Source organism: Gymnogyps californianus, chromosome 3 (genome assembly GCF_018139145.2).
Source record: "Gymnogyps californianus isolate 813 chromosome 3, ASM1813914v2, whole genome shotgun sequence".
In the NCBI taxonomy this organism is placed as follows: Eukaryota; Metazoa; Chordata; class Aves; order Accipitriformes; family Cathartidae; genus Gymnogyps; species Gymnogyps californianus.
Genome location: NC_059473.1, coordinates 17,552,251 through 17,696,429, shown reverse-complemented (window position 1 = coordinate 17,696,429; position 144,179 = coordinate 17,552,251). Strand labels below are relative to the sequence as shown.

The 144,179-nt window shown below is 40.4% G+C and overlaps 2 protein-coding genes across 6 annotated transcripts; one reads left to right on the top strand and one right to left on the bottom strand.

Moving 5' to 3' along the window:
* The first annotated feature begins 33,206 nt into the window (after positions 1–33,206).
* Positions 33,207–48,428, top strand: MSH6 (mutS homolog 6). Of its 2 annotated transcripts, none has more exons than XM_050895071.1 (10): positions 33,207–33,332; positions 34,706–34,908; positions 37,669–37,844; positions 39,303–41,847; positions 43,233–43,498; positions 44,118–44,235; positions 46,457–46,546; positions 47,172–47,326; positions 47,532–47,731; positions 48,259–48,428. In XM_050895071.1, the coding sequence occupies exons 2-10, from the start codon at positions 34,749–34,751 to the stop codon at positions 48,338–48,340; spliced, it is 3,792 nt and encodes a 1,263-aa protein (XP_050751028.1). In that variant the 5' UTR covers positions 33,207–33,332; positions 34,706–34,748; the 3' UTR covers positions 48,341–48,428. The 2 variants fall into 2 exon arrangements, with proteins under 2 accessions (XP_050751028.1, XP_050751029.1); XM_050895072.1 differs by having other exon boundaries at positions 33,223–33,332; positions 39,306–41,847.
* Positions 48,429–49,054: 626 nt separating this feature from the next.
* Positions 49,055–127,516, bottom strand: FBXO11 (F-box protein 11). Of its 4 annotated transcripts, none has more exons than XM_050895073.1 (23): positions 127,252–127,516; positions 88,777–88,904; positions 88,581–88,662; positions 81,753–81,897; positions 80,289–80,418; positions 79,121–79,204; positions 78,906–79,038; positions 73,710–73,816; positions 73,500–73,611; positions 68,343–68,449; positions 68,120–68,257; positions 56,729–56,946; positions 56,332–56,417; positions 56,156–56,250; positions 54,941–55,063; positions 54,754–54,839; positions 54,330–54,406; positions 54,075–54,218; positions 53,031–53,141; positions 51,753–51,860; positions 50,317–50,425; positions 49,806–49,904; positions 49,055–49,727 (listed from the first exon to the last, which is right to left on the bottom strand). In XM_050895073.1, exons 1-23 carry the CDS (start codon positions 127,358–127,360, stop codon positions 49,598–49,600), a joined length of 2,661 nt encoding a protein of 886 aa, XP_050751030.1. In that variant the 5' UTR covers positions 127,361–127,516; the 3' UTR covers positions 49,055–49,597. The 4 variants fall into 4 exon arrangements, with proteins under 4 accessions (XP_050751030.1, XP_050751031.1, XP_050751032.1 ...); XM_050895074.1 differs by having other exon boundaries at positions 81,753–81,894; XM_050895075.1 differs by lacking the exon at positions 127,252–127,516 and adding an exon at positions 121,256–121,397.
* Between the last annotated feature and the right edge of the window lie 16,663 nt (positions 127,517–144,179).

Sequence of the window (144,179 nt, the reverse complement as noted above, 5' to 3'; positions counted from 1 at the left end):
CAAATAACTTGTCCATGGATTTGCAGGAATTGTCATCCAGGAAAACATGGCATTGTAAAATGGAAGCAAATCCAAATCTTGCAAATTGTCAAAACAGTCTTCCCAGTACAACTAATAAAAGACTAAAGGAAGAACGTAATACAAGAGGAGGTTGATACAAGCAAGCAGGGAGCAGTGAAAAAGTATTAAGTACTTTCCTGATAAGCTCAGGGAACATCTGTACTGGTAGGCAAAAACAACAGAGCTAGCAGCAGCACATGATGGATGTTACAGAAAATGTAGTTAACACATCTCTGTACACAGTCCAGGAGCCAGTGTCATAGCATTAAAGCTATGGGAATTTTGGCCAGAAAAACTCAATCCACAAATATAAGGATTACAGATTATTAGAGAGGATTCAGTGCTTTTTCTGCAGGTCGCCTTTAGTGCAGCCTGCTTCTGGGTCTTTGTTTAATATGCAAATCTAAAATTAGGAAGATCCACTCAGGGAGATTTAATCCCAGGAAGGTTCATGGCAGCTACTGACTCAGCAGTGGGAAGTTACAGCTGCTGAGGACTTTGTGAGATCCGTCAAGTCCCAGAAAACTACAAGCTATAGTTTAATCATTTAGATATTAGCTAAGGACTGCAAAGGATGCACACATTTCATTCAGCTCTGAAACATGCTTAAGCTGCCTCTAGCATGGATTTGATGAGAAAATGGGGGAAGCATACTGCAGCCCTGGCTGGGGAAAGGTCAGTAAGGCACTTCTGACTTGTCTTATGATTCAAGATATGAAGCATCCTAATGGAAAGAGTCTCTTGGGCACAGGAAAGCAGCACTAATGCACTGAAAGCCTAGCAGAACAAAAAAAGTAATGAAACAAACTCTGTCCTAAGCCTGCAAGTGTTAAATAGACTGATGGACTGGGTACTTCCCCACCCCCTGAAGCCCATCTGTTCCTCCCCACTTGGCCTTCTTTGTCTGCATTAGCTCAGGAGCCATCAGAGCCCTCTGCCAGTCTTGGTGTGGAATTCCAGGTACAAGCGGAAAAATCAAGAGTTCAGGGAATTATCCCCAAAGATGAGGTTTTCATGGCAACAGGTAAAAAAATCGTCCGCTGTCTAATCATGCAGCAGAATGGGTAAATAAAGAACAATGCGATAGAGATGTGACACTGGCAGTCCTGTGCTGAACTGCTGTATGCAAATTATGATTCTGTGAATACAGAAAGAAAATAAAAGCAAATGTAAAAGAAGAAAGGTAGATACATAAAATCAAGAGTAGAGATTATGTCAAAGAAATGCTAATAAGCATACTACCTATTTTGACACTGTTTTGCCTTATCTAAGTTCCATGACTGTATTTCAAGAAGAGTTTGGAAATTTGTGGGCAGAAACTTCTGCATGAGCACTGTTCAGGGTCAGAGGGATACAATCAGAGCGCCAGCCCTCTCTTTCATTATCCAACTCAAGGCTATGAAATAGCTCAAACTATAAAAGGCATTTGGATTATGATTGGAACATCTCAATTTAAGTAAAATATATGTTTGTCAGCTGCTTGGTACTCAGGTTGTTTTTCCTACCCTTCTGCCCATGGAAGCCTCAGTTCTCTGTCTTGTTCCTCTGATATTTTCTGATCCCGTAACTGCCAACCAGACTAACTAAAACAAAGTTGACCTGAGCTGCCTATAATGGTCACTTCTATACGCTAAACTATAGACTAGCTAAACTAGACTATATATAAACTATATACTTATATTCTAACAATGATAATTTACCACGTCCTGCATTTCTTGAACCCAATACAACACCCAGGTGTTGTGAAAGAGCTGGGATGAAAACACAGGGCTACCCCAGGGACAGCCCCTTTGCCTCAGGCTGCCTGACCCAGCCAGTTGTGTCCCTCGGCCCAGCCTGGGAATGAGTTTGAGTATGTGGTGGAAGGAAGGGAAAAATCAAAGCCATGTTTGGGCTGTGCAGCCTGGATGCACCATATTCACCCTACTTTTACTTGCAGTGGGAACATGTGAGGATGGATGATATTTGGGCACAGGACCAGAGCGTGGGGAAGAAGATGTGGCACCTCCACATCTCCCACTTTCTTCTCTTCCTCCCCTCCCTCTTTCTGGCCCCCAGCCTTCCTACCTTTTCGCTGCCATTACTGCCTGCTCAGCCTGCTGTGTAGACAGCAGCGGCAGCAGGAATTACAGAAATTCTGGTGTATTTGCCTCCTTTTGATACCTCTCATATGGGTGCAGGGGGCATACCTTTCTTACTCTGCCTTGGCTATGACCCTACCATTTGTCCGCCCAGGGGAAAGCAGTAGGTCTTCACTGCACAGGAGATGAATGCCCAGGAGGGATCTGGCCCAGGGTGCAAGAAACACATCGGGTTTCCCTTGCTGGCAGGAGCAGTGTAAGCTGTCCCACTGGTAAGCTCTGTCTGAATCAGGTTCAAGAAGTGCTTGAAAAACTGTCAACCTGCCATTGAGACAGCAAGATTCATTTCCCCATAGTCAGGCTCTAGCAGACAAGCAGAATCAGCCTGAAAGCAGAAACCACAGTCCCAGGGCAATAGCCAGCATGTATTAGGATCTCACTAAGAATGAAGTTGGCAGGGCCACAGAGACATATTGCTAAAAACACATTTGGCAGTTAGCAGGATAGAAGTAAGACAAAAACCTGCTTCACTCAGCCTTCTTTGGCCACGTATCCTTAAAAGAGCAGGAGGCCTCACAGCAGGCATTTGCTGAAATCATCCTCTGTGGGTCCAAGTAGCAAATCTGTATCTGTGGATTCAATACTGAAACCTGTTCAGTCCTGGAAAAAACTGGGGAAGGAGAAAGTATAACCATTCTTCCCTTCAAGGAAATGATCAAGTGTCAAAGCAAATACGTGCAGATTAGGAGTGAGACAACTAGTAGGTGCATCACGCTGAACTCAGCTTCCATCCCAGAAACTCATCAGAGGGAGAAGGCTGATGAAATGAAACTCCACTTTATCTTTTTACTCCACTTTCTAAGTATTTTCTTAGTGTTGGTGATGTATAAGGTTTCTTTGGAAAGATATGTTTCTTTGGAAACAGAGTTTACTGGCTAAGTGCCGGGTCCTGCACTTGGGTCACAACAACCCCATGCAATGCTACAGGCTTGGGGAAGAGTGGCTGGAAAGCTGCCCGGCAGAAAAGGACCTGGGGGTGTTGGTCAACAGCCTGCTCAATATGAGCCGGCAATGTGCCCAGGTGGCCAAGAAGGCCAATAGCATCATGGCTTGTATAAGAAATAGCGTGGCCAGCAGGACTAGGGAACTGATCATCCCCCTGTACTCGGCACTGGTGAGGCTGCACCTGAAATACTGTGTTCAGTTTTGGGCCCCTCACTACAAGAAAGACGTTGAGGTGCTGGAGCGCATCCAAAGAAGAGCAACGAAACTGGTGAAGGGTCTAGAGCACAAGTCTTATGAGGAGCAGCTGGGGGAACTGGAGTTGTTTAGTCTGGAGAAAAGGAGGCTAAGTGGAAACCTTATTGCTCTCTACAACTACCTGAAAGGAGGTTGTAGCGAGGTGGGTGTCGGTCTCTTCTCCCAAGTAACAAGCAATAGGACAAGAGCAAATGGCCTCAAGTTGCACCCGGAGAGGTTTAAATTGGATATTAGGAAAAATTTCTTCACTGAAAAGGTTGTCAAGCATTGGAACAGGTTGCCCAGGGAAGTGGTGGCGTCACCATCCCTGGAGGTATTTAAAAGAGTATAGATGTGGCAATTAGGGACACGGTTTAGTGGTGGACTTGGCAGTGCTAGGTTAACAGTTGGACTCGATCATCTTAAAGGTCTTTTCCAACATAAATGATTCTATGATTCTATTGGATCTCACCTGTCAAGTATGTCCTAGTCAAGGGGTGCTGGGGAAGATATGAGGCAATTAAGTGCTATGTTGCAATGGCATTTTAACTGTCAAAGTTATTTTTCAAAACTTCCTAAAATGTGTAATTTTGTCCTCATAGCCTTCAGTTTCATTGTGAAGGCACTGAAGTAGGCCAGCTTGTATAAGACATGGGCTTTTGGGTTTTATGAGGAAAGAAAAAAAAAATCATCAATAGGAAAGCTAGAAAGGAAGAGAATTCAGAGCAGGAGAGCAGATATGGAGGAGGAGCTGAGGGGGAGGGCATTTATATTTACTGTCAGGGACAATATTGTCTCCTAGGAGAGGAAAAGTGCACAATACTTGCAGAGCTTCTGCTGCTCTAAGTTTGTGTACGCTGCCTCTTACTAACTAATGTGTGTCACCTCTGCAGTATGGTAAAACACTTGACCTCCTTTTGACATTGCCTTTTAGTGAATACTATCCGATAGTAAATGAAGAGTGTCTGGAAGGCAGAGCAGGGCTTCTGACAAAGACTTTTAATAAATTATCACACCTTCTTGCCAGATCTCTACATCCTGTATGCTTCCATGAGGGCAGAGCTCCTGCATGGGTTTGGGGAAGATGAGTCACTCCATCCCAGTGGCAACAATGCATGGGGATGAACTTCTTCTCATCCTTTCTAAAGCATCACTTGCAGTGTTTAACTAGCTGACTTTTGACTCTTCAGGTGGTAGGCCTGGTAAAGCAAACCTAGCTTAGTAGTATCTTTTTCTCTTGGTTGTTCCAAGTCCTCCGCCTTGCAGGCCTCTGCCTTGGTCTGGTAACCAGAGTGGGAAGTAAGCAAAATTTGCTTCTGGCAGCAGAATAGAAGGAGAGGACGTGCTGTTTCATTCCTTGCAAAGTACAACAGTGTTTCTATAAGTGTGGGGTGTCCATAAGTGACTGCGGATAACGGTCTCCAAGCCACATGCTCTGCTGGAGGCAAAGACACTTTCCAATTCATGAAAAATAACAAAGTACCTGGCAATCCTGAATAAGTGCTACATAGCCTTTTTGTGGTTAAGCTATGATGTAGTTTTTACTCTTCACAAATACAAGTGGCAAGAAAGAAACATGCAGGGACACAAGCCTCTTCACATGACTCAGAACTTTAAATCTGTCTTCTTGCTTCGTCCAAGTGTTGTGATTGCAGCACAAGCACTTTGCTGGCAGTGCACAGTTCTGCTAAAAACAAGCTGCTTCCTATGGGCAGTTCTATGCAGAGAAAATCTCCCTGAAGAGCTTCATAAAAGGTTACTAAAAGAGATCATCCACTAACTTCTACTTCTCAATATAAGCCCATGTTACCTGCCATCCAAATAATTCCTGGGAGTCAGTGTTTCGCTTCAGCAAAATTTAGTAGCAAACTGAAATTCTTACATAAAATTGCATCTGATACACAAATTCTTGTACAACTTCTTGGTCAAAAAAATTATGTATAATCAAAGTCTAGATTTTCTGACATTGATCCAAAACCAATCTGTACCTGATCTTTGTGTGTCGAGGAGTTTACACAAGTTTGGGATTGGTATATGTTGCATTTGCAGCTAGGAGAAGCAGCATAATTTAGCCCATCCAGCTATTTATTTTAATAATCATGCCTCTTATGTTTATAACATGTTTTCTTTGTAGCCGTTGTGACACTATGGATGGCAAAGCTCTACAAACTGGCTGGAACAGTGGAATCGGATTGAGAAAACCTCAGGACTTTAACTGATGGTTTTTAATTCTTCTGTAAGGTACTACAGACACCTATTGCCTCATATCTTTATTGCTGCTTTTTATCACAGGTGACATTACACATATTGTAAAAATGTGTAAAATCCCTGTAGTATATTAATTCCTTTTTTCTCAGTGCTCAAAAATTCTGAAGAGTCTGCTTCAAAATGTCCTGTATTTTGCCTGTAGTAGTTTAAAATCCTAGCTATAGTATGCTGATCTCCTCAATCTGAACGAGGAGGCAGTAACCCTGTGAACAGAAGTGCTGCAGTTCTCTGCCTATCATTAGTACACGTCAACACTTCATTAAACTGTCTAGAGCCTGCAAGCATAAGACAAATGGACTTGATTCTGCAAAAGAGGCAGAAGGAAAAATAATAATTTTTCATCCTGTGTGTTTTGTTGATTAATGGACATACATTCAGTTGATAGGGATAAGAATTTGAATGGACAAGAAAGGCAGCAGTTTAAAATATCATGTTCCTACAGTTGAAAGTCAGGTGTCTGTAAGCCATTAGCCCTTGTAAAAGTTGAGTGACTGATGGTTCCTGGCATGGGCCTTGAGATAGTCACCTCTAGATACCTTTGGAAAATCAAAAGTTATCATGCAGTCCATTAGCTGTAAATTCCAATCTAAAAGATCAGGGCTGAGGCACAATGGATACAAGAGTGCATGAGACATTTAAATTGGTGTTGCATCTCCTTTGTAGATAAAAATCTTCAGTTTCCAGTGATATTTCTCTTGCTGAAAGCCATTCTGTATCTCTGAGAGTTTATTATTTTTAAATGTAAAGGTTTGAAGCTGCTGAAACGCAGTGGTACATTATGTATAGGCAGAGAGACTGAGCCGTTCTAAGAAAACACACTGACCTCAGAGGTGAGGAGATAATAAAGGCAAGAGAAATAAAGCAGCAAAATGGGCACATTTATGAACATAATTTGAAAAATGTAAAGCTAAAATAATGTTTTGTAAAAATAATTTATTGCACATATTAAGTATGCTTTTATCAGACTAACTTTAAGAAACAGAGGCAAGTCATATATAAGGACTGTGCTTATTTTTAGTCTATAGGAGGAATAAAATCAGGCAAAGAGGATAGAATCATGGGGAAAGGATGCCAGGTAATTAATAAGTAAGTGAACATTGAGGAGTAAAAAGGATAGTAATCATCCTGCAGTGGAAAATGAAGGTTTAGGATGACAGGGGCTAACGTGTTAGGATTGCTCAAAGCCTCTTTATGCTGTTTAAATTCATGAGTGACTAAAAACACAGCTTGTTTCAAGTCATCCTGGGTTCTCAGGGGAGACCTAAATTATTATTTCATTAAAACACTCAGCCCGTTTTTAATTGCCTGAAAGATTATCTGTTTTTCCACGTCTATCTGATAAAACATATTTTTTCTCCCTGTCACCCTCGGTGCTTCTCTTAGACCAACAGTACTACTACTGGTGTTTTAAAACACTTGGTGCTGAAAAAACCTGAAATAATCAGAGTGAGAAATACAAGAACATTGAAAAGCAGGGAAAACAATGTAGCTTTACTCTGTGACAGTTTACAGGGAAAGAAATTCATTGGGTGAAGTTAAACTAGATTTCCCTGAAAATCACAAGATTTATTGTAGCAAGAGAAAAACTGTTCGAAAGAATGGTAACCCTTACAGGTGCGCCATCTGCGGCTGTGAGATCCCAGAGAGCTGCAGAGCTCTCGGGTCCAGCCGTGTCCCAACTCCACACCAGGGCACGACATGGGTATCCACCATTCTCCTGAGAGCAGAAAGCTGGATGAATGTGCAGGATTTGCAGATCTAAGTAGTTTTGCTGTCTCCTGGAAGAATAAAATCCTTTTATTTTATGTGCTGTGTCCAAAGGGCTTTGCACCATCTCATACTGTATTTCAAAATCGATTTTCTCCTGCTCTGCTTGCACAAGGTCCAGCTCTAACACTGGAAATGTTATAAACAAAGGCTGAGGGAGGGGAATCACGGTTATAGCTCCCTGCTCAGTTTTCATAACGTAGATCTTGATACTTCAGAAAATGGGAGCTTTTTTCCCAGTGCCTCTGGAAATTTTTTTGCCCCTGAATCTCAGTCTACTTACAGATTGGAAAAAGACCCAGCTGGGCAAGACAAGCAAATGTAGCACTGATAGTCACAAAACTACAACAGATATTCATGACCATCGCACAGGTTTCAGAGAGTGAAGAGCTTCCCACTGCTAGAAGTTATCTACCAGAGTATTTCTATAAGTTTTTAAGCTTTTGGCAAGCAAGACTAACCCTAATAAGTTACTTACGAACTCAGACTTATTAGAACTCATGCGGCAGCTATCTGAGAATCTGAGAAGGTATAGTGAGCTCCAAAACAACTGATTTAATGAAAAGCAATTAAGGACTAAGAGGTATCAGATGCATGCAATCATATTCTCTTGATCTAGCAATTCATATTAATAACTCTCAGAGAGCATTTTCAAATTTGTTATTTGCTGGTGCTTACTTTTTTTTTTTTGTGTGATTTATTCCCATTATAAATCCTGTTGTATCCAACTGGCAACTGACAAATTCTGCTTTATTATGATGCTATTCAAATTCTGTTCCGGGAATATGAGCCAGGCCTAGCAAACCCAAACAGTGAGGGATTCTCTCTGTCCAGTGGAAGCTACCTGAAGACTAAAAATACTAGCTCCAAAAATTCCCTGTGAGTATAAAATGCAACCCTTAAAAAACATGTTTGGACTCATTGGGTGAGTAATTTTTATGTGCTAACTACATTTATTTGCTTTGTCTGACACACAGATTGGCTACCAACTCTGTCTCTAAATTATTTTTGCAAAAGTAGCACAGCACCCTTACAAAAAGCTTGAACTATATCATGAATTAAACTATTACAAGACCTAGCCAGTAATTCCTTCTTAGCGGATAACAAAATAGAAACAAGTATCAGAGATTTACTATAGAGGGAAATTATTATTTCAAAGTTGATTCTATAAATGTAAAGTATTAAGAGAATTAGACCTGTTCTGTTCTGTAAAATATTAAACCAAATCACTTTTCCCACCCATACAACTTATACTTCTTTTTTTAGGTGATGAACAATCTACATTGTGGTTGATATATTACCCCTTACAAGTTCTTTAACCCACATCCCAGAAATAGTTAAACTGAAATGACTTTGTGCAATGCAATGTAAAATAAAGATAATATAGTTTAAGAATCTGAACAAGGAAACAAGAAAAGCTTCTATAGGTACGTTGGTGATAAAAGGAAGAATAGGGAAAAGGTGGGCCCTCTCTGGAAGGAAACAGGAGACCTGGTTACCTGGGATATGGAGAAGGCTGAGGTACTCAATGACTTTTTGCCTCCATCTTCAATGGCAAGCGTTCGTTCCAGCCACACTACCCAAGTCACAGAAGGCAAAGGCAGGGACTGGGAGAATCAAGAACTGCCCACTGTAGAAGAAGATCAGGTTCGAGACCATCTAAGGAACTTGAAGGTGCACAAGTCCATGGGACCTGATGAGACGCATCCATGGGTCCTGAGGGCACTGGCGGATGAAGTGGCTAAGCCATTATCCGTCATATTTGAGAAGTTGTGGCCATCCGGTGAAGCTCCCACTGACTGGAAAAGGGGAAACATAACCCCCATTTTTATAAAGGGAAGAAAGGAAGACCCAGGGAACTACAGGCCAGTCAGTCTCATCTCTGTGCCTGGCAAGATCATGGAGTGGATCCTCCTGGAAACTATGCTAGGGCACATGGAAAATAAGAAGGTGATTGGTGACAGCCAACATGGCTTCACTAAGGGCAAATAGTGCCTGACAAATTTGGTAGCCTTCTACGACGGGGTTACAGTGTTGGTGGATAAGGGAAGAGCAATGGACATCATCTACCTGGACTTGTACAAAGCATTTGACATTGTCCTGCATGACATCCTTGTCTCTAAATTGGAGAGACATGGATTTGATGGATGGACCACTTGGTGGATAAGGAATTGTCTGGATGGTCGCACTCAAAGAGTTGCAGTCAATGGCTCGATGTCTGAGTGGAGAGCAGTGATGAGTGGCGTTCCTCAGAGGTCAGTATTGGAACCGGTGTTGTTTAACATCTTTGTCGGCGACATGGACAGTGGGATTGAGTGCACCCTCAACAAGTTTGCTGACGACACCAAGTGTGTGCTGTGGTTGACACACTGGAGGGAAGGGATGCCATCCAGAGGGACCTTGACAGGCTTGAGAGGTGGGCCCATGCGAACCTCATGAAGTTCAACAAGGCCAAGTGCAAGGTCTTGCACATGGGCTGGGGCAATCCCAAGCACAAATACAGGCTGGGTGATGAGTGGATTGAGAGCAGCCCTGCAGAGAAGGACTTGGGGGTATTAGTGGATGAAAAACTGAGTATGAACCAGCAATGTGCGCTCGCAGCCCAGAAAGCCAATTGCATCCTGGGCTGCATCAAAAGAAGTGTGGCTAGCAGGTCGAGGGAGGTGATTCTCCCCCTCTACTCCACTCTTGTGAGACCCCACCTGGAGTACTGTGTTCAGCTCTGGGGCCCCCAACATAAGAAGGACATGGACCTGTTAGAGCAGGTCCAGAGGAGGGCCACAAAGATGATCAGGGGGCTGGAGCACCTCTCCTATGAGCGTAGGTTGAGAGAGTTGAAGTTGTTCAGCCTGGAGAAGAGAAGGCTCCAGGGAGACCTTATAGCAGCCTTCCAGTACCTAAAGGGGGCCTACAGGAAAGATGGGGAGGGACTCTTTATCAGGGAGTGTAGTCATAGTATGAGGGGTAACGGTTTTAAACTGAAAGAGGGTAGATTTAGATCAGATATTAGGAAGAAATTCTTTACTGTGAGGGTGGTGAGGCACTGGAACAGGTTGCCCAGAGAAGCTGTGGATGCCCCATCCCTGGAAGTGTTGAAGGCCAGGTTGGATGGGGCTTTGAGCAACCTGATCTAGTGGAAGGTATCCGTGCCCATAGCAGGGGGGTTGGAACTAGATGTTCTTTAAGGTCCCTTCCAACCCAAACCATTCTATGATTCTATGAATCTGAACACCGGTTCTGGCAAAGTCAAACTATCAGCACTCATTAATACCAGGTTTGAATCTGAAAGAACTAGAGAGTCCTTCCACTTAAAAAAATTTAAAAATATACTTTTGGTAGGTGCTTCCTTGATGTGGGATAGCATTTGTGAGCATCATGCAAAAACAAAGGAGAGTGAATGTTGTGTTGCTAGAAACCTTTGGTCTCTTGCTTCACTGAACATGCCAGGCAGCTTGAACTCCTGACACCGGTGGGCATGCGCAGAATACCATCCAGGCAATCAAAGTCTCCATAGGTATACTGCAAAGAAAGGCTTAGGTTTTCTATAATGGCATGATTCTTTTTTTCTTCTCAATGTTGTCGTAGAGCATGAAAGGACAATGACCTACCAGGTTGCCTAAGAAACGTCCCCTGTGAAGAGGGGACCATCCCACGGTTGCCAGTCTGGGGTTCCTTGAACTGAAATGCTTCAGAAGCATCTGAGTTGACACAGTGTGTCGCATACAGGAGACTTTACCCAGTTTTGTAATCGCTGTATGGTTTAAATGACTTACAATAATGTTAGCTCTTGTGCTAGTAATGCTGTTTCTCTGTAGGAACATTTAGGGAATACTGTAAATCCTTCAGTAATTTTATGACCAAGGCAGTATAATACAGTTATTTTGGGCTTCAGCTCACAGTGCCATACGATTACATCAGAATCTGCATTTTCATAAAAAAAAACCCCAGCAAGTTTCTTGCCCTTACAGAAAGCTTTAAAGGAAAAAGAAAAACTTTAAAATACAAAATTGATCCAGTATCATCTGTGTGAGGGCCTGAAACAAGACCTCTAAAGAGACTGATGCAATGTGGTATGCTTGAGAGCCTGAAATGCGCTCTAAAGAGTGTGAACTCCAGTATGCATCTTCATTTCGTATTTATCCCTGAATCCAAGGTCCCAGCGAAGCTAGTGACAACCACCCTTGCAAAAAGTAGTGAAAAGGCAGGAACAGATAATTGTGGTAAGCCCTGCCTACTCATTAAGTCACTGTGCCCTGCAAATTAATGTAGATATTACAGGTTATCCTGCTGCTCTTGCTTCCTCTCTTACAAAAAGAAAACGTTCCTGTTTTCCACTGCAACTTTCACTGGTTAAGTAGGACTATGGCAGAAGGCTACTGAGCACGGAGCCATAGAAGGCTTGTTGGCAATACGTATGGGCTCTGAATTATCTTATTCCATCCACCGTGTATTGGGAATGTCGTTTAATAAGAGGATGTAATATGTGGATGTAATGCAAAGTAATGTTGAAAGTTCATGAATGTTGCATAGCTTGGTAAACTATTATTTTTCTGTGTAAAGAGCCCTGGAAGTACACATGGGGATAAGGGAAAGAGCTGAATCTGTCAGAAAACTGTGATGAACAGTTATGCAGTTACAGCTAGATGGAGAAAAAAGCCGGGACTCTGCAGAAAACTAGAATTAATGAAGCCCATTCTTCCCTTTGAGCCATAACGTTATCAGCCTGCTTTACTCTCGGTTTACAGAATTGGCTCATTTCCATTTTTTAAACTCATTTATGTGGTATAACTGGAGGCATCATCTGGCTTTGTGGTCTTTGTTACTATTTTCATCTGTTAAATCATTTAAGTATTTTTGTAATTAATAAAGGCTTTTAAGTGTTTTTAAGTGTTTTTTTTCCTCTTTGGGCAAAGCTGTTTTAATTGCTTGGCTGCTAATCACATAACAGTAGTTGGTTTGAATATTTGTGATCTGACAGTGTATTCTCAAGGGACCGAAAATACGCACATTTCTGATTTACTAGAAGTAACTATGACATTTAACTGACTGAGGTCTCTATCCCACAGTGAACTTAATATAACCTTTGGTATAATATTGGCTTGCAGAATAAAGAAAACATTAACAGGGAGTTAAAAGAAAATAGAACTGAAGAAAGAAGTCATGGTAAAGTATCTGGAATACAAATAGGAACAGAAATATATCCGTATGTGTATGCATTTCTACTTATTTTTACTGCCCTCTCATTAGCCCCATTTCCGTGGCTACATTGCTGAAAAAAAGAAGCTGAAAGAAAGAGAAAGATGTTCAGAACTTTTTAAGTAATGAGGAAAATAAATTGACAAGCAATAAAAGTAGAAAGGAAGGAAACAGGCCATAGCCAGACTTGCTGTTGTGGCTCCAGTTGGGTAAGAGGTTACTGCTGAAGCTGCTCATTGCCACCTCCCCCTCGATGTTACTGCCTCTCCAAGATCTGCAGGCGTAACTGAACATGCAGATTTGAGTTGTGTTATCTGACTTTAGGGAGTCATTGAACATGCAACCCTGCCAACAGCTCCGAAGTCAGTACTACTGCAAGGGCAGTAGCATCCATCCAAGGGTCTATCTGGTGATAGTAACCCCAATAACCCAGCTCAGCTGCCAGGAGAGCACTTCTGACCAGCTAAATTTGTGTCAATCCAACACCACCAGATTTTTACTACTGTAACTAAGAGCAGAATGTGACGCATAAAAACTGCAAACAGAATGGGAGCGAAAGTGCATCAGTTTGGAGGAATAGGAAATGAAGAAGAAAAATTTAAGAGAAAAAAACCAAAATGAAGCAGAATCTGGCTCAGATGTATAAACCATCTGTACTGTGTATCAGTGGAGCAACAAAGATCTACAGCAATACAAGCTTTGAGGCTACGTGGAAGAGGAAGAGACTGCAAAATGCAATGGTTTGCTTGTAACCGAGGACCTGTTCCAGAGGAGTCTTTGGCAGTGATCTGTGCTGCATGGGCTGCTAGTGAGTCTTCAGGTGCAACTCAGGTGTGGGGTTTTGTTTTGCTTTGCTTTTTACTTTTAAAACTATAAGAAGCACCGTACTCCTTTTGTCAGATCAATATTTCCACCCTAAGATGTAGCTCGATTCTGCAAAGCAATCCTGGCTTTTGTCTGCCTGAGCGTGGATCTCTCAGCTTTGTCGATAAACCGTGAAACCCTCATTTCACTCAGCACAGAGGAGTGTGAATGGAGGTGCTGGGGTGAGACATTGAGAGAGCACTTGAGTAGGAAGTCTTACAGCTGTGATGTTCTCAGAGCTATCTCTTTCGGTGGGGAAAACAACCAGTGACTATTCTCTCAACAGCCAGTTGAATTGTGGGAGGGTGCTTAGCCTCGAGCCAGTCCTCAGCACAGTAATCCTATAAATCCAAAGAAGTTAATGGAATAAAGAGCTTTTTTCTATGACTTGGGAGCCCCCTGTGGCTGCAGATTTGGCAGCAGTGTCTGGCTTCATGTTCCAGAAATCTCACAAAAAGCTTTACGGTGGAAAAGCGAGGCATATTAGATCTCTAAGCCTTTGACACATATTTCTCATCACAAACCCTAGTATTTTTTGTCCTTTTCTACAGGCTTGTGGATTAGTTTTGGATGTCCTACTCACATAAAGACTCTGTGGCTTAGTTTTCCATATTATTGTGCCCTCAATGTATACTTGCTTTTTATCTCCTACAGGCAGTATTGGCACCCCATAGGCAGTCAACGCATCTGACATTGCGGGATGGCTTTTACACCAAGAAGGGAGGTATCTTGTGCCAGCCCAATCCCTTTCCACTGGAGTTACTCACCATTATTTATTAAGGAATCAGTACTTCTCAAATTGGCTTCCACAGTTATGAGCCTTTCCAGCACAATACAGCTTTGAGCTATCATTTGGACAGGGCTGGTGACTCAGACAGGAGTGTGTCTTTCCTAATTCTCAGTTTATTCTGTATTTAAAAAAGCACCACAGAAGGGACTGCCACTGTCTCCGAGAAGGGACTTCTGAGAATTGACAGAAAGATTCACCCTTTATAGTGAAAATGAACATGATCAAACTACTCACTGTCATTCCATGACTTTCACACACAATCTCAGTAAAAAGCTTGTTCTCACCCCTATAAAATAAAGGCAACATGAGAAACCTTTAGGCTGTGCCCAGCTCCTACGTGGGAACCCTGTGAAGGTAAGCAATTACCAAGTCTATTCTCCTCCCTACTTGTAAAGCCCCTTAGTCTGGTACTGAACCTACCCTGCGCTGGGGTGACGGCTCTACTAAGCTACTTTTAGTACCGTAGGAATCGACCAGCCCATACTTTACTGAAAATTAGGCATATAAGAATAGAAAAACATCCCTGCTGGGTCCAACTGCTGGGACCATCCAGACCAAATGCTTTGTCTCCAGCACTGGCGAGAGGAGAGGCCGTGTAAGGAGAGCACCTGAGCCTGGCCACTTTCTGCAGTGCATTCCCTCAGTAGCCACAACTGTTGGATTGGGGATGTTAGAGGGTATGTCCTTTTAGTGTCTGCTGATGGAGCTGAAGATGGTTTGCCTGTGCCTTTTTTGAGCTTGCTGAGATCATCAGAACTACAATGTCCTAGGGCAGCAAGTTCCAGAAGTTCAGACCTTGCTATATAGAGCAGTACATCTTTCATCTCTTTTAAACCCATCTCCTACTAGTTTCATTGAGTGACCCTCAGCTCTCACATTGCAAGACTTGGTGAACAACAGTTCCCTATTCAGCTTATAGTGACTTTATAAACCTCAGTTATGTCTCGCTCCACCTTCTCCTCTTCACACCACAGTCCCAGTCTTTTTGGTCTTTCCATGCAAGGCAATGGCTCCATCCTTTGAAAATTTCATTGCCATGTGTAATGCCTCTCTGCCCATGTTGAGGTGCATGGGACCAGATCTGCCTGCACGCAGGGCGCAAGCTGTGGGTTTGCCACGTTCCTTTGTGGTGGCCCCGAGATGTCATCTGTCTTGTTGCCAGGACCTTTTCTGGTGGTGCCCGGATGGTGTTTTGTTGATTTTCCAGCTGCTGCTGTGCACTGAGCCAATGATTTCAGTGACCTGCCAGTGATGGCTGCAGGAGCCCTTTTCCGAGTGCTCTAACTGCCTGTTTTGAACTCAATATTGTGTAAGCCTGACTTAGATACACTAACTATACTTTTATCTGCACTGAAGCATATCTGCCACCTTTTTGACCCCTCACTCAGTTCTCCATCATCAGTGCATTGTTTGACCGCTAATCTCCATAAACTTGGGGATTTTGCTGTCTGCCGCCTTCTCCAGGTTACTGATGAAGGTGTTGAATGAAACCAGCCTCGCATCCAGTTCCTGAGAGACACTACTGTTGACCCTTCTCCGCCCTGAAAAGTGACAGTTTTGCCTTTCCTTTTGCTTCTTATCCTGTAATCAGATTTCAGGCCATGAAAGGACCTTTCCTCCAATCCCATGGAAATTTAATTTCTTTAATAGCTTTTCACGAGGAAGCTTTTATCCAAGCTTATTATGTCCACTAGCAATCTTTCCTATAATTCACGAAATCCTCCTTGTCCTTGTAAATCATCAACGTATAGGGTTACCACATGAGAACTAAGCACATTTATCATTTGGCTTCAGAATTAGAAGCACCTTTAAGTCATATCCTTTTATTCCTCAATTGCATTGTGCAAGGAATAGTCCAGGTTCCCCTCCCATGTGATGTACCTGCTAGCAGAAGGTAAGTGATAGAGCCTAATTCAAGCTGCATTTTGTATATTGGTAGCTCAGAGCATTTTCTAAAATGAAATCTGGAGAAAGAAATATATTCTTCATTTAAATAAAGAAGCTGAACAAATACGTGATTTTTAAAAGCTAATTGTTTAAGGTCTACTCAAAAGAAAAGTCTGGGGTTTCATCCTGATCAAAATAGAAAGTAACAATGATTGCTAGGTAAAACTAAATAGTTTTGAAATCCAATATTATTATTTCATTAGATTTTAATATACTTTCATGCCATCTTAAATAGTTAACTCAACATTGAAATAAAATATTATTTTAAAATGAAAAAGTGGCACACCTTATTATAAAACATTATATTAAAACAAACTGTTTCACATTTTAGGGAGTTTTCTGTATTTGTTGGCTGAAGCTTACTGGCCAAATTCCGGTGTGAATTTGCAAGTAGTTCCAGTTGATACAAAATTGCGTTATCAGCAAATTAATTTTTTGTATGACAAATTTCAGCTAACTTTATATACAAATCTCTTCATTTGCAATCGTAAACAAAATTGTATGTACTACAGTATCGTGTTCTATTACTTCTCTGAATATCAAAGTAGAATGTTGTAATTAATGCACAGAGAAGTCTAGTTTGAAAGTAATTCACACTTCCTCTCTAAACTGCATAAAGTCAGACTTTCAAAATGCTCGTCTCACATACTTACTGACATGTCGCTCGTGTTGTTTCCATACTATTAAACTGAACTGAACTAGAATCTAACTTGGCAATTTGCGGTAATTCTCTTTTAGATATCAATCGTCTTAAAAGCAGCATTGTTTTGTGCCATACCTTTTTTCCTGTCCTTACATCTGAAAGGCCTAGAGTGTCACCTCTGAATATGCCTCAAAATTATCCATCTTTTGATAATTTTTACTTATAACCTCTTAGGTGTCCAAGTTACAAAAGGTTATTGTCAACATGCAGACCAAAAAGTCAGTCAGAAGGGGGATTTGCACAGGGTGTAAATCTGGTATGAAATCATGATCAACTACGTATGAATCAGTCTTTCAAAAGACAAATGCAGGTACTTAGTGATCTAACCACATGCCTCAGGGAAACTTACATGCCACTGATGTACCCTTTAGAATTTAATAATGCATATGCATCGTTAATGTGCTACTTAGCAAACCTAGGGAATATCATTTGTCAGTCAGGCAGAATTTCTCCTAGCTCCATGTTTTTCTTGTTACCTTGCTCTACAATTCAAAATGACTAATCACCTAAGTTTTACTTAATAAAAATACATTAAAAAAAATCTTTAGTGTTAGTAGGGGACCTCTTGTTTGCCACACAGAATTTTGGAGTTATGTTGAACAGTACAAATATTAACAGGCCTGCCTTTCACCAAGAGCAATAAGACTAGGGAAAGTGGGGACAAAAAGTGAAGGGTGTCAAAATGTGTAAGCAGGGAAAAAGACAATCTCGGCATGGCAAAAATGAAAAACATTTGTAAGAACCCACTACTGACTGTACTTACTGGCAGGATTTGAAAATACTACCAACTACAACAAAGATGCACCCCCCCCCACACACACACATTTTTCTTTACAATAGTATGTAATCTTGGAATTTTCCTAAAAAGTGATCTCATATTAGAGCTTTGTTCAATTTTACAAGTGACTCCAAAGGTTACAAAATCTGCAATATTACTGGATTTTTTTGGTTTGTTTTAACTTAACAAAATCTCTGGAAGAGGGGAAATAATGAGCAACCAGGCTAATCAGATTCTGTAGTCTCAATGTATTATGTAGGGGAATGAGAGTACAATTTATAAAACCATGCAAAGGATCTCAAAATTGTAACATCTTTCTAGCAGTAATTCATTGTAAAAGTTAGGTTCAACATATAGCTGGTAACTATTTTTAAATGATAACAATGTCATTAGAATATAAACAAACTCACTATATCCTGAATCTGCAGTGTGATTCCCAGTGACTTCAGCTTTTTGTTTACATAGCTGATATACCACCCAGGACACAGTTATAATCTGTTGGTTTCATTTAATTTTTAAAAACAAATTATTTTCTTTTCCCTTTGAAAGTAAAATAACCATCCTTGGTCCAGTTATCTAACTTTCAAGCATAAAAATCAGAAAGTTGAAGTAATCTGAACTCAATTATACTTTTAGTGTTAGGAAAATATTCTTCCTCCATCCCTTTGATATTGAAAAAAATTAGTCCATCCTGTGCATTAAGCAAAAGTGAAAATTGAACAGCAATGACATAAAATATTATAAAAACAACATAAAAAAATTAGAAAGTCTTGAAGCAATAACATTCTGCAACCTGTTTTTAAAAGATGCTTATTTCCAGGCAATAAAAACAAACTCTAGTAAAACCACTTCAAGTACAATTTAAAAACATGCGAGCGACATGTAAGCCTGACCCTATTTCCCGAAGTGAGTGAGCAGCCTTAACAGAAGCCCTTTAAGAAACAGATACATATAGACAGGAGAAAGCACCATTTGACCCTCCTGTTTGTATTCTTTGGTCTTTAAATGCCTTTAGAAGTCTGTCTCTTGAACACTAAAAAAAAACCAAACAAACAAAACCTTTTCTCCTGAAAATCTTATCAGGTCAAGATTCAGCAGGTAACTATGTTCAACTTTATTTGCTCTGTCTGTTGTAACAAAGCCATGATTAATATTGTATTAACCTGTCACTGTTGCATTCAAAGAAAATAATACCCGGTGGTGATACTAAACCTTTGGCACCTGGAGTTAGGAATTGTTTTTCTAATTAGGTTATTTCTTTCAATTTACCTTACTGCATGAAGCACATGGAGGTATCCAGTGTCCTAACACACAGAACATCATATTACTGGAAGAGAAGAGATTAACAGAAAAATTGCTATCGTGAAACCAATACAAAGCATGTTACGTACTCTTGCAATCATTCCTTTTTCTTCAGAGCTTTGGTCATTGCAGCAGACATGCATATTTAGGTAAACACAACATTGCTGGAAAGTAGTTGAAAAATGTATCTAACCTGTTAGCTGCGGCAAAGTGACCCACAACCATCTAACAGAATAAACCCTTTTGGGTGGGGTTCTGTGTACCGGCCTTCGTCTTTGATTATGTCTTGTACTGGGACAGCTCTGATTTTGTATTGGTTAAGTAAATTGGTCCTTTGTAGTGATGGAGGAGGCCTGAGCATTCAGTACACGTTTCTTTCTACAGATCATTTTCGATCCCAGCAAGTGAGAGTTCACTTGGCTGACAGATGTTCACGGAGGAGCAAGGCAAGTGCAATGTACTTACAGTATTATGGATGGTGATGATGTGGCTCCCTCTACTGCAGTATCCTGGATGGTGTTGCTGGTCCCTGTCAGGGTTCTCTGGCTTGGCTATGAGAAAAAAGAAACAGTCCTTTTAAATAAAAACAAACCAACCAACCCCAAAGATTACACTAATAAATTTGGCTCACTAAGAAATGGCTTTACGATTCTCTAGAGTAAGTCATGAAGATATACCTCATTTCAGATAGTAGAGCTGGCAGAAAGACAAAACACTCCACCAAAAGAGACTCAGGTGCAGTTGGAGTCTTGTAGCTCCTTTGACAGCAGGGAGGTGCCTTAAGGAGGTGGGGTGTTCCTCCAGAAGGGCTCCAGATACAGTCTCATGTCTCTTAAGGTTCATTTTCCTCCTGTTTCTATTGATTACACTTCTCCTTTTTCAAGTACTTTTCTTTTTCTCTCCTATGCCCTGATCCTTGTTATCCCCTTTTGGTTTTTTCTCCCCCTATTGTTTTGGGCGTATTTTCCCTTTTTGATCTTCTTTGTCTCATCAATTCTTTATAAGGCAAAATGCTTGGAAAGGAGTAGTTGTTTTTCCTGACAATAGCATCGACCATTGTCACAAAATCCTTAAAGTGGAGAAACATGCACTGGCAGCCCAAAAAGAAACTGGTTCAGCGTCCTGATGCTGCAGTTATTACGGTGCACCAACACCATGAAAACTAAGCATTAACCACCTTCTGCCACCCACACAACCACAAGAGGAAGTATGCTGGGGCCATGGGGCAGATCTGTGTTTCTATATATGCCTTGTCTCGGTGTGGTACGACAACAGCGTGACCTGTTATCCCTGTGCTACACAAAGCTGGTCTGCTCTCAATTAATCAAGTAGAAACAAATTACTGAGGACTGGGGACTACATTTAGAACTGATGTGGAAAATGGTTGAATGGCAATTTGCACTTGTTCTAAGCAGACTTATTTGAAATCAAGATGTAAATTTACATCTACTTTGCAGACACCTGGAATGACTGTGGTGCTTGTGCAGGAGGTCACTACCTGGTCTCTCAGCAGCAGATAATGCTGTGTAAGTGTTATTCCTTTGTATCTTTGCAGTACCAGTGAACATCTGTGATTTGAGCTCATGTCTAACTTTGCAGTGGAATTAATTGGCACTGAAGTTTTCACATGGTCGCCTCCATCCGAAGCAGATGCGGAAGGTAACGTCCAGCTGGTAGATGACTGTGAGTACCTAGCTCTTGTGCCATTTTCAACCACTCCAGCTAGGTCCATTAAAAGATGTACAGCTACTGCCTTAGACTCTCCCTGCCTACTAACAGGTACTTTGTCCTTCTCAGTGGACAGTTCATGAAAATGGACTACCCGTCATACACTACTGGAAAGATGATCACTTCGGGAAAGGCAACTTTCTGAATTTAGCACCATGTGTCTATGTGCATGTGCATACCCATACCCACGGGCACACGCACTAGATGCACTCTAGTGAGGGTGCAGAACTGCCCTGTTGCGTACCGTCAGCTGCACAGTTGCAAGTCCCAGGGTTTTTTTCCGTGAAATTCACAACACATGAGACCTTTTGTGAAACTCCAGTTTCCAAATCCCCAGGATTACAGGAGAATTTAAGTTTTTATTTGAAAAGAAGGCAGGTTCTTAGCTTTCATCCTTCCAGAGAAATATTTGAAAATTAGACCACTTGGAGCTTGAAAAATCACAAGGCAAATTTAAAAGTTCATTACATTTTAAAAACTTGTTATTTTTTAATGCCTGAAGCTGGCAATATAGCATAAGTCATATCCTGCTGTCAGCTCACAGATTTTACTTAAATTAGATACTAAAGGAGTTCAGCAGTCCTCACCAAAAAAATATGGGGCCATCTGTTTCCAAGAGTTTCTTCTAAAATTATGAATCCCCGTTGCGAGTGCTGCCCAGCTGTAATTGGCTGAGGTAAGCAAGCCACTGCCTGAGGGGAGAGAAAAAGACAGTGAACAGAAACTTTACCCAGAAAATAAATAAAATATACTTCAGCTATTTAGTAATTTTTCCAATACAAAAGTGTTTCAAACCAACATAGTGCATTTTCCATTCACAGAAAAATAAATGTGTTTAAAAAGTACACCAATTCGATGAGCTAGTTTAACTATGAAGCAGGGTTTTCTTTAAGAGACCCTGCGTTAAGATTTAAGGAAGAATGTGGGAGGATATCGCAGATGCTCCAAGACAAGTGAAAATTATTTAGGTGTACTGCTATTAGTACAAAAGCTGCCCTGTATTACTACTTTGAACGCAGGATATTCAAGACACACAGTAATAGACAAGTCAAACAATGATGTGGGAGTCTTCCAGCTGAAGTTACCTTCCTGAAACTATGAAGAAAAGAGAATGTGTCAAACAGAAGACCATTAAACGTGAGACAAAAAAACAGTAATGAAAAGGTAGTGTGTAAAATGAGACCCTGTCTCCTGGTAACCCTGTGGAAAAGTCAAACTTAGTGATAGAGATTATACCTTAAATTATGCATGAATGAATGAATGTCACAGCTAGAAGCTTTGACTTCTGAAGTTCAGGCAGCACTGACAGCAGACTTGCCATGCAACTAGTCTAACCTCTCAACTGCTCAGTGTCAAATTTGTGAAAATGCCAGTGCCTAACAGAATGAGCAATATAGATATTTTCTGTCTGGCACAGGCACATGAACTCACATTTCTGATGAAAATCACAGTTCACAGGTTATAGAGTCACATAGGCAAGATACTTATCATTCATGGCTACAGCAGTTCTGTTCAGAGATGGATAATTATCCCACTACAATTTGGCAAAAACCTCTAAAACCGTGCACTTTTTCAGTGTCCCTTTAAAATCAGAACTATTTACTTCATATGTTTTTGACACCTGTGTTACATGTAAAATGAACATAGGTGGTGTCCCTCATTTTTTAACACCCATCAATGTTCTAAAACATAAGGGTTAGTTGGACTTGGTTCTGCAGAGCAATGTAGGAAGGCCACAGGCAATGTAGGAAGCCCTTGGATAAGGAAGAGTATCACCAGGGTCATGCAGTATTTGAGGAGGGGGACCAGCTATGGCCAGCCTGCATGTGTTCTGGATCACAAAAAGGATCACTGACTGAATGTCAGTCTCATGATGAGCACACGAGGGCTGGCTGCACATCCTTTCCATAACTCCACGTAGCAGGCTACCTGCTCTGTCCTGGCAAAAAGCCTTATGCGCATCTCTTCCAAATTCTCCACAGGAAAACAGAGAAGAAAATACTGCAGTGATCCTAAAAATGAAGCTTCAAATGACATTCTCGCTCAGTGCAGACCACCAGGGTTTCATCAAGTCCCACTGCAATCAGCAGTGCAGGACTGTGTGGTTCCATGGCAATACAATTGTCACCGGATCATGACTGAATTGTTGGCTTTAGCAGGCAATTAAAGCAAGGGGTGGAGAAGGACATCTTTATATAGTAGCCAATTTTAGATATCAATAAATCTTAGGATATTTTTAATTAAAATAGAAACCAGGACAGCTTGAGAAAGGAAATAATTTTTAGAGCCTGATCTATGGAAAGAATTAGTGTATTCGGCACTATCTCTAATTTGTGAAGATATACCTTTCTCCTTACCTGAAATGCATTTAGTTTTAAATCCCCTGCGTCTCCAAGGTGTGGATGCCAGCTGCACAAATATATCTAATAATTCTGTACTGTAGGCAAATTGCCCCTATATCACTCCTTGCCTCACTGGTTCCCCAGACAGCTTAATTGCCATATTGTATCATGAAACAGCATGCCATCCAGATGATACATTTAATGTATTTTTATTTTAACAACTACAATAGGAGATTATTAAACTGATTGCAGGTTATAATATAACTTACTAGCAAATAAACTGTGTACAAAACAATTATACTAGCAACTGATTTCAGTAATAACTATTAAGTACGCACTAGAAGACCAGTACCGGTTGTATTCTTTGATGCTTTGATAATATTATGCCCTAATTTTAAAGCAGTATAAAGAAATAATGAACTGGACTTTCTGTCCAAATGTGGTGGTATTTGTCTGCAGGGTTAGATGCTGTTTCTGTTCAGTTATGGTGGTCAAAACTTTGTAAAAACTAGGAGGGGAATGAGAACAGATTGATAACTGCCTACAGATGAACACCTTACAGCATGTCATGGTTTAGGCCCAGCCAGCAACTAAGCACCACGCAGCCACTCGCTCACTCCCCCCACCCAGTGGGATGGGGGAGAGAATCGGAAAAAAGTAAGACTCGTGGTTTGAGATAAAGATGGTTTAATAGGACAGAAAGGCAGAAAATAATAATAATGATAAAGATAATAATAATAATAATAATAATAATAAAAAAAGAATTAGAATATACAAAACAAGTGATGCACAATGCAGTTGCTCACCACTTGCTGACTGATGCCCAGTTAGTTCCCGAGCAGCGATCCGCCCCTCCTGGCCAACTCCCCCCAGTTTATATACTGGGCATGACATCATACGGTATGGAATATCCCTTTGGCCAGGTTGGGTCAGCTGTCCTGGCTGTGTCCCCTCCCAACTTCTTGTGCCCCTCCAGCCTTCTTGCTGGCTGGGCATGAGAAGCTGAAAAAATCCTTGACTTAGTATAAACACTACTTAGCAACAACTAAAACCATCAGTGTGTTATCAACATTCTTCTCATACTAAATCCCAAACATAATGTTATACCAGCTACTAGGAAGAAAATTAACTCTATCCCAGCCGAAACCAGGACACAGTATAACATCGCCCTTATGCATGTCAGTTTTGAACAGCAGCTTCATGGAGCATATAATATCAGCACCCTGCATGGCTTCCTTCTCAAAGAGAAAGAAAAGAAAAACAGCACCAAGTGGAGCTCTTGGCAGGGATTGGAGATGCCTGTAGAGAAAAGGAAGGCTTACGGAAAAAAAAAAAAGAACAGGAAACCTTGTGTCCCCAGGATGTGAAGAGAGATACGGTACACACATCAAAAAAGGAGATAACCACAGAGAGGGTCCTGAGCTCATGAGGGATGGCAAAAATGGTATGGAGAGCAGAAGTGAGGTGACACACAGAGCCACTGCCATGTACGGGAAGGGGAACAGCATGGCTCAGAGAGTCTTTGCCATCACGGGGATGAGCAGGATGAAAGCCGTGGTAACTCCATTGAGAGCTCTCAACCTCCATGTTTCCCCAGGTTTATATTCCACCACATGTACCAGGGAGTGATCCATGCTCTACCTTGGGCCAAGCATGAGTTGTTTCTTCGAGTTTAAGGACAGGTCATTACTGCCATCTCAGAGATCTCAAGCCCTGTCTCCCTGGAAGCTTCATGTTATGTGGCTCCCAAGTCTGGCTGCTGAAATATAAAGTGACAGTGAAAACCAAGCTACATTAAAAAAGCATACAGAAGTTCACGAAAACGAACTCTTATTAAACATTTGAATTCATATTCTGAGTCCCTCAGATGTTTTGCCCTTTGTGCTACTTTACAAGCACTAACCTGGCTGTTACGGGGAAAATTAATTTCTAGACTCACTTCAATCAATAAAGTGTTGACTGTCAGAGACTCAGTGTATGCATACTTTAAAAACAACCCCACATAAAGGTGCTAACAAAACAGAAACTTCAGGAAAGAGACCTCTCAGAGCATCTGCATTAAGAAGCCTGCAAAAAAGGGCTCAGAGTAGTAGTTCTAATAAGCTATTAATTCCCAGTAAGCTGACTGGTTATTATTTCCTAGTAAAAGCATACTCATTCAGCAAAGGTTAATAGTCAAACTACGTCTCTCTCACTATGAAAACCAGTTGTCAGCTGAGGTCTGAGTCAGGGGTTGGATCCAGCGTGGACAGGGCTCAGCGGGCACAACACTCCTCCAGTGTGAAACTCGAAGCATCGTGTCGTAGCAGAACAGACCACCTCGCCCCATGTCACCTCATCCTTGTCCCGATCTGCACCTTCATCAGAGAAACAACTTTTGGAAGACATTTCCCAGATTTAGTGCCAATGTCACTTGGCAGGAGATTAGCTCCCCATAAGGAATAAAGTTATAGATTTAAGAAGGAAATCAAGAAGCCTCTTCTTTTTTTCCCCCACATTTTAATTAGTAGGAACCAATCTTCCTTTGGCTCTCTGAGCAGTATCTGGCAGGGATGCAGAACTGAAACATTTAATTCTCCAAGCAGTGACCGTACTTACTCTTCATCACCACGCTGCTTTCTCTTCGCCTCTCTCACTCATCATCAATGCTGACAGGTGATATCTCTGAAGTAAGAGAACATCAGTCATGCAAAATACAAATACTTTCTTTTTGCAACACAGATTTGCTAATTCAGTGCTGGGAAAAAAACTGGAACTTGCTTAACCCTATCTGTCCAGCTCAAATTTATGTTCCCTGCCTCGACAACTGCAAATATCTCATGGTACTTAATTAACAGACCATTGTCATGATCTGTCTTTGCAAAAATTTAAATCAAAATGGTTTGTTTTCCACAAGAGATTATCTGATTTAAACAGGGATTAATTCAGGGAAATCCAATGTCCTGTGCAGGTCAGACTGTTTGATTACAGTTGTTGTTTTCTGGATTTATGAGTTATTTTTTGTTTGCAAAGTGAAATTGTTAAACTGTATCATCGAAAAACCCACAAGCGTTCATACTATTAATAGAAGCACAATAAAACAGAAGGCAGGAAGCAGGATAACTGTGGGTGGCTACTACACTTTCAAAAAGAAGGAGCATCTTGAACTCAACGAAATCAGCAGATGAGTGTTCCTGCTCTGTGGGAGCAGGATGGAACCATGGAGAAGAGTTTGATCGTCTTTAGCCCTGGCCCATTTTTCTTTTGTTTCCTGCTTTTTTTTGCTTTCTATTTTTTTAGGACATTCTATTATTATGCATGGATCTATATTGTATCACATGAGAAACATCTGAATTGGAGATGCAGTCTGTCTGCGGTTTTGGTTGTGAATCGGTTTCACAGGTTATGTTTAGACTTTTCTTGATTTTTGAACTCTTGTTTCTGGTAGTTCTGCTACATGCCATTCCAGTAGCTCTCATCTCACTTCAGATCTGCATCTAAAAGAAGGCACAGTGTAAACAAAACATCCATTTATTCAGAAATCTTACAGTTTCATCTCTTCTTTTTGCTGCTTTGTCATGTAAGAAAAAGAGTAAAAAGGTTTTAATCACAGACTGTGTAATTAAAGGAACCCTAAATAAACATGCATTTCTTGCTTCATTTCTTGCTGCTATACAAGCTGCTCTAAAACTGGTACAAGGAAGCTGCATGTCTGCAGACATGCAAAAAGCAAGCAAAGAGGAAATTAATTATCTTCTGTTACTAAAATAAAGGCGGTTTCTCAACCCAATTGCAGAACAATGAGCTACTGAATAAACAGTCTCTGACTTACTTTCATACTCATGCTTAGCCCTTTAAGTATGCTGGATGCTGAGGAGGAAACTGAGAAGTAGTAAACTTAGCACTGGGGAAAAAAATACCCTTTAAACACACAACATCCTTACATATTCATTTTCCAAGCCTGCACAAAATTAGTATATTAGGATATCTGATTCTTACCAGCCTACCAGGTCAATTATATTTAGGTCAGAATGACCTCAGTACTCATTAACATTTTGTCATGGTCCTATTTTTCTTAAAACTTAACCTTTCACAGGTTGCCTTATTTACAGCATACATCTCATGCTTAAATTCCCCTTTGGGGGAATTTCTGAGAAAGGTCAACATTGTCTTCAGTCCTGTGTATATTAGCAGGGTGAAACTATTTCTGTAAATTGTTCCACCTCACAATCTAAGATTGGTCTGGCACCCTTTGTCACCAAGGTAAGGCCCATAAAGCATTTAGCACTGCTTTAAGGTTACTTCTGATCATCTCACCTCTATGGGTATAAAAGCAGCTCAAGTCAACCTCAGAGAAAAGACACACATTAATCGAATGAAGCAGTGGACTCTTCTTTCCACTCCCCATCAAGCTATTTGCATGCCAGAGTTATTTCACTTCGTTTTGATAGAGTTACTGAGTATTTGCAGCAGCCCTATAAAAAACAGTTAAGACTCACGATCTTCCTCCATAGTCATGTCTTGTGCTAAAAAATGAAAATAAAAGATATTAAAAAAATTTCAGAAAATTTGTTTATACTAAAGGGGAAAAGTGAAAATTGTTACATTTGCCCCAGTGGGACAACTGCAGAATATTGGAATGAGAAAATCTTACAGTTTTGTTCAAAATGAAAAAACCCTACCTATAATAGCCAGGGGTTTTTTTCTCACTTTAAGAGCTTTCTGTTAGCTCTGGAAGACAAATTTGTTACTTTGCTCAGCAGACACATAAAGAGGGGTAGTGCACATATTTTGTACTTCAAACACTCACCAAAGTGAAATTTCCTAGACTGCTCTTGACATTAACTATCATAGATATAGCTCTTTTGCTAATGGTTTAGCAAATTTTGCCTGAAGAGCCTTCAAAAGTTTGTTATCAACGATTTGTTTACCCTGGGCACCCAGCCCCTGCCTGAGCGATGCTCGCTGCGGGTGTGCCTCCCTGCAGCCCTGCCTCCCGGATGGACCCTGGGTCTGATCCACCCCCTCAGCTTGTCTGGGGCTGTTGTGATTATCAGTACCCTGTTCTGCCCACACAATTCGATGTCCAAGTGGAAACCAGTAATGAGTGGTGTCCCTCAAGGGTCCGGACTGGTACCAATAGTATTTAGTATCTTCATCAGTGACATAGACAGTGGGATTGAGTGCACCCTCAGCAAATTTGCAGACACCACCAAGCTGAGTGGTGCAGTTGACACGCCTCAGGGACAGGATGCCATTCAGAGGGACCTGGACAAGCTTGAGGAGTGGGTCCATGCGAACCTCATGAGGTTCAACAAGGCCAAGTGCAAGGTCCTGCACCTGGGTCGGGGCAACCCCCGGTATCAATACAGGCTGGGGGATGAAGGGATTGAGAGCAGCCCTGCGGAGAAGGACTTGGGGGTACTGGTGGATGAAAAAGAGGACATGAGCCAGCAATGTGCGTTTGCAGCCCAGAAAGCCAATTGTATCCTAGGCTGCAGAAAAAGAAGCACGGCCAGCAGGTTGAGGTGATTCTCCTCCTCTACTCTGCTTCGGTGCACTGCTCTACCCCATCTGGAATACTGCGTCCGGCTCTGGAGTCCTCAGTACAGGAAAGACATAGAACTGTTGGAGCGGGCCCAGAGGAGGGCCACAAAAATGGTCAGAGGGCTGGAACACCTCTCCTCTGAAGAAAGGCTGAGAGAATTGGGGTTGTTCAGCCTGGAGAAGAGAAGGCTCCAAGGAGACCTTACTGCAGCCTTTCAATATATAAAAGGGGCTTATAAAATGGAGAGAGACTTTTTACCAGGGCCTGTAGTGACAGGACAAGGGGCAACAGTTTTAAACTGAAAGAAAGTACATTTAGTTTGGACATAAGGAAGATGTTTTTTACTATGATGGTGGTGAGACACTGGAACAGATTGCCCTGAGAAGTTGTGGATGCTCCATCATTGGAAGCGTGCAAGGTTAGATGGGGCTTTGAGCAACCTGATCTATTTGAAGATGTCCCTGCCGATGGCAGGGGGGTTAGACTAGATGATCTTTAAAGGTCCCTTCCAACCCAAACCATTCTGTGATTCTAGGATTCTAGGATTCAGATGCTGTGGGTCTGCATCATGGTCAGTGAGGGCACTGCCTGTGCCAGGAGCACCCTTGCTCTTGCTGCTCCCTAAGCCTCACCAGTTTGCTCTTGGCTGTACTTGGCAACTTTAAGAACAAGACCCCTCACCTGAGGAATGACTTGTCCTTCCTGTCAAATGTTTCTTCCAAAGAATATCAGAGATAGCAAAAACTACAGAAGATAAACCACCAGGCACCTGGCCTCAACTGTACTTTGCTTTTCTCTTGTGGTTATTGTTCTAGGTATCCTTCTTGATTTACATTTATTTCATTTTTCCAGAAAGACCTCACAATTACCTGGTTAGCATTTTCCTTATTCCAGCATCTAACAAGATAGAAGTGATTAATTCCAAACTCTGGAGGAAAGCCTAGGTATAGCAGAGTCACTGCATTGCAAGCTAGCTCTTGGATCCTGCTCCACCTTTAACAACAGTCCATCATCCTTTTCTGTATCAGCTGTAGAGAAGGTACTGTATAATCTAGTAAAGCAAGGTATATCCAAAGTTGTTTCAGTTTCAAAAATTTTGAGATATTATCTTCAAAAAAGCCAAATCCTTGCCAGTTCCAGTGTTCCTAGAATGGAAATTGTTCAGAACCGCTTAGGGAGCTAAAAAGCACAGTTGAAGGCTGTGTGGGAGTATTTGCGTATGCATTGGCAGGGAGAGAGGGAGGAAAAGAATTAAGATAAATACAGCACTTTTCGGTGTTCAGCTGAGCTTGGTGTAAAGTCTGCACTACAGCAACTTAACAATTCCCTATGGTTTTCTCTTCAAAAGAGGATATTAAAAAAAAGGGGGAAGGACAGAGCTGTTTATAGTGTTTTCAGTATTGTCACCTTTTATAGCCTCCTATCAAACAACTTCAAAGACTTTCATGTTTTAATTATTTTATGACCTACCCTGCTGAGACTGGTAGAAAAACAAGTAGAACTATATATTTTACTAGAGAGAAACTGAAGACCATGTCATAAAAGCCCCCTCTGTGTGAGTTTGTGTGAATGGCTCTACAGGCATGTGTGTGGATGGAGAAATAGGTACCAGAAAATGGCAGGCTGAAGAGAGGGAAAGCGTGTGCCAAGCGGTAGCATGCGAAAGTCTGCTAAGAACTGATAAGTTCCAGAGACTAGCAGTCCTGCTGAATCCACAAAACCTGATAAACCCTGAACACTGAGACTCTGCCGAATCTGTCCAAATCCACTAGCATCAACCACGGGTCGTACAACCCAGGCTACATCCAAGAAGGCTGCTATATGCAAAACTACAAGATTATCTATCTATCTGTCTATGTATATAAATATATAAAATATACACACACATATATATACAATGAAACAAATCATCTGGAGGGACTTCCTGAACACCCATGTCAAAGCCCCTGGCACATCAATACTTGTCTCTGCTTTTAAGTAAACAGCTGGGGTTGGTCTCCCAACTCTTGCTCCACCCGGGTACCTGTTAGTGTGCATGTTTGTGAACCGCGTGAGCGAATAAGTGAATGCAGTGTGTGATGAGTCCCTTGCTATTAATAACAGCGTAATAAAAGACTATCTAATAAATACTGGTGTGACCTGTGTTTTCCCCAGCCTGATCGCACCAGAGAAAAGGGGATGTACAATAATCCAGTATTGCAAAGTTTAACTAACTCACTCCTACATTTTTGTGGGTATCCAAGTGTGGAGCTACCCCACCTTGGGGAGGGCACCTGACATTGGATCCAGACTAAAATACAGGCTTAGGTATGTTCCCAATGTGGCATTTCTTAAGTGGCTGTCACCATAAATGGAGGAATGCCCAGACCCAGACATGGGGACACCATAGACCTGGAGAACTGGTATCATTGCATGGGACAAATTAAAAAGCTGCAAAACAAAGTATTAATCTTCTCACAGGTGCATACTCCAGGCCCCTTGCTCAAGCTTCTGGACCACGTGGTCCATAAATTCCAAGGACCACAGTCTCTTCTCGAGACCTCCACAGTTGTGCCAAATCAGTAACATGCCCCTCTTCCAGCAGAGTCACCAGGACTGACTCAAGTGCTCCTGCCAGCCTGCAGAAATCCCAGGGCTACCAAAACTGACCCCAACACCAAACTGACTTCTGTAGTACTCATACCATGTTGGCTCAGGAGGCCACCAAATTCAGACGACCCTTCATGTTTTTCTGTCATCTCCATTCCTCGTATGAACTGACAACAGTCATCTCCAGGGAGAAGCTACCAGGATCTACCAGGAGTCTGCTGAAAACAGGCTTCATCTTTAAAGACTGGGCCTGCTTTCAGCATTCTCCCAAGTTTTTCCCCTCCCTGCCTCAGCCCATCTCCCTGCATCTGCCTGCCAGATGGATGATCAGAGTGTAATTTTCCAGACAGTTACAAATTTAAATAGGGTTGCCTATTTCCTGTTAACAATTGACAAAAACGCGCTACTCAAACATTTGCGCAGGTACCAGTCCTGGCGGGTGTTTTTGACAGGAACAGCAATACCTGCCGAGGGGGTTATCCTGCAGCGTGTTCCTCTTCCAAGCGCTTCACACAGTCCATGTGCTTTGGAATCCCTGGACTATTTTCAGGAAACTAAACGCAGTCGTTTTTCTACTTCAGTTCGAGGTGTGTGTAGCTGAGGACACATCAGATATTGTTTATGAAAGCAATAGATGATAAGTTAAACGGAAATTGAAATTAAACGGAAATAATTCTTTTACAAGGAACAGGCTTTTAAAAACCTTCAGTATCGTTTGGGTTTGCGTGACCTCTCGTGGTCAAATCCCTACCTTGCAGTTCCACTTTTTTACCCGCGGTGGGAGCGCGCCTGTGACAATTTCGGCTACAGCTGTGCTGAACGGTAGGAGAGGTTTTGGCTTGCAACGTTAAACGGCAATTTTAGTGAAAGAAAAAGCTATGCTAACAGACATCTAGTGACAGTAAATAATTTCTCTCTGAATTTACGCTGATAAAAAGAAGTTCTTATTTTGGTCTGTAATACTGTAGCTTAAGCAGAACAGTTAAGAACCATGAAATGGATTGTATTCTAATGCATCAAAAAATTGCTTTTAAAGGACGTAGCTTCACCTATGAATATGAAAAAAAACAGGTAGGAAGAGCAGAGGACGAGATCCTATCATTTCAGCTGCCATTTCTTAGCTCTGCTGTGCATCTGCCAGTAAAGCTGGCTGAGAAGTACCATCTTGCAGCCTGGCAGCAGGGCCAGCAGCTGTCCAAGCTTCTCCTCTAGCCACGTACCGGCTTCTCCTCTTCCCACCACACCGCTGCTCTTGCCCTCTACTGCAGAAGCGGGAAAGCAGTTCCCCAGTGCAGCTGCCACAGCTTCTCCTTCCCTGAGGATGTTTTTGTGGGAAGGCCCCAGCTCGTCCCATCTCAGCACTAACCGTAACAAACACCGTGGCCTCACTGCAGACAAGGAGCAGGGTTTGCAGGGCTGTAGTTAATAACGTGGGACCTTGCTGTGAGCTACGGAACTCGGGGAACGCCTGCCCGGGAAACCACGGCGCAGCAGGCCGGGACGCTGCCACACGGTAGGCCCTGAGGCGCCTCAGGCCCGCTGCCAGCGGCGGGGAGAGGGAAGGCGAGACAAACAGGGAGGGCCCGGCAGGGAGGGCGTGAGGAGCCTCTCACGGGGGCCGGGGTTCAGGCTGCCAAGGCGGGGGGGGGGGGGGGGGGGGGGGGGGGGGGGGGGGGGGGGGGGTCAGGTCGGGGAGCCGGGCAGCACCGCGGAACCGCCGCAACGCCCCCACTGCGGCTCCCGCCCGCGGCGGCGGGTAGCGCGCGCGCGCGCCGAGGGCGGACCCGGGGGAGGGGCGGGGGCGGCCACGCCCGGGAGCGGGGCGGGCGGTGGCGGGTTTGGCGCGCGCTGGCGGCGGGCCGCGTTTCCCGCCGTGGCCATGTCTCGCCAGAGCACCCTGCTCCGCTTCTTCCCCAAGGCCTCCCCGGCACCGCCTCGGGCGGCTGCACCGGCACCCGCCCCTCCACAGGCCGGCGCGGGGACCCGCCGCCGGGCTTCGGGGGAGCAGAATGGCCGCGAGGCCGCCACCAGCCCCGCCGGCGCGGCCAGCAACGGCGCGGCGAGCAACGGCGCACCGGGCAGAGCCGCGGCACGGCGCAAGGAGGCGGGAGAGAAGGGCGGAGGGGACGGCGCGGCCGCCAAGGCCTCCAGGTAACCGGCGAGGGGAGAGGAGGCCGCGGGAGCGCGGCCTGCGTGAGGGGAAGGGGGGGCGGGGGGGAGCGGCAGCGCGCGCCGCGGGGGGGGAGGGTGCAACGCGCGCGGACCGTTGCGGGAGGGGGGCGGGGCGGGTGCTGTCGCCGGTGGTCGTTGGAGCGGGACCCCTCGGGGCGCGGAGGCGCCGGTGTCCCCCTCGTCGTCGTCCCCCTCACCCCGGGAGACCGTGGCCGCCCGCCGCCGCCTGGGCCCGCCGGGGCCTTCCCGGCGCGGGGGGCCGGTTTGCAGCGAGCCCCGCGCTTTTGGCCGCCTGACGCTGCGGTCGGTGGCGGGAGCCGTGCCGCTCGGGGCAGGCGCTCGTTAGGAAGCGCCGGAGGGTGCGTGTGTGTGTGTGTGTGCGGCATCCGCGCTGGAGGCCGGGCGTGCGGCGCCTTGGCAGGGCGGAGGAGGCGCTCCCAAAAGCGGCGTGTAGTGGGTGATGCAGGCCGGCGGCCTTCTCCCCCAGCCAGGGTTTGGCGAGGCGGGACAGGGCTGCCGGCGGGATAACGCTGACACCTGCAAAGAGGGGGTCTTGTTCTTAGTTTTTCCTGTTTTGAAATATATTTTGTCACTCGTGCCTAAATTTCCTTTCTGTTCTGCATCACGATGGTAGGTGTCTCAAACGTCAGCTAACTGAGTGTCGCTGATTGTTTGGCTGCAGCCTACAGGAATGCCCCCAGTCATCAGCGGTAGAGTGTGGGAGTAGCTAGGTTGAAATCTCGGGGGAGAAGGAGAGAGCAAATAAAAGCTGCATCAGGTGCTTTGCAGCGGAGACAGAGTTTTTATTTATTCGTTTACTTTTTGTAGCTTGAGGGTTTTTTGAAATCTTACTCATTTCCTTTAGGTGCCCTGTTGAGAATTAGTCTCTACAGGGGAACTTGTCTTAGTTATGTAAGTTAACCATTCATAATATGTAGTCTGCAATCTTTTTCTTTTAGTTAATGTCTGGTTGGACACAGTTACTCTCTCCCCCTCCTTTAAGAAATCCTCTGAGAGTCTGGTTACACATGGCTCTAGGTGGCCCTGCTTGAGCAGGGGGGTTGGACAACATGACCTCCAGAAGTCACTTCCAACCTCAGCCAGCCTTCTGTGACTATAAAGCTCTATCTCTGTGGGTATCCAGTAGGACTTGGAGGAGCAAATCCAAAAAATCGTTTGAGAGAAGTAATGGTGGTGGTATAGAAGGACTGCATAATCCCGGTTGCACCACCTGGGAGCCTTCCAAGACCTTCAGAGGGCAAGCTGCTCAGAAGCAGTGTGCAGTTACGTTTATGAAGAGAGCTGTTCTAAATGTTTATGTTCCTTAAATTACACATCTGTTGTCTTTGCAGTGTCTCCTGTGGGTACTCACCTGGTGACTTGGTCTGGGCCAAGATGGAAGGTTATCCTTGGTGGCCGTGTCTCATATACAACCATCCCACTGAAAGAACAATAGTCAGAGGAAAAGGGAAATCCACTCGTGTCCACGTACAGTTTTTTGATGACAGCCCTACAAGGGGCTGGGTCAGTATTAAATATCTGAGGCCATATAAAGGTATGAGATGTAAATAAAACTTTTTGAAATGGAAATATGCCACTTGTTCTGGAAAAATAGGCGTGGAGTATAGGGTATGGTATTCTCCATAGAGAAAGAGCAGCAAAACCAAGATTAGTATTGAGTGGGAAGGCATGCTTTGTACTTTGTAAGTTAGAGAAAGCAAGCTTTTGATGGTTACAGGTGCATTTATGGTTATACAGTTCTTTAAATACAAAACACTAAGCCCTCTTGTTTATTAGATTAGAACACAAACTTAAAGCTTGCTTATGTTTTAAAGCTTTTTTCCTTTATTTCTTCCATCAATATAAAAAAATCTAAAAGATAAATCCACTATTTCAATTTTTAGCCCTGAAATCCTTAAAATGTTAGGAATGTCAAACCCAGTTTTTAAGCAGCTATTTGGGAACTGCGGTTTGTCCAGAATCAAAAGACTAGGCACAGGATGCTAGGTAACTAAAATTAATTCTACTGTGATGTAATTTCTTTTAGGCAATGCAGTACAGTTTTGTTAATAAAATATGTAACTTGAGAATTCAGAGTGTTTGTTAGGGTAGTGCTTGTAGGTACAGAGTAGAGTTGGTGTTTTTCATCTTGAAGAAGTGACTTAGGTAACAAATGAAAATCAAATGTAATCAAGAATTAAAACATTTTGCATAATAAATCTCACTAATAATCATGATCTATTTTCCCCTTGTTTTATAATTTTACTGTTGCTGAAAACCGTAAATCATTGGCTGTAAACTGTCATGTAAATCATGTTGCTGTAAACTGTCTTCTTGTTAGTCAAACAAGTACTTCGGGTGTAATAACAGTATTTTTGATACACTGTAGGATTTGCTTATGATGTCAGTGAAACAACTGAATTTAAACAGTTTCTTCCTTTTTACAAGTTGGAGTTCCATCTCATGTGATCATGTAGTCATCTTTTTTTGGCTTGTTTATACTTAAATATACTGCACTTAAGCCATAGTTTTAAATTAAAATGGTAATGTTATTACCATAAGTGTTAGTGTGATTTAACGGAAGTGAATTGGTCCATGGTTTATACGTCTTTCCTGAAGGTATTTTAAAAGAATCAAATATATTTTAACAGCTTGCAGTTGCACTTAGAAGCAAATACAGGTAAGGAGAATCGATCTGTTTACCAAAAGAAAATTACAGAAAAATAAGAAGTGTTCAAAATGTTTAAGCACAGAAACACTGGTCTGTCTACAAGAAATGTGGTTAATGCAGAACAGAGTAAAAATGTTTAAAATACATGCTTTGCTTTTAAATTCAGACAAAAAGCATCTTTGTATACAAAGTAAGAGTGTTGGAGTGTTTGGGTAAGAAAATGGAGAAGTTTCTTACATTGTGTTATTGTTTGCAGCTGAATCAATGTAGACAGCACAGGGCTAGACTTCTAACAGTTGGGCATGCAAGAAGTGGAGTTACATACAAGTTGGTTAAGTGAATATGCAGGTGTTGCACACAAGTATGCAGTTAAATTAGATGCGATTTTTCTCCTGCCATTGTTAAATTGTCAATATTAAACGCAAAATATTTTTAGATTGTCTCACTGCATATGCAAAACTAAAATGGAGATCTGGTTTGTTAATGTGTTGCATTTGTGCTGTAGAAGCAGCTACTTGTAACTCCATGCTTTGCTACTGCAAGCTCAAAGAAATGAACGTGAGAGAGAATTCTGTTTGGCTTATTTCTGAGATAATTGGCCTCCTACAAGTCAGCTGCCTTTTGTCTACTATTGACTTAGAGCTGAAGCTTCAGTTAATAGCAACGTGTCAAGGGATTCACAAGGGCGGGTGTAAGGACCTATTCAGGCAGATCCTACTGTTGTATGCAGCCAGCTAAACTTCGAAGAGCAGAAAAAGGAATTGCCTTTCCCCGTCTATAGCATACTCTTATGTCCTCCTTCTTTCTTTCCCCAAGTTGAATATATAATATTTTATATATACCATTCATTTCTTGAGCATGGCATTAAGATGAATCTCAGCATCTTTGCAGACCCTTTCTAGAAATCAGTCTGTAGATTGGTTGGCTTTGTTTTTGTGTTTATGTACAGGTAGTGGAAGGAGGAGCTGTGGTGCTCAAGGGATATGAAAGAGGATGAGGGAATGGTGCAGTTATTAATAGTAGGCTTTGCTTGATACCCTGCAGTGTCAGGGTGAATTGCCAGCGGGATTGATGATCAGCTAATCTGGCTAATAGGTCGGTGTTGGGTCTGGATGCCTTGCTGCACTTACAGGAGCAGTTTGAATGGCCACCAGAGCTTTAGCCAAGAGGTCTATGTCATAGATGACTGATGCCCATAACATGAAGATAACTTTATTGTTGAACTTACCGATCATTGCTAAAATAGCCGTGTGGTCTCAGTCAGGTCTGCTGCACTGCTAGTATAAAGTGTTGCTTTTCAATAGTAACTATAGTTAGTGTGAGGGTGTTTAGAGCTTAGCTTAGAAGTGTTCAGATGTGGTAGTGAGTTACAGAAATAGAAGCAATTCTTCAAGTGTTCATGTACTAGGTAGGCATTTCATTTGTGAGTGTTTAGACTTTCTCTAGGGGTAGTTTATCAGGCTGAATGAGTGATGGGTTGCTATATTTAAGATTTGGTGGGAGTGGACTGGTAACAACACAGAATGTTAGGTAATTTTAAATGTATTCAGACAACTAGTATAAGTGAAGTATGAACATTAACTAAAAGACTGGCTAAATGCTAGAGTAACTTCAGTTTCTGACAAATTATTTGTGGTTTTACAGGTTCATCAGATGGGGAGACGCTGAAGGGAGGTATGTTTTATAGTACAAAGCCTGAAATTAAAAGAGCAATGGTGCTAGCGGACGATGCAATGAGTAAAGATAAAACTAAGCGGCTTGAACTGGCAGTATGCAGTGAACCTTCAGACACAGAGGAGGAGGAAGAGGAGGAAATGGAGGTAAAATTTTTCTTACTTGCTGTCATTTTCAGAAATAGTGCTAGAACTTAGAAGCTGTCTCTTGGAACTAAGCATGGAATATCCTGCAATTCTCTGTACAGTAATCACAGCTTATCTGCTCTTTAATCATGCGTGCATATGTATCCATATGTCTTTTTTTTGTACTGCTGTGTTGTCAGGTCATACGCTGGTCTCTCACCTTTTCTAGTTGGAAAGACAAGTCTAATATCTCTTTGGTGTTCTGTATGGTAAGGACTGACCTCAGAAGTTACGTTACTTCTCTCACTCTCTTCATTGATCACTCCCTGGGTAACCCAGGTGACCCGCTTTCCCACTCATAAAGTACTTTTTTTCTGGTGCATCTTTTTATCTTCTCTACCTGCTATTCCTATTCCAAGTTCCCCTAAGTTCGATCTGAAGTTTTAATTTGTCATAATGTAGAAATTTCTAACTTTTTGACTATTCATCTTAAGTCATTAAATTGGATTTTTGGGGCCTGCCCTCATCTTGTAGAGTCGCACTAAAATACAAATTCTTGTACTGTTAACACCAATCTGTTGATGGGGTAACTAAAAAGAGATCTTTATTGTATTGTATTCATGTTGTATTGTGAATGATTCAAATATTATTTCAGTACCACCATATGCATTGGAATAGATTTCTTTGGAAAGGAATGGTATGAGGAAACTGTCAATGGGATAGTGGTTTTCCTTACCTCCTCTGTCAGCATGGCCCATCTACTCTTTCTCCAGTGTGACATTGCCCCGAGGGACAGGTGCCACTCCAAGCATTGTTTTACGTTAGTGGCAACAGTGCAGTGGGCACTGGCACTTTGTACTCAGTACAGTCCCTCCACTGCTGTTTTTCTCCAGCACTGGTGCTGGAGTTCTTAAAGTTTGAGGCTGAAAAAGCAAATAATGGAGTTTCTTTTCTTTCTCCTAGACATGCACGATCTTCTTGAAGGTTGCTATAAGATAGTATGTTTGTAGGAGGAAATAGGTAGTTAACTAAAAAAAAAAAAATGTCATGGGCAAAACTCACATAGGCTAGTACTGAAAGGCTGCAAAACCCAGTCACGTTTCTGACATAGGTCAGTAGGAAAAAATTACAGCACAGAGTTAGCTTATGGAGGCTTTTCTCCTTTGTGCTGAATTTCATATACCATATGCCTTTTGTTCAGTTTAAATGTTTTGTCCATCAGCATCACTTATGCAGAGTAATAAATGAGGCTGTAAAGAATACAAAGAGGAGTAATTATGCCACTGGCTGGTAAGAGTTTGTTATCCAGAAAAAAATGAAATTCTGTGAAGGTAAACAGAATTGGCTGTGACTCTACTGTCTCTTGCTTGAAGTAGCATAGCTACTGCATTATTGCACATTTTTGCACTTCTTTTTCCAGCAGCGATACTTTACTTTGTAGCCAGAATTTTCTATAGGTAAAATAATTTATTTTTCCAGCAGATGAGTGAAAGTGCATCAGGCAACAGTGATGACTGCAATAGTGAGGAGGATGTGAAGAGTAATAAGCGAGTAACGAGCAGGGAAAGTGCCATAAAAGCCAAAAGAAGAAGAGTGTTGGATTCTGACAGTGATCATGATGGCTCTGACGTAGAGTTCAAGCCTGATGTGAAAGAAGCAGCAAGCAGCGAGGAAGCTAGTAGTGGGGTGGATGAAGATGAATCTACTGACACAGAGACAGACGCAGAGAGTGTTGCAGAGAGTCCCATAAAAGTCCCTTCTAAACGAAAGAGAAGAGAGATGAACAAGCCTGCTAAAAGGAGTAGCTTAGAAAATGAACGTTCTGAAACGCCCAAAAGAGCAGCAACGGTTTCTTTAGAAGCCAAGTCTAAGCTGACATCATTTGCAGCACCTGAAAGTTTTGAATCTCAAGCAAATGCTTGCAGTGGAGGCATCAGTGGCTTCGCAGTATGGGAACATGAAAAGCTTGATTGGCTGCAGGAAGGGAAAAAGAAAGATGCGCACAGGAGACGGCAGGGTGACCCTGATTATGACCCATGTACTCTGTATGTACCTGAGGACTATCTCAACAAGTGTACACCAGGAATGCGGAGGTGGTGGCAGCTGAAAAGTCAAAACTTTGATGCTGTGATTTTCTACAAAGTTGGAAAATTCTATGAGTTGTATCATATGGATGCAGTCACGGGCGTAAATGAATTGGGCCTGATCTTTATGAAAGGTACTTGGGCCCATTCGGGTTTTCCAGAAACTGCATTTGGCAGATTCTCTGATGTTCTAGTGCAGAAAGGCTACAAGGTAGCCCGTGTTGAGCAAACAGAAACTCCTGAAATGATGGAAACACGCTACAAGTCAATGGCCCACCCAACGAAATTTGACAAGGTTGTACGTCGAGAAATATGCAGAATCATCACCAAAGGAACTCAGACTTACAGCGTTCTGGACTGTGATCCCTCAGAGAACCATAACAAATACCTTCTGTGCGTTAAGGAAAAAGAAGACTCCTCTGCACAACGTGTTTATGGGGTCTGCTTTGTTGACACGTCGGTGGGGAAGTTTTATGTAGGCCAGTTCTCAGATGACCGGCACTGTTCGAGGTTTAGGACTTTAGTAGCGCATTACACTCCTGTGCAGGTACTGTATGAGAAGGGGAACCTGTCTGTGGACACACAGAAGATACTGAAGGGCTCACTTGTTTCTTGCATTCAGGAAGGGCTGATCTCTGGTTCCCAGTTCTGGAATGCATCTAAAACACTAAAAGTCCTTCTTGAAGAAGGATATTTCAAGGAGAAACAGAACTCTGAAAATGGATGTTCTCTGCCCTCTGTAGTCAAATCTCTGACTTCAGAGAGTGACTCGCTGGGATTAACTCCTGGTGAAAACAGTGAATTAGCTTTGTCAGCTCTTGGGGGATGTGTCTTCTATCTCAAAAAATGTCTGATTGATCAGGAGCTGTTATCGCTGGCAAACTTTGAGGAGTATGTCCCTGTGGATATCGATACTGCAAAAACTACGAGTCCAAGTAGTTTCTTTGCCAAAACTGACCAGCGGATGGTGCTGGATGGAGTCACCCTGATGAACTTGGAAGTCCTGCAGAACGGAACCAACGGAACCACAGAAGGTACTTTGTTGGAAAGGATTGATTCTTGTTGTACGCCATTTGGGAAGCGACTCCTGAAACAGTGGCTCTGCGCTCCGCTTTGTAATCCTAAATCCATCAATGATCGTTTAGATGCTGTTGAGGACCTTTTGGCAGTGCCAGATAAAATGTCTGAAGTTAGTGAGCACCTGAAGAAACTTCCTGACCTTGAAAGGCTGCTCAGCAAAATTCACAGTATTGGATCGCCACTTAAAAGTCAGAACCATCCTGACAGCAGGGCCATCTTTTATGAAGAAATCAAATACAGTAAAAAAAAAATTGCTGACTTTTTGTCTGCACTGGAGGGGTTTAAAGTAATGAATGAAATTGTTGATGTCATGGAAGAAGTTGCCAGTGACTTCAAATCTAAAGTCCTTAAGCAGCTGGTCAACCGCAAAGCCAAAAATCCAGACGGCCGCTTCCCAGACTTGAGTGCAGAGCTTAAAAGATGGGATACTGCTTTTGATCATAACCAGGCTCGAAAGACAGGAGTGATTACTCCAAAGGCAGGTTTTGACCCCGATTATGATAAAGCACTACAGGATATTAAAGCTGTTGAGGAAGATCTTCACAAGTACCTGGATAAGCAACGCAAACTGCTTGGATTCAAATCCATGCTGTACTGGGGGGCAGGCAAAAACCGATACCAAATGGAAATACCGGAAAGTGCAATATCACGTAATTTGCCTGAGGAATACGAGTTGAAGTCAACCAGGAAGGGATATAAACGTTACTGGACCAAGGAGATCGAGAAGATGCTGGCTGCAATGGTTAATGCTGAAGAGCGCAGAGACGCAGCACTAAAAGACTGTATGAGGCGTTTGTTTTACAACTTCGATAAAAATAGCAAAGACTGGCAGACAGCTGTGGAATGCATTGCTGTGTTAGGTAAGAGGTTCTCTTCATTTTGACATATAGTAAAAATACTCTTGCAGAGTAAATGATGAAATCTGATCTGGATAAGCAAAAAAGGCTTGTTGCCAGCTCTTAATTTGTAGTTTAAAAACTCTGATTGTGATAACAGCATTGATAGTTAGCAGTGATCACCTGTTTCCTTCCTGTCAATAAATGGCAGAACAGTTGCTGGGTCTTGATGTTTGCAAGCTCTTTCTTCATTCCTGTTGTGTGATTGTAGGTGTGCAGCTGAGTATTTCTCACAGTTCAGCATAGCCTGGTGGGTCTCTCACTGCTTCTAGGATTCTCGTGTGTGGATTAGTAGCTTCCTATTAAGTGAAGGCAGCGATGCAGATGGAGGTATAAAAATCTAACCTGCTAGTCATCTCCTTTCCATCTGAGCAGGCTGCTTTCTCAGCAGTCTTAAAAATAAAAAAGTGGTCATTGTCACTGCCTTGAAGACGGTAGTCTAGTAGGAAGACTTCCCCAAATCTTCATTGAATTTCTGGGGTAGAACAGTCTCCTGTATTCCCTTCTCAGGACTGGTGTACTCTTGTACTGTGAATTTTCCGCTAGCATGAGGCACTCTGGGATGTCTTTGTTCCAGGGAAAAATGAAAGCACCCTCTGAATGCTGCTGGGGCAGAAAAGGGAGGACGGGCAGCAAGTGTGGTCTAGGAACGGATTCTCTGAGTGGGCTGGGAGAGCTAGGAAGCAGTCGCATTAGCTACACCACAGTACCAGGGCAAGTACTGAACTGATTTTCAGTAGAGAGGGAGGCAGCTTTCAGGCTCAGCTGTAATATGTGTACATAAAGTCTCTAAAATCACATAACATGGTCTCATTTTGTAGGTAATCAGCTTTTAGAACCTTAGAGTTAGGCTAATTGAGCGGGGTTGTGCTGCTTTCTGCTAGGCCAACAGAATTTTAATATTTATATAAATTTATTCTGGCAACTTTCAAGCAGTATTATGATTCTTAACAAAGTAATTCACTGTCACAGAAGCTGATTTCCTCTTTACTTATCTTGTTCCAAATTAAAAACCAATGCAAAAAAATAATATTTTATACATGTACATTAAAAAAATAGGTTTTGAAGTGAAATGATGTGGATTTTAAAGACTTTTAAACTAAAAACTAGAGGGGAGGATTTTTAATCTGACATCAGTAGAAATCTGGAAGGAATGAGGAAAGACATTGTAAATATCCCCACCTTTTACTTGTTCTTCTGGAGTACTTGGGTGTTTTCCTTAACAGGAAAATGGAATGGAAATGGAAAATTGTGTTTACAAAAATGCTATTCAGTGAGTAAGGGCATTCCAGTGAATGAGTAAAGAAAGGTGAAAGCGTGACTTACTGGAATTTCTCTTAATCTTATAGATGTCTTGATGTCCCTTGCTAACTACAGTCAAGATGGTGATGGACCACTGTGCCGACCTGTAATTCTACTGCCTGTGGATAGTGCTCCTCCCTTCCTGGAACTTAAAAATTCACGCCATCCATGCATTACAAAAACTTTCTTTGGGGATGATTTTATTCCTAATGACATCGTGATAGGCAGCAAAGATGAAGATAGCAGTAGTGAAGCTTCCTGTGTGTTAGTAACTGGCCCGAATATGGGTGGCAAATCTACGCTCATGAGACAGGTGATTGACTATCTACATAAGCTTCAATGTTCTCTGTGTTTTGCATAAAGGAATTACATGACTTGACTGTTTATAAATGTCCAAGGAGGTCCCAGCAGTGGTCTTCAGGGTGTGCAGCACAGTACAGCAATTACACTGTAAAGACAAAACATAATCTGGTAGAAAATGCCCATGTTTAGATAGTAGATTTTCTACTTTCACTTACTTTAGTGAGGAATAAGTTTTATTTCTCTTACAAGAGATGGCTGGGAAAAAGTGATAGAGTATCTTTTATCTTTTTCAAGTGGCCTTATCCAGGACTTGGCATCATCTGGCAAAAGATGCTTCTGCAGGTTGAACAAGATGAAAATAGAGATCAGCGGCCACTGGGAAAGCAACAGGGAGTTTGCTTTATAAACACTGCTTATGGCGATAACTTGTGTTTTGAAGGCTTTCCAGAGTAGTTTAGTCCTACTTGAGATTATGATGCTGCAGCCTGGAGCTGTTAAAGCAGTCGGAAGCTTTATGTACTCGAGTCTTTGTTTTAGGGGAAATACAGTTTCATTCCCTTGTTCTCTGTGTGGAACTGAAGCTCCAAGCACATAGTAAAAATTTAAATGTTTTAATGTTTGTTCTGCAGGCTGGTCTCCTGGTTATAATGGCTCAACTGGGATGCTACGTACCTGCTGAAGTCTGCAGGCTTACACCGATTGACAGAGTATTTACGAGGCTTGGTGCCTCAGACAGAATTATGTCAGGTGAGTTTCTGAAATCCAGCTGTCCAAAGTGCTTTTGCCACTGAGTGAGTTTCTTTTTGTGCTTTGAGTGGCAAGTTGGAAAGGGATAGTCTGTTGATTTTGCCAGGAGAGCTGGACAACTAATTTGTTGTGTCCCATTGTTCAAACAAACAGGATTGTAGTTACGCTTGATTTGTCTGATATGCTTGTCCTGTGTTATTTTTGACAGACACATAGGATCACTTTTTAATGAATTCTAGTATTAAAATCCTGCCTTCCAGCTGGATGCAAGTCTGAGGAATATCTTTTTGGATATTGTACAGTTGACCGTTCTACTTACATAGGTGTCTAAGGGTTCTGGAATAGGACAGTGATGTTCAGGTAGCTGTTGTAGAGGATTTGGTTTTGTGCCTTTTCGTGAGGACTGGAGGTCCCTTGTTTCAATCAGAATGCCTGCCTTATGTCTGAAATCTGATTTCTTCAGATGATGAAGAGAGAGGCAGGCTTCCTTCTTGGAAGCAGTAGTTGACAATTCTTGGAGTATTTTGTTTCTTCCCGTGGAGAGGAAGACAAGTGGAGGATGACACAACAACTGGAATGGGAAAGTATGCCTGTGGTGGTAGGCAAAGTGTCATGGGGCTAGAAAAACAAAGTATTGTTTTTTGTGGTAAGAAGAGTGGTATCACAACTCATTTAAGGAGGGTGCAGATTTTTCTGTGATCTTTCTGCTGAAAAATGTGGGTCAGTGAATATGAAAGGAGTTAAGCCTACTGAACTTGTTGCGCATAAGGAATTTGGAAATGAATCATTCGGAGTTCTTAATTAAAAAAAAATATTTACACTTCTCCAAATCAAGGCTTTTCTTTGCAGCTAGAGAATTTTATTAAGGCTTTCTTTGCCCAGCTATTTTCCATTTTGTTTAATTTTAGTACAAAAAGAAATCTTAAGAATGGAAAAGTGCTTAAGTGCTTATGGTAGAAATAAAAACTGCCCTTTCTGCAAGAGAGGTGGTCGAGAAAAATGTAGCACTTTCAACTTTTTTTCTATCAACTGAGAGCTATTCTTTTCCAAATATGTGCACAAATGTTTTAACATTTCACGAGGCTGAATGCTGCACAGCAGAACTAGCTTTGAAATCTGTTCTGGATGCATTACTTTCCACACTGTGTAGAAATGAAAGCACAGCGAAAGTTGTTCCATGGCAGTCATTTCGTAATGGATGTCAACAGGACTTGTATGAAGTAAATTTTAAGTAATACCATTTTAAAATTGCCTATGCAATTTTAGGGGTTTATTTTCTAAAGTGAATAAATGGTTATTGCTAAACATTGTTAAACCTACTCAATCCTGGAAATTTCTTTAAGTGCAGCAAATCAGCATTGCTGGACACTGCTTAATAACTCATGTTGAAAAACTTATGTTAGAGCACAGCGGTGCTCATGCAGCACGAGTACAGGAAGTAAATACTTGCCTGCTCTGAAATTACATTAATTGCTGCTCCATGTGATCATTTGGAATGAACCCTACAAAGAACTAGTAAATCTGGACTTTATACATGTGGATTTATTGTGTGCAAGGGTCTGAATAATTGTGTACTTCTGCTTGTAATCTGGTAAAAAACCAATTTCAGGCCTAAATTTCAGGCCTCATATTATCTGGGTTGCTGGAACTCCTGTAAGATGTTCAGTCCTTAGCAGCAGTGTATTTCTCTTGTCGTATTTCACTCAATGTACATATGAGTATAGCCTTAATTACCTGAATAATTAATTACCTTATGACATCAACAACCAAACCAGTAAGTCTAGTCTCTTAGTCTTTTTTATGATATTCTGCTTGCTTTTTCACAGTGAAAAGCCACACACGTTAGGCCTGCCTCATGCATTTAAGAGCAAGAAGGGGCAAAAGATTCTCCCCATCTTGTATCCTTTGTGCCCCTCTTTTTGTGCAGCTGGTATATCTGACCAGTGCTATTAAAAGTAGACAGAGGTAGCCTAAAACTCAATTAATTGTACTCGTGCCCATGCCTGTACTCTTAGGAACAAAAACCTGCTCTTTCTGGCAAATGGAGACCCACTGTTTTCATGCTGGAAAAAAAGCTTTATGTTTTTGTTTGTCTTCAGTTTGCTGTCAAGTTTCATTTTAGCTTGACCAAGACTCTAGTGCAGATTAAACGGGGGTTTAGTTGTGGTTTTCAGATCTTTTGATTACTTCATGGTGCTTTTTTTTGTCACTTCTTTTAAAGGTGAAAGTACCTTCTTTGTTGAATTGAGTGAGACTTCCAGCATTCTCCAGCATGCAACAGAGCACTCCCTTGTTCTTGTGGATGAACTGGGTAATTAGTCTATTTTGTAATAGATGGAAATTAAATCTAAGATTAAAGACTAGCTGTAAGGTGGTTGGGCTAAATGGCAACGAAGTACACAGGGGCAGTTTTGTCATAATGCTCCTGATGTTTAACTGGTCAGTATCTATGGAATTCTCTCTAAAATGTGTACTTCTTAGGTGCCCTGGGAACTAATACACCACCTCCCACCCCCCAATCATTATTAGCCTATTTCTAGCTGAGTTTTTCTGCTTTCCTTTGCATAATTGCCTGCAGCAAACCTTGAGCAAGCCAGTAGCAATTCTCAAGAGAACAGAAGTGTCTCTTTCTGCAGTGCAGAAAAGAGTCCGATTGTTCTAGGGCAAATACTTGGGTCGCTTCACACTGATGCTGGTGGCTCTTGCTACTGTTTGTCTGTCTTCCACACAGTGAGGAGGGAGAAAAACAAACAATACAAGCTGACACATGGCGAACAATGCATTGTATTTGTCTTTAGAAAAGCATCTTTGCTTCTGTTTGTTAATCTTGACAATTAAGGGGGGGGTCTCTCTTCAGTAGCAAGTACACTATGGATTGAATTAACTTTGCCACTTTTGTTCCCGAGTATGCCAAAGCTTTTCCATTTCTTCTCCAGGCAGAGGCACAGCTACTTTTGATGGAACAGCTATAGCAAGTGCGGTTGTGAAAGAACTTGCAGAGAAAATCAAGTGTCGGACTTTGTTCTCCACACACTACCATTCACTGGTAGAGGATTATTCACACAACATGGCTGTGCGGCTTGGTCACATGGTATGTGTAAGTGTAACGCACAAGTTGTGAGCACTGACGTATAGGGTTTTTCCTTGTGGCTGGCAGACTGCGTGCTGTGCATGCTTTTCTGCACTCTTCTGCCCAGAGTCACGGAGGTGTCCTGAGAAAAGGATGTGATGTTTCATGCATTTGTCAGTCTGTAGGTAAGTATTACATACACTGACTTGTAACTTAATCTTTCTAGGCATGTATGGTTGAAAATGAGAGTGAAGATCCAAGCCAGGAAACAATTACATTCCTGTATAAGTTCATTGAAGGAGCATGTCCAAAGAGCTATGGCTTCAATGCAGCAAGACTTGCTAATATTCCAGAGGAAGTTATTCAGATGGGGCACAGAAAAGCAAAAGAGTTTGAAAAAATGACTATTTCACTGAGAATATTTAGGTAAGGCCTTGGTTTTCCATTTAAGTTGCACACTGCTTAGTAGGCATCCATTTTAAAATCTGGGCAGTAGCTTTTGCTCAGTCTCACAGCAGAGGGGGCAGTTAAAACTATTTTTGTGAATATCAAATGTACTTCACAAGCAGTGAAGGAGGGAAGTACTAAAGCCTGACTACAAGAGGGCAGATACGATGAGTAATGCAGTATTTTAAGCCTTGGGTCACTGTGCTAGTCTCTAGGGGTAAGAGCTTAATTTGCATAGAAGTGCTGGGCTGGCTGTGAGCTGAGCCAAACTGAAGGAATGCCTGAATAAGCCCAGTGCTGACGGCTGCTGCACAGTGCTGGGGGGGCACCGGGGGATGTTACAGTAGTACTGGAGCCCTGTGTCAGGCAGAGATGGCTGCTGGCAGCCTTTACACCAGACATAAAACAGCATCTATGTCTTCTAAACCTGTGCAAGTAACACGAAGCTTAGGTTCTGTCCCTCTGTGTCCACGTTTGGTAAAGCTGACTTTGTTTTTTCCCCTCAGGTATCTCTGCCTGGTGGTGGATGGTGCAACAAGTGATGAAAATGCTGTTCAGAAACTTACTGCTATGATCAACCATCTTTAAGAATACAAGTGTTTCTGTACTGGCGGTTTCTCAAAAAGGTGGTATCAGACAACATTATGATCTAATAAACTTTATTTTTTAAAAATGACCATTTTTCCATTGTCTTTCCTAGGAAATTAAACCCTTTAATTCTTACCTACCCTCTACATAATGGTTATTGAGTACTCCACAATATATTAAGTCTAGATGTTATGGTACATGCATACACTTTCAGGCTGTTGATTACCCACTGTCACCAATACACATAAATGGAAAAAAGCTATGAAACTGTATAGGGCTGTATATATACTTGTCTCAGCTTCATTAGAGCAGGAAATTGCTGTGATGTCCAGCAGGTTATGTAAGTAATGTCCAGACTGTTCAAAAAAAACTATGAACAGAGTAAAGTACAAGACTGTTTTGAGGAGACTTTCTACTGTGTACTTTAAAACATAGTAAAATTTCTTTCACAAAACTTAGTTACATGGGTACTTTGTTTTATAGTGCATTATAGTCTAGGAAGTCTCATTAAAACACTCGCTTTTTTTTGTTAGGGTGGTTTGAGTACAGGCTATTGCTGGGGCAGGGAAGGAGATTATTCTAACTTCAGAGGACACCAGAAAAATTGCTGGATATAATTTAAGATTAGTGTTTTCTCTTTCATAGAAAGAACGTACATACTGGGACATGAGTACAGTTACAGCAAGTCTAGGTGTGCTAACAAAACAGGACACATTCAAGTACAATAAGATTTTTTTGCTTGAAATTAGAAACAAACTACATGAGATTAAAGCATTAAAATCATATTTCTCAATCTGAATAAATGTTAAAAAATCAAAAGAAATGCAGAAGTGCTAGCTCACATTTTTTACCATGTTACAAAAGCAATTGGTACCCATGTCCATAAAGGCAGCAACAAAGAATGCTGCTTGTCTACAGAATAGTACTACTGCAAATTGGACTGCGTTTCAATGCTACTTGTAAAAACACCAGCTTTCAGAAGTTGGTATCTGTACAAAATTGCAGCTTATTTTTCTTCACTTCTGTCCCTTCAAAGTCTTTGTTTACACAGTAATGCTAAAACGCCCAGTTCTGTTATCCTGAGTCAACATATTGCCACTTTCTTTTTTGGTAGGTTGAGCTCCATAGTGTCAACACCTCACACATCCGCTTTAATACAGTCTCTTTCTGCAGAAATGGGCAAGTATAACTTCCTCCAAAAAAAAAGTTTTAACAGTTACGATATTAGAATGGCAGGACTTTCTTTCTGAAAGGAATTCAGTTGTGCTGCAATGTATTAGATTCTATAGGTGGAGCAGAGTCATATAGTGTATCTGTATCATGTGTAGGCTCTCCAGCAAGCGTACAAGGATTAGACAGTGTTCCAGCACCACAGTCACAGAAAAACCTACAAAGAAAGAGAGCTCTTTAGTTTCTACTTCACTTGCATTGTCAAAATTGCTCAACATACTTGTTTGAAACATACCTATCATGTCTAATGAATTCTACATCATGTCCTTGATGGCACTTCTTAATGCAGTTCACACATATGGCATTACGGTCTGTGGTGTTACAGGTGTGACATCTGAAGTAAAATGCATCATATTAGGCATAAATCAGAAACTGATAAGCTGAGTAAAGTGCTCAGGGAGGGCATAGCAGCAAAGCAGCACTAAAGAAAGGACGTGCATAGGACTAAAACCTAAGAATTGTATGTGAACTTGGATTTCATGGCATGCTTTTGGTTGCTTGCTTCAAAAAAGCAGTTCTGCTGTATAATCACTTAGGGTCAGGTTCACAGTAACAATACATTTTCCTCAAGCCCACAGTAAATTCAAAACAATGGGAACTTGTTTAATCCTCTTCTGTTGCAGCTGAGGAAGAGCACACATTTGTGTGTTAACAGGCATATGGCAACTGTTTTAGGGGTCTTGCTAGAAGAGAAATTGTGTTTGACAACCTTTCTGTCCTTACTTCTACAGTAAAGAACCTCTTACCTGTAGAAGTCATGCATCGGATAGCTGGTGTAACTTGATATCTTATATAAACACTGGCCTCTACTGACAGCTTTTTCTATGGCATCTTGATTGTTCATTATTTTGTTATCTGTTGGGGGAAAAAAAAAAAGCCAAGAACTAATCACACCTGGATCAATGACTTTTTTTTTCTTGAGGTGTTAAAGCAGAGATCTAAACCCATTAGGAACAGTTAGTTCTACACTTGTGTTTTAGTTTTGGCATTTAAGCATACCAAATCCTCAATGCCGGATTACAAGGCAGATGCCCAGACAGTGCAGTGCACTCCTCAGACTGGAAAGACTGTTGCTCTTTGCATGCATTGCATAAAACACCTGATAAGCCTTCATTTAAATACTCTTTGTGAACTGGTTTGTGAATAAATGGTTAGAGAAACAAACCTTCCCATCAGGCTTAAGTTTTCTGTTGAGAATTCCGAAACCCAAATGTTTGAAAGCCTCTCATCTACCACAAGGACTTTTACAGATCCCTCAGAAAGCAGAAAAGCATGGCTTTCCCCCCAGGAGAGTTTAAGGCACTTTCCAGCACAACAGAAGTGGGAATTAGGTCTAACCACCTCCGGCATTTAAAAGATGTGTCCAAGGCATAGTGAATTTGATAATCCTCTCTGTTACTCAGCTACTACATCTTCTGTCAAGTCCCCAAGTGCACCTTGAACTAGTTCTGTCCGCTCCCAGTAGCATCACAGCAGTGACTGATGCAGTCAGTAAGCCCAGGAGCTGTGAAGCAGGGAGCCAGAGCTTGTGTTTTAAGTGGTGTAAAGAATACACAGGAAAAGGCATAACAAGTACAGCCAAGCAGGTAAAAATTCTGCAAACTGAACCTTTGTCTTCTACAATAACCTCCTGGAGCTGTCTGGCATTCAAACCATCACTCCAATCTCCTCCAAGAGGATCTTGTCTCATGCAACACTTCTCCACTATACATGGGAATTTTATGTATGTAAAATGTTCCTATTTTCTGAAAAAAGTGATTTGGGATTGTGAATATTCATGCTTTTAGATCCTAAAAGCCAATGAGGCATGTTCCTTTACTGGACACTTGTTTTCAGATATGTGACAAAAGACTTCCCATTATGCTAACTTAGAATTGGAATTTGAGATGGGCCAAAGACGAGTAACCAGTTCGGAAACAATTTTGAGACAGAAGAGCTAATAACAGAGTTTTAATATGATAGGAAAACCTTAAGTTACCTTTGAAAGTGTCTGGCTGTCTAAAAATCTAAGATAGCTTAGCTTGGCTTATTACCTTCAGCTGAAACTCTTCATTACAACTTAGCTTAAGGTGGTACCAAATCTGAGCCAAAAATGGAAAAAATGGTACGATAAACCCAAAACCCAGCACCAAATAAAAAAATGCAAAGTGAACAAACACAACCAACAAGGGCTCAGGCTCACCTTTCATTGTGACATTGACACCAGATGCTAGAAATAAACCTCCAAAGCGGTTGTTGAAAATCTGATTGCCTTCTAATGTTGCAGTTGCGTGATTTGTTATTTCAATACCTTTATTGGGTCAGGGGAACAAAGAAGAGAAAAGAAAGTGGGAAAGTTAAATCCTTAGCGATTGTGCATTTGTACGTCTCTCATGATCTAGAGTTTGTTCGTTTTTTTTTAAACCATCATAAACTCAGGGGGAAAAAAGGAAAATGATGTAGCTAGAAATTGCACTGTAATTTGCTATAAAACTGAGGTTCAAATACTTCTGTTGAATCCTTTCAAAGAGCTACAGCTGGCATGCATGGTTTCTGGTAGTAACAATACACTACTAGTTTGTCTGATAATAAAATGGTACTATGATCATGTATTTTCAAGGGGGATATGATTTTTGGGTGCTTAAAGCTGTCATCTTCACATATATTTGAAAGTTCTTGTGCACGTACCTTACCCTTTTTAAAATATCTTTTTAAAAAAGTTCTCAAGATGGGCACCTAAAATTAATTTCTTTAAATCTTAGCTTTTATCAGTAACCCGTGTCTTCCAAGTCATTTGTCCAGGACTGCTCTTGACAGCAACCTATCCTTCCCCCCCACCACACTGAAACAACACCTTTAGAGGCTCTTCTCAGAAAACTTGCTTCTTCTGAAAGAAAGATGGGAGAAAACTCAAGAATGCAATTTTAGTTGGAATGGAATGGAATGCAAGAAGTATGGAACTGCAATCATTAAACAGTAAATTGCACAAAGATCACTATTAAACATTCTTCATCTCTTTTGGAGTAAGAAATGCTCGTTTTAATAATTTTCCAAGTTTGTGGAGTGAGAAAGTTGAACTTGAGATGCAATTCAAATCTCTTTAAAATGTATATTTGCTCTGTTTCCTAGGTTTTAAAGCAGTGATAAAATATTCAAACCAGCATCCAGCAGATCAACTATAAATATGTCCTAGACGACTTTATCAATTACTTCTAAAATAAAATAATGGAAAAGTATTTCACAGAAAAATGAGAAGGCAGAATATGTGTTGTTTCTCAACATGCTAGTAATTCCAGAGACTGCTGTAAAGATATTCTGGCTACAATTCTGAATTCGCAAGTGATTTCTAGAATACACTGAAGGATATCCCAATCTCTGTTAAAATGTCTAAATACTGTGGGGTAAAGAAACTCAGAGTTAGCTTTGTGAAGAGCTCACTCTAAGCTGTAACGCTTCAAAATTTGATTTAAACACCACAAACCTGCAGCAAATCCATCGAATATTCGATTTTTCCTTAGCACAGGGTGGCTATTGGTGCTGATAAGAACACCGGCTTGAGCATTCCTGAAGATATCATTCTCTTCCAGGAGACCTATGACAGACCAACAAACATGACATTTGAGCTTGTTAACATTTCCTTACCTGTAATCATTCTGTGAAATATTTTCAAAAGATCTCATGTATCGTCATCCTGCTAATTCCTTTCATTTGGGGAATACCCACCAATAGCACTGAAGTTAGTGATACAAATTTAAAGTAATTCTCAGTGTATAACCATGTAAGTGTATTTTTTCAGCGTACAGAACAGAATTTGGGATCGTATGCACCATTACAGAAAACTCTGTTTTATTTTTGAGGAAACGCTAAGTCTTTTCACTTTCCAAATTTTTCTTCAATTTTTCTAACATCTTTCTGTTCTTGTCTTCTAAAACAAGCAGCCTGCCAAAGCAAAGCTTAACTTGCATTTTTGTTATTGCAGGACAGGATTACTTTAAAGTGCTTAACTTAAAATTAAAGCTCATTTACAGCAAGTGATTATCTACAAAATATCAGAAGCTGATATCAGGACACGCAACAGTGAGGGGATTTCAGAGGAGGACCACTTCTACGTTTACAAGCATACAAGAGATTCCTTAAAGATCTGTCTTTTCTTCCCCCTAAATCTTTGACACTGGCAGAACCTGAACTGTTCAGATGCATGATTTTTGCTATGTGACTTGAATTCAATGCTGTCTTTCAGTCAAATGGCAAAGCTTACAAAAGCAGATGGGATAAAAGGACTGTCCTAAGCAGCAATCTAACAGTCTTCTTGGATGAGATTAATAACCTCTCTGCCTCCCACAGATTTCAGTATTACTGATGTAATTAAGGCTAAAAAGCATCAGTGTACGTTCATTATAACTATTTTATTACTTCAGAAGACAAGAGCTAGGTTTCTAAAGAGCACTTAAAAAGGACACTGCTTAATCTGAAATTAAACTCTTATCCAGAATATTCAGTATATGCCAGTAAGGGAAAAAACTACCTCTTCCCCCATTAAATATACAGATGCCTCCATCTCTTCCATCATGGATTTTATTTCTTCTTAGTGTAGGATTACTGTCTGTTTTAATCCATACACCAGCCATTGCATTATCAAAAATTTCATTGTCTTCTATAAATCCAAGCCCTAAAATTGAAGGAAGGGTGGAAAAAAATAAAATCAAAAAGGATAATAAATGGGAAGAGGTAATATTGTAGAACATAAACAATTCTGGATAAACACGAAAAACAAACCTACCAGAATTATAGACAAGAATACCACCATTCTGACCACCCCAGATCTTGTTGCGTCTAATTTTGGGGTTGCTTCCAGTTCTAGAGAGAAACGTAAGCAAAGAAGTCATTTAAAAGTTTACTATCTCCCAAGGGCAAATGTTTAAAACACCTCTACAGAAGTGCCCCATAGATCTCACTGCTTAAAAATCTTACTAAAATATGGTTATTTCCAAACATGCAAACATAGCTTTACAGGCCACGTTCTAGTCGTTATTCAAGCTGTACTAGTAATAACTTTCTTGTAAGTTGAAGCAGAGGCTATTCAGACATACTAGATTTCAAAAAAAGCTACTTTTTGGAAACAAAATGACAAGAACAGTTAAAAAGACACAAAAGAGCACAAAACAAGCTACGTCTGTTTTGACATAAATCAGAATACATTTTACCTTATCTGAACCCCTGAGTACATGTGATTATAGATGTCATTGTCTTCTAACACGCCATGTCCATTGTCATAAAAATAAACTCCAACCTAACACATCGAGAATTAAATTATTAGTTCCAAAGTAATGAAGTATAAAAACACAGAAGAACTTCTCTATGGCCCCCTTGTAACCACAGAGCAAAACTCACCTGTTTCCCACTGTGTATTCTGTTTCTCCTCAAGACTGGAGTGCTCCCTGTTGTCACCCAGACTCCAGCCAAAGTATTGCTGTAAACTTCGTTTTCCTCAATCACACCTTGTCCTTTTTCATGCTAAATACAAGACAATTCAAGACTTGAGAAAACCTGCTAACTGCCAATACTGTTTTTCTGGCTGTACCCATCCCTCCCCAACATGGCTTCTTTACTATAGCAAAGTAATTCTTTTCTATTTGAGTACATATTTTCATTTTTTTCTTTTTTTTTTTTATTAAGTAGCAGTACATCATGATTTTGAATGTTTGCCGTGAAACGAAGAACACTCTACATGTAAATCATTATATTTCAAGGCTCTGCAGTAGTATTTGCAAATCTCTGCCAGCTGTTGGTAGAAGAGGTACTGCCTCAGTGCCATGCAATCAGATGAAAGCTGTGGCACCTCACACTTAAACCTACACTCAGCCCTGTCCACCAGACTGACAAAAAATTGACATGTCTCTTAAGGTAACTATCTTTACCACATGTTTGCGCTTAAAAGTAAAGCAACAGTAGTCTTGGTCAGGGTAAGCTGTTCTGGTTAGGTTTACAGTATTAACAGATGAAGCTGCACACCTGCAGCGTTAGCTGAACCTTAGGTAACTTTTGGCAGAAAGATACACAAATACTTCTCAAAATCTGATATTGCTTAAGGGAACCTGACAGCTCTTTCAGTTCAATTAGCAGAGCCCTTACACACGCTGGAAACTGTGCTTTATTCCTCACTTTTACAATACACGACCGTACAGCAATTGCAATGTATATCATCCTGAAGGCAAGAAAAAAAAAAAAATTTTCTGAGGTTAGCGGTAAACACATTACACTCCAAAAAAGCTGGACAGATTTCTAGTTTGGTTTTTTTTTTTAAAATAATGACAAACCGCTATAAAAACTAAACCTTTAAAAAGCTTTGAACCCAGAAACGGTGAAATTGTCATCTATCCCATTTTAAATTTTTTACTCTGTAATAGAAATAATTTAGTGACATTCATAAGAGCCTTCATCTTTTAAACATCAGCACCAGCTTCAGTCTATTACAATTCACCTAGTTTATAATGTAAGAAATTCAGTCATTGTAAGTACAATCAAACATTTTACATAGCATACCTTTTCCCAACATTTATATGAACAGAAAACAAGTTTGTATGCCTGTTTGTAGATAATACTTACTACGTAAATTCCACCATGTTGACCATCATGAATCTTGTTGTGTCGAACTATGGGACAGCTGTTTGTTCGAATCTGTATTCCTGCTAATGCATTACCTGTTAACAAAAATGTTACTTAATACAACTTACATACTTGTTTTTCCCAGAATTCAAGATGCAATAAGCAAATTAGCCTACCATAAATGTCATTTCCTTCAATAAGGCCTCTTCCATCACCAAAGATATAAACACCACCTTGATTCCCATTAAAAATTGCATTGCCCCTAAGAAACAAAAGTATCCACATTATGAAATTATTATAATACACTGTACAATACTATACATGTATGCAGTGTCTAGGACTGTACAATATTCAGATTTAAAACAGATTTTCTGTCACTTTAAAAAATACATTACTTCCAAATACACATGCAAATTAAAAACACAGTTCAACTGAACACAGACAGCAATTTCATTTTTACATACATGGGTGTATTTACAGTTCATTATAAAGAAATGAAATAAAATTGCACTTTTCCCATCCCCATCAAATCTCTTCTTCTAAGTAATAAAATATCAATGAGGAAAACAATACCTTATTGTTGGGTCGCTGTTTGAGGTAATCCAAACACCTGCAAAATTGTTTGCATAGATTTTGTTCTCTATGAATTGTCCTCTTCCTTTTTCATGAACATAGATTCCTCCAGTCTGGCCGTGATGGATTTCACACCGAACTACCGTAGGATTGGCATATGCTTTCACTTCAAAACCTGCTATCCTGTTTCTATGTATGTTGCAGCTTTCAAAATAACCCTTAAGACACAAAACATGCAGTTTCCTGTAAAAGTCCTTTTTAAAATGAAGGCTATTCCGTACCCTCCCTCCCCTCTAAATGCAATCCTTACTTAAAAGGAAACAGTACCAAGATGACAAAATGTAAGTACTTATATAGCTAATTAAAACAGCTACTGCCACTATATCATTGTTTTTCCCCAAAATAAAATACTGTTTCAAAGACACTGTGTTTGCACCGCTATTTATTACCACCCATGGAATTCAAAGAAAAAATGGCAACTCTGGATATAGCACCTTGAAGAGGACTGAATATCAGGTTTCCTTAGCAGCTCCTAAGGATCAGACTCCTTTCAAAGACCATAAAGCCCACAGGTCCAATATGAAAAGGACAGTGCTATGCAGAAGACTACCTACTTATTTTGAGACCCAGAACCATATATATTTGGTAAGAATATGATTTATTTAGGAAGAAGTGTCCTAAATTTCTTTGAAATAACTGATCAGAATAAATACATATGGATGTGGTAGATGAGTAATTTTTCCAGGGCTGGACTGGTCTGAGTGGCCAACTGGTAAACTTTTTCCCCCCCTTCCTTTTTTAAAGTGGTGTACGCTTCCATTTAGACACTACAATAGTGGTAGCTGGCCTACAACAAAACTGTATTTAAACAAATGCTTTATAAACAGCATAGCTATGAAAAAAAAAAAAAAAAAAACCACGACGACATTCCACAACGCCATCCCAGGCATGCTCCTTCTGCTGTGCCAACAAGCACTTATGTAGCAGCGTGATGAACTGGTCCACCTGAAAATTCATCTGGCAAAATGGTTGTTTTCTGCCCAATGATTTCTCCGGTTCTAGTTCGTTCCAGGGCCACACAAAGTAACTGTGTCAGTCCCTTCAGAGCATTTTTCTGACACTGTTTTAGAACATTTTGATACTAAAATTCAATGTATTCTTTGAGGTGAACTTTAATGGTATTATATGCCCATTTTGCCCAACTAAAAGAACACAAACTAAACAACTGAAAGAGAGGAAGCATCTCTTATTGGAGATGGTAGACAATCACCAAGTGATGTGTTTTAATTTGTGGATGGCTTGGATGCAAGCTCTTGAAAACTAACCCAGACTGTCTCCAGCAGGCAGCTGCAGAGGGCAAGACTAAAAACAGAGCACATGACATTCAGAGCAGTACTCTGCTGCTGACAAACAACCCAAATTGCACTGTCCCTTACATCCAAGAACACATGGTTGAATGATAATGTGAACCAACCTTAGTTCTTTCTTTTCTCCTAGATGTCTGGGTCTCTGTGCTCTGCAAAGCCATCTATAGTATAAAAGATCTATATGATTCCAGCTATAGTTTTAGCAGTATCAGTCCTCATCATGCAAAAGATCACCTGTTTAATGAACTGATAACATGTATATAGGCAAAACATCTGACCCAAAAGGAAAGGGGCCTGACTTTTACTGATCTTTGTCACCCTCATAGGCACCTCGTCCAAATACTGTTTCTCCTGTAGCCACTTAAGTTAGTTACTTAGTCTCGCTAATCATGAGACTTGTTTTACTTGCGAACTACAAAAAAGCACAATTCTTCCTACTGCTCAGTGTAACTGGATTCCAGTGTTTGTACTCACATGACCTACTACCATAAGCACCTCCGTCCTGGAGTTTCTACTACTACCTACTACACGGAAATTACTCAAGTTACTGCCAATCTAGGTAGAAAGTATTCTGTCTCACTGTTGTATTACTTACGTGCTATGAATTGCTACGGGACTTCATCAAACATATTTTGATTACAAAAAAAAGCAGAAACACATACAGTTCAAAGAGGAAATCAAGACAGCATGCACTTCTCCCTACTTTGAGGATTGCAGTCAGGACAGGCACTGCGTTGATTAAATGTTCTCCAAAAAAGTACTATCAGTGCACACAGCTTGGCTCCCCAGGCCCTTCTGGGTGACAAATAAAAAAGTCAAATGGAAAAAGCCTGCTTTCTGTAAAAATTCAGAATATATTTTTTTCAAGGACTTAGGATTAGATCTGTTCAGAGTGAGTCAAGATGTTTTCAGAGTTCTCAAGGAAGCTACACACTAACAGACAGGGGAATCTAAAGGAGATCTCAGAAATACACCTTCATGCCAACATGCAGTCTTTGGGACTTCTTATCCCAAAAGGAACCACTTTTTTTCCTCATTTTCACTTAAAATGAAGCCCTCAGAGAAACTTAAGATGACAATTTGGTATAAAGTAAAGCTTAATCCTCTTAATGGAATACATAATTCCAATTAAAATATTACTATACATGGTCTAGTATCTTTTTAATTACTTCACACATTATCTTCCCTTTAAGTGCCAAATATGTTGCGACTACAGCAACACGATGAAAGAAAAGAGGTATTTCAGATGCGCTTCATCACAGCCATTTCAGATGCCATGTAGAAGTTGCAAACAAGCAGAGCCTTTCTGCAGTCAGCAATATCTTTGCAAGCTTCAGCAAGCGCTGTTATTTGAAAGTAAGGAAATTTTGGTACAAATACTTTTAATTCTTGAAAACAATACCATATACTGTGTAACTTTTAAACTTGCTTGGAAATGAAGTGAAAGAGAAGGCTCCTTCACTTTTGCTTGTGTCCCAGTGTATCTACATAGTATGAAACTTCAGAGAGGAACAGAAGAGGTACCTGTAGATTAACTGTACTCTGCCCACTATGTCCTAGAACACCATAACATCACTTGACAGCAGAGTACAAGTGTCATTTCTTCAAGGAGAAAATGGAGCCTTGAAAATTATTGCGTCTTGAAAAAAGTAGGACCACTGATTCAGAAGAAACTGAGAATTTGCTGTAAGCCTCTGTGAAGGAAGTGCTCCTCAAAAGGGGGAGAAGAAAAAAAAAAAAAGCCCTCTCTCTCTCCGATTCCTTTATAAGGCTGACTGCCAGGTCACAAAGTCAAGGCTTTTTGCTAGGTAAGATCCTATAACATTCAATATTCATAAAGAGAAACTTCATTAAAAAGTCCAGTCCACCTCAAGCAGAGTCAGCTTAAGCTCAACTGCTGACTTTGAGCTGATGCAGTTAAACCCAGTGTACTTCTGCACTTGTTGAGACCATGTCTGAACACCACCTGTGTGTGTAATTATTAAACTGAGTTCAGTTAAACCAACAGAATTGCTGTTTGTAAGAAACACATGCTCTCCCACAGTCCTGAGCCACCACCTCATTCCCAGACTGCCTATTTCCTATGCTGTTCTCTGCTGAAACCAACAACTTTTGGCCCAAATTCAGCCCCTAGGGAGAAGGGCCAAACCCATCTCAGTCTTTAAGATGCCCCTAGGCAATCCCTGGTATCTTTTCCAGCCACCACAGCCGCTCCCCTTCAAAAGGCATTACTGTGCCTTTGAACTATATCCTCTCAAAGAGGTCTTCCCTTTTACTTATTATTATTTTTTAAAGTGATGAACTTCTGGATCCCAAGAAACCACGTATGGGTTCAGACAACATTTTCTTCTTGGAAAGTTAACAAATATTTTGTTAACAAGGAAATAACACGGAAATTGTGTTTCTAAGTATGGAGTTAAATATCTATTATCCATAGGGCCCATTAATACTGTTTGCAAACCCAAAGCTTACTGCCAGCTCCAGGCATAACCAGTAATACCATTAGAAACAGCCTGCTCCTTTCTTACCACTTCTGTCTAACAGGACACACGGGCTGCCCAACCTGCAGCTCTTAAGCTCCGTCCAGCTGTCGGGCAGCTCAAGCCCAGATCCTTTATGGAGACTCTGCCAGGCAGCTATTAAGGTCAGGAAGGTCAATACTCCTCCTCTGCATAGAGGGATTGCAAGCATTATATTGCCTCCACCTCCTTCTAAGAAGGATTTTCAAGTGTGCTGGGTATTTTACTTGTGTTTTGTGACAGTTCATCAACTAGCAGTAGAACCACCTGGAGGACACAGCACCTGGCAGTGCCAGGATTGCTTAACAAGAAAAAGAGGCCCCTGTGATTAATAAGGAAGAAGGGATGCATGTGGAAAAAACTATTACAATCTTACACAAAAATACCAAGTATAAGGAGACTCAAAATACCTTAGCAGTAGCTTTCTGCTTGAAAAATCCTAAGTATTAAAAAGTAGCTCTGTACACCAAATTTATTTAAAATTCCAGGCAAAGCATTAGCTGTGGACACAAGATGACAGCTACAGTGACAAAAAGCGTGGGCAAGAACACACCACTGCAGCCTGTTAAGAGCTGAGCAGAGAAAGTAGTCACGAACAGACAAACACCACAGTAATGGTAATGTTGATGTTTCCACACACTACTCTGTACAGAAAAAGTTGATGTGATGACAAAGAAGGGTTCCTGCGCAGCTGGACAAGCTCAGAAGACTTTTTACATCAAGACTAACTCAGTAATTGAACTTGGATTTTTTTTTTTTTTTTTTTTTTTGCTTTCTGCATTTTAACTAGTCTAACAAATACTGCTTTGAAATACATTAGGGTTAAAACTTGTCACTGATGGGATTTTGTTCACTGCTTTTCTTCGCAGAGGAATTTTTTCCCCATGTATTTCTAAAAGGGCTTTTTTCTTTCTCTGTCTCAAAGATCACAACATTACAGAAACGCAGAGGTATTTCATGCTATTGTTTAATTGTGCAAGCTTTAACACTTCCTAAATATTTATTGACACTCATATTCCCAACAGGGTAAGAAAAAAAACCAGAAGACCAAGACAGAAAGAAATGAACTGCTAAAGAGTATCTGACTCTGTATCAACTTAATTAAATAGCAGTAACTGTGACTGACAGCATAAAAACCATGTTTATAAAAATTTGCCTCCCAAAGCCTGGAATGGTCTTTATTTGAGAGTTGGTGGATTTTATAAAAGTCCAAATGCAGCATAAAGAAAACCACATCCAAGATGCAAAACAAACCCTTTATTTTTAGTGCATAGGAAAAATTTGCTATTGCAGCAAAAGGCCAACTGAGTTTTTATGTAGTCTGTATAGAAACTGGCATAAGCTTCATTTATATTTTTTGGACTTTATATACACACTTCAAAATTATCTGATTTTGAGTATTTAAAGGACTGAGCTGCCAACTAGTCACAATCACCCAACTTAGACACATGCTACTATACTTTTCTCTCATCAAAAAGAAAAAAACAACCAATAGTGCTACGTTTCTCATTTGGGAGCAATGAAAATGAAGACTGTTATGCCTAGATCCCAGCTTTAAACTATAAGATTATGCTTATTCTTAAAGTAAATCAGAACTTCTCTGTTGTTTGCATACAACTACTAAATACAATTTATAACAAATGTCTGGTAATTTGTCTCAGGCAACTGGCAAGAGAGGTCAGCATAAGGCGCTGAGGGGTGCCAATGCCATGCTGCATTTTTAATGCCTGCTTGTTAAACATTTGGCACAAGCACTAAGGCAAACATCAGAATATTGCCAGTTTGAAATAAGAGGTTAAGTTTCTACAAATATCAAAACACAAAGAACAGTCTGAGAGCACGAAACTGAAAAACAAAGCATTCTTGAACCTTTCAGAGCCAGCACTCCAGCACAGAAACCCACGGGAAAAGAACGTGTAGGGTAGGAATTCAGCACTGGAATGTACTTATCCCACTTCACAGTCACAAGCAGTGAAAAAAGAAATACACACCCAAAAATAACAGAAGGGAAGCGAGAGAAGTGAACGTAGAAAATCCATTAATTTGTTTAGGTATGTAGGATTTGTATCTGAAAGACACCATGTCACTTAAAGAGTATGTAAATATCACCAATAACGTAATTTCATCAACTCTTTCACTAGCATGATACAGAAAAGAGGATGCTGCCAAAAGCTGACTTGGGGGGGGGGGGGGGGGGGGGGGGGGGGGGGGGGGGGGGGGGGGGGGGGAGAATCTTTCAAAGGAGTTTATGACTAAGAAAGATTTCAATAATATTTGCTGCTGAGATAAATATTATTTGCATGTTCTCTTTAATGTCCTAGTGTTTCCTTTAAACAAAAAGGAAAAATTTATTTCTGTTCCATTTTGCTTGTGATATCACACTGATCGCAGCATTGGAACAGGCATTCCTTCTTACCTGGTAAGAAAAGAGATCAAATACACTTTTATTTAAAATGAATCAAGTGAATTCAGTCTGACTTAAATTTTTCAAAATATTTCAATACTCATATATTTAATATTTATACTTCAGTACTTAAACAAGAAGCAGCTCCTAGCCAGACTTTCCAATTAACTCTCAAGCCTACATACAGACATCTCCTCTCCAGGAGTTATTGAAACACTCTCCTTTACCAGCTTTTCTATAGCTGAAATCACTTCATTACATGTTTCCGAGCCTGTTTAAATCTTGGAAGGATGTATGGATATATGTATCCACTGAAGTGGATTAGGAGAGTGTTTATACAATATGTTAATACAGCTTAAATGAGGCAGTGGCAGTATCCGAACAATGAGATAATATAAAACAAAGACATAACATCTTAAGTTTGCCACCGCTCTTTGCAAAATGGCCAAACAACTACATCTCTCGAGAATAGAAAATGATGTAAAGAAATCTGTCAGAAGACTGCTAGAAAGGCAATCTTCTGGGCTGATATAATCTTGCCCAACACAGAACACATAAGCTCCTTAGGATGTAACTAAGAGTGGAGAAGAGGCACCTAACAGAGCAGAATCCCACCTTCCACTGGCAAGAAGATTTTATGCCAGCCGCAAAAATAACAGCACTCCACTACCTGTTTACCTTCCACTGAGACCAGAAAACTGCAAATCAAACAGCTACAACTAGTATTGCATTACTCCTTTACCCCTACCTCCCCAGCAACCTGGGTGGAAAGGAGAAAGGCCTCACTAGTTTCTATCCACAGTGGATTTTCTGTTAATACTATTTCCAGACTGCCAACACTCATCAAGAACCCAACCAGATTTGGGTTAGAACTAAAGCAATAGAACAAGTACTTAACAAGGGAATGAAGATATCCTAACAAAGAGAAAAAAGATCCACAATTTAGTGAGCCTCAAAACACCCAGGTCAGGGATCAAAATATCGATCTTCAAAAACCAGCTGCTTCTCTTCTTCCTCTTAACCATGATAAAACTAAATATTTTTTTTCTGAAAGCTTGCTACGTTATGTCTTAGCTGTAATTGTGTTAATCATTCATCAAAATTATGGAAATTTATTTCCCCAAAGAAATGTCTTATTACAAGAGATTATTATTTTATTCAATAGGCATCTGAGACCTAGCCAACAGTCCCCCAACACATAACACACAGCGTAGAAAATCCTCATGTAGAAGTTCAGTAGGAAAGCTAAAACAATTTAGTACCTGAATTAATAAGCATTTTATTTAGGAATAAGATTACTTTAAAATGGTGGACTATAGTTTCCTTGGAGCAAGCACTGAATGAGTCCAAGTTAAAAGTGAACGTCTACTGTAGTTAGATCTCTGAACATACTAAGGGCGGGGGGGGTGGTGACAGCAAGACGAAATACTTGAGGGATACAGAAGGAACAGTGGATCCAAAGGTCAGAAGATAAAATGAGAAAATTGAAATGAGAAAAAAGAGGCCCAGTCTACACTCAAGCTATGTCTGCAAAAGTGTGACTTGGGACTCGTCTTTCTCAGCTAGTCAAAGCCATTAGTGTCTAATGCTTGCATTTTTACGAGTATTTCTTAAAAGTATTATTTATCTTTCTCAGGGACTAAATAAGACCTACTAGCAAAACTACTACTTAGATGATAAAAGACATTTACTTACAAAGAACATCCATGGATATAGCATACCAGGTCTAATTATGGTCTTCTTGCCAAAGGACAGGCCTAGCATATATTTAGCCATAGCTAGGCAAGAAACATGTCAGGTAGTAAGGCTAGGAACAAAATGTATGGAAGGGAACATGCACTAGTATCCCAGAGTACATGAAATGTGCACTGGTTTGGCTGACCTCATTCTTCAGCAGCGTTCTGAAATCAAGTCTGTTACAGTGAGGTTTTCATTACAGCAGCAGCACAGCACCAGAGAATAGGATTCTATTTATCTACAGCACCTTTAAAAATACAACCCCCAAAGCAACTGACTATAGTTTATTATTCCCTATCACCAAAGTTATAGGCAATCCATGTCCTGCAGTATCCAATGCCTACAGCAAGATAATCATCAAATTCTGTGGTATCCTTGTGAAGGCAAGAGGGAATCCGAAATCATGTTGATTTTGAACATTACACTTGATCTGACAGCGAGCAGTTTAACTTCAGCATCCCTTGTTTAGTTTGACATCTAGTTCGCCCTACTCTGATCACATTTTGTACTTTTTAAGTGTGTAATTTTCATAGAATCATAGAATAGTTTGGGTTGGAAGGGACCTTTAAAGGTCACCTAGTCCAGCTCCCCTGCAATGAGCAGGGGGACAGCTTCAACTAGATCAGGTTGCTCAGAGCCCAGTCCAACCTGACCCTGAATGTTTCTGGAGATGGGGCATCTACCACCTCTCTGGACAACCTGTTCCAGTGTTTCACCACCCTCATTGTAAAAAATTTCTTCCTTACATCTAGTCTGGATCTACCCTCTTTCAGTTTAAAACCATTACCCCCTGTCCTATTGCAACAGGCCCTGCTAAAAAGTCTGTCCCCATCTTTCTTATAAGCCCCTTTTAAGTATTGAAAGGCTGCAATAAGCTCTCCCTGGAGCCTTCTCATCTCCAGGATGAACAACCCCAACTCTCTCGGCCTTTCTTCAGAGGAGAGGTGTTCCAGCCCTCTGACCATTTTTGTGGCCCTCCTCTGGGCCCGCTCCAACAGGTCCATGTCTTTCCTGTCCTGAGGACTCCAGAGCTGGACACAGTACTCCAGGTGGGGTCTCACCAGAGCAGAGTAGAGGGCAGAATCACCTCCCTCGACCTGCTGGCCACGCTTCTTTTGATGCGGCCCAGGATACAATTGGCTTTCTGGGCTGCGAGTGCACATTGCCAGCTCATGTCCAGCTTTGCATCCACCAGTATCCCCAAGTCCTTCTCTGCAGGGCTGCTCTCAATCCCTTCATCCCCCAGCCTGTATTGATACCGGGGGTTGCCCCGACCCAGGTGCAGGACCTTGCACTTGGCCTTGTTGAACCTCATGAGGTTCGCACAGGCCCACTTCTCAAGCTTGTCCAGGTCCCTCTGGATGGCATCCTGTCCCTCAGGCACGTCAACCACACCACTCAGCTTGGTGTTGTCTGCAAATTTGCTGAGGGTGCACTCAATCTCACTGTCTATGTCACTGACAAAGATATTAAACAGTACTGGTCCTGATACGGACCCCTGAGGGACACCACTTGTCACCGATCACCATCTGGACATTGAGCCATTGACCACTACCCTCTGGATGTGACCATTGAACCAATTCCTCATCCACTGAACAGTCCACCCATCAAATCCGTATCTCTCCAACTTAGAGAGAAGGATGTTGTGGGGGGAACCATGTTAAAGGCCTTACAGAAGTCTAGACAGATGACATCCATAGCCTCCTCCTTTGTCCACTGATGTAGTCACTCCATAGAAGGCCACTAGGTTGGTTAGGCAGGACTTGCCCTTGGTGAAGCCATGCTGGCTGTCTCAAATCACCTCCCTGTCCTCCATGTGCCTTAGCATAGCTTCTAGGAGGATCTGTTCCATGATCTTCCCAGGCACAGAGGTGAGGTTAACAGGTCGGTAATTCCCAGGGTCCTCCTTTCTATCCTTTTTAAAAATGGGTGCAATGTTTCCCTTTTTCCAGTCACCGGGGACTTCACCTGACTGCCATGACTTTTCAAGTATCATGGAGAATGGTTTGGCAACTACATCAGCCAATTCCCTCAGGACTCTGGGATGCATCTCGCCAGGTCCCATAGACTTATGTATGTTCAGGTTCCTCAGGTGCTCATGAACCTGATCTTCTCTTACAGTCGGGGGGACTGTGCTCCTCCAGTCCCCGTCTTGCGGTCCATCCACTCAAGAGGTGTGGGAAGAGAGATTGCCAGTGAAGACTGAGGCAAAAAAGTTGTTGAGTACCTCAGCCTTCTCATCTGTTGTTACCAGTTTGCCAGTCTTGCTTATTGGGGGGGGGCTGTACGCTTTCTTTGACCTTCCTTTTCTGGCTGACATACCTGTAGAAGCCCTTCGTATTATTCTTTGCATCCCTTGCCAAGTTCAGCTCCAGCTGCGCCTTGGCCTTCCTGACCCCATCCCTACACAACCAGGCAGCGTCCCTATACTCTCCCCAGGATACCTGTCCCTGCTTGCACTGCCTGTGCATTTCCTTCTTGCCCTTTAGTTTGACCTCCTTTCCCGATTTCTTACACCTGGGGATCGAGAGCTCTTGCTTTCTATGGAAAGTGTCCTTAAAGATTTGCCATTTTAAGAGTGACTAGAAAAAAACCTGCTCATTTTGCCAGCTGGGTGGGGGGAATTGGGACTTTGTCATTCAAGCAGGAAAAACAATGACTTGGCACTGTTTGGAAGACATGCAGAATATTTTGCTAAAACAAATCAGCAAATAATCATCTTTTATTTCAGTAGCAAAAATCCATTCTGTTTATTTCAAGGGCTATGCAAACTCATTACTCACTACTTTTCCATGTACATGGAAATTATCACCTTCAATCCCACAGAAACAAACATTTCTATGAAAGAAGGCCTGAATTCTGAAAACGAAGTTCTGTGTTAAAATTCCACAACTAACTCCATGTTAGAAAAGTCCTCTTCCCATAGAAGTTGGACATACCCCATTTCAGAGATTTACCATTAAAATTAGACTGATTCAGTCTCCACAGAGCATTTTCATTTTTAAATCTTCCAGCACCTTATTTTTTGTTCCGTTTCAAAGGAAAAAGAATGAAGCAATAGTGTAAACGTAAGCCTACCATTTACATCCTATTTCAAGAGGTATTTTGTCACTGCAACATAATTCAATGTAACAGGCTGCCAATCAACTGCAAAAAGCTTGCTTAAACCTCTTTCAGCTAAAATTGTCTTTAAAGTGAAGTTGCCCACTGAAGGGCAAGAGAAGAACAGTAGGCATATTTTAAAATATCTGTTCACATGTAAAAGCATGGTTTTTTAAACATTTCTTCAATGACAGGCAAAACTGGAAGACTGTAGCTACACAACATCTCTATTTCTTTCTTCAAAAGAAAACATATACGTTACCATGCCATGATCAAAAGTGAAAACGCCAACATCACGTCCATGGTGAATGTGATTCCGTCTGATAATGGGATTTCCATGGTTTTTAACCCAAATCCCTGCTAACGCATTATTGGAGATCTCATTGTCCTCATATATTCCCTAGGAAATAAAAGTGTAAATTAAGACAGGTACCAAGAACAGTAAACAATTTTATCAAAGTAAAGAAATTGATATTGAAAAATACCTGTGCATGGTCTGTAATATAAAGTCCAACATTTTCACAGTCGCTGATGTTACAGTGTTTAATAGTAGGACAAGCTCCCTGGCCACTAACACATACTGCAGAGCCAACTGGAAGAAAACAGTACAGTTACCATAGCTTCAAAGCATAGTGTATTTATAAATAGTCTGGCAGTGCTTTTGCAAGAAAAGTTAGCATGAACTGATATTTAAAAAGATTTGGCGTGCATAGTGCCAAAGCATTGCAAGCCACAGGCAGAAAAACACTAATGTCATCATTTTGCAGATGCAAAAAACCAAGGTAGGAGTTGCTTTAAAATCACTCTGCCAAGGTTACACAGCTGTGTATGACTGCCAGAATAGACAATAGTTTATATAATAATTCATGCTTATGAAAGTTCTCACTCATTTATCTCCCTACATTAGGCCAACTATACTGACTGTTCACAGCAAAGGACAACAGAAATATAATACAATTCTATGCTAATTACTGCCTTATTTTACTTCCCTTTAAACTTTCATAATCCAGTACTTCAAAGAGCCCAAACAAATAATAATCTTGCAGCATACAAAGACACACTGTCTAACTAAAGATGAGCAGGAGACAAACAGCACAATCTCTACACATCAGAAACCAACAGGTCTCTTCCCAGCTGAGTTACAAAGCTCCTTGCTGCAGCTCCATGGATGATTTCAGCTACCATACCATTACCCAGAAAAAACAAACTCTTTACAGGCAACTAGGACTCAAACTGCTCAGGACTTCATCGGATCAGCTCAATTCCCTGAACTCCATGAAGTATGAAAACATGAAATTCTGCAGCCACTGAAAATCAACAGCAGATTCACAGTGATTTCAGAAAGGTAAGACCTCATTCTCAGGGTTATCTGGCCTACGTAATGCACACCTTCGCCACAATTAAACATCACTAAATGAGCAAGCCAGTACATGCTCTATTAGTAAGTTTTCATATTCCCTTCTAGCATAGTACCACAAAGACTATACTTTAATAATTCAGACTCATTTACAGAGCTTTTTTTTTTTAAATCCTAAAGAAATTATTTTGATTGTCTAGTCTGACCTTATGAATAATAGAGGCTATAATAATTCCCTGAATTAATTCCTGCTTCAATTCTAGTAGCAGGAACTTCAGCACATATCTTTCAGAAACACATTTAATTTTGATTTGAGTATTTCCAACAACTGAGAAACCACCATAAAGCTTGTTAGCTGGTTACAGAGTTGTTACCCTGTTAATTTACACTTTAATTGCTCATCTGAATTCCTCCAGCTTTAGCATCCAGTTACTGGTTCTCTTTATACCAATGTATGCCATACCCAATGCATGCACATATTTAGTGCAAGCAATTTACTCCTTCAGCCTTCTCCTTGATAAAGTAAGAAATCGCCGTCAGTATGTTTTTCATTACAACTGAATTTTTCTGCTTTATCTTTTAGGACTTTTCATTGAGCCGTTTCTAAATTTTCAACATGTTGCTATGGACACCAGGAAAGTGCACTTTATTCTGAAGCAGGACTAAGCAGAGGCATAATACAGTCCCTCTACTTCTGCTCAATATTCCCACAGGTATAACTAAGGATCACATCAGTTTTTGGCCACTCAACTACACGAAGGCTCATACTTAGCTGTTTACCCACAATGATTCTTTAAGCTTTTCCCAGGAATCCAGCTTCCCAGGAGAGAGGTTTATCACTTAAAACTAGGAACAAAAGTGAGTTGTGTGTATAACTTCACACTTGTCCACACTAATGTGAATATTGTTTGAGAGCCCACCTTCCAAAAAGGGTCTACAAGTCTCGTCTCATCGATACGCGTTTTATTTCTTCTCTGCAAGTCATTGATAGAAGTGGCTTAAAGTAATCTTTGAAATAGCAACGAAATGCCATTTATAATTACCCTGAAAGTTATTTTTCATCTATTTCGTGTGTGCTCTGGTAATTCTGTAAAATTCTAATGTTTTAAGGTGCTATACTTTGAAGTCTATTTTTCAAGGATCTATGTAATTATACTGGAACTGCTACCTTCTTTCAGTCAAAGAAAGTCATCAAAAATGCTAACAGTGTGATGCAACCATTGTAACTTTCTGTAAATACACATTAATTCACTTCAATCATAAATTTTAAATTCTTGATTGACCAAACCCCCACATTTACTATCTCATTATTCTACCCACAATCAATAGGTAGTACTACTTGCCATACTTCATCCTGTTTAGTCTCCCCCACGCTGCCGCCCCCCCAGGGACATACATCATCTCACCCAGGTTTCAAGTTACTGTTGATACATAATAGAAGCCCAGAAGATTTCTTGGCCAGTTCTTTTTCAACTCCTGCATTATTTTAGAATGTCTATTTTTACAGCTGTTTAACCTCATCCACGGTTACTGTCTAGAGTGGAACGTATTTTATTATCCCTCTAGGGTACGAGCACATTTATCATTCCTGCCTATTCTCATTAAATATGGAACAAAAATTACACAACACTTTGCCATTCAAATTCCTCCATTCTATGATGGATCAGCATCACTGCTAAAACTCCCTTTGTTCTCCAAGTTAAGACACAAGCACTGTCTCTTCTAGACATAGGTTATATCTTGTCTTGTTTATCACATGCTTTTGGGGAGGTAGGGGGGTATTTTGTTGGGGTGTTTGTATTTTTGGGGGGGATTCCCACAGTTTCCTGCAATTCCTAGTTTCCTATTTATATTAATTGCTAATAACTTCTCATTTCTTGTATTTCATAATTGCTTTCACTCCCCTTTCCTCTACCTCTTTTGGTGACACCAAGGAACTGTGGATTTTTGGGAACCCAGTGTGATGTTCTAAAAGCATACCTCTATCACATTTTGCTTATTTAAATAAAGCAATCTTTATTCTGACTCACTTCACTGGACTTCATTATTGATTGTGTGAAATTGGTCTTTTTAGAGTACCAAGCACATGTATTACTGGTTTAGGCTTTATTTTGTTTACTCAGAATATAATGATTGCACACACTTAAGCAATACTTTAAAAAGGCACATTGCCATTCACTACTACTTTTATCTGTCAAGGTGAGGATTAATACAGATTTCCTCTACAATGGATGCAACAGAACCTCTAGACTTAGGATCTTGCCATTTAAACTTTATTTAAAAATATTTCAGAGATGCTTTGGACTGGCAGCAAGAGACCTCTGGCTTAAATCACTCGCACTTACATAGTTCACATCTTTACATATTACATACATTAAGAACTTTACATATGACATAACGTAGAAATATGCTTTAACGCAATTAGGAGATCTACAGAAAGGGTATCAAGCATGTGCTAGGAAAGAGATTTTGAATGCTTATGGATCAATATTTCAGAGATGTCACTGACTTGGAAACAGTAAATGCCTTTTCTGGCAGACTGCCATTCTTCCTCCCTTTTTACACCACTCAGTACTTCCTGAGTAAGTCATAGCAAGGCTTGGTAGGATTAAAAAAGTCAATAAAAATTAATAATCAATAAGTGATCATAGTACAGCCTACACACAAGCCTCCAAAATTGACCAGAAATTTTAACATTGGAGAAGAGAAGCAACAATTCAAGGCATCCAACATTCAGAAATCCACAGTATTGAAGAGGGCAAAAGTCCAAAATTCTCAGAAATAGTCTTCCATAATGAAAAGTGGTCATGAAAAAAATTATCAAAGCTTAATTTTAATAAACAATTTTCTCAAAAACATTAAGATCTACTAGCTTATCTAATAAGCATGTTTCAATATGAAGCCATGCAGTTCTTCAAACTGCTTTTATAACCAAGCTGAATGTGGTCCAAGAAACAAATCTAATTCCTCTCATTTGTTATCAGGGTCCCCAATATTGGTATATAGGAAGTTTCAGAACAATTTTTCTTCGTATACTTCAATTTCCCAGTATTTAGCATTAAACAAAGAAATCAAGATACTGAGACCAGCTAGCTGTCCTGTTCCTCTTTTTTCATTTTTAACACTTCCACATATTAGCTGATATGTCTCCGATAAAACAGATGGAGATGTGGAGCATAGAGCTGCCTTGACCAAAAGTGAAGTAGTGTTTTATAGCCTGAAACCTCCAAGAAAGAGCATATCTTCCTCTACAAGGCACAGACAAGGAATCCTTCCACTGTTCTTATTACAGTTCCTTGCAGAATTCCCTCCTCCATAGTTCGTACCAGAAAAGCATAGTTTTTACATCTAGTTGAAGATCTCCTTGTTTCCTTCCCTTTATGTTGAGCTGAGCAACCTTTATGCACAGCCTGCTGTGTAGATCCATTCCATTTCACTAGCTGAACTTCAGTATATAAAGTTCACATTGCCATTTCCATGCAAAGACTCAATATCTTAATTCTCCTGTACCTCTTCTTTCGGACACTCCAACCGCATTTCATCTGGTTGCGTTCAAACACGTTAAACTTGCTGCGTCTTGTGTCTAAGTGATTGCGAATTGCCATGTCTTCCTGCCAATGACTGAACTGCCATCCAGCCTCTCACTTCCACTGCCTCTGACCCTTTCCTTCCTGAATCTAGACTGATTTCCTAAATCAGGCGGTATAAATTCCTCATTACCTCTGATGCTGAAATGAGTCTAGCTTTCCACACTATGCATTTCTTCTGCCTGTATAGCTAGGAACTTGTACTCTGAGAATGTCAAATTATTCCACTCTTGACAGGAAAGTGAACTTAGCTTAGCAGTTACAGCTCATGACTGTTTTAATGCCATCAATCCCAATACTGCATATTGCAATGAACCTAATGTAAGAGTCCCATGTGTGTCCCCTTCAAATGCCCCCTCCTGCCAGCTACAACTATATACAACTATATCTACCAAAACCAGGTAAGTTTATATAAACTGTCACTTTCCAGGTTTTAAACTAACTGCCCAGAGAGTCCAAACCGATTCAAACAGAAGACCAAGTATACATTATTGCAAAGGTCTTGGACACAAAGAAGTCACTGTAATAACGCCATTTCAACGCAAATAAGGCTTACAGACGGGTATTAAACACCTGCATCAAAAATTGAAATATGCCAAAAGTGATCATAATCAATTTGTGCGCTGCTTCCATGTGCCCTGGTTAGTTTAGTAACTTTAAGCACAGGTTTCATTTCAAACAATAAAAAGCCCACTAACCCGTACAAGTACTTCGAATAATACAGTGATCTATAATTGGACTGCAGTTCACGGTAATCTCTAGGCAGTGGTGTGCATTGTGGTGCTGAGCAGATTTGTCATCAGGGTTGAACTGAAAGAGGAAGACAACACAGAAACATAGTATTTATTTAATTGCTCAGGCATTAAAATGAAATTATTAAAAGCGCTGCTGAAGTTTGAGATTCTTACCCTGATTGTCATATATCCAACATAGGCATCTTCAGAACCCTCCATAAAAACGAAGGTGGAATCTCTAGTGTTTTCTATTATAACTTTATCTGCTACTTTTCCAGGTGCTGTAAAGAAAACATTTATTAAGTCTCAGTTTATGCCATTGAAAAAAAAAAAATCCTCAAAGGACTTATAGAACACTATTCTTGGCACATAAATAGTCTTCGTGTCAGAAGAATCTTAAAACAGAAAGTTTCAAAGACAATGGAGAAACTAGTCTTTAACTAAGACAATCTTGCATCAATTTAATACCTAGTACCATGAGAAAAATCTTCTCTTGTACACAGCTAGTTTTTGAGTACTACTTATTACAAACTGAATTAACAGTTTAAACATGGATACCAGTCTAGAGGCACTGTAATTCTGTTACCAAGTACAATTTATTTTGGTATTCTAAAACCTTTTAGTAAAGCTAAATACACACATTCCATCACTAATTTTAACCAATTTAAACAACCACTTAGTAATCTGCTCATGACCTACGAGTGACCTCCCCACACTTCTCAAATGTAAGAGAGTTTTGAACTGATATCTTCATTATTCTGTAGAAGAAAATCTTATAAAATTAGATTGAACTGTACTTCTGAAAGTATGTACAGAAGGTTTCAAAATGGTTCATTTGCAAGTTCCCATAATCTGCAATTTGATTTCCTGTGTTAACAGCAAGGCTCTGCTCTATTCTTTATCCTTAATCCAAAGGAAGGAAATGTTTACATTGGTATGGCAATAGCCAGCAGAGGGAGCACAAGTTAACAACAGTCTTACATTGGTATAAATTCAATGATACTCATTCACAAGCAATATAGTTTGTCTAATTCAAAACTGCACATTAAATATGCAAGCCAAAGAAGCCTTCCTCAATACACGAAGTGTAAATATGGAAGTTTCACATATTATAGCAGATAACTTATCTGATAGCAATTTCAAACCATTCCCAACTCTCACACACACACACACAAACGTGACCAGATATTTGCCCTGAATTCTGTAATTTACTGAAGAGCCTACACACAGGATTTCTCACGAGCAGATCTTTTTCTGTTGTCTGTTGACAGTAATACAGACAAGTGGTATGTCCTGTTCTTTATCACTCAGGCAGAAAGGTGCCAGTCCCAATGAAGCAACATTTACATCATTATCCAGCTTGTTCTCACTATCTAAAAGCTAGATCTCTGCTTTCATTACTGCAGAGCTGCAAATATTGTAAGGTAGTCTAGCTCTTCTTCATACCACTATTCACTTAGTACTAGATAACAACTAAAAGAGGTTTTGATGAGGACTTGTGTCATCCTACAAAATATTTTTCTGTGGCCTGGTAACATTTCTATATATTCACCATGGTGCAAATGCACTGGTATATACACATCAGTATACTTCAGCATCTCAGAAAGAATGGCACCACAGTATTACAGGTGAACCAAAACCAGAAAATAAATGGAGCCCTTAACAGGAAATGAGAGCGCCATAAATTAATATCAGAATTGTGTTCCCTCTTAGGGGGGCAAGGAAAAATTGCACTTCACATTGGATGCTCTGAAACACTATCAAACACAGCCGAGAGATTTGTGGAATTGTGCTGGGAGGTGTTTGCCATGCACTTAGATGATGTTCTCTACAGACATCTCCTTCCTCTCAGCACAAGTTACTTTACAGGTCTCTGAGCTTGGGAGGTCCCAGAATGCCCATTATGGAACATGCCAGTTAGTGAGACCACTGCATTTAGATCCTCCCCAGGAAAAGGCTGAAGAGGGAAGGTGATTTGCTCAAGCATTGGTTTCATTCTAAATGCATCAAAGAAATTCTCTGCAACATCCTATTGAATCTTTGCAAAAGAATTATTCAGAGAAATATCTATATTTCAGCTTTTGGCTTAGACCACTTTAGAAGAGAGAAACCAGTACAAGAAAGCAAAAAGAAAGAAAAGGGCCACTAATTTCGTAATCCGGCAAAACAGCTCCCAAGAAGTCTATTTGCTGAAGTCTAAGGGAGTCATGTTCCACAGGATCAGAATTCACGCTCAGTTTAAGGACCAAGATGAGACCATTTAGAACTTAACAGAAAGCCTACAAAAAGGGACTGCCTAAAGCATTAAAAATCAGCTGGATGTTGCCTCAGAATTGTTTTATTCACTTTTCACTGCATTAATAGAAAAATAACTAGATTCTGCAGGAAATAATTGTGACCTTGTTCAATTGTATCAGGCAAAAAATGCAGAGGCCCTTTTAGGTCTTGTAGTCTGTAAAATCTACAGCAAAGAACACAGCTCTAAACTAGTCTAAAATACAATTTTCAATTCAAAGATGCAGAATGGGTATTTAAAGAAGAGTTCAGGCATGTGAAAGTTTTCTTGCACTCAAAAGCAAAAAAATACCTGATTATGACAGTCTTTACCATTGTAGATTTTTCTACCCTTAAAATTACAATAGTTCTTCTTACTGTTTTTACTAATTTTTTTCTTGATTGGAAAATCCTTTGATAATCCCTTTTTCACTTACTTGCACATTATTTAAGTCAAATGGAAAATAAAGGGAAATAATGAAAGCTGTATCTTCTAAAATACAGAAACACACACATATTCAGTGAAGATTCTCAGATCAGGACACATGTCTGTACAACTCAGCTATTAAGACCAGAGACTTTTGTCTTGAGTGAGATGAGAACTCCATGGAAGGCTTGTATTCCTGCAGTAATCTGACATGCCCTCCCCAACCCTGGAAAATAGAATTCTTTTAAGAAATTTGTAGGTATTTCTGTCCGCTGAACCACACGCATCAACTTCCTTACAGGACCTCTACCCTTGCTTCTTACTTGACAGCTCAGATAGCCACAGTACTAGTAATACCTCCAAAGGCTTCCTTCTGAACCTGACTCCTTCCCCTAGATTTAAGGAAGAAATAAATAACCCCAAAATTAAACAGAACAACAAACCTAGACTACCAGGCATTATTCTGTAGGAACATTTTGCTTATATGAGAAAGTAGAAGCTTCTTGAAAGCTCGAGGTATGTAAAGCTGCCTTTCTAATAATGTTGTGCTTCTTCAGAAGTCAGCAGAAGAAACTATTAAAGAAATTTGAGTAGAACTGCGGAGAGATTTGGTGCTGCCTTAATCCTACCATTCTGAAAAGCATGCCAGACTGAACAGAAAAGAGGTAGTTCTCCAAGGCTTAGTGGTTCACTTTAATTTGTTTTCTTTTCCAGACAAATGAAAATTGACTCCCTGTACAATATCACTCACCATTCAGTGGAGAAAGTCTGAGGAAGTGAAGAGTCAGCAGTGCCAGAAACTGAAATATAAATACATCTAGCATTTCTGGATTCCTCTTGGAGGTTTTGGTCCCCAAGACAGCTATTCTGTTACAAAAATACATAATGCAGATCCCTTGCTTTTAAAGAACTGTAGTTGAGATAACTGGTTTTTCTGAATAACTTAGGTTAATTCCAGTGGAAGGGAAAGCAGAGGGTCTTTCAAAACTTAAAAGGAGCCAGAGAACATCCAGAAGTTTAACCAGCTATCAAAGATGTCGTTTCAAGTTTCATGAAGTAATGGAGAAATTTTATATCTTAGGACAGTGCTGATCCAGTTTCTTCTGGATTTTAAACGCTTCACGAATATGACTTGCCCTGTTTGTACTGGCATCTATTACTGTCATCCTCTATCTGAGACAGAAGCTGGGGGTATTTTGTTATTTGTCTAAGGCCACGTCTGCATTAGCAAGCACTGCAGCGTAACAGGAGTGGTACTACAGAGTGAAACAGTGCTGAGGATCAGACATTCACACCACATGCACTGCAGGACAGGGAGGGCAGAACAGACTGACTTTGGACTAGTCCTAGCCTGGTCCCTCTGACTGAACATACACCGACTACTAGAGTGCAGTAAGAGTATTCCAGGAACATGTCTCTTGGATTAGTCTCACCCAAAAGGAATCCAGTTTGTGCTCCAAAGCCTCTCCACAACACAAACCAAAGCACTGTAAGTGGGGATGTTCAGGATGTTAGCTTCAGAAACATAGTCATGAACTGACGAACTAACATACTAACGCAGCTGCATCTTGCAGATCTGCAGGGACAAGTTTTAAGACTAACACTGGAACAATCTGACTGCACTGCTCAAAACCATTCTCACTGCCAAGGCTGCAAAACCCAGGCAAGAAGTGCCAGAATAGGCTCACTCAAGAACAAAACAGTTGGTATGCAGAACAGATACCTGAAAAGAGGGACTTTAAAAAAAAAACAAAACCAAAAAACCCACAACAACAACAACAACAAAAACCCAACAAACCCACAAAACCAAAAAACCAACCACACAACCAACACCACCAAAAAAACTCCAACCAGCCAAACAACAAAAAAAACCCCAACCCAGACAGATAGTATCTCAGAAAAAGCAGGCAGCAGGCAATTCACTACCGGGTCACCAATGGAGCAAGAGGTCTGAGACCTCTTAACCAAGATCTCTACCAGACATTAAGACAGTCTAAATTCTTACCACGCTATTGTGCTACTGGGGATTAGCACGCTCACAGTAGGGACAGGAAAAGCAAACACCTCCACAAGCACCACAATTTGCAGCCAGGTGTATTATCTTGTATTAACTTCCTAAGACTTTCAGAATAGGAAAGGTTTATTTCCTTCTCCATAAAGGTTCTCCTTTAGAGGAACAGTTGGGAGACGAACAAAGAAAGAACCTCCAGTCTCAGAATCTTTCTGCTGGATGCTCTCATTTCCTTCCTTGAGATGGAATTACAATGCTGAAGAAAATGGGACAGATACTAATTTGGGCTTGCTCCCACTGCTGGATTCTACTCTGGAGATAGGTTATATATAAACAAATTTCATAAGAACCACCTGAAAATTTCAAGTGCAATCATGTAACTGAGTATACTTTCTGAAAAATTCAATTTTTTTCTCCTAATGAAATAAAGAGATAAATAAGTTATTCCAAGAACTAACAAGCAGACAATGGTACTTCAGTCTGAAGCATCAGCTACTTTTTAGTTAGTGACACTTGTACAGAAAATACTTATTTACTAGGTTGATGAAGAAAGACGGGCATTTATACTGGATATTTAATACACTAGAATATCTTTGCAATTAAGGTGGTAATTAACACAAGTCATACTTTGAGACAAAGATGCTTTCAGTTTAAATACCTGCACCGATCATGGTGATAGGAGATTCTATATATATCCATTCGTCAGTATATATACCAGAATGAACAAAGATAAGTCCATCAAAATGAGCTTCTTGAACTCCACCAAGAGCGTCCTCAATGGTATCATAATACTAGAAGAAAAGGGACAAGTTTAGAGAGAAATATCCATGCAAAGATATAAAAATATTCTTAAGAACTGCTTTAGAAACATACCAACATATTTTCTCTTCCTTTGTATCTTGCAGGATTACTGTAGAAGTGTTCAGCAAAACCTGGCTTTACATGTGCTCCTTTGTACTGAAACAAGGAAAATAGTTTATGATAAGCTTGCAGACAGGTGGATCTGAATCACAGACAAGAGATCTACTAATCCTCTAATTAACAAGCCATTTGCTGATATCAGTTTGTTCCAGAAACTAAGGATCATATTCTGACCTCCCACATTAGGCATCCAATTTGAAATGGCAACACCAAAAAAAGTCTGAGCCTAAGAGAGTGATCAACTAAACCAAGAGGCTAACCTACTTACACAGCCAGAAGCCTCTAAAGTGACTGAAAAGCTTCGTGTACCTTACCCACTCCACAACAGATGTTCTTATTTCCATCTTTTGATTTTCTAGCAGCTTGCCACAAAACAAACTGCATTTATATGGTGAGGAAAAAAGAACCCTATACCTTCACTTTTGATTGAGTACTGAACAAAGAACCCAAGTCAAGTATTTGTCCTCAACAAGCTTCAGAATTTCATTAACCAATTACACACAGCATTGTATAATACACTCACCTTGATATTTATTTCCCTCACTTATGTTTTTCAAATATCATGCCCAGCCATTTTTACGATACCTTTGACACTTTGGATTAGGGGTTCAATCACATGCCTTTAAGGTAACTTGTTTAGCTCCAGTCACGTCACCTGTAAATCACTATTTAAGCCCAAGTGATATTATCAATATACTGTTTGGTTTACTAGAGGAAGATGCATATGAATCTGATAACCAGCATGCACACTGGTTTAATAATATATGACAACAACAATATATTTGAAGTTTATTTGCGAGCCACAGACCATGACAATCTCCTCCACAGAATTTCAGGTGATGCAAAACATGACGAAAACCCAAGATAGAAGAACTGGATGCTCAAGCACTCCACTTTACCATGATGCGTCTCCCTAAAGCGTGCCTCAAAACAGGAGAGAACTTCAGATATCTCCCTATTGCATAACACAATACAAGGATCTCTCCCCACCTCCTCAGTCCCATCATCTTATTTAAAGTCTAAAACCAAAGTAACTACTAGTCAGCCACATTTCAGAAGTTGGGGTTTTTACTTTTATAAACCATCTTTAAGTTGGAATATAAACGAATACTACTGTTACCAGTTGCTGAAAGCTTTCTTTCCAGGGATTTGGATGTTCATATTCTTCTGGATTAATCTGATAAAATTTACCAGGTTCAGGATGCATCATTGGACGAGTGTACTCAAATACTTCCATATACAATCTTTTCCTGAGCAGAAGTGTCAAGCAGAAAAGAAAATTAATGTATTTCTGATTACTCTTCCATATTAATACAAACACACCAAATGTGGAAAACTGTTTTTTTTTTCCCCAACAGCATTTGCCAGTCTGTGACAGTGAATTTGACCGAGATCAGTACCAACCACTTTTAAAACACTTCCAAAACAATTTTTCTGTTGGACTGACTTCTGTGTTTTTCTAAGAAGAATTTTGACATGTGTTTCACGATCCGAGCAAAAGAGTTCTCAACATGTAATCTTCATGAAGAAATTTAAGCAGTTAGTTACACTGTTTGTGGAATCAGAGTCTAATTGTATATTAACTACAGCATTGCTGTAACACTTACGAAAGCCAGTAGCATTAAGAATAACAAAACTTAAGACAAAGTGTGCCACCACCTCTTCCTCACCTTGCCAAAAAAAGCCTGAAAAAATGCATCCACAGAGAACAAATGATGCACTGTATTTCAAAAAGAGTTCATCAGTGGACAGATTACAGTGGCTTAAAAAGAAGAAAATAGCACACAACAATTGGATTCTTTTGATTAGCACCAGAATACTAGTAATTGCAGTGCCTGAGCCTGCTGATATTAAGCGCAGACTTACAGGACGCCACTGAATCTCAGAAGTTGTAATTCATCTGACAAGACATCACCCAAACTGTCTTTAAGACAGGAAAAAAAAAAAAAAAAGAGCATTTGTGATGTTATATTCAAATTTTATTCTTTTTCTTTTAGACTTTATTTAAAAAAAAAACAGCCTAAGAAACATACGTTATTTTTTCCCTTATAAAAAATTACAAATTCATATCCCATTTATCCAAGCTCTCAATAACCCAGGGGTAGGGTGGATTCATATGGGGGGAAAACAGCCCAAGTATTCAACCATTAAACAAAACAAACAAAAATCAAACCAAACAGAAATAAAAAAATTTAAGTAACACTAGACAAAACTTGCACCTCACATTAAGAAATGTGTTGTTTCTTTTGTGTTAAGTAACATAGTCCCCACAGAAGCCTGAAAAAGGTTAAAGAGGGGAAGAAGGAAAGGAGTGGTTACTGAAGGAATACTTCACTGATTTTTTTAAAACAGCCATTATTTAACTAGTATCTACACTACTAGAGAATGAAAAGTTTTACTGTTTAACACATGTAATCAGATATTTATAAGTAACAAATAATGCTTAAGTAAACCAAACATATTAAAATGCAATTGGTTTTAATTCAACTAATTGCAACCAACATTTCAATTTTTCTGTTGTACTGACATCTCGTGTGGCACATCTAATATTTCTTAAGATAGTGAGGAATAGCTTTTCACTTACCACAAAATTGGATCATTAGCCAGCTCACTGAAACGTTTACACACACAAGCTGCTCTACAGAGATCCTGCTCCAGCAGGTAGGAGAAGATCTTTAGAACCACTTCATCTGGCAACTTCTCCTGAAGATACTGTTCTGCAGGTGCTGCTATTAAACAGTAATCTATATAAGATTATTGACATATTTAACCAGTCCAAGTTCTGACCAAAATAGATCACCAACTTGCCATTTGAAAGATACCCATTTAAAATGCCAATGATCTCAAAGCACCTTTTTTTTTTTTTTAAAGTACATTTCATCTAAATCTAAAGGCAAAAAAAAAAAAAAAGGTAAATGGTTGACTCTGGAGTCAGTAGAGTTATAGACTTCAAGTCCTCCTTCAAAACTTTTTAGTTCACTTTTTCTTTTGGAGGAATCAATCTGCATACAATTGCAGACATTAAGTAGGCTACTGTGTATGTTCCAGATATACTGGCTCCTCACAGCTATTAGCTTCATTGTGGTTCAATTAACCCACATTATCCATATAATAATAATCACCCAGTCCCAAAGTCAAAATCTCTGCAAATGTTTTGAAACACAAAAGAATTTACTCAGAAATAGTCACTGTCTGGAAAAACTACTAGTAAAACTTCCTTGTTCTCCCACAACGAACACATTAGGAAAAAGGATGTCTGGGATGCAGGAAACCAGTAGCCAGCAATAATTCCGAAGTCTCCTCCTTCCACTTATTCCCATTTATGCTCTTTCTTTTAAAACAAAAAAATCTAAGCCAGAAGAAGTGTTAGCCTTGCCAGATTTTGTATTTCTTGAGAGAGATTTGAGAAAGTGTCATTCCTGTATCATCGTGTGAAGACGTGAGTGTACTTTGTTGAACTCCTGCTCTTGGGCACATGCGCACTCTACATCCAACAGTTCATACGTGAAACCCCCATCTGTAGTTTGTGTTCTCACGAAACCCTTCTGTGGCAGGTATCCTCACAGCAGGGGAGTTCTGTTGGCACAGGTCACCTGTTTGGTTATTGTTTTTAGGATCCTCTCTCAGGCAGAACCGTAAAGAACAGCTTCCAAGATTTAGGGGATTTGTATGCAAGGCATTAAATAGCTCCTGCTACATCCATAATGCAATTACATCCATGTAATGCCCCTTGCATTATTCATTTTTTCCTAGAACATCTGAACCTACGGAGCAATAGGATCGTGATTTTGGCTACTACAGGAAGACTACAAAAGCTACTTTCAGAAAGACAACCTACTGAATTTGAGGGAATAACATTCCGAAAAATAGTTTCCACATGAAATTCAACAACCCCCACCGCACCCCCCACCCCCCCAAAAAAAACAAACGAGATGAGCCCCAAGTCTTCCCTGGGCAAAGCAGCACAAGTAACTACATTATTTCCAGCTAGAAGAGAGAGGAGACATGAACTGCAAGGACCACAACTGTGGCTTTTACAAAGATGGTAAACTGTGGTCTACAGACCACATCACCAGAACCTGTGTACTATGAGAGAACTGATTAAAGCTGTTTTTCCAGGGTGTTATGCTTACATCTATGGTCAGACCAGTTAGTAGAAATTACTGACTCTGCAGTGACTTCCCCTGAACCTGTTCCTTGTTGCACCACTGTATGAATGTCACCTCGGTGATTCACAAATACCGATTTTCTCTGAGATGCTAGGAGGGCATTTATCCAGTTGACTGATGGCTGCTCTCAACAGTAACACAGCTTATAGTCATAAGCTACAGGAACATGCCACTATAACCCAACAAAAATCTGTGCTGTAGAAAAGGGATGAGTCTCACCATTCCACATGCCCATATCTATTTGCTCCCACAGTACCCTTTAGGTTGGTAGAGCTGATCATGGATAGAATAAATCAGAATTTTTTTTCCTCATCCTTACCCATCCTCCTCCAAACTAATTTTTTTTATGGATCAGCTCCTTGTTGTAGTTCTTTGCAAGCTACAGAAGCGCTAGCATGGGCACAAGGAAGAAGACAGGAATGAATGTCCAGAAGCTGGTCAAGACAGTTCCCTTCAGCAGCAGTATTATTAATGCTGGATTATAAAAAGTTATTTTTATTCAAAAAACAAAACAAAAACCACCCCACCTTACATGCCAGGCTGAAGCCAGTAAGTTAGCAAAACTAATAAAAAGCCAGTAGTTTGGAAAGGCCTCATGCTCAAGAGACATTTGGGGAGCCCAAAGCCTGGGGAGCATATACCAGCAGTCCGTAAGGCGAGCGTGGTTGGGCATCACCAAAGAATGCCACATGCATGATCAATGCTGGTTTTTAAAAAGGTCCTTCTCCACTGGAGACATAAAGGTTCTTTCCTGTGTCAAACAGGCAGCAGCAATTCATTCTACTGTCCTCATTACCCTTGAAATGCATCATAGGATAATTGGACATTGCTTCTGAATTCATCTTTTGCTGGTAGCTTTCCAGTTAGATGTGGAGATACAGTCTTCTACTGTCTTACAAGCTGAAATGGGATGTTGTGAATGCAAGGCAGTAAATCCTCACAAGCCTTCCACGACCTGCCTTCTCCTTTTAACACACAAATCCCTGAGGCATACAATTTGATCTTCTTCCCAAGACAGTCAGTTACTTCCCAAAACAACCTGCAGAATTTTTTCTTCCTTGAAGTTTATATATGTTAGGACCTTGATTAATTTTTTATTGAAGAGGGAAGTTCACTACTGGAGTGCCTCCCATTGCTCAACAGTTCATACTCCCATTTTCCTCCCTAGGCTCTATCTCAAAATGAAAATTGAAATTCAGATGCGTTTCCTTACTGCAAGGGCAGAGACCAACTTTGAAAGTGTCAAAAAAACTTCTTGCAATTAAAAAAATAAAATAAAAAAGCCACAATAAATCCCCTCAGCCCCTGCAATTTCTCAAGTTCTATTTACTTGGAAACTCAGGGACTGCTTGCAAAATGAAGACGATGATTTTTACAGGTGTTTGCTATCCTCACCCACCTTTATCCAAAATCCTGTACAAGTGAGAGATTTAATTTAAATTGCCCTTCTGCTCAATTAAGAACGGGTTGATTTAAGACTTCGCCACCCAAATCACTGATACCGTGATTACTAGGCGGAATTCTCCAGTATAATTTGAAAAAGCTAATTCGCTTCTTAATATGAAGACTTAAATATCCTCTGGGTCCAAGAGAGAACTCCATGCTTTTGTTTTATAAATTCACACTTCACATTTTGGGTGTCTTTTAGTAATCTGTCAAAGCAAGGATGCATTCAATATGTTCTTCCTCCTAGTTTACAAAAATAAGCTGAAACAGTTTTAAAGGTTTGTCTGGCCACCAAATCAGAAACATTCATGTGCTGCTACTCCTGACAGTTTTATGCCTATTGACAAAGTGAAGGTTAAGTACGAAATGCATACTCTTATAAAAAAAAAAATTGTCAGTTTACCAAATAAGTGTTAAAAAGAGACAAGAATAAAAACAAAGCACAAGAGGTCATCACCAATCTTTATCTTTGCCCTAACGTAAGTTGACAGTTGAACTATTTATGATTTTAATAAAGTGTTCATAGACAACTGAAAATTAGAAACACAGCTGGTTATGTCATTGTGTTTCCACAGGATATGCGTGAAGCTAATTCCGTTTCAATTTTGATCATTTAGTAGATAGAAACTAGTATAGTAATACTAAGACAAAGGGCAGGGAAAGCTGCCTGAAAGTGAATTACCTTCTTTGTACAAAGACCAAGAATGCCATTCCATGAATCCTGAATTGTAAATTATGTCTTGTATGGATACCTTTTTTGTCCATTTTAGTGGAGAAGATGGAGACAAATAGCTTTTGTTCTGTAAGGAGGCATTTAGTAAAAATTTCTACTTCTTAACAAGAAAATAGATGTCAGAAAACATAGCATGCAGTGTTCTTGGAAAACTATCTTATAAATCAATAGGAAAAGTCAAAAATAAATTTTAAAAGGCAGTAAGTTCTGTGAACTATAAGCTGTGCATGTACCTAATGTACAGAACAATCAACGAGTGCTCCAGTAACCTAGAGTCTCAGTATCTACTGCAACTCCGTAGTTCAGTGAAAAGAAAGAAATTACTTGTCTCTGAACTGAAGTCTCCCAAAGATGGTTAAAAGTCAGCCAGAACTGCCCAATATAAAACAGATACACAAATGTAGTGATCTTAAAGCAAGAGAGGAAAAAACCTACACAGTAATAAACAAAAAGGAAGAGTATGTCAAATGATTAAAACCCTGGATTAAAGTGACATGACGAGACAAGTGGTACCAAAGACTGTGAAATACCCCAGTAAGCAGAAGCATACATTTACAGCTGAGGTAACGTAAGGAAAGAGTCAGAATATACTGAATTGAAATCCTTCTGTAAGTCAAGAAATATTATATTAGCATTTGATACACTTATTTGGATCACTAAGATCTAAAAGCTGTAAGTGTTTTCTACAGATGTCAAACAAATGCTGAATTTGTAGGTTCATCAGTCATTTGTGATATAAGCAGCACAGCTCCATCATACCCTTTTCTTATCTAAGTTTTTGGTTTCTTCATTTTTTGTATTCTACTTAGAAGAGTTTAACTGAAAAATTATTTACATATTTTCTATAATGTGTTGCTTTCTCATCAAGATTCTTGTATATTCATTAATCTTTCTGTCTCAGGATTGAAGAACTCATTGTCCACTGCAGAGACCACTGGAGGACAGGGTTGCAAATAACAGAAAAACACATGCCAATATTTCAAAATTCTAATGTGTTCTTCTTGACAGTATCTGTGACTGATTTTTTTTTTTCCTTACAATTTGAAATAGCAACTCTCTCTCAGCAGCACTGATTCTGAAATCAGTATTAAAATAAGGAATAGTCTTCTGTTTTTCCAACTATTGGCTCCACTCCAGTTGGAAACTAATTGAATAGCATTTCTCCTTTCATCTCTGCCAAATTCTCCTCAACTCAGAGTCCATACAAGAAGGAACGGTTCTCCACCAAGACATTTTCCTGTGTTTCTAGTCCCACGCCTTCATTTCAACTACAGTTCTAAAATAAACAGCTATATGTTCCAGATGACAATATACAATCTCCACTGATGATAATCCAGAAAGACTCATGCTTACAACTCAGTCACAACAGCTATCATTATCTATGCTAAGAAAAAACGGGGGGTGGGGGGAATGGCGGGAATCTCACCACAATCAATACCTGTACAAATTTAGAGGAATATCTCAAAAACTCATGGGGAAAATAAAAAGTAACTATCATCCATACCGGGAAAGAAATTAATAGAAAATGGGTTGAGGACACTCCCTTGTTAGACTGCAACTGGTTTGAATACAATCTTAGAAGTACAACTATGAAATCATTGTTTACAATTCCTCTGCTAATTCCATGCCGGAGAAGCCTCCACAATCCCCATACTTTCCCCACATGAGCTCAAGAATGTAACAAAAGGAATGCGCAGCGAAAGTGTGGAGAATTCCTTTGGAAATTAGTGTCATTCATGCTGTAATTTGTACTACAGGACTCATGTAAAGTTACATACCTTCACTAAAGCAAGGAGGCCAGTAAAAGCATAATGAAGAACACATCAAAAGTGAATGACCTTGAAGAAAAACTAAGAACTGGCAAGAGAAACCGAGTCTATGACAAGACGACTTTGCACAAGGCTTCAGATATCAAATCAGGAAATGAAACTGGAAGTAGAATGACACAGGCTGACGTTCAGTTGGTTCTGGCTATTTCAAGGATATAAATCTGAGGTTAAATGATTCTTAAAGCTTGCTGAAATTAAAAGAGTTAATCAAAGCGCAGGGGAAGAATAAAACAGAGGGGGAAGAAACACAGGGCTTGAAAAATAAAATCTACACTATGGAGAAGGTGATAAGCCAGAAAGAGCAGATTTCAACAGAAGCAATGAAAACGGACCAAAGCCTTGTGCCAGCTGCTCAGTTTTAATTCACAATGTTAAGGGAGACATGGACTAAAAAACCCCAAGAAAAGCAACAGAAACCACATCAATGGGAGCTGGCAAGCGTTGGTGTTGATTTTCCAGGGAAAAGTGACAGCAAATCTTCTGGAACTAAAGTGTGTGTCAGGAGACAAAAGGGGGTAGAAGCAGAGAGACTGAAAAGTGATGTAGATAAAAGAACAAAAGCAGGATATGTGTGCCTATATATGTGTGTGTGTGTATATATATATATATATAAAAAAACCATGTATGCGCACGCACAAATAAAACCACACGTGTATACATTAGTGTAATTATATACACATGTATTGCATGTGTGTGTTTATTATACAGTGTACATATACTATATGTGTGAAATACATATATGTACATGTATGTAGGTATATGTGTACTTTTTAAATAAACACACACAAACTCTCTCCCTTTCTCCACAATGAAGTGCTATAATGACATACCAAAACCACCTCTAAACAATGTACTGGACCAATACATCAATATGAGAAATGGTAAATAAGCCTAGCCACAGTGCTGCACCTTTGCAGCATCAGTAGCTTGGATACAACTACACAGCACTTTGAGGAGAACAACAAACAAAACCAAAACAAAACCAAGAAAACCCAAACCAACATGCCTGCAGTGAAGCAGGCAGACTAAAGGACCAGATTCTAAAAATCTGATTAAAATCATGTTTCCAAATTTGAAGTTCAGAACAAGTTTGTAGTTGTTTTTTCACTACTGTTTCTTAGTTGGAGAACAGACAGGAAAAAAAAGTTCAGGGGTGTGTGGGTGTGCGTGTGTATGAAGTCAAAATGTCTCCACCCCTTCTCCCCCACTCCCTTTTTTGTACAAAAAGTTACTACCTGATAAATCCTGGGATTTTCCAGATACTCTAGCACGTTTAGCTCTGTGACCAAAGTTTTCAGTAGCTGAAGTGGAGGCACCCTTTAATGAAATAAATAAGAATTAGTTCAGTCATTAGGTAACTTATGAAAAGTACTAATTAGCTTCCTATTCTTGAAACAGTAAGATTTACTTTACAACTAAAACAAAAATTACCTCCATACTGCTCTTTGTAGGGCAAGCTGTTCTTTTAGGTAGAAGAGTTTTTCTGCGAAGTTGGTATGGACTATTTTGTGCACCAGGACCTGATTCTTCTGCAACCATATCTGCAGGTACATCATCATCTGTCAAAAAAAAAAAAAAAAAAAAAAAAAAAAAAAAAAAAAAAAAAAAAAAAGAAGGAATTTGCTAATTAGTAGTTTTGTTTTATACCAGAAAAATGCTACAGAAGTTTTCAGATAAACACATCCAGTCAAGAGGGTGGGGAGGAAGTTCTAGAGCACAGAGAACTTTTAGTGAAAAATCAGAATATACACAGCATACATAAGTTAATTCATGTTTACCTTCTCATGTAATTTTATGTTCTCCATATGTACACAGCAGCTATACCAAAAGCTGCTTAAAAAAACCCAAAACCAAAAAACCCCCCAAAAAGCCCAAACCAAAAACCTAGGCTTTTGGTTTCTCTGCAAGCATATAATCCACTGTGCTAATTTCATCACTTCATTACCTCAAATTTTTCACCTAACAGTATCACCATAATGAGGAACACTGGAGTTTCAATTATTAACCAGATGTTATCAAGAAATCCTTTAGTAAACATGGCATTTAGTACAAAACTCAAGGCACAATTTTCCCCAAACATTTCAGGAATAGCCCAGGCCAGCATACAAATCCTTCTGTAAAATGGAGGAGCTTTAAATACATACATTCTGTTTGCCTAAATTATACTTAGAAAAGTAAGAGCATATTCTCTCCCTGCCCTTTAAAAAAAAAAGGGGGGGGGGGCAGCAGAAAGTGTGATGAGTATAATTCTAAAAGTTTTTGATTCATTACTTCCCATTTTCCATGTTCGTATATTTATGGAACATATTTGAAACAAGCAAGGAATAATTACTTATCACTACATGCCCTACAACTATCATCACATAATAAAGTTACAAGAATTTAAAAAAGGCCAGAACAAAAACTGTCTAGAAAATAAAGCCCAGCTCCACTTCAGTAACAGGTATACTTTCTGCAGATGCTTAACTGAGAAAAGAATTTTGGACTTTTTGGACTGCTTTTTCGTTTTTAAACTGGGTAAAACATGATGTAAAAGTGACAGCCAGAAAAGCAATACTGTAAACAGTTTTGCTGAATATATTACGGTGAAGAGAGACTGATGTCAAAGAAAACGCCCACCATAAAACCCCCCCATCCTTCAAATATTAAACCAGTCTGTTTAAAACAAAGAAAAGCAATTTAAGAAGTTCTAGATTCCCTTACATTTCAAGATCTTAATCTCATGATTTTCCTAAGGGTTATTTGTTTGGGGATTTTTTTGACATAAATTACAAAACATTGCATTTATATAGGATTATGCATGCCATCATAGGCCAAGCTGCTACATCAGTGACAGCTAACCAACAAAATTCTGAAGAAAAAGCTATTTCAGTGTCCTCCTGCTCTTTTCTGGTCCCAATTTTTCCTCTGCCTTAGCAGATATTTATAAATTGCAAACCTTGCCATGTATCATAAACAGATCACAACACTGCCAGGACATCTAAATAGAGGACAGAAGCTGGTAAAAAGATGAAGTTAGCTGGTGGTACGTGTGCAACTTCACACGGTCAGCCCAGGGCAATCTAGGAGTGTCATCAGCTCATTAATCCACCTGAATACTAACCCTGCAAGAAGTACCTCCATGATGAGCCTTCGGCCAGCCCAGCAGCTGGTCCAGCTCAGCACAGCCACAAGGAGGGGACAAGACCACATGACTGGGAAGAACCACCACCCCTTTTGCAGCAACAGCACAGGTTTTTAAGGACAGAAGTGAACTGTGAAACTTCTACCAAACAACCACCACTTCTTAAACCAGAGCAACCTCCATAACTTCAGCTAGAAGCTAGCTCAGTCTCCCTCTCCCTATCTGCTACTTACGTGACACACCTCACCAGCATCTGAGCACTTCTCTACCTATGAAGGCTAAGTATTTATGCATTATGCAAAAAACCTAAAGGACATTGATAGATGAACTGCAGTGCATTTTCCTGTGAAGGAGTGTCTGGCCCACGGCTGGCATCGTGCACCTGCGGGAGGTGACTGACCCCCGAGCAGAGCCATTGCATACTCATGATTCAGTCATCTAATTTTACCTGTTTCTTTTCATCTCTGATTGAAAACACCCTACCAATTTAACATGATATCAGCAGGCAGAAGAGAATCTGCTACAGGAGAGTTCCCAGCCTTCCCTTGCACGCCAGAGCAGAAAAGGAGCTGTGGGTCTGAAGCGGGCCCTGCCAGGAGGAATTCGGGCAGCCACCACCAGCAGCAAGGCGCTCTCAGCAAAATATCCAAACGTACTCAAACACTGCAGCATGTATCTACTTTGCACCCCTTATTTCTATTTAAGATCTGATACAGTAATTATGATTTCTGTTGCTAATATCCCCCAGAAGCATGCTAATCAGGCACTTTGAGTGTCTTAAGCCCATTCCCCTATTTGGCATTGAAGACAAAATGACTGTCAGAATGGCTGGGTTTTTTCCCCCTGTTCTGGATGGTCAGTACAATAGTTGAAAATTGCCACATGAGACACAGCAAAAGCGTAATAAGCAAAGAAAACAGGAAAAAAAGAAAGATAAAAATCACAGCACAAAATTTCGATTCCTCGGTAGGCGATGAAAAGGGCAGAGACAAACCCAATCAGGTCTTTAGAAGTAAACCCATAGAGGCCACCAAGGACAAAACCTATTACTGCTGGAAAGAGAAGGCAGAAGCCTGTGGGGAAAAATGGAAGTAAAGGTCAGTTTGGCTGAAACACTGAAGGACTGGCTAAGCAGAAGAGAAATGTATTCATTTTCTTGCAGTGGATTTAGGAGGATGGCAGGAGTCCGGCTCAAAGATCACTTTTCTAGCACGGATGACATTAAGGGATACGCACACATTCACTCAGATTCACAGCCGGTATCAGAAGAATTAGTCTTCCTTTTTTCCATCCGAGCGGCAAGGAAGATGAGAGAAGGGCACCAGGGGAAAGCACAAACCCATGCAGTGCATGGGAAGCAGAAGGGTGCCCAGGGCACGCATGTGCCAAAGTGCCCGTCACTACTGACCAATGCCAGCCTGGAGACACCAGTCCTATGCGGCAGTACACATGGAACACATTGTGACAGCGGCTTGTGTATTGTGATAGTGGCTCACGGGGAGCAGAGTGCTTCAGGAACCAAGAGCCTCCAGCCTGGCCCTGCCGCGAACCTGCCAATTGCAGGCAGGTAATTTGCTGGTTGTAGAAGGACAACGAGAGTCAAGTGAGAGAGATGACTTTCTCACCAGTAGTTTTTGTCACACTTCTGAGGGACTGACCAGCTTCTGCTTAGATTTCTAACATTTCAGGAACAGTAACAACTGTGATAATATTTTTCCAAATGCAGCCTCTGTGGTTACTGTCAAGTGAAACACTATCAGGAAACCTGAAAGTCTGAAGTGATCTGTTACAGGAGTAGCCTCGGCGCTTGTTTTTAGCCTTCCAAATGCTCCACTGTAAGCTCTGAACAGACTAAACCAGCCACAGTGCTAGCTTTCAGATAAATACTTCTCAGAAAGTAGTATTTCCTGAAGACTGCACATTACTCTTCCCTGAGCAACCAACACGACAACACTCATAATACAGACTGAGAACTCCAAGAGCTGTATTTTGAAAGTCCTCCCCTAAAAAGCACACTCACATAACAGACATACACCTGCTTTAAAGCGTAAAAATCAATTTTAAAATACAGAACCTCAGTGCCTCCAAAATATTTTGAAAAACCCTATTTTAAAGCGTAACAGTATCAACTACTGCATCTAACTACATAAAAGGCATTATAAATCGCATTTCTTGATGGTAGAAGTATAAAAGTCAATAAACAAATTTGAGGGTGTGTGTAATATTAGTATCCTCATACAAACACCTGCTGAAAGGACTGCCAGATGCTGTCACAGTTTCAAGCAAGTCAAGACATTTGCAGTTTTTAAGAGATTAAACTGAGTCTGCTTAAAACATTTACCTGAATATTTTACACCAATTATATTGTATGGTAAGATAAAATAATTTCAAACAAAATCATGTTTATTGATAATAAAAACTTAGTGACACTGACAGGTCAAAACCTAAATTTAAATTAAGAAGTAAGTTATCTAATAGTTCAAAACAGCCCATGAAACCTGACCCATAACACTACAAGCTCTAACACCCACAGAAGACCAGTAAGCACAAATACTTCCAGGAGGGAAAGAAAAATAAAATCAATCTGCCACTCTGTCAACTGCTATAATCAATCAAGACCATCTTGCATTTCCACAAATGCTATGGAAGTGTGTACGTTAAAAGAGTACATAATTAACTTTTTTTTGTTTCATGAAGACATTGTAAGTTACAGAAAAGTGACAAAGGACTGCCAAAATAGGTTGTTTTCTTAAAAAAAAAAAAAAGGGGGGGGGGGGGCAAACCACAGATCACTTCTAGGGAAAGTTTATCATGTCCACACCATGTTCTTTACAAAGAGACATGCATGTGGTTTCACTTCTACCTTACACGTGTTCAGACAGTATTTCCAAGAGTAGTCTTAAATATTAACGACAACTGTTGTGAAGACAGTAAGGCTGATAAAAGCTTTAAAAAAAAAAAAAAGTATTTAAAACTCCCAAAATACACACTTATCAGAAAAAGAGAAAAAAAGGGGGAGTTTCAAGGGAGAAAGTTCATACACTAATCTGTAGGGTTTAATCACTTAGTCTTAACACTGCAATTTCACTTTTTTGTGCTGTTTTTCCGTATCTTCCCAAAATGGGGCAGGGGGAATAAAACAAAACAAAACAGATTTGTAGTCAAGAGAGGCAAAATGCTGGAGGTGGCAGGTATTCCCAGACACAGCATTGAAATTGTTCCTGCACACTGGGGGAAGAAAATGGTGGAAAACATAACCAACTAGTTTTAAAATAGAGAAATCCATTTCAAATTGGGAGTAGGTCCTAGAAGAACACCTCTGAACAATGAAGTTAACCCATATTGAACCTATTTGAATGAAGTGATGATTCACCTTGCCTATCAAACAAATTTCAACAGTAACAAGAGTATACCATACAGTGTCTTAAGTAGAACTGGTGCAATTTCGGAATGAAATAATAAGCTATTAAGATAAAAAAATCCCAACAGTGTCCATCTTCATAATTAGAAGAAAATCTGAGAAATGCAACTAAAACGTGAACTGATACAGCTCAGTTGCCTTGGGTAGAGCGAACCTTGCCATGTATTTGGCAAAACATGGATAAGGCATACTGCCAACCTGTGAGATGACAGCCTCCGACTACCTCACTGCTGTATTAGCTTAAAATTGCAATGGAGAAGAAAAGACAATACAAGTTTAAGGGAGTAGAAAAGGAAGGTACATACACAAGAGGTAGCAATAAAGGCAAAATAACTTACAGAACAGAAATACAAGTTATGTATTTGCACATACAATAACTGCAAAAACATTAACATCTCCGTAACAAATTGTCAACCCAAAAAACAAGCAGAACACACCCACCCACCATTTTTCTTTAAGCGACAAAATCTCTGGGAGTGAGCTGTTAAATAAATGCATGTATCAATAGTGTGACTGACACTCATTCTATGTCCTTGCAAACACTCCCAACAAGTGGCTGACACTTAAAAGCAGACACAGTACCAAAACCTGAAAGACACTGAGTATAGAAATGGTACATTCTACTCCATATCTCAGAGCAAACACTTTTCACACCAGTAGAAGCTTTCCCATTGATTCAGGGCAGCATTTAAGGGTTAGTTTAAATTATGGATGGCAGGTTGCTTTTGAAATGGAGACCATTTTCTTTTGAGAGCTATCTGAATATCTCTCCAAAGAGAAAGCCACTAGCTAGGAATACCACCACACACACACAAAAAAAAACACAACAAAAAACCAAACAACCCACCAAACAAAACCAAAACACAAAACCAAAAACTCAAAAACTGAGAAAATTGACATGCAAAGTTCACTGAACCCAGATCCAACATGTCCTAAACACAAGAGCATTTTGGTGGTCTTTCACTCTCAAGTTCCACTTCTCCAAAGTGGACTTAAAAAAACCCAAAACACCAAAAGACCCCCAAAAGAAACAGGAGGCATGTATACAGCAACTCCCTTCATTTTATGTTTAATGTTAAAAAACCTGATATTAAAGTAAGAAGGAGCTGCAAACTCAACTACTACTAACACAAAAGAGACTTTAATAAATACTGTAATATATTTTAATTATCATTATGGAAAGAAGCCCTGCAGTATTTTCCAAGCAATATCCAAAGCAGCTTGACTCACACAGAGACAAAAATCTAAGAGGTGGTATTTTTGTAAGGTTCTGATGGCACAGGTCAACGAGAAGGATTAATCTGACAGGAGTCAAGGCTGTTCGGAACTGGAAGAGACCCAGCAAGAAAAAGATTCAGAGACAGATCTCCACTCAGAGTAGCAGGCTTTCAGTTCGGAAAGGGGACAGACCCAATATTAAGAATGTACGCTTTCTTAAAGACTACAGAAATATCAGACTTACTGAACACCATATGGAATAAAGAGATTCTGCCTTCTGGGAAGCAACAACTAGACACAATAACCATTACTGACTACTGGAACATTTTAAATATACATACAATTTTTTACTGATAATAAACCAAAGATATATTATATAACAATATGCAAGCTTACTGTAATTCGTAATGGTTTATTTGCTAAACAAAAGAGTATGTGGAACGCCTAGAATTTTTCCTGTATGGAAATTATTTCTTAAATTGAGAGAGGAAAAAGAGATTATGCTTTAAAAGTCTGGGTACTTGTACAGAGCAAAATAAAAACACACACCACCCTACTCCCGAACCCAAGAATTAAACAGCATCTTTTTGGAATTTACATTTTAAGCTTTTAAACATCGATACCCAAATGAGACAGCTTATTACTCTTTGGAAATAGGCCGTGCAGTCACAATGGCCTGAAAAGAGTAAGAGTAGATCACACATTCAACTCTATCTGTATTGGCTCAAAAGCTCATGTTAGTTTTACAACACATTTAAATGTAATTTCTACAAGGAGAAAAGTAACTACTTCTTCTATCTACATAAAGAATTTCTTAAGGCTCAGATTATTTTTTGTGTTATTCTGAGGGTCTAATGGAAATTAACTTTTATCTAAGAATCTCATCTTTTCTCCTCCTCAGCATATTGTGAAGCCCACTACAGGAATCCTTGCATAGGTCACTCAAATCAGATGGGAGAGAAAACATTCCCTCAAAGGTCTGTTAGGTCAACTAGCACCCTCAAAATGCTGGATACTAAAATACAGCTTATATACACAAGGCAAAAACGTAAGTTCTTAGAGCTGGCACAAAGCAGACAAAGTGAAAGGACACAACTGGGAAAAAATAAACTGTCTGCAAGCCCAAAACTTGCCCCCAACTATATTTCTTTAAAAATTATCAGCTGTCACAAACAGCTACTCACATCTCTGAACCCCATTCACTAGGTAGTTCATAGTCTAAAACCATCTAGCACAAACCCCATGTGTGAACACTAGTTAAAAACCCCTCCGGGTACTATGAAGAATATTTTCCTTTTCAGAAGCCAGGAGCAGAAAGTGATAACTAGCATTTGATGAAAAACACTAGTTTCTTTCCACCCCACCCCACCCCCCCCCAATTGGTATTTAACACCAGGTAAAAGACTGAATTTCTAAAAAAAAAAAAATAAAAAAAATACATTAACATGCACATTTTTATTACACATACAGAGTAATTGTGTAAGTACCTGCATTCTTGAGCTACTTGTTAGATAACTCATTTTAGAGAGGGAAGAAAAAAAACCTTTTTCTTAGAACAAGCATCTCTAATAATCAGCACTGGCATGTTTCAAACAACAGTACCCACAAACTAGAAGAGATAGTTTTTTCCTTTGTTTTTTTTTTTTAAATTATACTGTTTTCTCAAACTGATAACTGTATTACAGCATCGTCTATAACATTTAGCAAACTAATAAACAAATCTCCAGGTGGCTGCTTTGCAAGTATTTTATTAAGAGAACTTCCCTTCCTGCTTAATAGGCAGCTTGACTCCTGCTCTGACAAGCTTTCATTGAGAAGGGACAAGGATCCCTTTTTGGGTGCATTCCTCATTAATAAAGCAATACTTTCAAAGCTGTGGCCTTGCTGCATGGTTCCTTGATGCTACAGTGAAAAAGCTGACCAAATAGATTTTAAAGGTTCAGGAATATACAGTGTTTAAGAGCCTTTCCTATGTAGTGCTTAAGAGCCTTTCCTCATTACATTTCTGAGTGATATTAAAGAAAATAGACTTTATTACTACAAGATGAATTCCCCCCCCCCCCCCCCCCCGTCTATTCTGACTACTGACTTGAGTTTCCAACTAGGACCAATTTAATTAAAATTTCTACCTGGTCATATCACTTCATTTGTTAGAGCAGTTAAGTTACACCAGTCTCAAAGGTCACCCCCCCCTCTTTGGCTGAAATACAGCAACTTTCATCTCACAAGAAAAGCATAGCCAGTGACAACAATAAAAACACACTGAAAGAGGTTAAAGTATTCCCATTTTATTCTGCATTACAATTGACCAGAAAGATGTTTCTGAACAACCACCACACTTTAACTTCAGGCAGTACTTCAAGGTGCCTGAACAGAGGTGAGAATGCGACCCTGTGACCACACCCTTGGAGCTACTGTGATGGAAAATAACATCAAACAAAAAACCAAACACAACCCCCTTCTTCCTCTTCCTCCCTGCAAAAATCCCACCTTACCAGGAGATGGTACCTCAGACAGGAAGAAATGATAGGTGCTCCAATAGCAATACCAAAGTGACCAGAATACGTGCACTTTGGTGGCACAGAGGAATTGCTGAACCAAGCAGTCAGCAGCATTTAAAAAAAGAAACAACAGAAAAACCACCCAACAGAGAACTCTCTTCCCTGAACTATGCTGTTAGTAAAACAGCTGGACATTGATAGGATGAAAACCAGCCTCCAAAACTTATGTATTGCGAAGAGGGGAGACTCTGGCTGGGGTCAACTGGGACAATGAAGTAAATTAGTTTTATCGAATGGCCATTAAGGTAAACCAGTATTTGCACCTTGTCTGACAGCCTGGCTCAGGCTAGATAACATTTTGAGGATAGATTATTTCTAATAAGCAGAGAGTAGCTGAGCTATGAAGCAGAAAGCTTACATTCTTTAATTAGAGTAAGTCTGAATATTCCCGATACCCATAAACTCCAAAAAGAATGAATCAGAAGTTTGTAAATTCCTGGTTGTATTAACTTCCGGTGGCAATTATTTCCAGCCTAATCCCATCCTGCATGAGTAACTGCCTTTAGCACTGCTGGAACTAAGGAATGAGCATGACACTTAATTTTTTTCTCTGTTTGAGTTTCTGGTATCTTTGAAAAAAAATGGGGGGAAACCCACAGAATAGGAATGACTAAATTCAGTGAGAATGCAGAGATTTCACTTAATGTGTCTACAATTCACACTTCAAATTTTCTATGGCCCATAACTGATCCATTTGCAGAGATCTTCTGTGATGCATGGGAAGCTAAGACAAACCTTGCTCAGAGAAACATGGCTCCCCTTGAAAGGACAGGAAAATTTGTGTGTAATAAAACAATCCACATAGCTACCAGTCTCATTATGACTAAACACTATTGCAACTATTCAAGCATAACTCTGTAAAACAATCTCAGGGCACAATCATTTCACCAAATTTTCAGGAAATGAAAGCCTCCCACAGATTTCTCTGCCATAAGCCACATCTGCAGAGCACTGTTGTAACACAGGCGGGGGGGGGAGTATCTCCTGCTACTAAGAGTAGTAGCAGATTTGGAGATAGTTGCCATGCAAAGCCATCTGCCTTATATGGACTCTATGTCAGAAGTGACTGACATCTATCAACACATTGGCCAAGCTGGAACCTAGTTATGTCAAGGAGCAATTTTGATATACTAAACTAGGAATTTCCTGAGGTTCTTCAGAATTAAGAGTTTCTGAAATGCCTATCATGACAAGGAAAGGCAGTCGCAGATCTGCCTTGCAGTGGCAAAACCTAAAGAAAAAAGGCAACCAAGATTAAAGGCCAGACAGTTTTTTCTGTGTGCTGGGGGGCAAGGGGGATACGGTCAGTATTATTTCCTCCAAGAAAGAAGCAAGAGGAGGAAAAAGTACATTAATAGTACTTTAAAGCTTACTGCGTTTGGCTGTCATTCTTCCCTTTCTGTATCCTACTATTATGTTACATCAGAGGAAGAAAAAATAATCATCAAGAACCAGGAACCATCAACTTAAGCAATTCATATGATTTAATGTAACTAGGAAAACAGAGGGTCACCAAGAAAATCTTAGTTTGATTCTTGACTTTTTATAGATCCCAGATAACACTCTGACATAGCCTTCAGAAACAATACAAGCCAACAGACTACAAAGTGTAGTTTTCTGGAGAAATCCCTACTGATATAGACGGGCAAATACACGCTATACCAAGCAAAGTTTCCAAGTCACGTTCAGCTGCGGTGGCAATTCACACCAACCAGTAGTCTAGGAAGCAGCAGAGGAACACCAAACGGCCCAGGGGCAAAAAGCTGGACCTTGTAACTTTGACTGACAGCTGGGAGGAAAAAACACCTTGAGCTAATACTACTCACGATTTTGGATATCCAAGAGCATGCCACTAGAAAAAGGTAACCGTGTGAACTGCAAAAGGTAAAATGAGTTCTGCTACCTCTTTTGGCTATTTCCCCTAACTTACTACTACAATGATATTAAACATACATGCTACTTTCTCCTCCTGCCCAAGTACTATAATCAACACTTGCACAAGTATTTCAAATGTTACAGATGAAATGAAACAAACAAACAAACAACCTCCCCCAAACACCCCATGAAATGCCACCATATGAACAACATGACTAGCAACAGTATACCAAGAACTTAAATACACTACAGACTGGGGAGGAAAAAAAAAAAACAACAAACCATTAAATCCTCCAGAATTATTGTTCTTTTATTCACCAAAAAGACAGACCCCCTGTTACAGTATATAGTTATTTTAAACCTGACTTTCAGCAAGGCTATTCAATGATAATTATGCCAGAAACACGCGCACACACAAAAAAACCAAGCAAGCATTTATTATCCTTGGATCAGTCAAAAGTATGTTGTATCTAATGTACTTTGTAATAAGGCTGAATTTTACAAGACTAACTGTGGCAAGGTTTTCATGCACCAAGTCAGACTTATCTGATCATTACTTACTCTGAAAACTTTTCTAAATGACTGTTCCTCTTATTCTATTACTTGAATTACAAACTCCAAAGTGCCTGACAAGAGCAGGAAAGCATGGCTCTGTTTAGCTTCAGGGAAATGACTGTGAGAAAACAGTGTGTGGAACTATAGTAAAACCAAGCACCGTCAGGGCGCAGGAAGAAAATGCTTTGTTACTCATTACTTATTTGCCAGCATGTATGTTATTAAGATGGGTTAAGAAAACTGTCATCAAACTATAAAACATCAGTGTAGTAGGCAACTTCTGATTCAAATCTAAATTTGTTAAGAGCTACAGTAAAAATCAAAAACTGCTATAAATACCAAAGACCATAGTACTAAGGGCCAACAGCCTACCTAAACCCAAGCTGCTCTGAGAAAGAAAGGAAAGTAAAGCCTATACAGAGAACAACTATCCATATTCAAACCTTCTACTCTGGGAGATAAGACTAAATAGGTTTTCTACCAAATTTTGCAATATTAATACATTATATAAATACAAATTGGAAGAACATAACTGTCTGTTTTCCCCTGCCAATATGTGTTGCAAAACAAACATCAGGAAAGCTGGAAACAAGGTTTTGTATTATACGTTCAAGGAAACTGCAGCACATGGAGGACACTCTGTTCTTCCTTGCCCTGTAAAGTAAGGATCTCCTAAGGACCCCAATCCAGAAGTTACTGCTCTTAGACATCTGGAGGGGGAAAAAAAAAATTACATCCCGATTTTTTATTAGAAAACCAAATGGCATAGTTTTGATATATTAATCCAAGTTTCTACCTTTGTTGTTTGTTTTCTCTCCTTCCAAACAGAACTTTTTTTAAACCATGTTTATTTTTAAAGACATATACTTCTTTTTTTAAACCTAAACATTCTGTGTAAATTCTATACACATTAGTTACCCAGCCCATTCCACAGCACTTCATAACGAACCACTCCACAACGCTCACCTAGTTTTAACTTTCCCGTTTTCAACTGCAATGGAAACATGCTGTCAGATGCAGACTGATCATATATTCTTACCATTAAAAGCAGTATCATGCATGAAATGCTGCATCAATGAACTTCTAAAAGCTTTTTCTAAGTAGCTATAAAATATCCATTAGTACTTTCTACTAACACTGTCATATCACATTGTGAGTACCTCTTACACATGGGTTTATATACATATTTAAGTGTATTCAAACTTCAGAAAAATACATTTTTAATACATAATACAACTGATTTTGACAAAGGAACTCAGTTTTCAGTAAAACTTGAGAGACTAAAACACCAGCAGCTGCAGCTGCTAAGGTGTGTGTGGTGGTGCACAAAAATCAGTGTATTTGGCTGTTAATTATGTCTTTTGGCAACTAATTACACTAATTGGAGATACATTTTTTTCCTGAGAATTTGTGAAGTAAAAGGTAATGGCAGCTTAATTTAAGAGTTTCCAAATTGAGACATGTTTGCAGCGAATGCTCTCAAGTTTAAAACTCTGCAGATGATGCCCTGTATCTTGATGAACTATTTTCAACTACTGACAATTTCATTTAAAAAAAAAAAAATCTAGCTTCTCAGTATCTCTCATTTTTCTCATGGTCCCAATTTGGCTGAAGCTCTGTTACACGAAACAATATGGAAACACCATATAAAAAAGCACCTTTTAGATTTCCCCCCCCAATAAAGGAGATGCTTGCTGTTTGCATTTGAAGTTTATTCTTAACAACATTAAGAGACAATGAAGTCCAAATAAGGCAGTGTAAGCTTGGTTACCTGAGAGCAAGCATAAGTCACAAGAGAGGAACTACTAATTTTTCATACTGTCTAAAATATCCAGAATTAAGTGCTGAAAGTTTTCAACAGGGTTGTTTTTCCTCCCTCCACTGCCTTTTATGTCCAGTCTTTCTGTATACCTACAGCAGAATCCTGAACTTTTCGTTTTTTTAAACAGGTCCTCCTTCTCATGCACCTGAACTCCCATTTTGTTTAGTTTCCATAGTCCTGGATATTCACCCATTTTAAGACCAGACATAATGGCTCTTGGTCATTTATTCCATATCCATTTTGAAGTCCTGACCCTCCACACTTCCTACAAACTCCCTGTAATTTGTCATGCCTCAGTATGGTAAATTTCTATTTAAAAAACTATTTTAAAATAATGTGCATTAACTGTAGAAGCTGTTTGAACATATGCAACAAAAAGCAATGGGGAAATGGTATGGTTGGAGAAAGAGTCCAACAATACAGCCCCTTCCAGACTCTCAAAGCCCTTCACTATACACAGTAATTCCACGTGGTGAGCCATTAAAATACAGATTGAAACAGCCATCAAAAATAACCCTTATGCTAGAAGGCCACAAGAACCTGAAGAGGCTTTAAGAGGAAGAAGTGTTCTTTATCACCATGTGAAAAAATTAAAGAGTATCGAGAAAACTGACCATCTTAATATGCAACTTCTCCTTTCATGTCTGGATAGCTCCATTGCTATCCATCTGCCTCACGTATTTTCTCTCAGGCATATACACAAAGCAGGGTATTTAGAGACCAAGACTCTTTGGAGAGTCAGTGGACAAAACACATGCAGAAAACACCTGAATGATTCAACTCCTTTTCTGATTATTTTACCTACATTTCCTGTTGTTTTGGTTCCCCCCCCCCCCCGAGAAAGAATAGGGAAAAAAAAAAGGAAAAAGACTGAGTAGAGAGTATTAAAAGATGTCAAGATTTCTCATGGCAGCTGCCCCATGGGGAGGTTCCCCTCCATCCCATGACTAGTGCTGACTCCCCCTCTACCCCCATATTCCCCAAAGCCTATGCAGTTTGATCCTGTCCCTTTTAGTACTTCTTAATGTTGACAAAAAGTTAAACAAATACATACAGAATAGCAATGCAGCTGTTTGCATATACATAGCTGTCAAGGCATTCTTCTGCAGACAATTTTGATATATATACAAAAATACATCATAAGAGATAAGTCACAGGTGTACAGCCCTGAACAGTTCCAAACATGCTGATCCACCAGAAAAGATAAACACCTCTCATTTAGTGAAACTAATTTTACTTAGTACATCAACAGACTAGGTCAGTCACAATACCTTGGCTGATGAGGGCTGCCACTTCATAGTATTAATTTATTGTGGTTTTTAGGTCATCTGACTATATCCTTAAAAGGTTGCAGGAATAAAGAGTATTAACATTAAGAAGGAACATCATATTACAAACAAGACAGATGGCTAACAAACCTTCAGGTAAGTTCTGTACGACAATCTTATAGATTATTATCTCTTCTGGAGAACAACCTGCTCAAATATTATTTAAAATAAAAACAAAGACTTCTTTGGCCCAAAGCACTGTAAAAGTTAACTTAACTTACATCTCTACACAAATAAGGTGAGAAAGCATTTAAGCACTGGAAGGACATTATAAAAAAAATTTCCATCTGAACATAAGGAGATTTTTTTTTTTTTTTTTTTACTGTGAGGGTGACTGACCACTGGCACAGGTTGCCTGGAGAGTTTGTGGAGTCTCCGAACTCTGTGAGCCCTTTCCAAGGCAGCCGTGGCTTAGCTAATATGGCTTATTTGGGCTAAAACAAGACAATAAGCAAAAGATCAGCTCAAAAGGCTGTTCCATCCATTTTTGAAGGATGACCTAAGTAGGAGCCCAGACTCCCCACATAGTCAGCAAAGGGAGAAGGTGCCATCAGAGAATGATTCATTTACTGCTTGACTCCAGTATTCCCATCAGGCAGGTAACAGCTCTCCCACTCCTGCTGAACATATCAAGACTTTAGGTATTTACCCTCTAGATTTCCTATTGTATGGCCTCGCTAGTACACTGAAGCTCCAATCCAACTGCTTTTACCCAAAGAATGCTTTGTTACAAAACATAAGTTTATAGTACATTAGCATCTTGAAAACCTCAGTCCATTTTCACTCTGCGGAGTACTCCACGCATCCAAAAATCCCAGACATTGTGACATTAGGATAGGAAGACAGACCACAGTATTTTTCAACCATACACATGTAAAACTACACAGCTTTACATAGCTTACGCTGCTACATAAACATGGATATGTTCTACACTGGCAAGTGTTACTATGTTAAGCAATCAAAGATTCTCTACCAAAATATATTTTGTCAGTAAGAAAGCTATTATGAAGGAATAAGAATATTTTAGGTTATATCAAAATATCCTCACCACAGTCATTTAAAGATTTGATTAAAAGTACTAAAATATAACTTGTTAAAGTGTTCTGCAGTTACAGAAACTCCCTTCTCTTAGATTTCCGTAACACATACATTACCTCATTCCTTCCCAACTGTTAGACTCAGTTTCATTTCATCATCTTCCTGGTCCAGAGGTTTGAGGGGAAAAAACACCATCACCAAGCATTTTGACCAGGAGTTAGGTTGTAAAACATCATAGGGTACTTCTACACACTTGACCAGGCAAGCGAAACATCACCAAGCCTTTACAAACACACTATGTTTATTTAATAACAAACAGCTAAAGGGCTAGCAACTGATGAGGTATTTCTAACAAAAAGCTATTTTAGAGTAGTAGCAACCTTTTTACAAAAATCGAATGCTGATGAGTAACTGACCAAAACATCACTTTCAATTTCTTTAATTATATCTACGGAAAAAGATACAAAGAGGTCAATCTCAAAGGTGATCTGCAGAAGTTTTAAACAGGACTCAAGCTGCTTCCCTCCTAAATTTTCCAAAAGGTAAAGAGATATTTGTGTTTACTCTGTAAGGCAGGCATGAAGACAGACATGCAGAAATAAAGAAACTGCTGCCTGACCGTGTGATCTCATTTACACTGCTCAAACTTGGTTATAACAAAATAAAAGCTTTGATTACAGAGGTATAGGAAAAGATTTATCCCTTAGCACTAGAGTTGAGAAAGCAAGCGAGACAAAGCCCAAGACATCCAACAGATCTTCCTTAGGAGAATTAAGATTTCAAAATTAAGTGCTAGGGTGGGAACAGAGCAGTGATAGCCTCCCATCCCTGTTCAGAAGTAAAGCCCTCGCGGGCACAGTGACCTGAGCAGAGGCTCGCGGTCCCACCAGGCACATACCCTTGGGCTGTGCACGCTGAGCTCTCCCACAGCTTAGAAAGGATGGGCGTCCAGCAGAGGTAACTGCAGCAAGCTATGCTCCCTTCGCTCTCTTCCTATCCCCATCTCATGCTCTTCCAGTCATTTCTGTTTGTGCCAGGATGGATGACGTACTTGATTTATAAGTACCACCTACTTAACAGTGATCTTCAAAATAGTATCTTTTTGCCCCCCTCGTATCTTTCATCTGGAAAGAAATACTTGCACTACTACTGTACACCATCTTTGTACCAGGAGGGTATTTACAGATTTGTACAAAAACAGATAACTCATTCTTTTCCCATATTACTGTTTTAGGCTCTCAGTGTTTAAAAAAAAACATAAAATAAAATTAAAAAAAAAAAAAAATCAAGAAGTGCTACTGTGCCAATTCATGATTTCAAGGATCTTTGCAACTGTAAATTGAAGTATGCTGGAACACAGGCTGGCTGAACACACTGAGAAACTCACCTGCTAGACAAGATCACACCAGCTAGAAAACCAGAGTAATAATATATTCAACCTCCTACACCTTCACTCTAAATTACAGTTGATTTGCTAAAAGTGAAGCCACACGCAACCACTCTCCCTTACAAAGTATGTTCTCAAACTAATGAATCTACAGGCTGCACTAAGATGGTTATATAACATCAGCAAATTGAATTTATTTTCCTGGCCCTATTTTCTGTCAGTCTTTGTAATCATCATCTTAGTTTCAGTTTCCTTCATCAAGTCATCCTGTCACAGTTTCACCTGTTCTGAACTTGCCAATCTGACACACCTGTAAACTACTCAATTGTTCCACTGTTATTAATTTGCAGTAGCATCTGGAGACACAGCCAAGTTAGTCACTTCAAACACTTGGGGGGGGGGGGGGAACCTAAATTTACCCTGAAGAGCTTGTGGACATGGTTGCAAGCAAGACTAGAACAGGAGAAAGTAAGACACGAAAAGTAATCATGTTGAGTTTTTTTTTCACACAGGCTTATACCTGCATATTGACTGTGCAGTGTTTTGAGGTTATGTGAACAACGTTCACATCTCTCTGTCCCTGCTGGCTTGCTTACAGCCATCTAGTTGATCATCTGGGATGACGGCCACATAGTTTAAGAACTCTGCCCTCAAAAACTTGCTTGAAACTGATGGATCCAATCCAGAACTGCCTGCTGCCATCTTGAGATACTCTGCCCAATTCATGAGCACATAAATGATTAATGTCTTCCAAAAGCAGGTGGGGAGGGTTTGAAAGACATTGCTGCTTATATTCTTTCAACTGCTGCTTCTTTCAGACATCACTGCTATATAGCAGGGGTAGAATAAGTATTTTCTATGAACTCCTTCGAATTTAAATACCAGTGAAAACTGCTGGTGACAATAAAGTAGTATCTAGTGAACTATAGTTTCCAACGTTAGATCTGAATTACTTTACCTTGTGCTAACACTTAGGAAATCAATTCAGTACCAAAAGTCCTTAATTTCATTAACCACATTTATCTCACGTTTTTCTTTACTGAACTTGCACAGTCATGCTCATTACTGTGCAAGTGAAATTTAGAACGACCACCTTTTCCCTCCCCCCTAAAGATAAAAAAAGCATCTTGATGCCATACGAGCACGCATATGTTTCAGAAACATACCACTCCCAAAAGGTCTTTGGGCAGCAGTTAAACTTGTGAAGAAAATACACAGCCCATGGCTTCTCTATGCTCCCAAGGGCTGGACAAGTGGGCATTATTCAAACCCTGTGAAACCTAAGGTTTCCAGCCAGCCATGCTAGAAGGCAGGCTACTTTGAAATACAGATTACACCTTGGAGAACCTTGTCATTGTACAGTAGCTGGCTGACAGTATTTCCCCCCCCCCCCCCCCCCATATGTCAGAGCATATGCCACCACTGGTGACTAACAAGTAAGGAGCACAAAGACATTTTGGTGCATCAGTCAAACCATGATTGAAAAACCAGGAAGCCTGACATCAAATCAGGCTGCTATCTTTGAATTGTAATACTTAACAGTCAGTGAATTATTTCATGTCAGTGCTGTGTGGATTTCTGGTACTGGCACAAGATGAGAAACAGGCCAGAGCCTGAACTATGATGGAATAAATCTTTATTTCCAGTTGATAGGCACAGTGGACACTAGTAGTAGACAGATGCACTGCACTATCTACAGTGATATTCTGGGAAAATATTATGGTAGTTGGAAGTGTCCAGTTATAATCAGAAGCGAACAAGTAAACAAAACTGAGACATCACCATAGAGATTTATTTCCATTAACAGACACCTCTCAGATATGTTTTCAAAGTACAAAAAAATATTTCCAGAAACATTTCCAGAAAAAAAAAATATTCCACTTTATATCTCAGACTCTCAAAGGACTTACAGGAGGTTCTGTCTTTGGTGGAGGAAAGTTCCAGACCTATGTCACAAAATAAGAGCTATGCATGTGTGCATACAGAAACTAGATAATAAAAAAAAGAAAGAATCTTAAATACTGAGAAGAGTCAGAGCCTGCTTCATTCTGCTCCTGTCCTTTCACCTTTCCTGCATAACTTGATCCTGGAGAACTGCAATGCTTCAGGGAACACTGGTCAATGCCAACAATTCAGCCCCAATCCAGTACTAACCATCACTTCTAGAGACAAGAGGTTTTTATTGACCATCTAGCATCTTTACCTCGAAGAGAGCCTCTCTAGAGTCGAAGTCTTCCTAGAGGAAAACCTTGCATGCAAATCATCTACAGACTGATGATACTATCTTTTACACAGCCACTCCATATGCCACATCCACCTTCTCAGCAGACCAATGTCTATCATAGGATAGCAAGAGTGCAACCTCAGTACAACAGATCACAGTAAGTTTCAAATCCTACGCATGCAGAACATATAGGACACTGTCCATTTGGAAGCATAAAAAGCCCCCATTCCACAACTACATTCATCCAGTCTGTTATACCTGAAGTGCAAGCATAGCCACAAGCAGATTTAGTATCGCTAAATATTCAAAAGAAAAGAATCCTTCATGAGTTGCTCTTAAATCACAAGCATTCAAAACATTTTTAGCAAGTAAAATATATTTTGTGCACTCAACTAAGTATGCCACATGGGTCACGAACACAGTTAAATCCAGCCTACTAAACACGTGGATGTTTTCCTCCACTGAACTGAAATATACAATACTTGTCAACTATTAATTATACTCCATCTAGAACAGCATCCTTAGATCTCTGTTCATTGTTTGTTTTTCCACTAGCAAAACTGGGATATTCTAAGTGTTCTAATATGCATCAAGGATATTTTAGAACAAGTACATTGAGCTTTGCCGTGTTTCCCCCTGTACGTTGGTTAGGCACATGGAACTTTAGCCATCTTTGTTATATTCATGCTCAACATAGCCACAAAAATTGTCTTAAGATGTATTCTCAACAACTGTCAGATTGACTTCTTGAAATGCTTATTCTCAAACTATGGCTAATTTAAAAAACAAACTGTTCATATTCTATAGATTGAACAAATAAACATTTTATAATAAAAGTGCCAGTATATTTATTGAAGTAATTTGTTCACACATAATTTTTATGACTATTTTACACAGAATACTGATTTTAAGAATAATTTTTTAAAAATATTAACTTTGAGCATGCATCATGTCTCACCATTCTGAAGTTAATCCAGAAGTTTTCTACAGCAATCTTTACTCTTTTTCCTCCACATATAGCATCTGGATATAGGATGGATATTGATATAAATATACCATTTGGGTTAGCTTTCTGGGGTTTAGCTGATTACTGGGTTTTTTGTTCCCAACTTCAAAAACTAGTATATTGGTAGGAACAAGCATTTCTTCTAAGAACTTTCTACCTCTGTTAAGGAGGGATGGCTAGTATTAACTTAACAAGAACCATAAATCCCTTTCCAGAAGACTCATTTTTTGCAACATGAAAAACAAAGAATTCCACCACCATCTCGCCTCTTCCACATTTTCATCTTGTGCTTACTTGCTCCTCACAAACCCTAACAGAAAGCTGTGAGAAGCAACCTGTCCTTTGTTTTAGAAATCTGAAATATTTTTTCCATCTGATCTTTAAATAATGTACCAGTACAAATTTATTAATACAGATAAGATTAGATAATGCAAAGCTTCTGTAAAATTTGAGGTTTCAGTGTTTTGGGCTACAAATTTCACTTGCAGAAAAAGCCAGGGAAGGCAGTAAAGGAGGATTCCAAATCTATGAATCTGTACACAAAGTGACTAGTCACAGCAGCTGTGGCTGGTTCCCAAATATTTCAAAAAGTTTAAGGCATAAAGCACAACTAAGAGGAAGAAGCCTTCACAGCACAATTCTCCAGTATACGCTACCTCTTTAAACATGACTTGCTTTTACAATCATTTAGTCAAAGAAATAAACACACTCCAGAATACATCCACCCATTTCTAAGATTCTCTCCCTTCAATTCCTTCTTGTGGAAGCTTGATGCATTTAGCCTTCACCCACCCATCAGTAACAATAATATAAAACACTGCGAAGATCTTCTCTGCCTTTTCCTCTTCATCAAATTGCATTCGCATCTCTGTCCCCCACTAGGACGCACCCAGCCACTGAGTTACCTCCACTTTTTGGCCACAAAGCAGACTTCTCCAAGCGAGGCTGAGATTCCTACATTTGGTTGTTCAGTTTTAAGGACTAAAAGAGGCTGCAGGACAAGACACCTGCCCTGAGTCAGGACGCTGACCTGCACTTGATTCTCCTCTACTCCTACCAACCTTAACTGCAAAACTATAAACCTCTCCCTCCTTGCAGTCACTGACTAGTCTCTGTAGACACAGCTGGGAATAACGTTAAGTCTTTTTTCAGCAGAAAAATCATCTGCCTCACTTGCATGGAGCATTCAAAGTTTTGAGTTTCCAAATATCCTCATCCACCTACTTTATTATCTGAGTATGCACATGTAGTACATGAAAATTAAGATAGCTATAACAATAAAGACAACAAAACCAAATACAATAGCATGAGGGGGAATATGAAACAGGAGACACACCAACCAAGTAAACAACCCAACACAGTGAAGGGAATCCATCATCAATATGAGTGCTGTGACATTTCCTCTCCTACTGAGGAGCAAGCGAGACCTAAATTCTTGTGCAAGACTAATATCAGACATAGTAAGTTGGAAATGGAGAAAAAAAACCAATAACCATTCAGAGTTTAGGTTATAATAAAAAAATAATATTAGACCTCTACACGTATTGCAATTAAAAATAAAGTTCCGTAAGGAAGAAAAAAAAATACCACTTTTCTTTGTTCAGTACATGCTCCAGTTCTCCTGAATGGGGGATGGAAGGAGAGGAATTACTCAATACAAACTTATAAATTCCTATTTTCTAGTAACTTCTGTAGTTTCAACTGAAGAAACTGCTATTCATACCTTCTTCCCAACGCCAACCCTCCCACCCCCAAAGAAAGAGCTCTGCTGGTGCTAGGTACCAGCTATATGTCATACTAATATCTTAATTGAGATGTGGGCAATATAGCAGTCCATACTACTCCACAAAAAAAAGTACATACATAGGCACCACGTATGAGAAACAGTCCACAAGCAACTCTAAGCCTTGCACACAGGCAAGAGGCTGACAGCTCCTTTAAGCAATATACACCTATTACTTTTAATTAAACATATAGAGAAGCAAGTCACATATATCGAGGCTCCCATCTGGTACTAAGTAAAGCGTACAGCAATAACATATTAGATACTTTCTGGATCAAGTGCACTAGTCAAATGCAGTTACCAGAATGAAAAAAAAATTAAACAAACATTAAACATTTATAACAACCTAGACTGGGAGAGTAAAAGTCATTTAGAGCTCAGACTAGATTTACTGCCAGACAGTAAACTGTTGAATACATATAGTTAAGCATAGACAAAACAGTATTATGCTAACAAGACTTTAAGAGCAGCAGTTAGGTAAAAGACTAAAACTATCTTTCATTGCAGCAAACTCATCTATATTCCAAGGGTGAGAACCATTTACGCTATACGTCGTGCCATCTATTAGTCAGAAAATGTCAGCATTCCTGCAAACAAAGTGAAGAGCTGTGAGATAACGTAACAGATTTTGAAAAATTTGTTAATCACATTTCACACTTAAGAGCTAGTGCCCTCAAACTCAAAAAGTAAAATAAAAGAAGTCACATGCATTCCAAAACCAAAATCCAGTTTGGCTACTTCAGCTTAGATTTTTAGGCAAAAGAAAAAAGCCTTTTTAAAATATCTTTTGTGTTCTTTAGAAAACAAATGGGAAAGGAGAGAAGCTTTCATTTAATGAAAAGTAATGGATTGTGGCTGAAGATCTGCAAACCTTCAGCTATGACAGTGTTGGGAACAGAAGAAAACCATACAAAGTGATAACTTCTAAAACCAAAAAAGATCTGGTTTGGTGCCCTTACTGGACAAATCCAGAGCTGCAGACATCTTGAGTAAAGAGCAGTTCAAAATGAATTTTCATCTTCTATAAAGCCAAACCTTACCATGAACTAGTTGCTCACTGTAAATACAGAAAAGTTCTGGATTCCCAACAAAGACGAGACTTGAGATAAAAAGAAGGGGAGGAAAAAGTCATACGACCACCACATTCTCCCCGCTCATCACCACAAATGACATTGGAGACAGGAGACCAATGTGTATTAAAACACAAGTTAAAAACCATTAAAAAAAAATAATACCAGGACTCCACAGCCTCTCCCTGCCGCAACGGGACAACCTCAGACAAGACAGCGTGGTTGCCAACATAAAGCCGTCGCTAATGTATCTATTAGGAAGCATTGTGCCAGAGTAAAGACCAAAATCAAGGCAACTAAGTCATGGACTTGAACATCTCAAAATACAGACAGTATCAGGCAAATCCTTTATCAGGAATAATTACACTGGAAGTAATTTTGAAAGTGTCACTGAACTTCATTTTGCCAGTATAAGTGAGTACAATAGTTTCTCAGTGCCCTTTCTAGTACTTACAATTGTAACTTTTTATTCCAAGTCATAATTTATTTTTTTTAAATCTACCATATTGTTCAGATTGAAAAGTACAGAGAACTAAATATAATTTCCTGGAAATTTGAAGCAATTAAAGACAAATGCTTCCACCACATCTGAAAGCAAAAAAAGAGTTTCCCATCAAAAATTTGCTTTCACCTAGCAAACAACATAATTTAGTAGGACAGCTCTACAGAAAATTTTAATTCCAGACTGTTCTCTGAGCTATGCGTAGCAATGAGGAGGTGCTTCAGACACATCCTACTCCGTGCTCATAAGACTCCAACCGTAACAGTGTGGGGGCCCTACCAATTATTTCTAAGCATTGGAAAGGCAAAATCAAGACTGAGACAGGAGACCAAACCAGTGTCTCTTACCAGCACAAAGTTAATAAATGCACGTTGCACATATTCCCTTTAATGGTCCCTGGTCTACTGGACGAGCTAGAAAAGTGGGGAGAAGTGGACAAAGGACACGTATGCCAGCTATCATCATCTTTATAAAGGTCCTTTTAGAGCAGCCAGCAGCTGATTTAAGTTAGAGCAGAATATCATCTGCACCAGTCCAGATTATGATTGAGGACTTGGAATCCATTATTAAAGTTATGCTGTTTCCTACTCTCTACCCCCAGCATATCAGCTGGCTGGATAGGATGAACAAGTAATAGCAGTTAGACCTAAGCAAGAGCCAATGTAAGATGCTATCCTGGGCTCCCTGAGACTTCCCCAAACCAGTAAACTATCAACTCATTCCTGGTCTTGAAAAAAACCAAGAAAGCCAACCAACCAAATAAAAAGAGAGGGAAGAAGAGTACCCCTTCTTCCGATAAAAATATTCAGAGCATTTCAAATTAAAAGCCATATATTGTTTGACTGCCAACTGCAGTGTTTTCTCCAACTACTTATTTTCGCAACAATTACCTTTCATAAACCCACGTAGTCTTCCTCAGATAAAATGATGTTATTAGTGTTTTTTTTCCTCTCTGCTCACAGCAAATGTGTCCATATGATCAATACCATTAAGAGTTCCCACGTCTTTACTCAGGAGCCTGTAAGATAAAGTTTCTAAAGAACTAGTGCAAAATGTAAATGTTTGAATCTTCCACGTGATCCTTTCTGTAGGTTGTCTCTCAACATATTTCCTTCAGTATTTGTGCTTTCACAATATAACACTGCATTTTAGTAAGAATGTATAATTTTCTTGTGCCATATGTATGGTTCAGTGCACCCACAGGCACACCTATGGCTTCACAACTGTCACACTGTTGTATCTCAAAACCACAAGAAGTAGTCTATAAGGACACAGAACACAAGTTATACGAACGTAATTTATTCTCACAGAAATGCCCACTGCTCCTCTTGGGATTTTTTTTTTTAAGTTAATTGCACAAACAATTAAGGCAACCCCTGCTCTCTTCCTTACCCACAAATAAGGGCTCTGACTGACACGCAGTGGCAAATTAAAAAAAAAGTCTGCCAGCTGAAGCAAGCCTCAACCCTGCCAGCTGCCCCTTAGAATACAAGTTGTTGCCCCAATGACAGATGGCCATACAGTTCACGTGGCAATTCAAGAGCGGCTCTAGTTTTCAGCCTAGCATAATTAAGCCAGCCAACTGCAATTCCCATTTACCTTAATACGGTGCCCCACAAGATTAAAGCACCATCACAACCACATTTTGAGGCATTCAGTGATCCTTGCCTTGAACAGGGATCAGCTGGGAGCACAGGACAAATGACAACCAAGAGCAACAACTCCCAGTTTAACCATCCAGTTTTTATCCTGGGACAAGCTGAGCACTAAAGTAAGTCCAGAAAGAAGACAGGTATCGTACTAAGAGAGACCATATAGTTTAAAACTAGACTACCAACCACAGGAACCCAAGAGCATCATGTTCAATTCCGTGCTTTGCCACAGATGTGGTTCCATGATAAAGTTAAACCAGTTTAAGAGTATAATACTGCCAGAAAGGAGAGTACGGACCCTTTTCCACCAGCTCCCTCACACAACAGCCAGTGATTGTACAGGTGTACTGTCACTAAAACCAACAACAGAAGGAAGAAGCAAAGCACCACTGAGAAAATCCCTTTTGGTGGCCATCTGCAATTACACTGCTTAAACCAACGGTGAAACCGTGCCTACAGACTTCCCTGGTGACTTTGGGCAAGTTACGTCATTTCTTTATGCTTTCATTTCCCGCTGCTGAAGCCAGAACAATGGTACTTCACTACATGCCAGGTGTGCAATGAGGACAGCTACAGACAAAACTGAAAGCCTACAAGACACAAGAGTACCGCAAGACAAATACCCAAATTAGTAAAATGAAGGGGATCCTTTACCAGTACCTGAAATTACTCTAGGCCATCACTAGAGTCACTGTAAGAAATGGTGGGATAAGAGACATTTCCCCACATTTACTGCAACCCCAATGCAAGACCTTTAGGCAGAAGGGAAGGATTAAAGTTGAGTGCACTGGATCAGTATCTTTTTACATCACGGAATGCTTGAACAGCTCTTTCCCAAGTAAACTCTTAGCATACACAAAAATAAGGATTTCTGTGAAGAGAGCAGTAAGTCAGGAACCTTCTGGACTAGAAACCACTCCTTAGCCTCACTCTACCCACTGCATTACTGTTACTAGAAATACTGAAAGAGGAAACAAAGAACCACTGAATTACTCCTCTCACTTTAAAGAGAAAAGTTAAATATGCACACATATGTATGAGTCTATTCTTAAAAGAAAAAGTAATTTAAAAAGTGATTGCTTATTTAATTTAAACCCCTAAGATCATTAAGTCTTTTACAGAGACTCTCACTAACAGAAATTTTACCTAGGTGGGGAGACTTTGCCAACTAGGTTCGGAGAAAGGGATACTTAAGAATTTTGTCTCCACGTACATGAAAAATATCTGATGAGGGGGGATGAAGAGGCATGCCTTGGGAGGAAATGTATTACTTATCTGTATTAATAAAAAAGGAGCAGTTTGACTTTTTTAACTGATCTACAAAACAAACACAAGCAGGATTTGTGGATATCAAGTTCTCAAATCTTGCTCTTCTGATCTCTCTCTCTTTGCCCCTTTCTCAAACCATATTTTGATTTCACAAACTAGAGGAATTAAAATTCATTTTCTGTACTAAATTCAGCCACTTCTGCAGTACTAAAGAATTTGGAGGAAAGACAAAATATGTATCCCAGAAATCTTACAAAAGAGAACTTAATCAGGCTCAAGTAGTTCCCCCAGCCACCATAACGCACACACAGTATCTATATTACTGAAAAATATAACCTTTCTGCCAACAGGACCCTACACACAAATATTAAGAAAAATCATAGTGAATGTTCAACACACAGTATATACACATAATTTTAGTGACTGGATCTACATCAAAACATCACAAAGATACTAAAACAGACCACTTCTTCAGTTTTTCTTGCTATTTAAAACTTGCTCATTAAACTTGCTCATTATGAAAGTGGTAATTATTTCCACCACTCAAGTGACAGAAACAGCTGAAAATTTCTGCCTTCCCTGGCCATTACAGTACTACTTCAACAGACTCTATCTGTTTGCTAATAGCGGTAGTCCAGAGGAATGCTGGAGGTCCAACCTTGCTGCTAAGAAAGAAACACTGGGGTGGCACCCAAAGCATATTTAGTCTGAAAATCACTGTGCCCAACTCACTAGGATTTTGGCATGCTCAGTGTTTCAGCTACGGTTCTTGATTTCACACGATTGTATAACATTTCTAAATCTTACACAAAAAAAATACATTGGCAGCTCATAGCACTCTTTGTCATTAAGTCCTGGTCGTTAAGATGACTGAAATAAATGAAACAAACTATGCAGTCAGTCTGTTGGGATTTACCCAAGAACATGGTAATGAATCCACTCTTACAGCATCAGTGGATGGCTGGTATTGCTTGGTAGGCCTTTCAAATAGAGAAGTTAAAAATCATGATTTTTCCATACACTACCTATTTTTAACTTCCACTGTATTAATCAGCATAAGAGCAACCCACAGCAGAGAGCACGCTCAAATCTTCAGTTTCTTGAAAAAGTTATCCAGAAAAACCATAGGCTGAAAAATTCATTAAGTAAATGTGAAAATAAAATTGTTTAAAATTGATTTTCCATTCTTCTTTTTCCCCACACTATCCACATTTTTACAAATAAGTTAACACTTCCTTTATACTCACTTTTTATTTTCAGCCCAATTATGGAAACTATAGCTAATAGCTATACTAATGCAAGAAGCCCCTAAAAGATAAAGTGCTTATTTCAACATTACCATGACCAATATATTTTCCTTTAAAATTACATATTAAGGTTATTTTGCCTATAAGTGAAAATCAGAATAATTTCACCTCTTCTTCTCTGGCATTTAAAAAAATAGGTTTAGATGAGACAGAGCTGTCAGAAAACATTATTTCCTGTTAACACTGTTAACATTAACAAGCTCAGATGTTCAAATGTTGCTTAGACAAAATGGGAAATCCAGCATCACATCGACATGTACTATGATGACTTTATCTTCAGAACAGAGCTTCATTAGACACCCACTGAACCTACTCAGGTATGCCTTTTTCAGTTACTTAAACCTTTTAAATAAAGGTAAAATTTGACAATGGCAAGCATCCATACTGATACTGTCAAGTGTATCAGCAGATTATTGATCACAAGCTGGTGATCAATGAGCAGCTGCTGCTAATAAATTTGGCAAGATATGAAAGGGTCTAAACTCATTACAGGCCACCTGAAGTCATTCAGCTATCACCGATTATCACAATCACACCCATTCTTCTAATCATCCAGACAGCAACAGTAGCCCAAAGCATTTATCTCCCTGCCTTCCTGCTGATGCTTAGCTAGCCAAACAACTGCACAACTTGGGTTGAAGCAGGTTCTCTCAACAACTATCTGAAGCATATGCCTTAGAGGCTCAATTACTATATGGCTTTGCAGAGAGTCAAAAATGGAGCCAGAGAGGAAGCTCCAAATGGATCTGAATAAAATGGTTCTTCTGTGATGGAAAATCCCCTCCTTATTTTCATATACTGCAACCACCCTAGACCTTCAGTCTTGCAACTTCCAAGGTCATAAAGGATGGAGCTCAGCTATCTCCTGTCCCTATTCATGATCCTGACTTGGGCAGTTGCAGTCAATATAGGTCAAAATGGAGCAAGTGAAATTCCAGAGTAAACTCTGGTTTATTTTGAGTAACTGATCTTCAATGACTGTTGAAGAAGGTGAAGGGGCGGAACCTTTCTGCCAAAAAAAAGATGGTCACAGATCTTACAATCTTCAGAGAAAGGTGAAGTGCTGTATCTTGCCAAAGACTAATATAACAATCATCTAAACAAAGTTCCTGTCCTTCCTCCTTCAAGACAGCAACAACTTAAGGAAACAGCAAACATTAATTTGAGCAGCTACTACACACAATGTAAATTGATGACCCAACAGCATTTGGGTCATCTTTCTGGTCTCTTGCTTTCCCAACAGTCAGGAAAGGCTTATTTAGCCAAAAAGCATCCATTTTGTCCTCAGCTCTTTGAAAAATGATTAAAATCGAAGTTTTCCTATGCTTCTGAGGCATAAAGTTTTCTCTAAAGGTATGCTGACAAACTTTCACAACCATTTATTTCTCAGAGGACTACAGCAAGTCACCAAGGCCTATGTCTTAAGAAGACTGAATTCCAAGTAAAGAAAAAAGTCACACTTTTCCACTCACTTTTCCAAGTACAAGAAGCTTGGGAACTGTAAATTTTACCCAATACCTCCTAAAAACTCTCATTGGCCAAATAAGAATGAAAAAAGGGGAGGAAGCTTTATTTATTTGTCATATACACATAGGATCAGTAGTGCAGTAATTAACTAACCAGATTCATCTGTGGGAGAAGGGGAAGTGAGGTAGATTCAAGAGGCAGTTCTGAGTTTCTCTTTGGGAGCTTTAGAAATTCAGTAAGGCAGCAAAGCCAGGGTGGCAATATCCGACTACTGAAAAGTCTTCTTCCATATGCATTTAAGTAGTATTTTAGATTTTTAATAATTATTGATGAACCAGACTGGATAACTATGTATTTACTGTTGCAAAATCGAATTTCAAATAAGAACTAAGCACTAAAAAGAAAATGAATTGTTTTACCTTTCACATCATTTCAGATCAAATTCAAGTGCCATTTGTGATCAATGGGAGTCTTTCAGCCAGCCAGGATTTCAGTGAGCTTTGAATCAGAACATCCAAAAGCATTATTGCAGTGTTAGAATGATTTTAATTACCAAGCATCTTCTGAAAGAACTCAAAGTAAAACATACTACTTTAAAAACAAGAAAAAAAAATATACCAAGATACTGTGGAATAAACAACTTCTTTGTGGTGTTTGCAAATGCACTAATAAAGCTTTCATAAGTTTTGCTAAAGAAAAACACACCTGGTAATTATAACATCTGACTGATTTTCAGGGTAGCATCTTTGTAGTATTCATTCCTTCAGCAAGGTATGGTCTCAAAAGAACAACAATACAGGAAACTGTGGCAAAGTCCTCATCTTACTGTTGTATAGATACACCCGAACTAGCTTGGGGACAGAAACTGCATTATTGTTTTAGCCAAGGCACACCAGCAGGTCTAACAATCTATGTGGAGAAGGGAGTGCCTTGAAAAAGCGTAATGAAAGAGGGTCAAGCTAACTCAAATTACCTTCCATTTGCCACAGGCTAAGAGCGTACACATGAACAATTACTGTGAATCAGATACCACAGATCAGCTGACATATGGTAACCTGTCATCCTACAATAACCTGTCCAAATACAAAGATAGCTTGAAATTTAGACTGGCTGTAGAGCTACAACTCACCCTTGTTCAGAAAGCAAGAGGCTAAACCCCTGAACCTCTGCTTCTAGATGTATAAGCTGAAAACAAGCAACAGAAGGGAGCCCACAAATCAGAGCCCTTAAGACAAACAGGCTGTTTCCAAACACTACAAACTGTGATTACCAAAAAGAAACAGTTACTGTAACACAACCTATTCAAGCTAACCAGTCCTTTGGTATAAAAGCATGCACACAGCGTGATGACCATGAGACTGCAAATTCAGCTCTTCTGCTGGTCTGGACAGTGGTTATTTAAAACAAGTGTAATAATTCCAAGTACAGTTGTTAATTTTACCTTGTAATGGCAATTCACAGTAGGACAAAAAAACAAGCTTTTGCTTCCCAACCTGATTCCCAGGAGTGCTTGTTTCTCTATGCTGTGTTTGTGAGCTAAGAACTAAAGAGTTCTCTGGAACATAAGGACTATCCTTCCAGTGGCCTACAGCTAGAATAACCCACATGTACTCTTACTGTTCACCCTCAGTATTTTCCCAGCCCAAGAGCAATGTCTGGTAAGAGGTTTAGTTAGTTTTTAAAATCAGTTTTCACTAATAATTGCAAAAACCATCACCAAATAAACAACCCTAATACAAACACCTACCAAGCTCAATGAAGTCAAGCAGGACAGAAAAACTGAGGAAAAACTTTATATACTCTATTACCACTAGACTGGCACTCACATGGTAGAGCTATACAGCTGAATCAGTTTTTTGGACCACAGAACCCGTTGTGCAAGAAGATAAACACTACTGTTATTTTGATATTGGAATACCAGTAATATCCGGTACGTACTGGAATGATATTTCTATACACTTTTGCTGAATAAACTAAGCAGAATCAAGAAAATATAACTGCTTATCAGAAACAAATCTAGGAGCCTCAGCAACAACATTTTAGGCAAAAAACAACTATGCAGCAGTTCCAGCTCCTAGAACAAAGCAGTGCCTGAACTCTCACATTTAAGACACCAGGAGGGACCTGACGAACCTGGCAATGGAGTGGAAACTGCAGGTTTCTGTTACAACGAACAGTAGGTTTCATTGTATGTATCATAGCACATATCATAGAACAGAGCCACAGCGGCATTTCAACAGCTCCTCTCAAACGGACAGGACCATCGCCAGTCACTGTGCAAGGCTCTAGTCTCACACGACAGCTAAACTGATCTGACGGTTAGCTGTGAGGATGAGGGGCAGTCCCACTTCCTTCCTCCCACTCCCAACTGTGTACCTGATGACCACTTCTCTTACTCACCAAACTCTGCAGTTAGTTCAAAGAGCTAAACCAGCAGATAACTATTCAGGGCGTTCTGGAGGCTTAGTTTCCGTGGTGATCTGGTTCCGGAAGCTTCAGGTGCCAATACAAGGCAGGGGATAAGAACATAGGGCTAGAAGCAGGAACAATGGGATGACCCCTTCCTCTAGCGACCAGGCTCTAAAATTACTTAGTTACCTTGCCAAAATGCAACTAAAGGAAGCATCTCAGAGAAGAGCACAAAAAATAGCCCCTAAAAGCCTGCTGAAAGAACTGTATGTTTTACAGGTGTTCATTTGTTGCTTGTCCGTGTCCTCCCAGCTTCTACGTATGGATGAACAACAACATTTTAAGAATAGGCAGCAGTATAACCAGCAAAACTTAATTATTGAGAAGAACCACAATAACCACCATGCAAGTTATCTTTCAAGAAGCATTCCAGATTGAGAGATTTTAATCACCTCAAAAAAAGTTCACTAAACTTTCTAATAGGAAGTACTATTTAAATGATAGATTTCTCTAGTGTCTTCTTTACTTTAGAATCTACATCTAGGTCTTGCTCTCCTCTTTTACAAGAATTTAAAAGTCTTTTTTAAAAGTAGCAATATATTATAAAAGCAGAATTTTGATACATGTTCTGGAATTTCACTGTACATTTTAGTTTGCTTTCTTCCTCCCCAACCCCAAGTTCATCAAGAACTGAAGAACTCAGACTAAAATCCTAGGCTATATTAGATACTACAGTTTGGTACCATGAACAATAATAAAAATCACCAAGTATGCTTCCCCTCCTATTCCAAGGCTGAACAGAGAAACACCGCACAAGCAAGAAACAAACAGAAGTACTTAACAACCAGAAAACATGAGAGAATTAGGTAACAACAAAGTCAACTGAACAAACCTTTTATTTTCTCAATTCCTGTTAGTTCAGTCATGTTTTCCTCTCTTCTTTGCTTTTATTGTCCACACATTGCACAGTTCTGATTTACTTTTCCTACACCATCTGTTATAATATATAAGGCTAAATATATTTAATCAGCACAATTTAGAAATCTTAGAGAAGCACACTACCTCCTCTTCCTAGCAGACCAAACAGTTCACAGCCACAAGCTGTAAGAGGAAGTTTAAGTGCTGCCACAGGTGACCCATGTTACAATACACCTGATCCATACTCACTCCCCTTACAGAAGTGATCCAGACCACAGGGTGGGCCAAAGGAATTGTCCTCGCTGCAGTGGCAGCCCCCTCTGGCTGCCACCTGGCCTCCCCAATGACACCACTGTGCATGTGCAGAGTAAGTGTGCTTAACGTGCCAAGTAAACACACGCACACAGCAGTCACTCTGCACAGGCACTGCAAATTCAGCACTTGCTAGGCACACCAGATTTACCATGCTGGTGAGGAAACTGCCGAAGTAAAGCAAGCTGCAAGCCTGACATTCCCAGGCAGCTGCTGGGCTGACAAAGCATTCACAGTGCTCCAATTCTATGCATATACATTAAATCCTCCATATCCAGTGCACATAATGTTTATTATGCTTAATGCCCTGCACACGTGCAGTAAAAGCCTCACACACGTTGGACAGCTTTGGTCTACTCCATAATTGTGATTCTCCCAGGAAGCACCAGAGCAGGAGGTGGGCACAGAGCATAACCTTCCCCCAAAGCAGAAAGACATCAAATAGACCGATGTAGGAGACTTAATTACCTCTTTACTTAAACCATTGGACTCAAAGTTTTTGTAACAGAGGAACTAAATAAAAAAAGATTTGGTATTTCTGGGAAACTATAACAGATGTTAATAGTCTTATGAATGACCAAAATATACCAAAACTATGGGCAATGAACATTAGTGTGTATACCAGGAACAAATGCACTTGATTTTGATCTCTCCAAATCAGACAGAAAGCTTTAGCATAAATTTAGGCACTTGTCCTACATGAAGGACAACAGAGGTACCCAGACACTCCTTTGTACTCGTGATGCAGAATCAAGGCTTTGGGAAACAGAAATCGTACTTGAAGTACCAAGTTTATAGATTCTAAACTTTTATCTATAAGGTAGACTTCGGAAACTTTCCATTGCAGAAACAAGGATTACATATCCATATGTAAATATATCTCTTCCCAGCCTAGGACTCTCTTTTAGGGAATATGGAAAAGACTGAATTAGATTTCTTTCCACCTGGAGCAACTGATGCCTGACTTCTTGACTGCTTGCCATAAGGGATGATCCTACAAAAACTGAAACCAATTTAGTTATTTTGATGCAAGTCTGGGCATTTGCTTCAGAATAAGAGTCATTTAATTCAGTTACTGTTACAGCCCAGCACACACCAATATAAGCCTTTTGGTGCATATATTAAAAAAAAAAATAAAAAAACTCACGCACATGCTTACACACATGCACTTGAAATAGGGCCAAATAAAGACTCCTTAACTTTCCTGAGATATTTATCTCAACATTACAAAATTCAAGCTTTGTGAGCAAGAAATCTACTGGAGCTTAGTTTCTACATGTTTGTGTCTTAACACAGCCTAACCTACTCCTTCTCCCAGTACTTCAAGCCCTCATGTCCCCTACACAGACAAATGACTAATTCAATTACCTTGTGTGCTGACAGGCCAGCTGGTTGCTACTTCTTGGCATGGCTAGAGAGGGTAAGTTATAAATGTCTTTCCCTCATTGTCTTCCTCCTCTGCCCAGCCAATTATTTCCACAAAACTTAAGAACTTCACACCCCTTTGTCAAATCTGGTTGAAATGAGCTAACAAGTTCAGAAGTTGCAGAGTGACAGACAGACAGACTGTATGGGTGTATAAGTCTTGTTTTCTTTGGAAAATAGATTGGGAGGAGGGGGGGAAGCAAACTTGCAAGGTAGGTTTACAGGCTATATGTATTAAATATGCCCCAACTCCAAAAGTATTGACCCAGCTTAACCCAATCTAAATCAGTCCCACCACACCCACAGGCATTCAGCGTTACCCCTTCCCTTGTACGGGCACTTGTGCCAAAAATCAACCTGGGGGGAAAAAAAAAAGCAGTTAGCGTTTGGCGCAGGCAGCTCCGGAGCCAGCTCATGGCCTTGTCACATGGACACCGCTACCACGTAAAAAGAACGCGCAGGATTGTGGCAGACACAGCTGCCATGGTGCTACACATTTGGTACTTAACAGTATAGAGGATCCAATCCTAAAAGCACTTAATACTGGACATAAAGCTCAGAACCTCATTAGTACCATATCCAGTCATGTGCTGATATTATAAAGAAGCACATATACACTCATGTAGTTACTATTTTGAGAAGAACAGAAACAAGAAAAAAAATTCATGTGATAGCTCTAAGGTTGACAGTTTTAGCTCCATCCTGGACAAGATTTTTTTTTTTTTTTTAAATAATTGTCTAACCTTGTCTTCCTCCTAAAACTGTAGCCAAACCTATATCCTCATGGGAAAAAAAATAGCACTATAAGCAAACACAGGAATATTTAAACACAGACATCACCCAGTCCAGATTTCCTTTTGGTTAGACCATTGTCCTAAAGAAAATGAAAGGACCCATCTATTCTGTATCCTTCATGCAGAATTCCAAAACCACAGAATAAACCACTGGCAACCCCACCAGTGACTGGGGAGAGACCAGGAGGGAGAAGGTAAAACAGAAGTAGCATAGTGTAGCCAGAGTGGCTAATTTAGATGGAGGGAGGTGTGAACAGCAGAACATAAGGCAAAACATCTTGGGAAGTATATCCTGATGACATCTTATCTTGGCTGTACAACACAGTGAGTTTGGGGGAGAAAAATTTTTTATCTGCAATCATTTATGATCTCCCTTCCCACTAATCACAATACAGGTACACCATCATTGTTTATCAATGTATAATGTAGATAGCATGATTATGCATTCATTAGATCTATTCATACTACATATATGAAACACATTAAAATAGGAATCGCTTCACAGTATAAATCACAGCTTTGTATGATTTTTAAACCCTTACAAGGAACCTTTGATGGAGGATTTTTATAAAACCATTTTTTCCCCTAGTGATCTATTTATTAATAAGAGGAGTCATAACTTGATTTTTACCCAGTGGTGAAAATGTAACAGCTGTTACACGGTTGCAAAACACTGTCTACTTATGCAGCATTAAATAATAAATAAAGCTCAAGACCTAGTACACATTTTACTAAGCAATCTACTTTAATGATATGAAACAACAAGAAGTTCCAAAGATTAACTATGTGCTACATTATCAACTCTGTTCCATGACATTTGTACTTATCAGTACTGTGCTGTAATATGGAGGAAAGAAATTAACGACAACAAAGAATAATTTTCATTTAATCACAGCTGCACTCACATTGTCTAATAACAATTTTTTAAAACAAATTTAAATCTGAGTTTAATAGAAACCCTTTCCTAGTAACATACACTGCTTCTTTTGTACAGTCTTTTTTAAGATGACCTACATTGCTTGGGACTAAATGTGAAAAAAGTCACCACTGACTTGTGTGGTATAGTCTAACCCTAGTATACATATCTTATAATTTAGAAGCATTATTCATCATCCTTTACAGTAACAGCCCTGTACAAAGCAATCAAACTCACAGGTAAAACTAGCATTAGCTTCCACAGATAGTGGATCAGACCTTGCAAGTTCTGAGATAAGAACAGGAACTGCACTACAGACACCCCAAATGTAGGTATCACACTAATAACAAAAGACCTTAATGCTGTTGATACATTTTTGGGCAAGTCAGACCTAGTGCAACTGACCTTCAAAAATGCCAGGAAAAAGCTAGCAGTGATCCATATGGAACAGCAATTTCAGCAAACCGTGGAACTTGATTTTGTTACAATTTTATCACCACTGAGTGGTAAACAGCAATGAACAATGTAAAAAAAATAAAATTAGGTGAATGTAGAGTTCCACAAAACGTCAGAGTAATACGAATAAATTGCAGCCTCATATTTTAACAGAAAAAGTTTCTGCCTGTATCTTTAGCAAATTAATAACATAGGAACAGTTTGAGACAGGCAATCCAATGTAAAACTGAATAATCACAGCATTTAATCCATAAGCACACCTTTCCGGATGCCTTTACAAGTTATATTTTCATCTGTTTAAAAGAAAAAGTAAACTGTGGGGTTGAAAAATTCTATATTCTGCATATGGAACATTGATGATGAAAATCCTCAGTGCATGTCATTGAGAGGAGGAAGTTCTTTTCGTTGTTTTTGGGGTTTTTTTAAATGTCAGTATACCAGAGAAGTCATTTTAATTATATAATTACTGAAGATTTTGGAAGGTTTACACAAGACCCATAATTGGGCATAAGACATCACATCCTCTGGTTATATACACAGCAATCTGGTCTGGGTAACATTCTTTGCTCTGACCAATGTGTGCGCGGGGGGGCGGGGGAAGGAAGGGGAGGGAGGGGAGGGGGGAGGAATGAAGAATTAAAAATACTTCCTCAGATTAAATTTTCTTTACTTCATTTACTTAGAATGTTTTGATTGCATAAAACGCACTGAAATATTTATCACGATGCATCTCCGTAGTTAAAATACCTTGTTCTCGATGTGATATCCTAGATACTCAAACAAAAGACATTCAGATGACAATGAAGGCTTTTTTTTTTATTTTAAAAAGACATTTGTACATCTAAAACTGCACCACAGATCAGTCTCCTTTATCATGCCAGAGTTGTGACAGCCAATGCATAAAAAATTAAAATCCAATCCACCAGATAAGACATGCAAAATGTCTCCTCCAATCCCACCCCCATCTCGCCTTCAAAAAAAAAAAAAAAAACCCAACCCTGCACATACGGAGCACACGCACACTCGCACCCCCAAGAGCCATCATTGGGGCGACAGTGCCAGGGCTGAGGGACCGCCAGCCTCTCGCCCCCACACCCCCTCCCCCGTACCCCAGCACTAGCGACCGCGCTCCGGGCTCCATTAGGGGAGGAATCCCACCTCGCCGCTTCCTCATCCCCTCAGACAATGGTGCTTTCCCCCATTAGCTCCAAATTGTCAACATTTTTACGCTAGGCCCCGGCCCCACCGGCGCGGGCGGACCCGCCGGGCAGGGCTGAGGCGCGGGGGGCCGGAGCCCCCCTTCCGTTCCGGCCGGCTCGGGGCCGCCGGGTGCCGCGGCGGGGGCGGGCGGGGGGAGAGGGGGGCGGTGTGGCTGAGGTAAATAAATGGCCGATCGGCCGCGGCCCGCGCCCCCCCGCCGGGCGCTGTAACCGAAGCCCGGGCGCCGAACTGCGCAGCAAACATTGCGCGGCGCGGCGGGCCGCGGAGGCTCGGCGAGACCCGGGCCGCCGCCCCCGGACACCATTTCGCCGACGGCGGCGGGGAAGGTGTCGGCGCAAGTTGCCCAGCACCGGCGCCCCCTCCTCCCCCCCCCCGCAGCCCCCCGGGCGCCGCTCCCCCCGCGCCCCGCGGCTCCTCGCGTCACCTCTCCCCTCCGCCGGCCCGGGGGCCCAGCCCGCCGCTCGCTGGGGGGAGGCACCGGCTCCCACGGGCGAAGGCGGCTCGCCTTCCCGCAGCCCCCGGGGACGGGGCGGGGGGTTCGGGGTGGGGGGGGGTTCGCCGCGTTCCGTCCCAACGGGCCGGCGGCGATCGGCTCCCCCCTCCCCAGCGGGCGTGGGAGCGCGGCCGGGGAAGGGGCCGAGCCCCCGCCTCCCTCCCGCTCGGCGGCAGGGCCCAGCGGCCCCGAGTCGGGGCAGAGCCCAAGCCAAACAAAGCGCGGCCTGAGCGGGAGCCAAGGGTGAAGCAGCCTGGGCTTTTCCTGCCGGTGCCCGGCCGGGCGCGGCGGGGCCCAGCGCCGCCGGCGAACCCCGCGCAGGCCCCCGCTCGGCGCGGCGGCGCCTGGCTTACCCCGATCCCCGGCGGCGGCGGCGGCGTTGTTCCTCTCCTGCTGCTGCTGCACCGGGCGCGGCCTGGACACTCGCCTGGGTCTCCTGTTGGCGGCTCGGACCGAGTTCATTTGCCGACTCGTGTGGGTGGCGGGAGGGGAGGGGGGAATCCTCCGGCAACCGGTGCCTCGTCGGGGAGGGGGGGAAGGAGGGAGCCCCGGGGCGGCCGCCTCGCAGCAGCGGGCAGCAGGGAAGGAGGGGGGATCTCCAGGTGGGGGTCCCGCCGCCGCTGCCGCCTCCTCGCCGGCTCGCTCGAGAGGCAGAGGAGCCGCCGGCCGCTGGCTCTCCCGAGCGCTGGCTGTGGGGGACGTTCGCGCCGCGGCCCCCCTCCCCGGCCCCCCCGAAAATCCCTCTCTTAAAGGAGCCCCGCGGTCCTGCCCGTCTCAAGCCCGTCGCTGCTCCGTGGCAGGAGGAGCCATTGACACTGCCAGAGACACACACTCGCGCGGAGGCAGTCGCTGGCGGCCGCGCTCCGCCAATCGCCGCCTCCCACACAGCCGGCCGGCGGCGGCGCGGCCAATCCCCGCGCCGCTTCTATGGGGCGCGGGGTGGGGAGGGGCGGGCTAAACGGCGCGGCGCGGGGTGGGGTGGCGGAGCAGGATATAAGGGTCGGGGTGGCGGTTGCGCGGGGGGGCGGCGGTTGCGGGGGGGCAGGGTCGCGCGGCGCGGCGCGGGGCTGGGCTGGGCGGTGCGAGCGGCAATGGCGGGGCCGAGGCGCAGGCCCGGTAGTGGCGAGCGCCGCCGCCGCCGCGGCGTGAGGAGAGGGCGCGGGAGCCGGGCCTGGTAGGGCTGCGCTGCGCTGCCCCGTCCCACCGGATCCGCCTGAGGCCTATGGGCCAGGGAGGGGGCGGGCCGGCCGGCGGCGGGAGCGGCCTCTGTGAGGGTAGCCCGGGTGCCTGTCACCGGTGGGCCCGCACCAAGGGTGCCGCCGGGGCCTCCGCGGAGCCTGCCCGCGGGCAGCCAGCAGGAGAGGGAGTGTGGAGGGGCCCGAGCGCCCGCAGCTCTCCGCTGAGGCCGTGTGTGACACGGGAGGGAGGGAGGCTGGCGGCGGCTGCCGAAAATGCCTTGTTGTGTGTACTGTGTGCCTTGGTAACCCTGCCTTGGGTGTGGGCTTGGGCTAGGGGTGCCCTTTTAGTTCGGTTTCCACGTACTGGCTGCTTATTTCCTGACTGGCTGTTAAAACAACTTTTTCACTCGGGGAATGTATCTATCCCTTGGTCAGTGTGCACACTCGCGTTTGCCTTGCCTTGTGCTAATACAACAATATGCTATATATCTTGGGCTGGCAGTTTAGACAGTGTATGAGGCTTCTACTTATATTTGTCATGTTGGTGCTCAGCCAGTGGCCTGAGAGCAGGAAAAAAAAAGTTAGTTGTGCTTTTTTTCCTTTTCAGAAATCACTTAATAAAATGGATGCCAAAATCCAAGTAGTAAGGAAGATATCTTCTCTTTGCAGGGTTGCTCAGGAGTCTGCTTCTAATGCTGCAAAGGTGGGTTTGTGTGTAGTCCTACTTAAACTAAGCACTTGGAGTCTGTGGAACCAGGGTCCGTGTCTGTGCCTGAAAAGCAAAAGTGTGTTATCTGGTATAAAATGTAAATAAATGGTTGTAATTAAAAACACATTAGGCAGGAGCTTGTTCAAAGCTGACAAATGAAGGTATAATATAACTTTAGGAAATGACAGCTTTAAAAAAAAAGCTTTAAAAACATTTATACTTGTGCTTCTAAAGTAAAGTAAAATTGTGCTTTGAAGTTCATATCAGACCAGGAATCTTACAGTAGCTGTTAAGGAGCATTTCTTAGACTTGGCATTTTGTTGCCTTGAGGAATGACTGGAGAAACAGTGGAGGATTTTTTTCCATGCCTGAGAAGTAATTCTTGCCACCTTCTCTAATAGTAGGGGAAAAAATAAGAAAGTTAAGCTTTTGTGAAAAGAACCTCATAGGGAAAGAGAATAAATGTCATTCTGTTTGGGGCCAGTTTCTGTCATAACAATTACCAGGCTAGTGCACTAAATATTCCGTAGAGCTACACAATTATATGTACATATCATAAGAAATATTTTTTCTTCTGATAGCAGCATTGTGAAACTGTGCTTTAACTGTTGAATGGGAAGAGTGACCATACCTAAGAACTGTGCTGAACTTACTGTGACATGGTTAAGGATTTTCACATCATTAAAAAACTATAATCTTTAAATACAGTATTTTAATAGTTTAAATGCATTTCTGTTCAACTGTTCTAGTTGTGCTCTCTTTGCCAAGATCCAGCAAATGAATTCTTAGTGTTGCACGGTTACCTGAAGTTGCTCACTATCGGTGTACTCCAAACTTCTAGTACTCTGTCTAAATCTTTGAAAACCTGTTCAAGGGTCAAGATGGGTGACAAGCTGATTTTCACCTAAAGCATATAAGAATCTAAAGTTTCTGATATTAGAATAAAACTTTACAGAAAACTTGAATCAGAGCAGGCTTTAGACTTTCTTAAAAAGTCTTGAACTAATTTGAAACCCAATGATCTCTTGGCCTAAAAACCACTTTTTGTAATTGGCTTCTTAAGGTGGTAACTTGTGTTAGGGACATGATGGTGGGAGTCTGGCAAAACTTACTATGAATGGGCAAAATGTGAGTCTATGTATAAGCAGGTCCAATGTGTAGTCTCACTGACTTAGCCAAAATGCATTGAGGGCAACCTATAGAAGGTTATGCAGAAGCTTGTGAAAAATGCTCTGAGTTGATACGATGAGAACCTCACATGCTGAATAAGACAAACTTGTTGAAGTTACTAAATAATTACTGGTGCAAAAAGTGATACCTGTAAGCATTCATTGGTAGCTTACAAGGCATGGAGTAGAGAAATAGTTACAGTGCTCTTGTCTAATATTCTTGGCTATGCTTTAGAAGGCCAGACATTAGAAAGCCTGAAAATTCATCAAAACAGTTTTGACTAGAACTCTGTATTTCTTCTCATAACAAAATTAAATCTATCCTATCTGATTTGTGATGACTGGGACTTGATTATAATTTCAGTTTTGTAGGTCAATCTTTAAAATGTTACACTTAGCCATCCTGTGCCTCCATTGCTGCTGTACAGCCTCTGAGAGGAAAAACACTGTTCTGTGACGAAAATGACACTGAAAGTCCAAACTAATATTAAGGCTTCATTGTATTGACCACTGTGGAGATGCTTTAAGCCATCCTGTGTGATGTGCTAATAAACCATTCCTGAATGTGGGTGCAATTTATAGTGGCAAGATAACTTTGCCTTTGTTAAGACAGCTTTTTCTTTATTTAAATTGGGCAGAGAGGGAATGGAAAGTGGAACTAAACTATACTGTGATATTTTTGCATAATTGTCTACAATATAAATGCTTGCTAGACTGGTTATGTTGGCCACAAATCACCTTCTGGTGACCCATGAACAACTTCATGTTATGAACAGAAGGGCATAGGACCTGGGTGAAGAGTTTACTTGGACCATTTACAGCATAAGCAAGTTGGGTAGAGTTGTCAAGTGCTAGCTCATCATATAAGACTATCTTCTAAGCTGTACTGAATTTCAAATGTATATGTATTTAAACATTAATGATATTTGGTTCTCTGTATGTAGATGAAGAGTTGGCTGCTGCTTTTAAGAGATCACCTTCCTTCCTGCATGGAGAAAGGGATGCCAGAGAGAGCTTAGTGATAATAACAGTAACTTGTTAATTATGTGTTAACATAGAATAGTTAGAGCTTTATAGCTAATGAGGCAGCTTCATAGAGAGAAGTAGTGCAAGTTGTAGCGAAGGAAATACTCATATAGGGCTTCCTATTTGTTTGTGAGGGTGACGTGCAGAGACAGAAGAGTGACTTTGATTCACGTAACTTGCTCTAAAGTGAAGAAGACAGTTAAAACAACTTGAAGATCTGATGCAGATAATGGAACAGTTAAGTATTCCTTTTCTAGAATCTCAGTAGAGAATAGATGAGAGAGTAGAGATGGTGGGGCCACAGAATAAGCAGGATTGGGAAGTGGGTGTGGGGCAGTGTAAACTGTTAAGTCAGCAAGGCTGATTCAGGCCGGGGTGATCTGCAGGAATCACCACTGTTTTATTCCCTTTAATGTAGACATCTACTAGCAACCTGAAAAACCTTGCTTCAGAGACTGTTAGAAATGCTTTGAATGTGGGACAGATTCATGTAAGTTATGATCCTTTCTTGCCCTGAGGATGTGAGTATTGCTTTAACAGTTGATCAAAACAAGTCTAGGATAATAGATTTCAATAAATGGTGATCTGTGGATTACTTCTAAGGGGTTCACAAAAGATAAGAACAGACTTCAACTTGTATATGATGGCCTAAAGCTCTATTAAAAATTGTTCCGAAACTACAAATTGAAAAAAAACACTGAATTGCTGGCTTGCAATTAAGTGGAAAATGCACAGTATTCTCACTAGCTTTTGCTTCCTAATATTTGTGAGAGAACAAGAAATATTTTGAGAGCACTGTTGCAGTTTGTTACACAAAGCCCACTGCAGAGCTACAGCTTGTGGATTTGAACAAGAAATACAAGGAGTCAGTTTTTATCGTGCTTTTGAATCAGTTCAGGTGGCTTTGCAAAGGAGCCACATGTCTCTACCTCTCTTTACAGATGAAAGTGAAGCAAAAAGGGCTGAAATGACTTGCCCAAGAGCATTTATAGGCTATTAACAGGGCCAGGAATAGAACCCAGGGTACAGGAGTCCTTATCTAAGGCTTTCTCCACAGTGTCACATTACTGCTTTCAGAAGCATAAGACTTTTGCCTATTATGTCTAACCATCTCATAAGCTGTTAATATATCCCTGGACTAAAAATACTGCATTGAAGATTTGGGACTGACCCAGTGTGGACTACTGACTTTAAATTCTTTAAACCTAGGGGGTTGTTTCTCATAAGCTTGGAAGAAGTGAGCCTTTCAGAAATAGCTAGCGATACCTAGAGCTGGTTGAACCTGCTTGCTCTGCAGCTCAAAAATATTAATGCCATTTTGTTGCAATTTCTCTGACCCTCAGTTCCTCTTAGTTGTGTTTTGCATTCCATCTAATGCAGCTAAATCTTGCCACTCTTACAGAAAAAGACTCTTAAATCTCCCCTCCATTTTCCTGGAATCTATGTCTCCTGAAATCTAGCTTGATGTTAGCTGACCTTAGTGGGTTGCCTTCTGGGTGAATGTCTGTGGCTGGGATGTTTTCTGTTGCTGTACCAACCTGGTTTCTGCAGAAAGAATAAAGACCTCAGGGTGGGGAAATGTGTGTTGTTTCCTATAAGATCACATGACAGTTGCAACATGTTTAGCTAACATGTTAATTTTGATTCTGCCCTACCCTACCAAAAGCTCTCTGGAAGCCTCATTATTTTTCATATTCAGTTCTCATTATTTTTTTAATAAAAGTAACTGCTGAAAAAAGTCCTGGAGGGATGGTGTCTGAGTTTTAACATTATTGGCTGTCCTGGTAGAAATTTTATAGTCAGGTAGATATATACACATCAGCTGCCTTCTGGATTTTTTGGGGAGTGTTTTCAGGGGAGGGAGAGGGTGTATGAAGCTCTTCCCATCTGAGGGATGTCAGCTGATGGGAAAAGCACCCAGTTTTATATTGTTGGGTCACTAGCAAGGAGGGAGGTATGGGGTCGGGGAGCAGTCCTGTGGGCTGCTACCACAGAGCTCTGGGTGGTGGCCTCTGGCAGGGCTGTCACACAGGGACTAACCCACTGGCCCCTTGAGAGTCAGAAGCAGGCTTGCAAGCGGGGCTCGGTACCAGGCTCGCTTGTGCAGCTTGATGTGCTGTATATGGGAGCGTGTGGGAAATGGGGTCAATAGCTACCTTGGTGTCAATGAAATTTTGAGGAAATGATATGTTCAATCCCAGCTATAAATGAGGAGTGTAAGAGATCTGGAGCTCAGAGTGAAAGGAGCAACTGCTTATACTAGAGATGAAGCCTGAATGACAATTTTAAGGCAGCATTGGGGCAGAGATGTCACTGTGCAGACTGCCTATGGTCGATGACAGGAATTTATGCTGAGGAGGTAGAGTGGATGATATCTGTTGCATGTGAAGGTGGAACTGTCTCAAGCATCCAATCTACATTTTCAGCCTTGTTTTCCCAGTGTCACCCACAGCCCTCCACTGGAGTCCCCAAGCTTGTTCCTCTGGATTGTACTGAATTTAGATGTTTCTGATAGTCTGAACTGATACAAAGCTTCATTGCTAAAATTAATTAAAATACATTGGGTACAAATCACATAATTTTATGGGTGACCTGTCAAAATAGCATGATTCTCCCAAATGATCTGTCCAGACACAGTATAATACTGAGATAGATAATATTTTGACTCAGTGGTTGTCATTCATTCAGGGTTTGCTTCTCACTACTCCTTTTCAAACATGCTTGTACAGGGAGAAAAAAGCATGGGCTGCACCTTATACTTGTAGTTCCTCTCAAGTCTGTGGGTCAGATTTAAGAAATTTCCCTGGATCTTGCTGTTAGTTTCTAGTTTCAAATTTGTCTTGGACTCAATTTTTTTTTCTTGGTCTACTTTTGTTTTGCTTATTGCATCAGCAGTGTGTCCATGTGACAAGTTTTGTCTTTAAAACTGGGGTTTCCCACCCCCAAATATGGCTGGTATGTCTGTTGTTTATATTGCCTTGAAGAGGATACAGCCTGAACAAATCTTTCAACATAATGAATTGAGTCAAGCCCCAAATGAGAAAGGTTTACAAGAAGTACCTCCAATACCACCAGCTGGAAAAATCAATCATTTAATACCAAGAGGCTGGAGTTGAATGAGGGCTTGCCTCCAGATTTAGACCTACCAAAGGAAAAAATGGCTTCTTTAGGGGAGTTTTTGCTGGTTTGGGGGATAGTTCTTCCCCAAAAATCTCTCAGTGGGATTCTGAGCCTCCCCATCTTTACAAAGCACTCATGCTCCCTGATGCTTATCCAAGACGGGCCTAGAGTGGCAGAAGCAGTTAAGGACACTTTACTTCATCTTCATTATGAGCAGCTAAATCTGAAATGAGCACCAGAAATCCCAGTCTTCATTTTCAACATGTCAAACTGTTGGCGGCATTGTAGAGCATCCAAAGAGTGCTTCTTAAATGGGATTCGGCATCTCCATACAGAGGCAGGTCAGCAGTGAGAAGTGATACTTATTTCAGTCCTGGAGACAAGAAACCAAAAGTGTCTGTAGTCTCACCATCAGTACATGAATACATGTGGTACAATTGCCTTCACTTAAAATCTTGAGAGCGGGTGGGTGTGGGTGCTATTGGTATTATCTGACAATTTTACCCTACAAACAACTGATTTTGTTTACTGGTGGGAACGAGTTCTTCACACTAAAAAGGCAGAATATGAGGAATATTACAGTTTTTCACTTTGCTGCCTGGTAGACCAATGCCATTTTGAATGTCCTGCTCCAAAACTGTATGCTTTTCTACAGAGGAGTTCTTTAAATATAGAAAGGTTGTGAAATAAATTCCCATGAACCCACCCAGAAGAAAAAAAAAAAGGCGTAGCACGTCATATGTGTATGTCTTGCCAGTTTGCTCCTTCTCTAGGTTGGGCAGCTAGAAGAGAGGAGTCTAGGTCCTTTTTCTCCATCTCGCAGTCTCAGTTGGATCTCTCAGTCATGGCTTATTGATGAGTGGGGGGGAAAGGTCTAGTTATCCTTGTGACTGAAAGATATTTCCCCAGAAAGGGTTTTTGAATGCCCTGAAGAGCATTTTGCAGTCAGGGTCTGAACTGTCATTGCTATTAAGAAGCAATCCTGCTCTTCACAGGCATCTTTTTGCTGCCCCTGCCCTGTCCCCTGTTCTGTCAACTAGCATTTATGCAGCAGCACAGTTAGGCAGATCAAGGAGGTAATCCGACTGAAAACTAATCCAGCTGAAAGCACAGCTATTTTTCAGGCACATGTGCAAGTGTTTGCGCAGAGAAGTGGTGGGAAAGGATGGCCCCTATGTGGTGAAGGAAGCTTGCATACAGATTGGCTTACTCTGATCCTGGAAGCATGCCTTTAGCATTTCCCTGGGCCTTTGGGTGAAAGTCATCTTTAATTAGATATGTTTTACTGGAATGCTCTCAGACATAGCTGCTCTGCTGTTGGATCTGTTCGGGCTCCTGATGAAGCACCACATTATGTCTCTTGATTGAGCTATCCATTTAAGCAGGTGGCAGCATGTACTTAAAAGATGACCAACTTGGGATCACCCAGTGAGTATAGACTTCAAGCTATGTAATGACTTTAAGCAGTTCATTTCTCTTCATTGCCACGTGGTGGTGATGTTGGTTGTTGCCTTCAAGGAGCTTTGGACTTCCACTGCTGAGGGCAAGTGGCAGAGAAGTTGGCAAGGAATGTCTTACAGGTCAATACCTACAGATGACTTTCTCCAGTGCTGCATGGTTTTTCCAGTTATCCACATGGTGGGGACATTTTTGCTCCTATTTGTACTCCATTTTACATGTAAACATTCCTATACCTCAGCAGGGTCAGCTAATCAACAACAGAAAGTATTTTGCTAAGGATAACTGACAAAATATAATAGATTTTCAGGGTAGCATGCTGCAGGTATCTCCTTTTGAATCTTTGCTCGGCTGTCATCCTAGGTTATTCTAGATCTCAAAGGTTTTCCTATCCCATCTTTATCACACCGGTCAAAGGCTTGGTTGTGATCTTTTTGTCTCCCCAATGATCCTGTTTCTCTGGTGAGATCTGAACTCTGTCCTCTTGTCCTCAATAGGTCAGCTCTCACCTTCTCCGGACATACCATTCTCGATGCCTTTCGCTATGGCGTTGCCGGTTGAAGCATAGTCTTGTAATCTCTGTCCATCTGGAGACTCCAGGACTTTGAGTAAAGGCTGTTTTGTGTGGAATATTGATTTGTTTCACTTTCAGGGTGATGGTCTTTGTAATGAGTCTTGAATGTTTATTTGCCACTAACTAGCTAATCTGGAGATGATGGGTGTTTATGCTTGCCAAGGTGAGTGGGTTGCATCCTGGAAGACTCAAGGACTTTGCAGCTGAAGGGAACTGAGTGCTTGCATTGCTTCCTTAGCAGAGTGTGTGGTAAATGCCCTATAGGTGTGTATTCTCTAGTCTTGACTATATGTCACCTAGCATGTGAACATAAATACCAAAAGATATGTGACCTTTTCATTATGCAAAGGACATAAAAACAGGAATTCACCCAAATTAACTGATAAAGAATAACTGTGCTGTATATGGAAAATGCTCTTCTCTCTCTCAGTTGCCTACAACTAATGTCTTGGGATCTCATCAATTTTATGCTGACAAGCAGAGATGGAGAAGAGATCATCCTTTCAGAAGAATGTGTGTGTAAATGAGATCAATAGCACTGTAAAATCCTCTCCACTGGCTATTGGTGATGAGCATCAGTGTGATCTAGGCCTTGAAGAAATTTATATAGTATAGGTAAATGCATATTCACTGTAAGGACAGCTTACAAAAGAACTGGTTTAAATATGTTAAATAAAGTCTCTTTTTCCTCCACTTGTCTGTGTCCAGTACTACAAACTCAGATTTACTGAGTCACTGAAAGTCTTACATCTTCTTGTTCCTCAGCTTAAGTTTTTATGGTTTTCTTCACAGCAAAGCAGAAGAGGAAAATGGAAAATCAAGATTATGTATTTTCAAGTCTCAGTTAGCTAAGATGAGAAGGAAAACTTGAGTAAGACAAGACTAGTCTAACATTTTAGAGAATTTTCCTATTAGGAATGGGATAAAGGGAAGTGATGTGTCTATGATGTTTTATGTATACAGGTTATTGACAGTCACTGCAAGTGCATGTTCAAGATAGGTAGACTAGCTGTTGCTCTGGAAGTTTATAAATGTTCAACCTTTATTGTTTGTTTTGTAATCTTCATTTCCTAACAGCTGATCTTTGTCTTCCTTTTTTATCGAACTGGTGATCTTATTACTGTGTGTGATTAAATGGATGACTTTGTCTTGTAACGTTGCTTGGCAAAACCAGGCACATTCTGATGCGAGTTGGTTTTTTTTAGATTTACATCTGTGTAGATAGCGTTACTTCTGTGAACCACTTTCAGTATGGACTAGCATAATATTTGTTCACAACAAAAAATGGAGTCGGGCATTTTACTTCATTTTTTTCAGTGATACGTGATGCAGAAAACAACTGAGAAGAAGGAAAAGCATCAAATCAAATTTTCTTTATATAAGCTCTGTTCCAGCATGACATTAGTTGCAGCAGTCAATGTTGGGCAGTACTGGGCTGTGGCAGCCCAGTGCTGGGATTTTGCACAGCTCTGAACTTGTTTGGGTGGATAGGGGAGGTCCAGCTATCACGATCATAGAGTTTCCACAGCCTGCATGAGCATCTTGACAGCTAACTACATTCTGTTGCAAGACACTGTGGTGGACTATGTATACATAATATTTCCATACTCAACCTGTGAGGTGTGGGAGAAAGAAGGTAGCAGTCTGATTTATGAGTCAAATTTTTTGGAGGTGTGGAAGAGTAGTCAGTGAAGGAACATAAAAAGGTGAAGATTGGGGAATGGAATGTTTGGCATTGGTTTTAATTAGAATCATCCTGTTCATCACTCATATCGTGAGATAAAAGGGGAAAAATATCCATTACTATAGCACACTCAAAGAAGAAATATTTGTATTATAGTTAGTGAGCAATTCTAATTAATTGACCTATGAAATATAACTGAATTGAAATACAGACCTTATTCCAACAATATTTCCTTTATTGTAGTGTATGAGAGATACAATTGGCATTATATTTATCCCTAATCTGTCTGCAATCTAATTACTTTTGTCTAAAATTCATACTGCTATTAATTCAGTATTAAACTTGGCAATTATCTGTCAGCCAAAAAATTAATAAAGCCCAATCAATAAACCTTTCTCTCATGAACACAAGCCTTCTTGTGCCCCTCCCCTTAAAAAGGTAAAAAGATGGCACTCGCATTGTGGCCTGGACGAGTGACTGTTGTAAACCAGAGAAGGAAGTTGATCCATGACTGAGAGCTCAGAGCTGAAGGTTCTTCTGGTTTTGGGGGGACTTTGTTCTTGCCGAGGAGGAACCAGCCATTGAATTTCTCTGCTTGTCTTCTCCTAGGTGTGGTGCTGTGACATGACGAGAGAGGTATGTGCTACCCGTGACTGCAGTCAGTCATGTAGAGTGACCTGTGCTCTAATCTCCCTTCCAGCAGTGCAGACCAACTGAAGTGACTGATGCTGTTACTTCACATGTTACTGTAAATTAGATTAGAATCTGCTGCTCCTCGATTTGTTTAATTAGCTGGCAGTATCTTTAAAATACTTTCTAGAGTGTTTGGACTGTGATGTGAAACATGCATCATTTTTAAGGCTTGAACCTTACTAAATGAAGTGAAACAATCTGAGATCCTTCCACATGTCAAGGGGAAAAGTTTAAGAGGTTTAAATTCAGATCATTCTACATTTTAAACCTTAATAAGTATCAGGATAAATGGGTACAAGTAACCCTTTCACTCCCCAATTGATACAAAAGACTTTTCTCAGTTTACATGGATGTCTCTATGTAGACTGTAGCTTCCTCTGAACCAATTTTTTTTGGCTTCTGACTAAAAAACATGCAAAGAGATGTTCCAGGGTAAGTACTTTGAATTACTATCAAGCTGCCAGATGTCTTACCTAAAAATAGTGGTAGAGAAAAGAAAACTCTTAATTGATTGCCTTCCTTTTCTAAAATACACAGTAAGGCAGTTCTGACATTATTCCATTCAGGTCATCAAATTCATATAAGCTATTGTACTACAAGGTAAGATATACATTTTAGAATAATGAAAAGTGCAGGAAGTTTGAATGATACGTGAACATAAATTTACTCATCTTTTATATAATGCCTTCTTGAGGTACTGACGTTTTCAGTACATTAATTGTTCATAATGAATACTCTTGCATAAAACATTTCAAAGGTAATTTTCTGAGGCCAAAGAATGACTAAAAAGTTATTCACTGAAGAGCAGTCAATAATCTGCATCCAAAAGGAGACTTACAGGATGTGAAATAAACTGATGTAACAGGCAAGAAGTTTGCTTATATGAAAGAATCTGCCCTTTTACAGGTTTGATGCCCTAAAACAGAAGCCACAGGGGCGGTGTTGGCTGGTGCAGAAGCAAAATCATTATGTTCTAATCATGTGCCATTGAAGGAAAGGAAAAAAACAGCTTTGAGCAAAATACCCATACTTCTTGTAGCAGAAGTCCAAGAGGTATTCACCTCTGCTGTAGTAACGTGATCACTTTTATGCTATATACTTCAGGATGGATAATACTAATCAGTGAAGATAAGGTATATTTAAAGAATATACTTAAGGAAACTAAATTAGTCGATCTATCAGACTGCTTCCAGGCAGTAGATTTTAAACAACTTGTCAAATATTTCTTGGCTGTTACAGCCTCGTATAAGAGCTTTTCCTGGTTCATAAAGAAAATTAATGTGAAATCAATAATGGTATTTAAAAATTCACCAAACATTTCCCATCCAGAGAAAGTCTCACTTTCAGAGTGCCACTAATGCAACAGGCAGAGTGGGAAAAACACACAGACTTGACCTTAATGGTAAAGAAAGGAGAGTGCAGATGGAAAGTGCAGTGAAGAAAGATGCTTTCAGAAGCAAGCAGGAGGAAGACCTGCCTGCTCCCCAACAAAAGCAAACCTCTAAACAGAGCCACCGTGGGCATCAGCTTGCAAAAGTCCTTTGCTTGAAGATGTAGTCTAGATGCTACACTGACTTCCAGCTGAAGGATACAAACTGGCATGAACAGCAACAAAAAATTCACATAATGGTGGAAACACCAACAGAAACACAGTAAAATAAGCTTCCTATAGCATATTACAACCATATGACCTGTCGGACTTCAGACAATGAAGAGGAAATGTTTGCTACTTCAGGTTGCTTTGTTCTACTATCCCAGAAAACCTGTGATCATTGTGGAAATGGGAAGAAACAAGCCATATAATTAGATTTGTTTGTTAGTTCATATTTTTAATAGAAGCACAAAGAGGAGTAATACAGTACATGGTGATCTTGGGGCTGTATATGCATTTAGGCTAGTTTTCTGCTGAAGAAGATGCATTGTAGTTACAAGTTGTATGAGTTAATACAACTGTAATTAACCGCGGTTGCCACATTTGTTCTGTGAAAACAAATAGGATTTGTCAGTATCCCCTCTCCTCCCCTTTCCTCCCCAAAGCAATGCAGAACTGTTTTCCAACCTCTTGCACGGGGTTGTTCAGAAATAGCAGAAGGCAGCAGCAGCAGAGCAAGCCTGTAGAGTTTGGGTGCGGTGGCCTTTCCTGAAAGGCTGATTTCCTGAGTCATCGCACCCAAGAGTGAGGTTCAGAGAGTTTGCTCAGTATTGTCATCTCCAGACACCCATGCCCACGGTCTCTCAGTGGCGTTCAAACAGATTTTAAAATATGCTGCTTTATTACTCGTGGTGATTTCTAGTTTGGGGGGTTCATGTGTCTCACACTTCCCCAAGCTTTTCCTCTGAACTTCAGAGTTAGAAATTCGTTTTTCTTTTTAGGTTAAAATTCAGATTCACATGGAAGCACTTGACTCCAGAAGCTGCGGCTTCAACCAGCAGATAGGAGATTCATGATAAAATTGGCAGAATTGTACTGCTCTAAGCACTTTCGGAGACATATGCTGCTTTTCCTGCTCCTGGAAGTAGTCCCACAGATGTCTCATGATTATTCACTTGAGTCATGGTTGCAGAATTGAGTTTTTGGTGTTTTGGATTCCCAGATTCCTACACTGCATATTTATGGTGTTTAAAGTGCAAATTCTAATAGAAGACCTGCCTGTTTTAAAACATAGAGGGTATGTTTTACCAAAACCCAATGTTTTGAATTTAAACTAAATTGCCTCTTGACTTACAACAATATTTGGTCAAAATGAGACATCTCCAAGGACAAAGAGACACAAAATATAAAAATAAACTGGACATGGCACACTACTATTAAACGATTTGTGTTTTTCTTCCTCTTGTGATTTTCACCAGTGATATTACTGTGGTATTAGTCACTAGGTGGTGCTCTCCTACATGGTCTTCTGCATTTCTGTTTCCAGGGTGTGAGTGGCCTAGGCTATAAGTTTTCAGCCGGAGTTTATTTTGGAAGGAAAGTATGGCAGTTATAAAGCTAGACAACAACATCTCTCGCCTGTTTGGACTGGAGTGAATTTGTAGAGTAAAATTGCTCTAGGGAGACTGGGTATTATTTTTTTGGCTGAGATTCCCAAAATGAGAGATTGCCTGTGTGCCATTTATGACCATCTCTGCTCTGAGGTTAATATGCTCTGTGAGAAACTTGGTAACACTAAGCCTGTACTTACAAGCAGTTTAACTCTGTGCTGCAAGGCTTTAATATCTAATGTATCAACAGAATAATAGCTTTTTTCCCCAGGTGTGCTTTTACTGTTAAACAACTGAATTATTATATTAATTTGTATATGCTGTACCATGAACAGATGTTAGGCAACCTGAGAAAACTTACAGAGTTTTCTTTCATTTGCTTTGTCTTTTTAAAATTGCATTTCAGATTCATTCCATCAGTTTTTTTTTCTAGAAAAGGAAAACAAATTCTGTCCACAACAGTCCTTTACAGAGTTCAGAATCTTAGATATGTCCTGATAAGAGACATTTAAAGATTCATTGAATACTAGAGATGGTCTGAAAATGCTAAATATTTCTCAATGTTTTCTCTAAATTTTCCACAAAGCTTCTGGAACATTTGAATTAACTGACTCTAAGTCAGTTCAGTTTTCAGGCAAGGAAAGTTGTTTTCTTTTTCCTCACTTGTATTTTTATGAGAAGTGAGGACAAGATCAGGCAGATGGGAGGAAAAAAAAGTGTGAAGGAATTGCAACATCAAAATCTTTAAAACTGCATTATTGGTTTGAAAAATGAAAACATTAATTGTGTAGCTTCTGCATCTAAATTTCAGGAAGTTTTAAAGATGCCATTTTAGTTTTTAAAAATGCTGCATTTATTCAAAGGGGGCTGAGAATGAAAAATATTGATAAGCTCTACTAAGCATTTTCATATGGAATCTATTTTCAGCCACATACCAGAAAATCTCTTTGTTATTTTTTTGAATGAGACCCTAATCTTGGAATGACTTTTCATTTATCAGAGCCTTTTAAGTCTGCTGTTGTGTTTCCAGTCAGATCCTTTCCACTCACTTCTTTTTTCCTGTGTCAGCCTCTTGCAAACTCCCCATAGGGCAAAGTTCGCAGTTATTTTCCACAGGCATAAGGATTTCCCCTCTCAGGGGTGCACTTGGGCTTTATGCAGTGGAAGCCAAGCACAAATTAATGCCAGCTCTAATCGTTTGTGATAAAGTTTCTTGTGGTATATTATATTTAATGGCAAAACCTACAATTTGCGATTTAACTTGTTAGCAATTCAGAGGCCTTTGTTTCTTATGCTGTTTAGTCAGATGAAATGGCTTAGTGGTTTTTTGCATCACCAGCATTGGTATTTGTCTCAGTGTTGATGTTTTTATTAAACGTTGTGTTGGTGTTTTTACTAAGCTTCCCACTCCAACAATAATTTAATAATGTTAAAATACCGCTTTCTAGGAAAAAAGTAAGTTCTGGTATCTGCAGTTGAGAAGCTGGAAAACATGAGTGCAGTGTGCCAAAAAAACCCAAAGAAAAATAATTGACTCCTCTTAAAATTTCATGATTTTTCCATTTTTGGGGATTAACAACATTGTAGCATTTAGAGTCTCTGAAATATATCTATTCTAACTTGTTCCAGGGTGTTCAAGTTTATTTCCATGTATTTTGTAGGCAAGAAACAGCTGAAATTCTCTCAAGGGATTAAAAAAAGCACAAAATCTGTTTGTTCTCCCCTGATTCACTATTACAGATTTTACAACTCTTGGTAGCAACAAGGATTTGCGTTCATATTCTTGATCGAAATTTCCACCTCCCCATCCTTCTGCAGCGAGGATGTGCCAGTTGTCAGCCTGGCTGCCATCTCCCAGCCTCCTGCAGCTGAGTGGAGCTTTTAATTGGTCTTGGAAAGTGCTTTGCGATGCCTTCAGATGAGAGGCTGATGTTCAGACTGTCGTTCCTCTTATCAAACATGCTTTTGTATTTCTCACTGGACATTCGTTGCCTTCAGCTGGAGCTGAGGAGACCAACAGTTGTTTGGCTATGTCAAATAACCAGCTATAACAGGAGAGAACCGAGGATGCATGGATCAAAAAAGAGACAAAGCTATTCTGGTTAACCGTACCATGGGCTCAAATTGCTCAGTAATGTTTTACCAGGTACCAGCATAAAAATGTAATCAATCAGGTTGTATAGGTAACCTACGCTACCTATCAGAGGCCAATAAACATCTGCATCACAAAATGAAAGCATGGGCAAGAAATCTGGGGATTTTGTGCAAGTTTTGTTTTGAAAGAGCCAGCCTCGTCAGAGTCAGCTCTCTGGAAAAGTATCACCAAGGTACCAGCGCAAATCAATCGGGGCTCAAGAGGCTGCTGCTAGCATAGGCTGGCACTGGCAACCATCCAGCTCAGTGCCTCACTTTGCTTTTCCTTCTGACACTGAGATGTGACCTTTGGCTGATTCCCTTCCTGTCTCTCCACGCTCTGGTCTCCTCCTACCATTTGATTGCTTTGTCTTTTTAGAGTTGAGCTCCTGGGCAGGGCGAGGCTGCAAGCTCCATCTTATTAGGTGTTGGTGAAGTACATAGCACAATAGGGCTGATCTCGGTTAAGATCTCTAGGCACTACTGCACTCTGATCTCGGTTAAGATCTCTAGGCACTACTGCACTATCAGTAATTGTTACTATTAATACTAAAA

What these genes read in the sequence shown, in the direction of transcription:
- MSH6 (XM_050895071.1), top strand. Translation starts at nt 34,749, where the DNA reads ATGGAAGGTTATCCTTGGTGGCCGTGTCTCATATACAACCATCCCACT. An exon ending in TGTTCTTGTGGATGAACTGG is followed by an intron (nt 46,547 to 47,171) that starts GTAATTAGTCTA and finishes TTTCTTCTCCAG; the next exon opens with GCAGAGGCACAGCTACTTTT. An exon ending in CTGTGCGGCTTGGTCACATG is followed by an intron (nt 47,327 to 47,531) that starts GTATGTGTAAGT and finishes TAATCTTTCTAG; the next exon opens with GCATGTATGGTTGAAAATGA.
- FBXO11 (XM_050895073.1), bottom strand. Translation starts at nt 127,360, where the DNA reads ATGAACTCGGTCCGAGCCGCCAACAGGAGACCCAGGCGAGTGTCCAGG. An exon ending in CTACAAAGAGCAGTATGGAG is followed by an intron (nt 88,663 to 88,776) that starts GTAATTTTTGTT and finishes ATTTCATTAAAG; the next exon opens with GGTGCCTCCACTTCAGCTAC. An exon ending in TGTCAATGTCACAATGAAAG is followed by an intron (nt 50,426 to 51,752) that starts GTGAGCCTGAGC and finishes TTCCCCCAACAG; the next exon opens with ATAACAAAATAATGAACAAT.